The sequence below is a fragment of the Adiantum capillus-veneris genome, chromosome 26, assembly GCF_014529385.1.
Source record: "Adiantum capillus-veneris isolate H3 chromosome 26, ASM1452938v2, whole genome shotgun sequence".
Lineage (NCBI taxonomy): Eukaryota > Viridiplantae > Streptophyta > Polypodiopsida > Polypodiales > Pteridaceae > Adiantum > Adiantum capillus-veneris.
In genome coordinates, this window is record NC_140956.1 from 137,848,004 (window position 1) to 137,992,182 (window position 144,179).

A 144,179-nucleotide genomic window follows, 5' to 3' on the forward strand; every position below is an offset into this window, starting at 1 on the left:
CCTTCAAAGAATCCCGTGTAAACTTGTGTCCAATCTTGCTTGGGTCATGCAGGCTAGGTTGCAAAGCAGCTTGTTCCATCTTATTTGTGTTATCTTTTGGTAGAGGTAATGCCACTGGTTTCACTTTATTTGCCATGGACTTATACTTAGTCTCCACTCATACATCAACACCTTGAGCATTTTTTAAATCCTCAATGACCTTGTACATTTCTATTGAGCATACTTTCACGACTTCACTTCCCATACGCAAAATGAAATCCACTAAAGACTCCAAGTTTTGCATAGTATCCACAAACCAACACTCATCAAACACACCTGTAATGCATTCATCATCTTCTAGCAAACCATTCATCTTCAAACCTCTTTGTACAGTATTTACATGTTGTCGTTCACCCCGCTTTAAGTTCTCACACTTTGTAAAAGAAATAGATCCATGTTAATCCTACAAAACCTGTAGAAAATGTTTCCTTTGCATATACATCATTCGAGAACTTTTCTCTTCTTGTACCACTGCAATTCTGATCTACAATGGTACATGGCCAAAACCCCTCATATCCCTATAGTCCTTGAACTCTTTATTTGTCTTTGGCAAGGGTTGCTCTCTAAGACTTTCATGGTTCCTTTCATGGTCCACACAAACAGTAAGAAACTGTACTGCACGCTTTCCATCCCTGCTCCTTATTCTTGTATAAGCTGACCCATCATCCATCACCTTGGTTTCCATGCGAGTAGAAGTGATGTATGGCTGCCCAAGGATAAGAGGGTATGTAGATATCTCCTGCACAAACAAATTCTGGTCATTTTTCACATCCCCTATAGTCACCTTAACATTTGGACAAGCTCCGTACAGCTCCCCTAATGAGTTGTTTGCTGCACGAATCATCCATCCATGATTTATATCAATTGGCCATTTTCCTTTTTGATAAAGACTCTTTGACATGAGGTTAATTTCTAACCCATGATCTATCAGCGCAATGTATGGCTCTTCTAAGTCTCCCACTTTTACCAGGGTCTCAGTAGTTGCTCTTGCCTAGTGACTCTTCAAGTAGTAACTCTTGTGAGTGGACTCAACTTCATCTTCATCATCCAAGAAGTGAACGTGTTTTACTCCTCCCCTAGACTTGTAGCATCCAACAACAGTTTCTTCACCTTGCTTGCCATAGACCTGTACACCCTCTGCATTTAAAGTCTCTTCTTCACTCTGTACATAGATAGATTCAGTAAGAGACTACCGCTTCCTCTTTATGATGTCAATTATTTCTTTGTGGAATTCCCGCTTTGCTATACCAAGGACCTCACCCTAGGTAAATTCCACCTTACAGTTTAGAATCCTCTCTTCCAAAACCTTTTGGAGATCCATTGCTGCCTCTATATCGGATTGGAGTTTGTAGGCCGGACCCTTTGCTTTGGATTTTGTTGCATCCTTCCTCTTTTCTTTAGAGGCTTCTTGCATAGGCACTTCGGGGACAGACATTTGTTGCGGGGAAGGTGATCTAGGAGGCATTGTGTCATTTCTACCTCCACTTCTTTTAGCCCTCTTTGAAGGCCCTTCGTCCCCATTCTCGTGCCTACGTTTCTCTTCAACAATGGCCTCATTTGCTTAACATTTGTCAATGTATGCATGCACTGACAAAGAGTCCATAGGGTCATTCCAATCTGTTTCAAGCCTAATGCAATCTCCAGCTTCGTGTAAAACCTTTGTAGTCATTTTACCCTTCATAGCAGACTCTATAGTGCATGGCCATAGCTCTCCAATACCATTAGATTCCTCTTCTCCAACTTTGACTTATCCTTTTTTCTTAATAGGATCCGCCTTCAACCCATAGGCGGCTGCCTCAACCATTGAGATGGCATGGCTAGTAGCCATGTCCTCAACTAGCTTCTTCATTCCATCCTTTCCAAAGTTTGTCCCCAAGAGCTTACATGTTTCACTTAAGTGAATGTTACCATCTTTAAAGCAAACAAGCTCCTTTGTCAAAGCATCTTTAAAACTTTCACAGTCCTTCCTTCCATGGTTAGTACTGTCGCACCATATGCATCTATTTACAAAGCCTTCTCTATTTTGAGGTCTTTGCTCTGTCGATTGTCCTGATGGTTGCCCCTTTTCTTCTAGCCTTGTAGGCTTTAACTTGAGCTCTTGCATTCCTTTGACAATATCATCTAGGATGGATTTGTCACTCTTTGAAACCACAATCATAGGCTTTGTAGGACTCTCGGGAACACTTGGGACTTGAGTAGGGTTGACTATCATCTTGTCTCTTCATTGTTGTCGCTTAAGCTAGCAGTGAAATGGCATCTTCGACCTCATTCCAATTGGTCTTCAAGCCCTGTTCCGCATCATTATCCTCAAGTAATAGCTCTAACTTCTCTTGAATCTCTTTACCAGCAGTCTACAACAAGAGCTCTGTCTTCTCCGATTTTAGGGTAGCCTTTTCAGTCCTTGAAAGTTGATCATAACGGCTTTCGAATTCCCTTAGCAGTTCGGTAGGCAAGAGCCCCTCTTTTGGCCGAACTACCCACTCTTAAAAAGTCCTCTTTGTTACCCTTTCGGAGTCCTCCATGAAATACTCTTCCTTCAAAGCTAATTTGAATGCTTCCCAAGTTTCCCCATGCTCACTTCTAATTCCCCTTACATGCTCTCTAATCTCGAGAACCACAGCAAGTTCAAAACTTTGCACCATCTTTGCTTCGGGCACTCGAAGAAGCTCCATCTCCTTTACATATCCACAAAGATACTTTGTTACATCTTTACCTTTAAATTGGTCCATTTTCTTCACCACAGATTGAAGCGGTTTGGTTGAGGAGAGCTCCCTCCTTTCTGCAGCTTGCTACTGCTGCATAAACACTGCAAAATCTTGAAACATTTGCAGTGTGGCTGGATCAAACCGAACCCCTTGTTGCTCTTGTTGCTCCATAGCTTTAAACCTTTGTTTTGAGACCTTCAATGAAGCTTTTGAACCCTCATCCTACCCTACTTTGCGTCGGGTTCACAAAAAATGTGTCGAGAAGTACACAGTGCGACTAGGAAATCGTCGGGCCTCTGACTGTGAAGATTCATAGCAAAATCAAGTAAGGCGTAGACGATTTGAAGCCAAAAACACACTAAAAAAGAACAAAACTCCAGCCATATAAAGCTCCACTTTGAAAATGAACCAGGATCAACTCAAAATTCTTGTGTGTGTGAAGATTAGTTGTAGCCTCGCTCCCAATTGCAGAGATGTAGTGCTCATTCGACCTGTTAAAAACCCTAAATTTACGCTTTGATTCTTCATCGTGACCAATTCATGGAAGCTTCAGTACTTCATTACAGAAGCCCAAGTAGTTATTTGAGGAGGGGAAACCCAAATTGGAGACCTCACTGTTGGGGTATAGGCGTCTGTGCCTTGCCCGGCCGCCCAGAGTCTGGGTGCCCACTGACTTGTATACCTTATACATAGCATAAGTGTATAGGGGGCTGCTCACTCTTTGAGTCTCCCCACCCACATCGTGTGTGTCTCTCCTTCTCTCTCTCTCACTCTCCGTCTTTGGTGCTCCCTGATCCCCTTCAATTGGTATCAGAGCGTAGGTGCGGAGGGAGCACGTGTGTGCACAGTCACGACGACAGTGGAGAGCCAGTTTCATTCCCGAAATTGCGTCCGCGCGCGTGCGCACTTTTAAGAGTGCAAACAGGGTTTCGACTTCGGCATCGGCAAATTCAGCTTTTCGAGAGCGTTTCCACTAGGTGTCCTGGCGTTTTACCCCCATTTCGAAGCCATTCGAGCCATCAGAAACCTCATTCGAGCTACGATTGAGGAGCTGCATTTTCAGCCCTCTTTTGGCAGTTTATGTTGCGTTTTTGGGTCGAAACGGAGCTTTTTGGCATAGCTTTCACACCCGGACTCGGATACATGTGATCTAGGAGTCTACCTTGGGGTTTTGGCACGCTCCGGACACGCTCGTCATATCAGAATTTTAAAATTCTGAACGCTGAATTTTCTGCAGCAGCAGTTGTTTATTGTGTGTCGAAGATTCCACACATGGTTTTGCTCTCAGATGTGAGAGTGATATTTGCTGCAAGTTTCCTCACAGGTGGGAGGATACGATGTATGCCTTATGTGGTTTGATGCTCAGGGACACTAATGTGATTGCATTTTGAGCTCGACAATGTATGCCTTGAGCATGTTTTTTGGGAGTCACAGGTAGAAGAAATATTTGTGTACTAGATTTGCAGGTGTTTGCAATGATGTATGCAAAGTGTGGAGATTGGTGCATGCATTTGGAGTGCGGTTTGATGCACTTTGGTTGCTCATGGTTTTGAGCGTGCAGTCAGTTTGGTTACTGGTTTTGTGGCTGTTTTACTGACGAAACTCTGGCGAAATTTTCCCAGGAGTTTTATGCGCATCATTTATGCGATCTAGGTAGAGATTGCGGGTTGCACTCAGCATTTGCGTGCGATGTTCTCTGCAGGTGGGAGATTTGTGCGTATGTATGCATAGATAAGGCACAGTGTGGGCTTGGTGATTAGCTCATGGTTTGACAAGCGTACAATTATCTTGACACACTCACAACAGTGAATGTTTTGATGTATGCTTGTGTGGCTACGAGCTAGGTAGCCGGATTCGAGCACTAATGGCTTGACGTTTTTCAACAGGTTTCAACTACAGGTTTACAAGTTTACAAGCAGGTTTGAGGTTTTATTTGGGCGCTGAATTTTCAGCCATTGTTTCCTCTTTGCAGGTGTCCATGTATGGCTCAATTGTAGGCTGATCTGGGACACGTTTGTGACTTGTTTATGAAGCTGTTTAAGAGCTGAATTTTGGGGCTGTTTTGGGGCTGATTTGCAGCCATATTTTACAGCCATATTTGCAGACTTTTCTTGATGCGATTCGAGCCAATTTAGGGCTGATTTGGTTGACATTTGCTACTCATTGTTGGTTGCTCTTTTGTGAGCATTATGGTTGATTTTTCATTTGACTTCTAGCGTTATGGTCTGATACAGTTTGATGGTGCAGATTTTGTTGCTTGGAAGGAGCATATGCTTGTTGCATTGGCAGATTTGGGGCAGGATAAACCCTTGTGTGGTTTATCGGCGAAGCCCAAGTCTATGCGTGATGATGATTGGCAGGATCTTGATGAGTTAGCAATGTCTACGATGATTCGTTTGCATCTGGTTGAGTCTGTTGACTGGCAGGTCTCGAGGGAGACTACAACTCATGCTTTATGGCAGAGTTTACATGCTACGTACGCGACATCCATGTCTACAGGGGAGTCTAGTCCCACTTCTATGTCCATGGGAGAGATTGGTCCCACACGCAAGTCTCGACGGCATAGAGACTTGACATGTTGGCATTGTGGACATAGAGGGTACATTAGGCGTCGATGTTTCAGGCGTTTGAGACAACGGAGGCGACAGATGCGTGATGCAGATTTGGGCATGACAGATGCTAGTGAGATCAGTACGGTGGTTACTGAGTATGCTTGTGACAACGATGTCACATTTACATCTAGCTTGTCTTCAGACGATCTTATGTCTACGGATTGCATATCGGATTGCACATTGTCTTCACATTGGTTACTAGATTCAGATGCTACTTTCCATGTCACGTCGCATCGTGAGTGGTTTAGCACATTTTCTAGTGGGAGACTTGGTTGTGTGTACATGGCTGATGGTGCTGTGTATGACATTGAGGGTGCAGGAGACGTATGTTTGTCCTTGCCCAGTGGTATGAGATTTACCCTGCGTCATGTGCGTTATGTGCCAGATCTGAGACGGGATTTGATCTCAGTCAGACAGTTACGGGATAGTGGATGTCGGGTATCGCTGCTTGAGCGATCTTTTGCGTTGCATTTGGGTTCGCTAGTGATTGCGAGAGGTGCCAAGAGTGGTACAGGTTACCCATTGCATGTGGATCACGGGAGAGACGGTGTTGTCTCTGTGATCATGCAGCCAGGTAGAGAGCGAGAGAGCAGGCGAGTCTCTTTTGCTCATGGGTTGCAGGGTGCTTTGCATGGAGTGCAGAGTAGTGAGCTCGTTGTGCACACAGTTGGGGCACGACTTGAGCAGTCACACAGAGAGGTGACAGAGTCAGACATGCATGCTTTGCTAGTGACTGAGCAAAGCAGAGAGTCAGTTGTGCGAGATACTTCTATGCAGGATAGACATGTAGAGCGGTCTTGCTCTAGTGAGTCACAACAGGAGGACGTTGTGCAAGAGTCTATGCATACGGAGTTAGAGCATGAGAGCTCTAGTGAGTCACAGCAGATTGAGTGGTCATGTTTGCAGTGGATGATTGCAGAGGAGGCTGAGACGTCAGCGATTATGCAATCATTCATTTCTATGCTCGACACTGAGCATGGGGATATAGTTGTGCAGGATATGTCTTCCAGCAGACACCTAGAGCAGCTAGTTTGCTCTGAGGTTGCACGACAGGTTGATGCATCTTTTGCGGACAGTCAGGAGATGCATGTGGCTGACACGCCTTGTCAGTCAGAGATGCCTATTGCCAGGATATATATGTTGATGCATGCTCCGTAGAGCTAGCAGGGCCCGCTAGCATTGCATCGGCATTCGGTGGTCTCATGTATGAGATGTTGATCTTGAGACCGGATATCACAACTGCAGTGGGAGCATTTGCAGTTGGGGTTGTCAGTCGTCTGTTGACTGATGATGGCATAGTGCACGAGGGAGATATGCAGGTATTGCATACATACTTGCAGTACGTGTGTGGTACGTCTGGTGGTGTATGGACTTACACGGGAGTAGGACAGCCGGATGCACACGATCACAGCCAGCCAGTGGGCATCGGTTGAGAGCGGTTTTCTCTCGCCTTTTGTATTATTTAGACTAGGTTCTCTTGCTTAAAGGCACAGTCGCCTTTAAGTGGGAGGTTGTTGGGGTATAGGCGTCTGTTCCTTGCCCGGCCGCCCAGAGTCTGGGCGCCCACTGACTTGTATACCTTATACATAGCATAAGTGTATAGGGGGCTGCTCACTCTTGGAGTCTCCCCACCCATATCTATGTGTCATGTGTCTCCTTCTCTCGCTCACTCTCCGTCTGTGGTGCTCCCCGATCCCCTTCACTCACAGCCTCAACCATGTAGTGGAAGCAGCGCGGCACTGCACTTGCACCCTGTAAAGGAATGGTTGTATCGCCTTGATCATATACCCAAATGAGCTCATTACTGGCTCTAAAACTTCCAACACAACTTAGGCAACGATGGCACCATCTTTGATGTGGAATTTTTAACTATTTTGATTATTTTTTTTACCATTTTTAGGTCATTTTTAGACTTTTTAGCCCAAAAATGCCACTTTTTGTCCATAAAAAGCCCAAACGAGCTGAGAAAAATCCCTAAAATTGTGGGAAAATCCCATTGGGCTCAAATTTCATGTTGAATCTCATTTTCCCACTTGGTAAGCACTTTGGACACGTCTTTTACGCCAACAAACGAAACCTACTATTTTTGGTCGAGACTGTCCGCATTGAACTTTCTAGGCAAAACGTGCATGCCACTTCAATACACTTGATATTTGTACATTCCTAAAGAAAATTAGACATGCTTTAATGTGTTAAAACATGCAATGGTGCCACGTCCTTGGCCTTGCTTGCCTGGCAAGGTATGTACACGCCTACAACCATGGCATCCGTTTTTGCATATATCACACTTCTTACATTGTAGCATTTGGTCCCACATATAATAAACATTACGAGTGAGGTAGATATTATTATTTTCACATTATGCACGTGCCATGGCACGACAACCCATGAAACCTGCTGTTTTTGGTTGAGATCGTCTGCATTGAACTTTCTAGGCAAATTGAGCGTGCCACTTCGATACACTTGACATTTGTACATTTCTAGAGTAAAATAGGCATATATTTATGTGAAAAGACATGCCACAGTGCCACGTCTAGGGCCTCGCTTTCCCGAAAAGGTATGTACACGACTGCAACGGTGGCATCTATTTTCGCATATATCACACTATGTATATCCTAACATAATGTCCCACACAACAAAATCATTGAGAGTGAGGTACATGTTTTAGTTTCACATTATACACGTGCCACGACATGACATCCACCCCCTCTAAACCTACACATCCTCCGACATGTGCCACACATATATTTTGCAAGTTCAGTCCTCATTTAAGAAAACATACATATCAATTTCGTCATTACTTGCAAGAAACTCCAGTGCATCATCTTCTCTTTATTCATCTTCATCCATAACATGTTCATCAAAGCCTTCATTTTGACTTTCATGTGAAACAAAGGGATCTGTATCACCTCTTATTTTGAACAATTTAATTCTTTTCCCGACAATGGGAATCTTCATTTCTGTACCATCCAACTAGTACAAGGTATAAGTTGCATTTCCATGTACATGCTTAAGCACATAGGGACCAAACCATCCCTTTGAAAGATTTCTTATTGTTGAATGTTGGTTATCAAGACTACTATATATCATATACCAACACCCAATCACCTTCCTCAATAGCTCTAGGTATGAGCCTGTGCCTTTTATCAAATCTATCCTTATTCTTCAACCTTGCATCTTTTAATCGTGCTACTGCAATCTCAATATCTTGAGGCCTTCTTTCTAATTGTTATATGCACAAAGCAAGAAGGTCTTCCCTACTCATTCCATCTTCCCAAGGCAATACATTCCATGTGGGAATTACATCCTCAATTGGAATTATAGGTTTCGGACCATACATCAACTCAAAAGGAATATAACCAGTAACTGAGCTATGAGTTGTACAATCAGCCCATAAAGCATAAGGCAATAACCTAGGCCACTCTCTCATTTTACCTTTGCAGGACTTAGCCAAAGATCTAATGATAGGAGGATGCCCACGTTCTGATTTACCATTCCCTTCAGGATTGTATGCAGAAGTGAGAGCGAGTTTAATGCCCAATCTAGAGAAAAACTCCCTTGTTTTGTCAGCTTTCAACTTACCCTTGTCTGCTGTTATTTCCCAACACAACCATAACGGCTAATTACATCATCCAAAAGGAACTTACATATCCCTTCTGTGTTTTTTGTTCTTAGAGCAGGACCTTCAACCTGATTAGTTAAGTCTTCTCGTGCGAGCAAGTTAACCCTCACGGCTCACGGACACCCTATCACCTACGAGACGGACGTTGTAACCTACGGTGGACATTGTATTATTTATTTGGTAGAGTCAGGTACCGGGCTTGCCGGTCCAATAGGAAAAGGGTAAGAGTAATCGCCGATGAGAGGCGCACTCTAACTGGGACATTCAAGGGATTAGTTGGCTAAGCATGGGCGCCCAAGTGTGAATGGGGTGAGCTCATATAAAAGCCAACTAAACCTAAAATTCACTCATTCTCTCATTTGTGCAATAGAAGAGTGCTCTTGCTCCATCTCCATCTCCATCCCCATCTTCTTCTTCTTCACCTCCTTGTGTGTGTGTGTGTGTGTGTGTATGTGTGTGTGTGTGAGAGAGAGAGAGCGCGATCGAGCATTGCGGCGGCACGAAGGTGGTGAAGCGGTTGAGCACGACGTAGCGGCGTCTCCTTCTTCTTCGCGGCAAGGAATCCTCCACGGCAGGAGCATAGAGTGGTGAGTGACACACCATTGCTCTCTTTTGAGCTTACTAGTTAAGCTAGTTGTGTGCTTGGAGCCGTCTATGGCTCGCACACAGTGTTAGGCAAGGCCCTTGCTTCGACAGTGCGGTAAGGAGTGCACATTTTTGGCGCCATTGCCGGGGAATCGCCCTGCACTAAGCCCAAGAGGCACTTTGTGCTTCTCCTATGAGTTGTTTGTAGTAGGAAAGAAGAGGAGGAGGAAGAGGAATGAGTTTTTTTTCTGCAAGTTGTTAATTTCTGTATTGTCTGCAAGTTCTGTGATTTCTGCATAATGTTGTGTTTTCTGTTTGCACACAGTCTTTGCACAATTAGTAGTCGTTAGCTTGTTTGCAGTGAATGAATAAGTAGGAAGGCAGTTAGCAATTTCTGTTTGCACACAGTCTGTACACAGTTTTCTGTCAAGGTTTGCCTGCACACAGTCTTTGCACAGTAAGGTAGTGAGTAGGAAGTAGGTGAACGGTTAGCTCACTGTCAGTAAGTAGTTAACAGATTAGTTAGTGGTTAGCAGCACTGTTAGTAAGTAGATAAGGTAGTGAGCTGTTGACTGAGAGGTTAGGTAGGTGTTGACAGTGTGTGTGGCCAAGAAAGGGTCACTAAACCGCGCGCGGTCGTCGCCTCAAAAAAAAGAAAACCACCGAAAATATTTAAGCGTGAGTGACTGGGGGGCTACACTGACCGCGCCTCAAAAAAAAGAAAACCACCGAAAATATTTAAGCGTGAGTGACTGGGGGGCTACACTAAAATTTTGATCGGGATCGGGATCATTTCCCCAAGCCCAAGCCCAAGCCCAAGCCCAAGGCTAGGCCTCAGTCCTCAGTCTTATGATATATACTAGACTCACTCTTATATATATACCCTACCCCCTCAAGAGGGAATGCAAGCATGTGGGGCAAGTCCTCCACTCTCCTCCCTTCTCTTCCCACTTGCACCCTTAGACTTTCTAATTTGGGCCTAGTTCCCTACTAGAAATTGACGGTTTTAGGGATTCCGAGGGCATAAAGTGACCAAACGGAGGGCTGTAAAGCACGACACATCCCTCTGACCGAGACGCTCATTTTGAGCTATCATACGTTCTATTCTATAGCTGGTTCAGAAAAAAAGGACCAAAAAATAAAAAAATAAAAAAATAAGAAAAGACTTGGGTTGCAAAACACCCAAAATTACTAGGTGAGCAGCCTTCACGGGCACTCACTGACACTTCTAGGGGATCCAAGTCATATGAACCTACGCTCTGGACGAGTGTTAGAGCACAAGAATATAGGTAGTGCCTCCATTTACGCGGGCACCCATTATTCCTCCACCCTAGGTTCTGGACCTTCGGCCGGGACTCAAGGTAGCGCGACCCAAGATCCTCATATCGAGTCTAGTGATTCTTCCTCTGACTACGAAGTCATGGAGGGGTATCCTACACCAAACCCTGATAGTTCAAGTCAAGACATGCATGCCATGGGCCCACGGCCCGGGTCCAGCGTGTTTAGCCGCTTAAAAGAGACCCTTAGTAGAGCTACTCGCTCCGAACATGCGGTTAATGAAATAAATGAAGGGAGTGGGGAAGTAAATTCGTCATTCATGCCTAAAATAGACCCTATGCTTCTTGAGAGTGTGCATGTGAATGTTCCATCCACTGCACCTCCTAATCCTTTAGGACTATCTCCCTCTGAGGTTCTACTACCCGATGGTAGGAGTCTTGCCGAAGTGCAAGAGATCGAACGCTATATGCAAGCAACAAGGGAGAGGGAAATTGAGAACCTATGAAGGCTAGAACAAAGTCGAGCCCTGAAAGCAAAGGCTCCTATGACAACAATCATGCCAGCCGAGCAACCGAGTGCTCCCAAGGTAGCAGTCACGGAGGGGCAAGCGATGGGGAGCAATAATGCTTCCACTTCGAGGGAAACCTCCAGCACACCAGGCCTAGATGGGATATTCCTAAACAAAAATTGGGAGTATGACCTACAAGCAGAAGCTTTAACTGATCGGTACACAGGACACACCTATCATGTGGGTTGGTTAGATGTTCTACAATCCACATTGGGTGCTACTAGCATAGATGAGCAACAACAGAAAGTCTGTGATGTCCTCCATAGGATTGTCGAGTTAGAAAGACAGAACACAGGGATCAACATGCCTTCAACAGAGATTCTTGGATACGAGAAAGGCCAAACAACCAACCCTATCACAAATGGAGACTCCCTCAGTGAGCCCCATTGATCCTCCATATGTTGTTTCGCCAGGAGCCTCACTACAATCTGAGCCCACAAGTGGCAACTTTACCTTCCCAGATCTAGCTCATCTTTCTCTTAATGAAACTACGGCTACCATGCATATCCCAGTGGTGAGCATGACAAGAAGTATACCATGGAGTTCAATTGTTAACACTGCGCCCATGCCTAGTAGCACAGTGCCCCCAACTATACCTACATGTATGTATCAATCATGTGCACATGTCGTACCTCAGCCTCATGTAGCTCCTACACCTCCGATTATTCCAAGAGCTTACAATCCACAATGGCATTATCCAAGCTCTTATACAAGTGGAGCCATGCCATTTAATAATAACATGCCATATCAGGCACCCCCTAGCCTAGGGCCACGCCTGTAAACTTTGGACCACCGTCTGCTACACCACCATACGAAATATGGGACCCAAGAGCCGCGCGTATGCCAAGGCCAAGACCAACTCCCATCTCACATGTGGTTCCAGGAGCACATACACCCATTATACCTGCTCAAATAGGAGATTTGGCAGCGTTTGCTCAAACTATCGGTCGCTTTATTGCGGAAAACATACGTAGTGCACCTGATAGAGAGTCTAGGAGCAAGGCAGTTCAAGTAGCTAAGCTCACACAAAAATTCAGTGGAGACGGAGATGCTAGAAAGCATATGGAAGTCTTTGAACATGTGTGCGATTCCTTGGAAGAGCACAATGAGCTACATAAGTGTAAGGCTTTGAGTTTGACCCTAAGCGGAAAGGCTGGAGATTGGTATAGAACCTTAAGAGTAGAAGAGAAAACAATCTACTCTACTCTTAGGAGACTGTTCTTAAAAGAATACATACGAGAGGGAGTACCTTGGGGTGTAGCCTCTCAGCTCCAGAAAGCCCAACGAGAAGAAGGTGAATCCGTGAGAGACTTCATTAGTCGCCTAAAGAATTTGAATTCTCGATGCAATCCAAACGAGCGATTCAACAACAACCAATTGCTCGATAGATTCATTGGGGGACTACGACCTGAAAGTATTTATAATGGCCTAGTCATTAGAGGTATCACTACTTGGGAAGCAGTCACCATGAATGCAATCCAATTGGAGGATAATTTAATGATTGTAGGAGAAAGAGTGTCTGCCAAGCCGAAGTCTAGTAGCTCGCAAGCATCAGGGCATGAGCCAATGAAGATAAAGCCAATCGTGAAAGAGAAAACGATATCTGAGATGACTTTGGCAGATCTCACCAAGGCCATCCAAGAAAGCCTTAGGGGTAATCGTGCTCCACAAAACACTCATATGTATCCAAGGAGGGAGCAACAATGGTGCTCAATTTGCTTGGGCCCACATACTATGAGTGAATGCCCTACTTTCAGAGTAAAGTTTAACTGGACTTGTAACGCGTGTGGTAGGTATGGCCATCAAGCGAAGGATTGCCTAATGCTTAAACGCATCATGGAAAATAGACCGCCTATAGCTTGGGCAGACTCACCTCGAGTTCCTGCATTGATGCCTACCCCACCCATGGAGCAACAGTTGCCATTACAGCACATGGTCCCTAGAACCCAAAATGTGGTCCAAACCACGCCGTTGCCACCTCGAGTGCTAGGACCGCAACCCCCTCATCCAAGAGTTACACCTATGAACCAAATAGGTTGCGAGTCATCTAGTACTTATGTAGATTTCGAAGAGGACATAGACCCTAGTATCACCTATGGAGTCGACATGCTTGAGGAGTGTCCCATGTACTATATGGAAGACCATTGGGGACAAATCAAACCGGTATATCAAGCTATTGCGCTAGTAGCAAGAGGCCAAAACATTAATAGTTTTGCCAGGAGACCACCTCTTCAGTGCTACGAATGTGGTGGACCACATCGAGTAGCTGAGTGCCCCATTAGAATGCAAAAGAATGCTGCACTAATGCAAACAAGTCAAGGGAGTACATTGGCAATGCCAATACTCACTTGTAATCGTTGTGGCATAGATCATTTGATCGCACAGTGTCCTAACAATCCAAACACACCGAAAATCACACCATTGAACATAATAGAGATTGTTGATGGGACACCACCAACTATAAACATAGCACCAGTGAATGCACTCACACGGTCGATGCTCCAAAAGCAAAATTACATCCTCGAAGAGAGAGATGTTGCATCCATTGGCCGAGCGAGAAAGAAGAAAACACGAAGAAAGAAATCCCTTAATGCTTCTAGCTCAAAACCTAGTTCAAAGACTAACATAGGGACAGGAGAGGATCCCGTGTATATGAATGACCCTGACGATGACTCAGATTCGATAGAGACCACGGAGACCAAAGCTAGTGAGGAGGATCACGAGAGGGAATTACGACGAACACCAAAAGAGTATTCAAAGTTAAACCACCCAGTTGCGAGCCCCCAAGATAAGCCACGAGATACAAAAAATGAGGATTGCAAGAGAAAGATTGGGACCTATCCAAACCCAACAGTGGAAATTGAACGAGTCCAACAACTGAGGGGTTTGGTGGAAGAAACTCAACGAAAATTAGAACCTGAACCCAAACATATCCAGATGTCGGACACAGTGTTTCCCACACAAGTTCAACCTCACAAGAACTACAGGCCATTAGCTATACCCAATATCATTCGGGAAGAGAGTGAGGGTAGGACATCTGAAAGTGGACACACACCTTTTCTACTAGAGAGAATGTTCAATGAGGGAATGCCCGACCCCCTTGAGGAAGTGGAGATTCCATCTTCACCATTCTCTTGTCAGGGTCCTACGTCCCACAAGATGCCATTAAATGTTTCCAAATTGATGGATTTCATGTCTTCAGAAGTTAGAACCACCATCATGTCCAAACTATATAAAGACCCCAAGCTAGTCTCAGCTCTTCAAGCCTTCCTCAATGGAGAATTACAGGCCGGATTACCACAATTTGTACATATGAAAAAACCTGACTCGGTAATGAATGATGAGGAACATTTAGCACCACCATCTGACCTAGCGGGACATGAATCTGTAATTGAAGTACTCGTTAACAAGTTGGGGCAATACTTTGAAGGTGATGAATCTAATGCTACTCTACCAATCACTACTAAAGGATTAACTGTAAAGGGGGTCCTTGACGGTGGTGCGGGAGTCAGCATGGTGACAAAGAGTTGTTGGGAGTCTATGGGGCAGCCTCACCTTGAAGCCACAAGCGTAGTGGTAAAAATGGCTAATGGATCTATTGTTACGCCTATTGGAATGCTAAAGGATCTTAGAATCAAGGTCTTGGGACACAAGGTAAGGCAGAATTTCATTGTTATGGATTTTTCCAAGCATCCTATGTCATTTGAGATGATCTTAGGGGGTCCATTCATGAGGGAAGCAAAAATGGTGCATGACTGGTCCAAAAACCACGTCTACTTACAGTTCCAAGACTCTGTCATTCGAGTTGATCTTTTAAGTGGTCGAACGCATCCTCTAGGAAATAAATTCATCATTGATAATCGATCAGACACAACAATTCACTCAGCTCCATTACAGTATTGTTACACGTGTAACGAAGACACGGATATTGGGGAGAACTCTCCTTATATGGATATCCTACCCGGAATGGCTGAGTCAGACAATGTCGATTGGGTACACCTAGCGGAAACTATAGATACATGGGGAGCTAGAGGAACAACCTGGGTAACACCAGATGGGGAAGAGATACCACAAATTGCACCAGTAAACATGTTAGGTGTAGCGCATGTAACATCCGATGATAAGAAAGAGGCACACCTATCTGAGAGTGAAACCGATGATTCCTCAAAGGCTTCAGGCCAATACACATCAGAAACAGAATCTCAGGGAGAAATGGATTCGGAACCTGAGGAAACATCGAGTGAGCCAAGTATAGAAACTGAACACTCAAGGCCTAGTACGACCATCTATGGTAATTTATATGAGAGTAAAGAAGATACAAGCGAAGACCTATCAGACGACTCAAGTTCAAACATTTACCAAAATCAAAACCTTAACAAGAAACAAAGGTCATATAAGAGACGACGATATCGAGCAAATGTGAGAGCTAGGATAAACAAGGAAAGATCTACTGCAGAATGGCTTAGCTATCTAGGGGCATGTGATGCTCATCGAAAGCTAGTAGACAATTGGGGTGAACATCTCTAGAGTGTCATGTGGTGCAGCCTGCGACCCATTGACCTCGCTCAATTGTAGGTTACAGAGCCGAAATTGAGTCGAACTATAAGAAGACGTCAAAACCGAGAGTTAGCACAACAACAAAAGGAGGCAGAACTAAAAGAAAGGTCTTTGCCAGGACAAAAGCCTGTTGAATTACATACGGCTCCTCAACATTTTAAATATTATACCACGGGGGAGCGAAAGGTTGTGTATGCCAAAGCCCAACGAATACCTACCAATGGAAGCAGTGGAGTCTATGATGGTCCAGTGGTAGTTAAAGAGATAGAATTAGCAGAACCAGGTGAGGAGTCTAAACCAGTCTTTATTGCTCAAGACCTTACCGAAACTGAAGAGGTTGTACTTAAGGAGCTCCTCAAGGAATACAAGGATATCTTTGCTTGGACATATCATGACATGAAGGGCGTTCCACCTTCTGTGGTGCAACATACAATTCCCATGATCAACACTGCTAAACCCGTCCAGCAACGACCCTATCCAATGAATCCTAAGTACGCCAAAATTGTACAAGAGGAGATTGAAAAACTTATCCAATGTGGATTCATATACCCTATTGAGCACTCAGAATGGGTTTCTCCAATAGTCATTGTGCCAAAAAAGAATGGGAAACTAAGAGTGTGCGTGGACCTCAAGAAAGTTAATGCAGCTACTAGGAGAGATCATTATCCCTTGCCATATTCAGAACATGTGCTTGAAAGAGTTGCGGGCAAGGAAGCTTATAGCTTTTTAGATGGGTACTCTGGTTACAATCAAATCACAATTGCATTAGAGGACCAAGCTAAAACTGCTTTTATCACAGAGTTTGAAGTGTTTGCATTTCGTGTTATGGCTTTTGGCTTAACAAATGCCCCTGCTACATTCCAACGATTAATAAACACTGCGTTTAAAGAATTTCTAAGGGAGTTTTGTGAAGCTTTCCTAGACGACCTTTGTGTTTATTCTTCTTGGGAGAAGCATTTGTTATATCTACGAAAAATATTTGAAAGGTGCAGATTTTATCGCATCTAATTGAACCCTTTCAAATGCCAATTTTGGGTTAAGCATGGAGTCATTCTAGGGCATATAGTGTCCAAGAACGGGATATCCACAGATGAGAGTAAGATTAAAGCCATTGCCGATTTGCCACCACCTACTAACTATAAAGGAGTTCAAAGATTTATGGGCCATGTTGGCTATTATCGAAGGTTTATTTTAAACTTTGCCGAAATAGCTCGTCCATTGTACAAGCTTCTTATCGAGTTTCATTGGACAGAAGAATGTCATCAATCTTATGAGTTATTAAAGAAGGCCCTAGCAAGTGCTCCAATCCTGCGAACACCTGATTGGAATGTACCTTTTCATGTGCATATTGATGCATCAAATTTTGCTATTGGGTGTGTTCTAACTCAACCAGGAGAACATAAACTGGACTACCCTATTAGCTTTGCAAGTCGCCAATTAAATGATGCCGAGATGAACTACACTACTACAGAGCGTGAAGGTCTAGCTATGATTTACGCAGTAAAGAAATTTCGCTATTACCTTCTTGCTACCAAGTTTGTGTTTTATGTTGATCATCAAGCATTGCTATATTTGGTAAACAAATCGTGTTCCACAGGTCGAATTACACGATGGTTGTTAATTCTTCTTGAGTTTGACTTCACCGTTGTTGTGAGGCCTGGGAGGAAACATGTCATGGCGGATCATTTATCTCGTATCCCTAATGGCGAAGCTCCTACGGGGGTTGATGATGAATTGCCTGATACTCCTTTGTTCATTGTTGAGACAATTCCTGAATGGAGTGAAAAGATTGTTAACTTCTTAGTTAATGGTTTTCCACCCAAAGAGCTGCGAAAAGATATAGCTCGAAAATTAATCAAGGAATGTGAACCCTATTGCTTACTGGCTGGAACTCTCTATAAGAGAGGAAAAGATGATGTTCTTAGACGTTGTGCCCGCGAGGATGAGTATTTATATATTCTACAAGAGGCACACATGGGCGTAGCTGGTGGTCACTTTTCAGGAAAGTTGACTCCCCGAAAGATCTTACAGTCAGGCTATTGGTGGCCCACTCTGTTTAAGGATGCATCACTTTTTGCAAAGGGATGTGATGAATGCCAACGCTTCAACAAGCCACAAAGAAGGGATAGGATGCCTCTACATCCCATCAAGGTAACCCAACCATTTGAAAAGTGGGGCTTAGACTTTGTAGGACCGATTAGTCCGGCTGCACGTAACACGCAATCACGATATATCATTGTGGCTACCGACTATGTAACCAAATGGGCTGAAGCAAAAGCAACATGAAAGGCAGATGCAAAAACAACAGCTAAGTTCCTCTTTGAGAACATTATCACACGTTTTGGATGCCCCTTTGAACTTGTGAGTGACAATGGAACTCATTTTATAAATGAAGTAATAAAAGAACTCACATCAAACTTCATGGTATCTCACCACAAGTCTACACCCTATTATCCCCAAGAAAATGGCCAAGCTGAGAGTACCAACAAAACTCTCATCTCCATTTTGACAAAGACAGTTGAGGCTCATCACACTGATTGGGACCTAAAGCTTACATCAGCTTTATGGGCTTATCGTACTGCGTACAAAGTTGCTATTAATTGCACACCGTTTAAGATGGTGTATGGCCAAGAAGCAGTTATGCCATGGGAGTTTGTCATTCCTAGTCTTCGAGTAGCTTCTCAAGAAGGTTGGGATGGTAACCCCTTAGTTGAGCGATTATATATCCTGGAAAGGCTAGATGAAGAGAGGCAATTAGCTGTGCGAAATGCTCTAGTGGAGAAGGATAGGAGAAAGAAGTGGTTTGATATCCATTTAAAGGATAAAGACATCAAGGTTGGTGATAAAGTTCTTATTTACGGGGTACGTAATGAAAAGAAGAAATTGAAATAGGGACCATATCGAGTGTGTGAAATTACCCCGCAAGGTACCATTCGTGTGGAGACTTTAGATGGAGTTGAAACCATTGGATTCCTTAATGGGAGTAAATTCAAAAGATATTATGATCCTCTAAGCCAGGAAGAGTTGCAAGCCATCCATCAAAAGAAGGCTGCCAAGGAACAAGCAGAGCTAAAAAAAATCCAAGCAAGAGTTGAGGCTCGAGAACGACAACAACATCTTAGACGCCAACAAGAGGCTAATCTGGGAATCACACAAGCATTTTTCGAGGACACAGATGACGACTCATTAGAATCTGAGCCACCCCTACGATACCCAATTGAGCTAAATAGCCCCTATGGGAAAGTACTATACAATGCCTTATTAGATACGAGAGCTAAACACAATTTGTTATCCTATGGAGTTTGGTGTCAATTAGGGAAACCGACCCTATCCCCGAGCACGATGCAAGTCAAGGGCATTAATAAAAAGAAAACTGCTATTCTTGGAGTCCTTCAGACCCCTGTTGTCTATAACAATGGAAGCATAGTGCAGAGGTTTCTAGTCATGCCCGCGGGAGCTATGGAAGGCAACGTAAACCTGGGAAGCACATGGATGTTGGCAACCAAATGCACTATTGATTGGGATACTGGTAGTGTCACGACACGACCACCGACTCTTACCCCTATCATTCAAGCAAAGTCACCTACGTTGCAAACTCTAGCAAAGTTGAAGGATAGCCAACATTCACAAGCCAAGGTGGTTAACTCGTCCTTGCCGGTGAGGGAGAGCTTTTTGAAATGGGGCCTCTAAACCCAAACCAATGGGCCTACCCTCACAAAATGTTCGTAAAGAGGTACGCACACTACTTGGGGCACCACCTCCTTTTGGGAGTGGAGAAGGAAACCAATCAAAATAACACTTTCACTCACCCACTCAAGCAACACACTTTGAAAACCCCCTTACTCTATATACACTTTGGACACTTGAACACCATCAACGATTATGCAACCCAATGCCATGCATCAAAATGAAATATGCAATTTGTGGAATAGCATTCACCTTCTCCCCATAAGAATACCCATAATACATCCAAACTCTTCCTCTCTCAAGCACTCATCAAAAAAATCATGCGCACAAGACTTGCCTCTCAAACACACAAGAGAATCACTTACATCAAACTAACACACTTTGCATAGAGAGCTCATCTCCATCTATGCAATGCCGTGACACAAATAAAATCACCATGAGAGGTAGCCACATGCATATGTAATGAAGCAAAAGAGAGTTGGAGTGAGAAATTTCTTTAGACCAATTGAATAAGTGTGGAGAAACAAACCAATGGTAAATTGAGAATAGAACACTTACTTGATTTCTCGCACACCTTTTAAGGGGAGGACAGACGCTGGCTAACCATCACGAATTGTGCGACACTTGAAAGTTTTGAAGATGATTTCATGATCATTAACATAACCATGAGAGAGATCATGATGTATTTACAAGTTATTGAGGTGCTACAAATGATTATTGGGTTGATGGAGTAAGAGATTGTAGAATGGAAAGAGTGGAGAATAGAGTTGCACTTCCTCCAAAGAGGAGGGTTAGGAGGGAGGATGTGAAAGAGGGAGAGTTGGGGTTTTCTCTACTATTGATCAAGAAACAACATGAAGTTGAAAATATAGGTGTGTGTCCTTGAGTCTCTCCAAGGGGGGCTATTTATAGTTGTGTAGGAGTGGGATTATGCTACACTTAATTAGAGTAAGTGATTAGACCTAATTAAGTGTCCTTTGACCACTCATTGAATATTGGACATAAAAGGGACTATTTATTCACCAAAAATATCATTTTAGACCGTGAAGGCTCCATAGGGGTGCATAATGTAGGTGGGCCCCACCATGAGGCCCTACGGGTGGCTCCTGCGGGGTATCTCAACTTGTCTGTCTTGGCATTTAGAAAGCATCTTTAGGTTGGTCCCATCACATGCAAGTGACCTTGAACACTCATTGCTCTTCTAGAAGATGAGTAGGGGAAAAATAAGATCTCACCCTCTTGATTTACTTGATTTACAGTTCCCTTTTGCTGCGAATCTGACAGATTTACACTATTTTGACCATAACTTTTTACCTGTAGCTCGGAGTGACATGCTTCAAAAGGCAAAATACACCTTCTCAACATGTTTGATATGAATTTGGACTATTCTTCACGCCCATGCACCAAGGAATTCGGTTTGGAAGGTCCACACTAGGCTAGGGAACCTTTTGCTTCCAAGTCTTCTTGTATGGGCCCTTTGCTTGTATGCATCCAAGGGGAATCATGCTTTTTCAAAAGGCTATGATGCTTAAACAAATAGAGGAGGGCCCAATATTATTTGCTTGTGAAAAGAATATACAATTGGAGTCTTTTTGAAAGGAGAGAAACTATATGTATATTCTTAAGAGATATTGGGCCACCTATGTAGGGGGCATAGAAGACTTGTAGAGAGGGACCATAATCTTTGGTAAAGACAAGTGGAGAGTTGATTTCCATGGGAATTTATCTATATGGGGTGGAAGATGGATATATTATTTTTCTACTACTAATTCACAAGAGGTAAGAAATTTTGGGGTATATAGTTGGTTATTGTATGCTTATTCTATTTACAAAGCAAAAAAGAAAAGGGTGGTAATATAAATATATGACTAAGGTGACATTTTTGGGAAGAGTATAATGTATGTGTCGCCACAAAGGTTAAACGAAGAGGGGGAATTTACTCTAGATAACTTAATAGCGTAGAAAAATATATACACATATGAGGAAGAGGACGTTGAGTAGGCTGACAAATGTTGCAAAAAGATGGTTACCATTTTATGCCACTCACCGGCTACCCATGAACCTAGCACTTCAACACTTGTAGTTGCAGTAAGCAGTAATATTGCAAGTACTCAACTTGCATGACCTAAGAGTACATATCAATGGGTCCCCAAGGCCTTACTTCCAACTACCTCAACCCTCCCATCCATTCCAAGAAAAAATTTCCCTGGAAAACCAAGAGCGTGCTCTAGGAGGGTCAAGACCAAATCACGATGGATTCCAAAACGACTATTAGAAGCCCAAGGCTACTATGATGAAAATCAACAAATCTGGGTACCTAAACGTAAAATGTGTCCTTCCCTATCGACAACAAACCCATATGAGTCAAACAGGTAACGCTAAAGCCAATGGCAGACCGTGGGAAGGGAAAGATCACAAAATGCTACACACCTAGTCCAGAGCTAGTTTGGGCTCCAAGCAAAACCAATTTATTCCACCTAGCTCAGGAAGGGGGGAGTTCCATGAAGCTTCTAGCTCCTCATGTAATACATCCATAGAGGTAAAAGCTTCTACACAGCCTCCATCTATAGTAGTGGACCTCCATGAAGCTACAAAAGAATCCACACCTCCCAGTGTTCAAGAATCACCTGATGAACCACTTCAAGTTCGATCCTGGGAGAGTACCTTACCACCCTTGCAACTTGACGAGGCACCTAGGGTAATAGAAAACTACTGGCAAAAATCCTCACCTACTACCAACTGGAACAATTGGTTTCAAAGGGTGACGAGCTCATTTCAAACGGTATGATCTACCCAAGGAAGGGGGGAGTGTTTGCTGACAATCATCACTCACTCACTTTCCTCTCAACCTTTTCCCCTGACCCCTTAATCTCCAATCTTAGGGAATGTATATATAAAGCCTTATACTCACAAAAACAAGATAAAAAAGTAAAAGAGCAAGAGCCATAACACAAAATCATAAAAACAAATTATGCACAAGAACACGACCCTTGTAATATTTGCACTCTAACCATCATCTATTTGCATGTACAGATATGGCTAGTACGCTAGAGTCATCCACTCCTGCCTTGGGTGAGAGGTACCCTCGTTACTTTTCACAAATATTTCACATGGTCTTTCCAGTGCTTGCATGTGAATGGGATTTGATAGGTACGCTAGCATGTGAGAGGAATTTTGAGGAGTTAGAATGGCTAGTACGTCTCTTGACCATGTCTGATCCATACTTAGTAGAGAGCGTTTCTCCCATTGCACAAGCCTACCCTTTTGACCAAGATGACTATAGGCCTCTAGTGACCTTCTTAGTAAACATGGGCACCTATGATGAAGAAAAAAATTTACAGGACTACACGGATGGCACATATGTTCTCATGGATGATGACTTTGTTTATCTCGACGACGAGGATAGGGGTTTAGCCTTAGGGTTTCCCCCCAACCTCTACAATATCCTATTCCCTTGACTCTCTAGGGCGAGTGCAAATAATTAGGTTAGGGTTCCTTATGTTTTTTGTTGTGTTCAATAAGTGTTGGTACCTTTTCCAACTAATGTGTCTCCTGGAGGTATTCCTTTTGTTTTCTAGTGTGTACAGGAGCGTGTTTCTATTGATAGGATTTGGACCTTCATGGAATCTTTATCTCGACTCACTCTTCAAATCAAGCGCGACCATCGACACAAACAGGTGTTTCTTGTCCATTAGCATTGCCCCTTATCTTTTTTGCATCTATGATTGTCTGCTTTAAGTGTGATTGGTAGGATAATATCCAACACATTTTCTTAGTAAAAAACATTTAATTCAATGTAATTTTTTGTCATAATCACTTGTCTAGGTTTAAAAATCAACCAGTCTGACTAAGCTAGTTTGACCAACTTAGGTGTTAGAGATCTTCTCTTAATACCATGGGGAATTCCTTCCTAATAATGAATGGTTACTTAGGTTCTTAATCCGATTTAGGCAGCATTGTGTGAAATGTACTAGGGATTTCTAGTGGGCTTGACCCTATTGACCTTTCGCTTAAGGATTATAAAGGGAGTTTACTAGTGTGATGAGCCTGGGGAGGTGTATCAGTGTTATATGACCCCCCAAAGTTACAAAATTAAAATGTTGAAAATGAACAAACAAAAAATCAAAGTGCCACACTGTAAAATCTTAAGCTGGAAGAGAAATCTCAGCTTGATTTGGTACTTCACTCACATGTATTGCCTATGGTACTAGAGCCCTAGAGGTTCCCAGTGTGGGCGCTTTTCCTTGAAAAGCAAAAAACCCAAGGCATACAAAATAAACACACACATCAAATTGAATCACTGTGAAAACACTTTGGGGGGTCAAAGAAAAGGTAATCAGTCAGGCGATGATTTCATGAGAAATTCCTTTTATCGTAGCTTAACTACAAGGTCCTCTAGGTATAGCCTCTAGTCAGCCCTCGAACATGAAAGACTTGGCTCTCGCGATTAAACAACTTAATTGACCAGAGAAAATTAAGAAGCTTACCCATGGTATTAATAGTCGATCTCTAGTGCCTTTCGATCGTTAAATTAGCGACCCCAGACTTGTTTAATTTTTTACCTTTACATATGTTTATGCATTTGATTACATTGCAATTTAATGCTTATTGCTGACAAATTGTTTAAAATTCTGTTACCAATCAATTGTCTGCCTAAAATTGCATATGCTTTTTAATCACTTATGAAAATGCAATTACTGTGCAATGTTGTTTGATTTTGCAGTGACTAATGAAGGCTAAGGACATTCATCTCAAACGCTCTTCCACCTTGACCAACGAGCTTCAACTCAATAGCTTCCGAGGACGGAATCTACATCAGGAAGGGGGGCATGTTAACCCTCACGGCTCACGGACACCCTATCACCTACGAGACGGACGTTGTAACCTACGGTGGACATTGTATTATTTATTTGGTAGAGTCAGGTACCGGGTTTGTCGGTCCAATAGGAAAAGGGTAAGAGTGATCGCCGATGAGAGGCGCACTCTAACTGGGACATTCAAGGGATTAGTTGGCTAATCATGGGCGCCCAAGTGTGAATGGGGTGAGCTCATATAAAAGCCAACTAAACCTAAAATTCACTCATTCTCTCATTTGTGCAATAGAAGAGTGCTCTTGCTCCATTTCCATCTCCATCTTCTTCTTCTTCACCTCCTTGTGTGTGTGTGTGTGTGTGTGTGTGTGTGTGTGTGTGTGTGTGTGTGTGTGTGAGAGAGAGAGAGAGAGAGAGAGAGAGAGAGAGAGAGAGAGAGAGAGAGAGCGTGATCGATCATTGCGGCGGCACGACGGCGGTGAAGTGGTTGAGCGCGATGTAGTGGCATCTCCTTCTTCTTCGCGGCGAGGAATCCTCCACGGCAGGAGCATAGAGCGGTGAGTGACACACCATTGCCCTCTTTTGAGCTTACTAGTTAAGCTAGTTGTGTGCTTGGAGCCGTCTATGGCTCGCACACAGTGTTAGGCAAGGCCCTTGCTTCGACAGTGCGGCAAGGAGCGCACAGAGCACTATGTATTTCATTTGCCATAAACCCAATGGCATTGTAACCAAATCTACTACCCACTTATAATGCATGGCCAGTGGGTAAGTAGGGTGCAACCCATCACGATGACGTAAATTTGAATACATTCGACAGATTTTACAAGAATCCACAAAATGAGATACATATTTATACACACCTTTCCACCAATACCTCTCTTTCATTTTAGTAAAGGTGTCCTATACACCTCTATGTCTAGCATATAGACTCATGAAACTTTTTCATAAGCTCATTTTGAGCATCCTTATCATTCACAATTCTCAATAGCATTCCATTTCTTTGTTTCGGCCGCTTCCATAAGTACCCATCTTTCAAAAAGTATCCATAGGCCTTTCTCCGTATTCTTTTGCACTCTTGATTAGTCCACCCTTCTTGTCTTGTCAAAGTGCTCAGATAGCGTCCAATGAGCAACCAGTCACCTTGATATAGGTCCTTTGTAAGTGACTCAAGTGCATTTGACAGGCAAACATGATCACCCTTCGCATGAGAGATATTATAGAACTGTGTGCCTACATCATCGCCCTCGACAACCATGTCTTCTTCGTTTTCATACCTTGCTCTTGAAGGCATATCTGCAATTGGATTATCTTTCCCTGTAATATGCTTAAATTCTGGATTCAAGGACTTTATGTAGGCAATCCATCTCAACATAGCAATGTTGGGAGTTGAGCAACTTGTGATCATTCCAAGAAGGGGTAGACAATCAGTCTCCACTATTACATTTTCTCCTATCAAATACTCTTTGTCACATTTTAAAGTTGTGACTACTCCCCATAACTCTCTTTTTACCTGTGCATAGTTGCGTTGACGAGCACTTAGGACTTTTTCTCCAAATCTCACTACAAATCGCTTGCCATTATCATTATCTTGCCCAATCGCCCATCCAATTCCTGTGGGGCTAGTATCCACTGTCACAATTACATATCTTCCACATTCATAGTTTGCTTTCCTCAAAGTTGGAGACATAAGCAACAACTTCTTTAATTTCCTCATGGCATGTGTATGCATTTCTTCCCATTGAAACTTTTGGTTCTTTCTTAAAAGTTGATACAAAGGTTCTGCCACATGCGCATAATGTGGAATCCAGATAACGTAGAACACACATGCATCCAAGAACCTTCGAACCTCAGTTACATTAATACATGTCTCTTTCATTCTTTGAATTACATCAATCTTTGTAGGACAAGGCCTTCTACCATATGGCCCGAACATGTTTCCCACAACAAGAACTTCATTCACACCAAACACTGACTTTTGGCCACACAAGGTAAGGTTCACCTCTTCCAACCTTGACAATGTATTATCACAATCACTGCTATGGTTTACCACATACTTGCAGCACCCCCTTGAGTGCAGAGCCACATCTACATCTCTTACATCACATACTTTGATTGTCACATCATCAAGGAAAGGCATTGTAGTTTGAGGTATGAAGTCACGTAGAACTTTGTTCATACCATTCATCATATGTGCAAATGAATTAGTTACTCCCTAAGGTAAAATGCACATCCTTACCAGGCCCAAAGGTGTCCGCATGGTAGTAAGGTCCCTGCTTTCCCTTGCTAGTTGGAACCATTATCATCATCTTGCCCAATCCCATCCAATTCCTGTGGGGCTAGTATCCACTGTCACAATTACATATCTTTCACATTCATAGTTTACTTTCCTCAAAGTTGGAGACATAAGCAGCAACTTCTTTAATTTTCTCATGGCATGGGTATGCATTTCTTCCCATTGAAACTTTTGTTCTTTCTCAAAAGTTGATACAAAGGTTCTGCCACATGAGCATAATGCGGTATCCAGATAACATAAAACACGCATGCACCCAAGAACCTTCAAACCTCAGTGACATTTTTACATTTCTCTTTCATTGTCTAAATTACATCAATATTTGCAAGACAAGGCCTTCTACCATATGGCCCACACATATGTCCTACAATAAGAACTTCATCACACCAAACATTGACTTTTGGCCAGACAAGATAAGGTTCACCTCTTCCAATCTTGATAAGATATTATCAAAATCATTGATATGGTTTGCCACATACTTGCGACACCCCCTCGAGTCCAGAGCCACATCTATATCACTTACATCACATCCTTTGATTGGCACATCATCAAAGAAAGGCATTGTAGTTTGAGGTATGAATTCATGTAGGACTTTGTTCATACCATTCATCATATGTGCAACTGAATTAGTTGCTCCCTGAGGTACGGTGCACATCCTGACCAAGCCCAAAGATATCCTCATGGTAGTGAGGTCCCTGCTTTCCATTACTAGTTGGACCTGATCATACCCTGAGTACAAATATCCCATAGAATATATTGCCCTTCCTGCAAATGCCTTTGCAAATTCATCTACAATTGGCCCTATACCCACATTTCTATTTGTAACCTTGTTGACGGGATACATATCCTGGATAAATCGTAAAGAACAATTATTGTGAACCACCTGTTTGAATATGGAGCACAAGAAGGCTCCAAAATACCCATCTTGATCTTTTTATTAAGCAACTCAATGAGTTTTGACAAATGAACCTTTGGAACTGGAATAGGCCACAAGTTCCAAGGTACATGAGGGATAGTGAAGATCACCATAGGAGCAACAATGGATGGATCAACACACCACATCTCATGAGGCTCAAATGCAAAAGTTTTTTCGTGTTTGGCAAGCATGTCTTCAAAGCATATCTTTTCAGCTTTTTTCAAATTGTCCTCGCAACCAACCTTTAACTCCTTCAAAGAATCTTGTGTGAACTTGTGTCCAAGCCATCTTATTTGTGCAATCTTTTGGTAGAGGTAGTGCCACTGGTTTCACTTTCTTTGCCACAGACTTATACTTAGTATCCACTCGCACATCAATACCTTGAGCATTTTTGAAATCCTCAATGAATTTATACATTTCTATTGACCAAACTTTCACAACCTCATTTTGAACACGCAAATTGCTATCCACTAAAGACTCCAAGTCTTGCATAGTATCCACAAACGAACACTCATCAAACACACTTGTAATGCATTCATCATCTTCTAGAAAACCATTCATCTTCAAACCTCTTTGTATACTATTTACATGTTGTCATTCACCCCGCTTTAAGTCCTCACACTTTGTAAATGTGATAGATTTATAGTCTGTTAATCCTACAAAGCTTCTAGAAAACATCTCCTTTGCATATACATCATGCGAGAACCTTTCCCTTCTTGTACCTCTGCAATCCCGCTCTACAATGGTACATGGCCAAAACTCCTCATATCCCTGTAGGCCTTGAATTATTTTTTTGTCTTTGGCAAGGATTGCTCTCTAAGACTTTCACGGTTCCTTTCATGGTCCACTCAAATAGTAAGAAAATGTACTACAAGCTTCCCATCCCTGCTCCTTATCCTAGCATAAGCTAACCCATCAGCCATCACCTTGGTTACCATGCGAGTAGTAGTGATGTATGGCTACCCAAGGATAAGAGGGTATGTAGACATCTCCTATACAAAGAAATTTTGGTAATTTTTCACATCCCCTATAGTCACCTTTACATTTGGACAAGCTTCATCAATTCCCCTAATGAGTTGTTTCCTGCACAAATCATCCTTCCATGATTTATATGAATTGGCCATTTTCCTTTTTGATAAAGACTCTTTGACATAAGGTTAATCTGTGACCCATGATCTGTCAACGCAATGTATGGCTCTTCTAAGTCTCCCACTTTTACCAATGTCTCAGTAGTTGCTCTTGCCCAATGACTCTGTAGTAGCTCTTGTGAGTGGTCTCGACTTCATCTTCATCATCGAAGAAGTGAACCCGTTTTACTCCTCCCCTAGACTTGTAGCATCCAACAATAGTTTCATCACCTTGCTTGCCATAGACCTGTACTCCCTGTGCATTTAAACTCTCTTCTTCACCTTGTACATGGATAGATTCAGTAAGAGACTGATGCCTCCTCTTGTTGATATCAATTATCTCTTCATGGAATTCCCTCTTTGCTATTCCAAGGACCTCACCCAAGGTAAATTCCACCTTATTGTTCAAAATCCTCTCTTCCAAAACCTTTTTGAGATATGTTGCTGCCTCTACATTAGATTGGAGTTTGTAGGGCGGACCCTTTGCTTTAGCTTTCATTGCATCCTTCTTCTTTTCTTTAGACTCTTCTTGCATAGGCACTTCGGGGACAGGCATCTGCTGCGAGGAAGGTGATCTAGGAGGCATTGAGTCATTTCTACCTCCACTCCTCGTAGCCCGCTTTGAAGGCCCTTCATCCCCATTCTTGCGCCTACGTTTCTCTTCAACAATGGCCTCATTTTCTTGACATTTGGCAATGTATGCATGCACTGACAAAGAGTCCATAGGGTCATTCCGACCTGTTTCTAGCCGCATACAATCTCCAGCTTCATACAAAACCTCTTTAGTCATTTTACCCTTCATAGAAGATTCTATTGCACATGGCCATAGCTCTCCAATCCCATAAGATTCCTCTTCTCCAACCTTGAATGATCCCTTCTTCTTAATAGGCTCCACCTTTAGCCCATAGGTGGATGCCTCAACCATTGAAATGGCATGGATAATAACCATGCCCTCAACTAGCTTCTTCATCCCGCCTTTGCCAAAGTTTGTTCCCAAGAGTTTACCTGTTTCACTTAAGTGAATCTTGCTATTTTTAAAGAAAACAAGCTCCTTTGTCAAAGAATCTTTGAAACTTTCACAATCCCTCCTTCCATGGTCAGTACTATCACACCATATGGATCTATTTACAAATCCTTCTCTGTTTTGAGGTCTTTGCCCTATAGATTGGCTTGATGGTTACCCCTTTTCTTCTAGCCTTGCAATCTTTAACTTCAATTCTTGCATTCCCTTGACAATGTCGCCGTCTAGGATGGATGTGTCACTCTTTGGAACCACAATAACTGGCTTTATAGGACTCTCGAGAACGCTTGGGGCTTGAGTAGCATTGACTATCGATAATCTTGTATCTCCGTGATTGTCTCTTTGCTAGCAGTGAAATGGCATTTTCAACCTCATTAAAATCAGTCTTTAAGCCCATTTCACATCCTTATCCTCAAGCAGTAACTCTAACTTCTCTTGAATCTCTTTGCCTGCACTTTGCAAAAGATCTCTGTCTTCTCTGAGTTTAGGGTAGCCTTCTCAGTCCTTGAAAGTTGATCATAATGGCGTTCAAATTCCCTTACCAGTTCGGTAGGTGAAAGTCCCTTTTTGACCGAACCATCCACTCTAAAAAAGTCCTCTTTGTAACTCTTTCCGTGTTTTCCATGAAATACTCTTCTTTCAAGGCTAATTTGAATGCTTCCCAAGTTTCCCCATGCTCATTTATAATTCATCTTACATGCTCTCTGATCTCGGGGAAACACAGCTAGCTCAAAACTTTGCACCATCTCAGCTTCGGGCACTCGATGAAGCTCCATCTCCTTTACATATCCACAAAGATACTTTGTTACATCTTTACCTTTGAATTGGTCCATTTTCTTCACCAACGATTGAAGCGCTTTGGTTGAGGAAAGCTCCCTCCTTTCCGCAGCTTACTACTGCTGCATAAACTTGAAACGTTTGCATTGTGACTCGATCGAACCGAACCCCGTGTTGATCTTGTTGCTCCATAGCTTCAAAACTTTGTTTTGATACCTTCAATGAAGCCTTTGAACCCTCACCCTAGCCTACTTCGCGTCGGGTTCACCAAACTTGTGTCAAGAAGTGCGGAGTGTGGCTAGGAAAGCAACAGGCCTTTGACTGTGAAAGTTCGCAGCAAAATCAAGCAAGTCGTAGAAGCTTTGAGGCTTAAAACACACTCAAAAAGAACAAAAATCCAGCCATGAAAGCTTCTCTTGAAAAAGAACCAAGATCAACTCAAAACTCTTGTGCGTGTGATGATTTGGTGTAGCCTCACTGCCAATTACACAGTTGTAGTGCTCTTTCGTCCTGATAAAATCCCTATACAAATGCTTCAATTTTGCGTAGTATCCATTTCATAGAAGCTTCATAACTTCATTATACATTCCTAAGTAGTTATTTGAAGAGGGGAAACCCTAATTGGTGGCCTCACAGCCTCGAATACGGGGTTGAAACAACACGGGACTGCACTCGCATACCTTAGGTGCAGGCTTTGTATTCCTTCACAGAGGAGCATATAGTGCTAATATTGCTCTTCTAAAATGGTCCGTCACTCCTCATAGTCACGGCTCCGTGAGTGATGTGGCATTTTGAGCCATGTTTGACCATTTTATGACCTTTTTTTGTCATTTTAAGCCCAAAAATGCCCTTTTTTGCCTGTAAAGAGCTCAAACGAGCTGGGAAAGATCCCAAAAATTGTGTAAAAATTCCATTGGGCTTAAATTTCATCTTGAACCTCATTGTTTCACTTGGCAAGGACTCAAGATGCATCTCTTGCCTGCGCATGAAACCTGCTATTTTTGGCCGAGATCGTCTTCTTGTGCTGCATGGCTTGTTGACCAAGTATAATAAGGCTTGGTGGTCCACAAAGAACACAAATTTGTTTGCTCTAATAGGTAATGTCTATACTTTCTTACGGCATAGATCATTCCTAATCCTTCCCTTTCGGTGGTGGTATAATTCTTTTTCGCCATGTTCAACTGTCGGCTAGTATAAGAAATAGCAAATCAATTTTCCCATCTCCTGGTTAAGCTAGTATACATCCAATGGCAAAATTGGAAGCATCTACATGTATGTGGAATATCTTATTTCAATTTGGTGCTTTCAAAAGTGGAGCTGAAGTGAGATCTTGCTTAAGCTTCATGAAGGATTCTTCACACTCATCAGTCCATTCAAAGTGTATAATCAAGCTATACATGGGTTTTGCAATTATAGCGTATATGTAAATGAACCATATGTAATATCTACAATGTCCCATGAAGGCTTGAACCCCCTTTGACTGTTGTTGTTCTAGGCAAATTAGCAATAACATGAATTTTATCCATATTAGTAGCTATGCCATTTTTAGACATTATATGTCCAAGAATGTTTCCTTGTCTACCCATGAATGTACACTTTTCAGGATTTAAGCAGATCCTATAAAGTCTACATTTTTCAAATACCTTTTTGAGATGTTCAAAATGATCATCCCGGATTGATGAATGTATGTATAGATCATCCATATATACTTCCAAGAACCTCCTAAGATATTCTTTAAAAGCATGGCTCATCAATCTTTTCGACGAGTGGCAAAACTTTTGTTCCTAATGCTTCTGCTGGAAGCACTTCGTTTGGAAATTCTGGTGACAAGGGCAAAAAGAAGATGCATTGCCATTATTGTAAAGCTAATGATCACTTGATCAAGTCGTGTCCTAAGCTAAAGGCCAAAGAGGCTAAGAAGAAAGAGGGTGGTTCCACTGCAAATGTTGGTTCCACTACAAATGTAGCCATTGTTGAGTATTTTGTGAAAGGAGACTGTGATGCTGATGTTGACGCAGAATGGGCTTTTAGCGCAGAGTGCACTTACAATCCTATTTTCCATGATGCATGCTTCTCATTTGCTGCAGATTCACATGTGTGGTATTTCGACAGTGGTGCTACAAAGCACATTACCTCACATCGTGAATTCTTCACCTCTCTCGAGTCTGTCCCTCATGGGAATTCAGTCACTTGTGCCAACAATGCCTCTTATCCGGTTTAGGGAGTTGGAAAGATTGTGCTTACTGTTGCAAATGGCAGTTCCTTCACACTTGTTGATGCACTTTATGTACCTAGGATCAAGAAGAATCTCTTGTCTGTATCCGCACTTGCTAGACTTGGACTTGTAGTCAAATTTGTGGATGATAGATGTATAGTTCATGATCTCAGTTTTGGTGATGAAATTGTTGCATCTTTCCTTTTGTGCCATGGGCTGTATAAGCTCAATTTGTATGACAAGTGTGGACAAAAAAAATTTGCAAATGTTGTTGCAGATTCAAGGGCTATTTCAGATGCAAAACTTTAGCATGCATGTTTTGGTCATCTGAATTTTGCCCGTTTGCTGCGTTTGCAAAAAATTGATATGGTTGCTTCTTTGCTGCCTCTTGAAGCACCTATCAAACATGTTTGTGAAGGCTGTATTTTGGATAATATGTAGCATTCTAAGTTTCCAAAGTATGGTTCAGTTTGGGCCACATGCAGGTTGCAACTTGTGCATAGTGATGTTTGTGGGCCATGCAAACTCCGTCCTTGGGCAATTACCCTTACTTCGTGACTTTCATTGATGATTACTCCAGGCATGCATGGGTATTTCCGCTTAAAGCGAAGTCCGAAGTTTTTATGTGCTTCAAACAATTTCTCGCTATGGCTGAAAATGTCTCAAAATGTACTATGGGCACCCTCCATTCCAATCAAGGGGGGGAGTATATGTCTCATAAATTTAATGCATTTCTGGCTAGTCGTGGGATAAAACACCAATATACAGTGCCTCATACGCCTCAGCAAAATGTTGTTGCTGAGAGGAAAAACAGTTCATTGACGGAAATGGCACGATGTATGGTCAAAAGTCAAGCTTTGCCGCATTCTTTTTGGCTTGAGACCATCATGTGTGCCACTTATATACTTAACAAGTGTCCTACAAAAGCTTTGTAGTCTATTACTCCATATGAAGCATGGCATGATAGAAAGCCTTCTATTGAGCACATGCGTGTTTTTGGTTGTTTGGCATATGCTTTGGTGCCACAAACACAGCGCAAAAAATTGGATAAAAAGGCTGTCAAATGTATTTTTGTTGGTTATAGTACTGAAAGCAAAGGTTATAGGTTATATCATCCGCAAACAAAGCGTATTTTGGTTTCACGGGATGTAGTGTTTGTGGAAGATTATATTCGGCCCTTCTTGTCATGTACTAGAGACAGTAATGTAAGCTCACAAGACATTTATGACACTTTGTTGCCTCTTTTCAATGGTGGAAATACGAATGTAATTTCCAATGAGGCAAATGTACAGCCTATGGGGGTTTTTGCAAAAGTTACAGATCAGCCTATTACTGATGCAGATGTACATGATGTACTTGATGAAGAAAGGGCTGAAAATGAGCAGGCTAGAGGTATGCCAAAATGGCTGGTGCACACTTTGTGTGATAGTAAATTGGATGCACCTTTGTCTAGCCGTACTCGTTCACGCTCTCGCCATGCATCTTATGCGTCAGATTGTTATGCTTTGGCTGTGTCTAGCTTACATGATGTTGAGGAGCCTCTGTCTTTTGATGAAGCACAGAATTCAAAAAATTGGATGGCTGCCATGCAATCAGAATATGATGCACTTATAGAAAATGACACATGGAATTTATGTGATTTGCCTCCTGGCAAAAAGGCCATTGGTACGAAGTGGGTTTACAAGTTGAAACGCAAACCGGATGGTGAGATCGATCGCCATAAGGCTCAACTTGTTGCAAAGGGTTATGCGCAGCAAAAAGGCATAGATTATGAAGAGACTTTTTCTCCCACTTGCCGTATGACTACTGTGCATTTTCTATGTGCATTGGAAGCTCATTTTGGTTGGGATGTACATCAATGAGACATTGTTACTGCTTTCTTGAATGGTGACATATTTGAGGAAGTTTATGTAACGCAGCCTCGCGGTTTTGTCATAAAAGGACAAGAGGACAAAGTGTGCAAATGTAAGAAGGCTTTGTATGGGTTGAAGCAGTCTCCTCGTGCTTGGTATGAGAAAGCTGACACTCATTTGGATAAATGAGGCTTTCGTAACAGTCCAACACAAAGCACATTGTACGTAAAGCGTGAGGGTCATGTACTTCTCATTGTGGTTCTTTATGTCGATGATTTGTTGATCCCTGGACCAAATGAGAGACATATTGCTGAATTTAAGGCTGATTTGAATGCTACTTTCAAGATGAAAGATTTGGGACTGTTGCATCATTACTTGGGTATACAGTTTAAGCAGTGTGATGGTGGTATTGCCTTGTGTCAAAAAATTTACATAGAGACATTGCTATGTAAGTTTGGACTTGAGGGTTACAAACCTATTGCCACTCCCATGGAAGCAGGTTTGAAGTCGAGTCTACATGATGCTGGCGATCCTGCTGATGTCACTCTTTACCAAACTGTTGTTGGCTGCCTCATTTATGTATGCAACACGAGGCCAGATATTCAGTTTGCAATCTCACAGGTCAGTAGATTTATGCATAGCCCAGGGTATAATCATTGGCAGGCTATCAAGAGGATTTTCCGCTACCTTAGTGGCACTTTACATATTGGCTTGTTTTATCCCAAGGGGGGATCATTGCCGCCAGACTTACATGCTTTTTCGGACTCAGATTGGGCTGGTTGTTTTGACACGAGAGTGTCGACAAGTGGTTTTTGTTTCATGCTTGGCAGTTCATGTATATCATGGTTGAGAAAGAAGCAACCTATTGTGGCCACTTCGAGTTATGAGGCTGAGTACAGGGCAGTCTTCACAGCTACGGTTGAGTGTATATAGCTCAGACGTCTTATGGATGATTTGGGTGTTGGACAGGACACTACCAACACTATCTACACTGACAGTCAGAGCGCATTGGCAGTTGCAAGGAACCCAGTTTTTCATGCTCGCACAAAGCACATTGAGGTGCATTACCACTATCACATGGAGAGGCTCTCAGCAAGAGAGATCATCTTGGCTTATGTGCCAACACAGGAAAACCTTGCAGATCTTTTCACAAAGGCATTGTCTCGTGAGAAGCTCGAAGCTTTCTGCAAAGCTTTGGGCTTGCTTCCCTTTGTGGACTGATCATGTCCTCAGGGCATGGCACTTCACTCATGTGCCATCTCTCGTTCACCTCATCACTCTAGGGGGGATTTGTTACCATATACATGTGGTAGTGATGTGTGTGAACACACTGGGACTGCCGAGGTATTTTTTCCCTCTTTAGGAGGGTTTTTCCCCCGTGCATTGTATATACGTCCATCACTCTAGGGCTATCTATCTTTCCATTGCACACTAAGTAACACACTCTCTATTGTGTGCCTTGAGCTTCCTTTGTCTTCTCTAAGCTGTGTGCGTTTCTCTGCAACCCTAATTCCAACAGCAAGAGCATTAGTTAACCCAAAAGGCATAATTTGATAGGCAAAAATACCTCACTCCGTTGCAAAAGCAGTTTTATGCTGATCTTTTGGGTCAACCAAAAGTTGATTGTATCCCGAAAATCCATCTAATAAGCTTTAAGCTTCTTTCCCTGCAACTCGTTCTAAAACATGCTCAGTGATTGGAAGCGGAATGTTGTCTCTAATGGTAGCTGCATTCACTTTCTTGAGGTTGAGACACACTCAAAATTTTCCATTCTTCTTGGGTACTCCCACAATTAGAGACACCCAATCTCTGTGTTCAATTTCATAAACGAATTCGGCTTCCTTTAGTTTTTAAATCTCTTCTTTGATCTTCCTAGAAAATGTTTCATTGTTTGTGTATGGCCTTTGTCTACTTGGTTTTGCATCATCTCGCATGGGTATGGTATGTTGACAGATTTCTGGATCAACACCCTTGAGATTCTGCTAGGTCATTTGCAATGTAGGTTGGTCTACGCTCTTGTCCTGGTTCAACTAAACCTATCTTTTTTGCGTTTTTAGGTCCTTCATAGGACTCGCCCTGCTTTCATAGTTCCCTAACAGGTTGTTCGACTATGATTTTTTGATCTTGGAGAGTACATTTTTTGTAATGAGATGGAACACTCATTACATCTGTACCATCCTCTTCAGTGGTTTCCATTTCCGTACTAAGCCGTTTTAAAGGCTTCAAATCAACTTGATCCTATCCCGTGAATTCTAAATTTGGTGGCCCTTCTTTTGCTGCCATATCTAAAATTATGGTGTTTACTTCTAACCCCCATTTGTCTATCACGTCAGGGTTTTCGACTTGTAAATACTGAGTTTTGTTTCTATCCTGTACATCTTTCTTTGTTTGTTTGCCCTAATATCTTCTTCGAACTCAGTACCATGGTCATCAATGCAAATAGCATACTCTTTGTTAGGATCCAGGTAAACTTGAGCTCCATGGCGATTAGTCTTATAAAATGAGAGTGTATGCTTATAGCACATTGTTGTTCCGGTTTCTGAGTGAGTTGAATAGGAAGACATTTCAGATGTTGAATAAGAAAAAGTGTATGAGACTTCTTCAAGAATAATGTGCAAGGGATTGCCTTGATTCACACTCTCTTAAGTGGATACTCTATTGGAGGTTTCTCCAAATATGCCTTGATTTCCTAGTACACAACTTGATCTAAGGTTCATAAAGACTTGTGAAGCCCTGGATAGAGTACTTATCGTCAGATTGACTTGTTATCAACTTTTTCTACTTGACTTGATTGCAACTTCTGTCAAGCTGCCGATTCCTTGTCTGCAACCTGATTCATGTACAATTTTGATCAAGTTAGCTATTCTTTCACAAAGACTGTGTAATTTTTGCTAACTATGGTGATTGGTCTATGTGGATCACTTCAAATCAAGCTATGGGAGTCAACAATTGAGACTTTCAAATTCGAATTTGTCAAAAAATCAAAGGAATAATCTGCAACCCAAAAACTGAGTGAACATGTTCCAATTTGGATCCGATTGAACCCAAAATTGCCCAGTTATGTTGGCCTATCATTGTACAAGTTCAAAAGTCAAAATTGGTGTCTCTGTGTAGCAGTAGTAAATAATCGTGATTATTTAATTTTGTCAGTTTTTTTCACGTTTTGGCTTGGTTTGCCAAGTATACAACTTGTTAAGGTCCTTGGACAAGTTTCACTAAGTTTGGACGAAATCTGCTCAAGTTTATTAATTGTTTCGTATCCGCAGACTCTGATTTTGAGAAGCTGGCTTAAGTCTCACTTTTGTGATCCAAATTTCATCAAAATTTATTTGTGTGGTCTACTTGATATGCTTGACCTTTTGGTATTCTCAAATGTGCAAGATTGTCAATGTTTGAAGTAGATGTAAATAATCATGATTATTTACTCCAACTATTTTTTTGCAAGTTTTTGTCCCAATTTTGACACAGATCTGTTAAACACCTCAACTTAAGATCTCTAGCCAACTTTCATCAAGTTTGGACAATTTTTGTGCAAATGGTCATCAGTTTTGTGTTCGTAGACTGACTTTGCAAATTTGTTCACAATTTTCAATCTAATAACCCAAATCTTATCAAATTCGGTTTGTGGGATTATTACAGCATGGTAAAACTAGTGGTATGCTAACTTAGTCAAAAAAGTTGAAAAATAGGACAGATGTAAATAATCGTGATTATTTACTTTTTGCATCTTTTTGGTCAACTGAGCATGTACACATGTTTATCATATCAATATAAGCCTATGAATTTAGTTTCATTGAGTTTGGACAATTTTTTCCCCAATTTACACTCAAGTTCCCGAAAGTCAGTACAAACTTTAGTTTTTACCCAGTTTTTTGCCAGTTTGGTGATCCAATCTTATGGCTCTTTACAAAGTTGTTTGTACACATGCAATGAGTCATTGGTATCAAGCTTGGTCAGTTTTGAGCTGAAAGTAAATAATTGTGATTATTTACTTTAGGCCTAAAAAGAACAATTGTGTGCACTTTTTCAATGGACAGTATTTTCATGAGCTATTTTAAGCCTATGAATCAAGTCAAAACTTAATTTGGCCTAAAATATCAAGAAAAAGTAAATAATCTGAGTTTTTGCAAACTCTTGAAATTTTTACCTCAATGTGTCATTGAGCTTACCCACTGGTTCATACAACTTTTAAGCATACTCTCCAGTCAGATTGAGTGGTTTGGAGTCTTTTCGTGTTATTTCTAGCCGTAGACCTAAAATTTTGCAACTTCAAATAAGAACTCACAATGATTCTTTCGGAGAGAGCAATGTTCTGAAATCCATCTCGGATCCTACCCTACTCCTAGGTTCTCATGCAATGGGGCCCTAGAATGTGTCCAAAAACACTCGTTTTCTTGTTTTTTTAATGGTTTTCTCAGCATTGATCTTAAGACTTGTCTCATGTATCAATCATTCTCAAAATCCTAATCTAGTTCTACAATCCTACAATCCTAAAGGCACTCAGCAAGTACGATTACTTCCAAGCTACCTCTACACAGTAAAAGACGACAATATTAAGCTATGCGGTTCTAAAAGAAAGTTGACTCTAGGTGAACCTAGAGGAAGTTAAAGGATAACTTCACAAGACTCTCGTGTTTGTCCCTAGTTTGTCCCTAGTTTAGGCCTCTTCAATCCTTTACAACGGCACCAAATATGGGACGGGTCTCTAGCCTCACTCCTATCTTATTGCAGATTTAGCAAGAACCACGATTAAAGTATCAATCCATGGGACGAAGCTGACTCGACTTGTGCATAGAGGCTACAAGAGGTTGTCAAACTCTCAGAAAACAACAAACAACTTGCATCTAACTCAAGCTACACTCAAGTGACTGGAATCACCAAAAACCAATCGCTCATCGGCAAACAAATCACATCCGTTACAGCATCAAATGATATCCAAACGTATCGAAACTTCTAGGACATGTTTATAAGACCTAAGAACACATGCTTATGATCTCAAATCCCACTTTAGGTCAAGTGCAAAAACTGTGATTATTAACAGCAGTGGATTTTTGACCTAGTTGTTTTTGACCCAGAATGCATCTAAATGCTTAGCAATGATGCCCCAATACCCCGCTTATGCTTAGTTTTTTATTTTGAAGTGTAAGTTCCTACTTATGGTGAAATTAGGCCGCAAGTTGATGACGCCAAAAGCTACAAAATACTGTGAAATGCTTACATCAATGTGTAGAGCTCTTACTTGTGGTTCAACGCAACAGACGCGACTACAATATGACAACCGAGAAGGGAGTAGAAAGCGCGAGAAGGAGAGAAGTGAGCGTCGTTTGCTCACGTTGTATATTTCATTATCCAAAACTTGAAAATAACTCTCAAAAACTGGCTTTTATACCTTAGCCAAGTTTTTTGGTGGTCAAAACTAATACTCTAGGAGCTCTAACTAAAGATGGGTAATGACAGATTGATACAATCTGGAAGCTTGTAGCCCCGGCTCATCAATTACAAAGATTTATCCAGAAAATAGGAGTTACAATATTCTCGATTTATCAAAATAATAAGTGTTTTTACAATGAGAGCTCCAAAAAATGATGTCCAAGTTAGCTTGTTGCTAACAATACCGCCTTGTAAACAACAACTTATATTGCAAGGACAAAGACCAGATTCTCAGACGAGTGCCAATCTCCAGCGAAATCACGGAGGTAATCTCAAGTGGCCATGATGGTTTCTGCGACGGCCATTTTTCTCTAGATATTATTAGTAGGAAGATTCTACAAGCAGGATTCTCTTGGCCTAGTCTGAACAGGATGTGCATCATTGGTGTAAAACCTGCAAAGCTTATCAAGTGTCCAGTGATCGTACACTAACCTATGAGCCATAGACTCTTGTCATCTCATATGGTCCGTTTGAGAAGTGGGGAATAGATGCAATTGGTGCGTTACCAAGGGCCCAATCAGGTAAACTATACATTCTAGTTGGTGTAGACTACATGACTCGATGGGCAGAAGCAGTAGCCACCACACTCATTTGAGCACATTTGTTGCCGTTTTGGCACATCTCTGGAGATAATTTCTGATAGAGGACCAAGTTTTAGAGGCGAACTAGTGGGATAACTGATGAAAAAGTTAGGCATTACACGTCGACATTCCACCCCATATTATCCACAGTGCAATGGTCTAGTGGAAAAGGTAAACGGCATGATCTATAACATCATCACAAAGCAGGTGAATAACCACACAAGTGATTGGGATAAGCATCTCATGGCCGCTCTTTGGACCTACCGCACTACATTCCGAACATCACTAGGTTTCACCCCGTTTCATCTTGTATATGGAAAGGAGGCCATTCTACCCATCGAGGTGCAGATAGCCAGCTTGCAAGTCATGGCTAGCCAATTACAGCGCCCAAATGCCCATCTTCACAACCACATCCTGGATATAGAGAGGCTTCAGCTAGATAGGGAAGATGCGATCAATCACTATGCAGCACAAGCAGAGAGATGTCGACTCACATTCAATTAAGGGATTAAAAAAAAGGGTCTGAAAAAAGGCATGTTAGTGTTGAGACACGACAACAGATTTGACACTAGGAAAGATAAGAAATTTCAACCCAGATGGGAAGGACCATTCATTGTCAAAAAGCATTACGCCAACGACAGGTACAAATTGATGGACGCAGATGGTAGAATTTACAAGACCAAAGTCAATGGATGGAGGCTCAAAAGGTACTTTTTAAGATTTGATCCAAAGTTCATGCTAGATATTCCGTTGCTAGAAAATCTAGAAGCATGAATGCCTCTAGCCAGAAGGGAGGGCTAATGACGGTCGGTTTTCAAAACCGTGGCCGCAAGAACCAACTCCAATCGGGAAGGAGCATAATACAAGGAAAATGATTAAAAAAACATTTTTTTTTTTTTGCATGCACCACCACCCCTTCCATGCTTGCAGGCGGTGGGCTACCTCTCAGTTTGGCCACACTCCTCCATTATCAGCAGAGGATGAGTCCTCTCTCTCCTGCTCGGCTCCGCCAACCCTCTCTCTCTCTCTCTCTCTCTCTCTCTCTCTCTCTCTCTCTCTCTCTCTCTCTCTCTCTCTCTCTCTCTCTCTCTCTCCAAACCCAATGGGCGCATAAAAACAAACTTTTTCTCTCTCAAGGGCCACCATGCTTGGGACAAAAAGTCTTCCTCTCTCTCTTTCATTATTCACACACCCTCTCACTACATTCTCTCCCCACCCCTCTCATCCATACTCTCTCTTTCTCCCTCTCGTGAGCCACCATGCCACACCCCCTCTCTCCCCATGACACACTCTCATCCTTATCTCTCACATTCAGCCCCTACTCTCACACTCTCTCACCACATTCGGCCCCTACTCTCACACTCTCTCACCCTCTCTCTCTCTCACACACATTCGGTCCCTACTCTCACACTCTCTCACCACCCCTTGATCTCCCCTCACTCGCTCGTCGTCTCTTCCTCGGCCGCCATATAGCGCAAGGAATCTTTCTCTCTCTCTCTCTCTATGTACACATACACTCACACACACACACACACACACACACACTCACACACCCCCCTCATCCCTTCCCTCAGCCTCACATTCTCTCTCCCAAGCCCGCCTCTCTCTCATCCCCTCTCTCTCGTTGACTCTCACTCTCTCCCTCCTTTCTATAATGCGGACTAGCCAGCAAGAGCCGATTTTCTCTCTCTCTCTCTCTCTCTCTCTCTCTCTCTCTCTCTCTCTCTCTCTCTCTCTCTCTCTCTCTCTCTCTCTCTCTCTCTCTCTCTCTCTCTATGTACACACACCCACACACATACACTCCCACACACACACTCACACACCCCCTCTCTCCGCAGCTCCCTCACCTTCTCCCTCCCCTCACTCGCTCACCCTCACTCTCTCCCTCCTTTCTGTAACGCGGACCAACCAGCGCGGGAATCTTTTGCTCTCTCTCTCTCTCTCTCTCTCTCTCTCTCTCTCTCTCTCTCTCTCTCTCTCTCTCTCTCTCTCTCTCTCTCTCTACACACGCACACACAATCATACCCCTATACACACACCCACACACTCTCAGCCCCTCGCCATTCCCCCCCCCTCATAGTGCACGCCATCGCCATCTTCCCCCCCCCCCCCCCCACCCGTTCTCTGTATGCCTAGTAGCACATAAATAAATATATATATATATATATATATATATATATATATATTATTCCCTATGCTATTGTTCCCACACATGCTCTTGTCACGCACACATACACTCTATCACACACCTCAAATACATATGCACACACACACGCACGTTCAAACGCTTACGCACACACACATAAACACACAATACACGCACGCCATACGCACCCACAAAAGGTAAAAAGGGAAAAAAAAGGATTCGACATCGACGCCCAACACCAAGAGGAAGGACGGCCAAGTCATGCGGTAGAAACATCAAATCAAGAAGTGACGCCAAAGGCATGCCCCAGCTAACCCCAAAACTACGAATGCACTACACCGACGCACCAGCGAGGCCCGGCATTCGTCGGCATCTTGTCCACAACGCATCTCCGCGGTAACATCCATAGGTTATTATTATTTTCTAGTTTCAGGCCAAAAATCTTGTATTAAAAAAACCCATTGTAAATTGCCACCTCTCTCTAGGTGATGGTCACAAAGGCCCACCTAGGAGATATCAATTTTAAAATTCTCCTAAGACAAAGCAAGGGTCAACCATCTAGGAACCAACTTCTTGCTTTGTCTCTCCTGATTAGAACCCTAACCTAATCAGATTACCCTAACCTAATGCAGCCAGCACCTATAAAAGAGCACTTAGAGGTCAATATCAGGGGGGACTCGCAACACTTGCATCAAGGGAGAGGAGATTTTAGGGTAGCTTTTGGGAAGTTAGCACTATGATAAGGAAGCCATATCCACACCCTGACTCCAAGGGTTGCCACACATACGCAAGAGTAGAATCTCCGTGCTTATGGAATCACCTCTAGAGAACGCACTAAAGGCTCACTATCTCTCTCTATCTCTCTATCAACATAGTCACCATTCGCCGAAGCTAAGGTTTCTGTAAAAATTGTATTGATTTAAGTTTCCCTCACATATCGAGGGGTTTTTCATCACCGGATTCTCTCTCTCTCTCTCTCTCTCTCTCTCTCTCTCTCTCTCTCTCGGTGTGCAATGTTTTGCTACTTTCTCTCGGTGTGCAATGTTTTGCTACTTCAAATCACCGTTGTCCGCGTCCTAGCCACTCAAAGCTAAGTGGTGCCCACTGTTCACTTCCCGTGGCCAGCTCGGCGTGCACGGTCCTGGCGTTTGAGGCCATCGAGGTCTGTGTCGTGCTTTGTGCTCGTCAGTGTAGAGAGAACGTAATACGCTCTCTCAAAACGGATTACAGAAAAAATTTGTAATTTGTTTTTTGGGGACTTTGTTTTAAACGGAACGTAAGAGAATGAATGCTCTCTTATAAACTTCACCAAGTGGTTTGCATCTAAAAGAATTTTCTTAATAGAAAAAACTTTTTCCAAAGTCCTTCAAGAGCATATTCAAAGTGAGGGCATCATGTGGGACCCATGTAATCTTTAGATACTTTTCTTCAATTGCTTTTTAGCTTCTTTGTAGTTAGATGCATTATCTGTGACAATGGATGTCATATCTTTAGGTCCCCCTGCTCTTCTGATCAAATGCTCATATACACCAACAAGATATCCACTAGTTTTCTCTTTTAGGGATGTGTCAATTGCTTCAAGAAAGATGGATCCTCTTGGAAAAATCATCATCACATTAATCAATGGTTTCTTCTAACAATTTTTCCAACCATCTAGAGAGATTTTGCATCCATACTATGGCACACAATCAAGAGTTATGTGCTTTAAAATATTCTATGATGTAGCTTTCACTTTATCTAAATATTTTGTACGCATCTTATTATAATCAGGTACCACAAAACCCTTCTTTGATGTGCTCAGTAAAGCATCTTTGAAGATAGGATTTTGAATGACATTAAAATAAATTCCACATGCAACAAATGCTTGCGTCCACTTAAGATGGAGTTCAAGCAGCCATCTTTCATCAAATGCCTGATGCAAAGTAGAACCACTTGGTGCAAGTTCTCCTCCTGTCCATGCTTCACTTTGGCTTATGTTAGTAGAGCTTGCAATGGGATTAGAGCTACAAGCCCTAGCAAAGGATGAATGACACCCTCCTTGACTATAAGCAGGGGTCGAGGTAGGGTCTTGATCATTCTCAAGTATCATCTCCACGTCCCTAGCCATAGATAGAGCCATCATTTTGGGACCACCCTTTCTTTTGCCCTCAAGATGTACTCTCTTTGCTGTGAGTGCCCACTCATGAATTTTTCTTCAATACCTCTTGGGGGGGGTTTGCAAGCTACCACGTTTCCAGCAATTTTGAACACATGTTCTTTTATCTTGTGAGAATTTCCACTAAAATTATGGCCGCAAGTCTTACACCTCAACTTTGACGTAGTCTTTCCACTGACCAATTCATCTACATAGCTCCACTCATATCCTTTCACCATCTTCTTAAGGTCTGCAAACTCAAACAACACTAATTACTAAATACACATCTAAAATCAAACTCTCATACCATTTACATTACTTTATTCACTATCATTTTCAAAAAACCATAAATTTTTAACCTCTTTAAATTCTAAATATCGATTTTTTTTTTCAAGTGTGAGCTTTCACTTTATACCTAAATCATGATTAAAAAATCACTTAATCTATTTCAATAACTTCCAACTGTGAGTAAACTCTACACAAAGCAAGATATCTTTAAAAATCCTACCTAAATTACCTCCAAGTGTGAGTGTAACTCTACACATGGCAAGCAATCATAATTCACTACTTATCTAAATCTCTTCTAGGTGTGAGTATCTCTACACAAAAGCAAGAGATTATTATTTAATCTACCTAATCTGCATGCAGTGTGAGTATTAATCTACACATGATAGACAATCATTATATAAATCTAACCTAAGTTAGTTCCAGGTGTGAACATAGTTCAACACAAAGCATGTAGCTACTAACTTTAACTATCTAACTTCTAAGCTACTTCTAAGTGTGAACATAGTTCAACACAAAGCAAATAGCTGCTAACTTTAACTATTATAAATCACTTCCAAGTGTGAGTTTCCTCTACAAAAGGCAAGCAATCACTAACCACTTTACTTAATTTACCTCCCATTGTAAGATATACTTCACACAGAGAAGATAAATTTTAAACTCAAAACCTGATAACCTAAAAAAACTACATTTAACTAATTTAACTTTTTATCCTAAGCTCTAACTTTTTATTGAAAAGAATTAATTACTAAATTTATAAATAACTTCTTTTGATATTTTTTTGATGTTGTAAAGCTCACCTAAAGATGAGATTCTGATCAAAATACATATTTCGATTGAAATATTTCAATCAAAATAATAAGAAATTATATGATATGATGTTTTGCTGATGTGGCATTGTATAATATGGCCGAATAAAGATAGGTGTCATATAATACGCCCGTGTAAAGCGTATTACATAAAGTGCATGAGCGAGAGCGTGTGTGAGTGTGTGCAGCAATGGGAGAAGAGAGGAGAAGAGGAGACCTTGTGTTTGCAGGGGGGGGCTAAAACTCACTCACAATATGTGAGTGTGTGCAGCAATGGGAGAAGAGAGGAGAAGAGGAGACCTTGTGTTTGCAGGGGGGGCTAAAACTCACTCACAATATGTGAGCCCCCTTATTCTATTAATGTACATAATGAATAAGTATAGTGGGTGAGCGCTTGATCTAACCAGCCACACGAGGCTTTACCCCAACAATCTCCCACGTAAAGGCCAATGTGGTCGTGAGAGAGAAAAGAAAAATGTACAAGGTCATTACAAGTATGACCTCAACCAACGCCCACTAGCTCATTGAATCTGTGTGCATCCAGATCTAATCATAGAGGAAGTATAGAGCGACTGACCACATACTCCTCACCAAAGCCACATACATCCTATAGTTATCTCATTATATGTTGCAAAGTGCCCCTATGCTCAAGGACAATATCAGCCACTACATGGCTGACTGATCCCACTACAAATGAACCTATTGCAGTTGTAATCTTGGTTCTCAAGATCAGTATCTCGTACATGAGACTCTCGAATGCTGATGCAATCCTGGCAATCTCTGCCAATCTGACCATCTCAGTCAAATATGGCTCACAAATCTACTCATGGCAATCACCCTTACACCCGAACATGGCTCACAACTCTACTCATGGCAATCACCCTTACACCCGAACTTCGATCCCTGGAATACATCCTTGTGTCCATTGACTATCACATGCACACCAAGAGAATCTATTTGTCCTGAACCCTGTGTGGCAAGAGCAATGCCTAGCTCCAACTCACGTGCATCAGCCTCTGGCCTAAGCATATCCATGAATGACTGAATCACGACCAAATACTCAGCGCTCAAGCCATCCATATAGATCATCACATACATGAATGACAAACCCTATTGCACAACTGCCTCAACATGCTCACACACTGGATCATCATGCAGCCTATCTGCAAAGGAAACATGCCTCATCTCTTTGCATGGCTACGTACTCACAAAATTGTGTTGTCTCGCATGTGATATACTCTCATTGCTTGAATCGTGCCAACAATAGTACCTCTGGTCCATGACTAGATGCAATCTGAAACTATGCTTGTCCAACACTACCTGGCACCTTCTATCTCATACCTACTCACAGAGATCAAGCTCTACTTCAAACCTGGCACATGGCATACATCTTGCAACACTTATGATGCACCACTCAACAACAATAGTCTGACATCTCTTGCACCAACTATGTCATGCATTGAACCATCAACTAGACACACACATCCAAGCATACCACTAGCATATGTGCTAAGTCAATCATGACTCGACATGACGTGAAACCTAGCACTCACATCTAGTATCCAATGCAAAAGTAATGTGTCGTAAAAAACGGACATAAGAAAGTCAGGAGTAAACACGGAAGCAAAGTTGACATGTTCGTCATGTGTAGAAATATACGCTACATATTCTCCCACATCATCCAAAGTGATAGCATTCCTTCTGTGTTGTCTCCTCCGTTGTCTCATCCTCCAAAAACAACGCCTACGTACATGCCACGTTGTTAAGTATGGAGCCTGATTTACCCCTTGTAATTTTCTGTGTTAAAAAAGCACATTTGTAAGGCCCCCATTATGAGGAGAAGCCATCGTGTGTTAAGAAAATGACTCGCCAGAAAATAAAACCACTCACCAAAATATTCCTTTTTGCCAAAATATTAAGGCCGGATGGCGGCCGAAAAGTGGTCGAAAAACGACCGGTCGGTTGGCCGGTTGGCCGGTGTCCGGTGGTCGGAAGTCAATGGCCAGTGGCCGGTGGCCGAATTCAAAAGCGGACTTGTCTTCTCAAGGGCGGCCAGACATGGGCGGATTTGAGGGTCCGATTTGGACTTATCTACACAATGGCGGCTACACATGACTGCCTCTCATGAGGGTTCATTCTACGAACCGACCACCAAAGTCTCAAGTATTTCATGATGCAAACCAAGATTTTTGACAACTAATGAGGTGGGAAAATTTTCTTTTGCAGTTTAATTTTCATATTGCTGACATTGCTAGTAAGCACAATCAAGTGGCTGATGCACTTTCACGATGACCAAAAGTTAATGTGGCCAATCACAATGATCTATCTTCTATGATAGATGAGTATGCTATTGACCCTGATTTTAAAGACATAATGTCAGCCCTTGCTTTGGGGAAGAAAGAGGAATCATTCACCTTGCAGGATGGTTATCTTCTCCACGGCAATAGGCTATGTGTTACCCATTCCCTTTGTGAGAAATTTATGTATGAATCCCATGCTCCTCCCTATGCGGGGCATAGAGGCATTCAACCTACTCTTCGAGGAGTAGAGACGTATTTCTATTGGCCTACCATTAAAGTGGGAATACAAGAGTATGTTTCAAATGTGTAGTATTCCAAAAGACCAAGTATGAAGAGGGAAGCAACTTGGATTACTCGAGCCATTTCCTATCCCAAATTCACCATGGGAGAGTATATCCATGGACTTCATCTTTGGATTACCCAAGTCTATCCATGGGAATATGGGAATATGGACAATAGTAGACAGGTTTAGTAAGAAAGCACATTTTATTCCTGTCAAAAAGACTATTAAGGTACACCAAATGGCAAGTCTCTTTATACCCTGCATGGTGAAGGTCACAAAAGCTAAAGAAGTTCAAAGAGGGAGGAAAGAGTATCTCTTTTCTCCCCTATGATGGCACCTTTGGTGCTACTAACAAAGTGTTGGCCTTCATCCAGCAATTTGATGTGGCCTTTGGAGACGAGGGCTTCACAGAGTCCTCCAAGCTATTCCATGTAGCTATGCACTTCCAAAACTCGGCTCGTCAATGTTGTGCTAGCCTTGGTGGTGCCAACGGTGAAGCCCCAAAGACATGGAAAACTCTACGAGTTTCCATCATGAAGCAATTCCTTGCAAGCGATGCAAAGGACAAAGTGGTTACCGAATGGCGTAGCTTGAAGCTTCTCTCTCATGAGTCTATCCACAAGTATTTAGATAAGTTTTGGGATTTACATCTCAAGGCTACTGTCTTTTAAAAGATGTACTTTGCCAAACAAAAGCAACAGTTTTGTGCGGGATTACCTGAAGAGATGGCCGAGTATGTCAACTCTCAACAGCCTGCATCTATCACTAAAGTAATCCACCACACCATGGTTGCTTCACCCATCAACTTCCAAAAAAGGGCTAGACGCAATGTCAAGCCCATGGAAATTAAACACAAAGGTGATGCCAAGGGGAAAATCAATGCCCAAAATTTTTCCCTAGGCACTTCCAACAACAACAATCGGCCCAAGGAGAAGGGAGTTTACAAAGGCAAAAACAAACTCTCTCTTGAAGAGCTGGAAGCTTGTCGCACAGACCATAAGTGTTTTAAGTGTGGGGAGCAAGGAGATGGTTATCGTTCTTGCCCCAAGAAGAATATTTGCAATGTGACTCCTAGAGCTTCCACCATCGAAGCTCCAAAAGAGGATGCTCATTGCAAAGGTGCACGTTTCTCCTATGCTTGGGGAAAGGTAAGAGAGCACGATGCATTCATTTTTTTTTACCCTAGCTCTACTCACAACTTCATATCAATGGAGTTGGCCACCAAGTTGGGCATTCAAGCTTTCGAGATGGGAGATGTTGTAACGGTCGACACTGCTTTCAAGGGAGAGCGAGCCTCCGTTACTCCCTTGATTGGGAAGTTGAGTCTCCATGTCCAAAGCTATGTCGACAAATAAGACTTTTTCATCTCTCCTCTCCAACATGAGGATGCTATCCTAGGGGCACCATGATTTGATCGCATGGCTGCCAACTTGCAGTTCCTTGAAAGGAGAATCTACTTCACCTATAGGGGAAAGAACATGTATATAGATGCTAGTGAGTGTGGTCATACTATACCACTTGTGAATCCTTCTCCTTTTGATAAATCAATGAAGAGCTCAGTTTCTGCGTACATGATTTTTGTCAAAGATTCTCTAAAAGATCCTAATGTTTCATCGAATGTAAATGGTAGGAATCAAGAAGAGTTAGACTTGTCTAATTTTCTAAAAGAATTCCAAGATGTGTTCATCGATGATATCCCTATGGATTTACCTCCAAAATGAGGGGATGATGACCATCGCATTGAGCTTCTTCTAGGAAGCTCACCTCCTAACAAGCCTCCGTATCGAGTCTCTCAAGCTCAACAAGAGGAGATCATGAGGCAAGTACAAGAATTGGTCTACAAAGGGATGGTGAGACCTAGCTCCTCTCCCTTTTGTTCTCCAGTCCTAATAGTGCAAAAGAAATATGGTACATACCGTATGTGTGTGGACTATCAAGCACTAAATCATATCACTATCAAAAATAGATTTCATGTGCCTTGGATAGAAAATCTATTTGATAAGCTACAAGGCTCTACCTACTGTAGTAGGATTGACCTTAAAAGTGGCTATTATCAAATAAGGATAGTGGATGAAGATATCCTACAGACTGCATTTCGCACAACGTTTGGTCTTCATGAATATCTAGTCATGCCTTTTGGTTTGACTAATGCACCACCTACGTTCAATCGTCTAATGGAGAAAATTTTTAGACCTTACTGCAAATTCACTAGAGTGTTCTTTGATGATATCATCATCTACTCCAAGTCTTTGGAGGAACATAAGCAACATCTCCAGGTGATTTTTCAAGCATTGAGGGAGAACAAGTATTTTCTCAATCAAAAGAAAAGAGAATTTTTCCTTCAAGAGATTCAATACCTAGGTCATATTATCTCTCAAGATGGTATCTGTATGGATCCATCAAAGTTAGAGGTAATAAAAGCATGTCCTAATCCAAGGAATCTACATGAGCTAAGAAGCTTTATTGGTATGTGTGCAAACTATAGACGCTTCATAGTAAAATTCTCTCAAGTAGTAGGACCACTACATGACTTAACTAAGAAGAATGTTAAGTATGTATGCACTACTAAGGAGAAAAATGCTTTTGATAAGCTCAAAGAGAAGCTTACTTCCCAACCAATCCTCATGCTTTCAAATCTCTCAAAACCATTTGAGGTCCAATGTGATGCTTGTGGTGATTTCCTTGGAGCAGTTTTGCTTCAAGAAGGGCATGGCATAGCATATGAGAGCCGAAGGCTCAATACGCATGAACGAGTCTTGGGCATTTATGAAAAAGAGCTTTTAGCTGTTCTGTATGCCCTAGACACATGGAAGCACTACTTATTGGGGACTCCATTCATTCTATGAACCGACCACCAAAGTCTCAAGTATTTCATGAAGAAAACCAAGCTTTTCGACAAACAAATGAGGTGAGCTTTCCGAAAAACCCTTTATGTAAGTACATTTTTCTATTAATATACCTAATTATAAATCCCTTATTTTATTTTCACGTGCTATCTTACATATTTCCTAGTGGATGCCGCGGGAACCCTCTACCCCAAACCTAACCTTAACCTTAAAGCCTAAGCCCTAGCCTAAACTTAACCCTAATCACATTTTAACATTTTATTTTTTATATTCGTTTTAACATTTTATTTTTAGACTTTAAAAAGCGGTTTAAAGAGGATTTTTTTACTCTTTTTGCAAATCCTTATGTTTTTTTGTCTCAATTTTTTCCTCTCGCTATCTTTTTTACACACAGTCTACATTACTTACAAATTAACTATTTTTCTTATTTTTTCTCTCTAACCCACTTCAATATTAACTCATCCACTCTAAACAGTCCTCCCTCGCATTTCCTCTCTCTCTTTTTCTCACTAATCCCAAGCAATCAACTAATGCAAGAATCAAATCTGAAGCATTATCATCGCAAGCAATTGAAGACACCAAATCAAAGACAAACCACAAGCAATATCCATGCAAGAAGTAAAATTTGTGGTTTTTTATTTTGTATATACGGAAGAGAGAGTTGAAAACAATAGGGAAAGGGGGGGTTTTAAAAAACTTACATTTCGTAGGCGTCTTGGATGGGTCTTCTACCGGTTGAGCGTCCTAAAGCGGATGTTTGTCACCCTTCTCCTACGATTGACGACAAAGAAGAAAAACCTCCAAAATGTGTGTTTGTGTGTGTGCGAGAGAGAGAGAGAGAGAGAGAGAGAGAGAGAGAGAGACAGAGACAGAGAGAGAGAGAGGAGCACTACAAGAGGTTCTTCAGCATAGCGACACTCGTAGTTTGACGTTGAAATGTGAAAAATTATAAACGTCGCTATAGGCATCGCTATGAGCATTGCTATACTCTTTGTTACATAGAAACGCTCAGAGAAACACCTATAGCAACGTTGATAGCGATGCCAACCTTATAAAATAATCCGAGAGTGCCAAAAACTTAGATATGTACATCTGAGTTTTGGCGCTCTTTGCGAAACAAGTATACCCGCCCCTCCTCTCTCTCTCTCTCTCTCTCTCTCTCTCTCTCTCTCTCTCTCACACACACACACACACACACACACACACATACATACGAGGAGAGGAGGGAGAGGCAGGTAAGCTTCCTCCCTCTCCTCTCTCTCATGTTCTGTTCCCCTCTTTCTTTCTCCTCCCCCTCCCCCATCCCCCACCCCCCCGGCCCCACACACACACACACACACACACATTGTGTGTATGAGAGAGAGAGAGAGAGAGAGAGAGAGAGAGAGAGAGACTGTGGGGAGAATGTATACACACATGCATAAACAAAGAACACACACACACACACACACATTGAGAGAGAAAGAGAGAGAGAGAGAGAGAGAGAGAGAGAGAGAAATGAAATGAAAGAGAGATAAAGAAAGCAAAGAGAGAGAGAGAGAGAGAAAGAGACAAAGAAAGTAAAGAGAGAAAGAGAGAGAAATGAAATGAACTGTTATATTAAACACCTTCAAAATGCCAAAATGATTTATTAGATTTATAAATTAATCTAATGTCTACGTTGTCCGAGAAAGTAGTGCATCAATCGGTGAAGAGCTTCGTCAATGTCCACCTTTGTAAATAGACATATTGGGCGTCTCCCATATAGTGCTAGAGTAGTCTTGATCCTCTAACGGAGCCTCGATCGATGTCGTGGATGTCTAGCTCTCCCGAGATCAATGGCTCTGTCAAATAATAGATCTTTAGTATGACAGAGAGAGAGAGAGAGAGAGAGAGAGAGAGAGAGAGAGAGAGAGAGAGAGAGAGAGAGAGAGATACACACACATAGACACAAAGACACTATTGGAGCCCCATTGGTCCAACTGTTGTAATGAGCCCATCTTGTAAAGCATATCAAATTCCCATTTTATGTCAAAGACGTCTTATCATTTTGATCCATTCGTCTGGGTTATGTAAAGATTAATCAGTTAATCAGGACTCAAATTTGTTCCCACTTTGTAATAAGGAGTAAGAGATTTTTGAGCTAAGGAGACTAAAGTATAAAAGTCACCTTAGAACCATTTTTGAATAACATTTGAATATTAATTCTGTGTCGTACGAGTCTGAGAGAGAGAGAGAGAGTGAGTGTGTCTTATCCTCTTCGCTACGTGCTTCTCCCTCACCGGATTCACGACGTGACCACACCATCGCGTTAGTGTCTCCGAGAGCTACGCGCCCACGCCACGCATTCACCTTTTCGAGCTGATCGCGATCAATCCTTCCTCGAGCTTGTTTTGCTTGTAAGTAGCACAAACAGTGTCTGTTTTCAATAATCAAGTGCTTTATGGAATGAAAAAGAGATTAGATACACATAGATACTCATAAACTTAAGTTTCACCCACTTTTGGATTATGACCTGTTAGTCTATCGCGACTGTATTCGAGATAACTAGGGTTCAAATCTGGTGAGATTAGACTTATAGGTAAGTATATCCTAGTGAGAGGATGGTGCCTAGTAAGTTTGATGCGATTCCGAGTTCATTGGAAGTGTAAACGGTGTTGTGAGTGTTTAAGAATAAAGTGGGTTGCATTCTACCAGGGTTAATGATTGATGCATCATAAAAGTGTGTATGTGTAGATTGGTCTCAGCCTGACAAGCTAACGAGATTGCCTACGTGCACCTACAGGTTAGTCGTGTCATCGGATGATAAGTATGTTGTCTGTGTCATGCTCGTGAGTATGAACAGGGGAGTAGTTTTGCCCTAAAACATTGGCGCCGCTGTCGGGGACACAAAACCTTAAGTAGGGAGATCTACGTCACTCGTGTGATGGTTAGCTTACTTTAGTTTTGACTAGAGAGAGCTTAAACTTTTAGAACAAGATCCGGGATAGAGTATCCTGAGGTCTATTTGATAGCCAGGAAGCCTGTGTCTTGCCGAGGGTCTGCGACTAGTTAGATTTAGTTAAGTAGGATAATGTGGAGTTATGGTTTTTGGTTTTGAATGCTTGTAATACTTGTGAAGAAATAGAGTAGAAAAACGCTGTAAAAACGCAAAAAACAAACAAAAAAGAAGAAACAATAAGGTTGTTTGCTTGCCTTGAAAGCAAAACACACCCCATATACCCTTGAAGGGGGTGAAAAGAGTCGACATTGAAATTTATGATCCAACACTCGAGAAAACATAAAAATTGCGACCAAAACCAACAAAAAAGAAACAGGTGATTGTCATAAGGAAACACTAAGTAAACCTAAAGAGGCCAAGATGAGATATAACCATTAGCCTAGGGTAAACTGACTGTGTCATGAAGTACAACTGATGTTCACAAGTTTAAGATGAAGTGTCATCAAATTTGCATCACTTCAAGAGCAATGGAGTTGTGAATTGTTAGAGAAAAGTGAAATTTGTGAAGTGCTTGAGTTTAAGGTCAAGATAAATCCAAACTTCATAAAACTTGGGGGATAGACTTATATGGGCTATGCAAAAACAGACAAAAAAATTAAATCCCCATTGCTCTCTGCCTGGTCTATCGGGATAGACTGATGAAGGTGGTGATTGACTAGCAACAAGGAAAAAACCTTTATACCACAGGTTTAACACATCAATACAAGGGTACTCACAAAAATTGAATGAATTTGAACACCATCTTGACCACAAAACTTCAAAATTAGTGTTTAGAGTCTGAATTTAGAGACAAGGGCACGAAGTCTTTGACCAAATGTCTAAACAGTGCCAAAATTGGTCAATGCACTACACAAGGGGAGGTTGAACCAACTGTGGAGAAAACTTGAGAAAAATGCTAAAATTGTAGAAAGTGCCAAGTCTATCGCGATAGACCAAGGAAACTGCTACTGGGAAAATTTTCTTTCAAATTTCCCCTAGGGAGAGCTTTATCAGGGCCTATATAGCAGACACACCAAAATTCAAGGCATTTAGATCACTGAAGGTCAATCTGAGGGTCAAATAGAGAATCAAGCTCTGAAATACTAAAATGGGACCAAAACCCAACCCAAGTGTCCAAACTTCATAAAACTTGAGGGATAGGCTATAGAGGGTAACTGGAACTCAAGGGTAAAGTCACAATTTTGAATTGACTTGTGCTGAGCAAATTTTCAGTCTATCGCGATAGACTAAGTAAGTAGTGATTCAGACACTTTTTGCAATTTGTGACTATATTGCTAGGACATCCTCTCTATATAGATCCCAGCCATCATTTCATATTTGAAATTGGACCACCAGAAGACTGACTAAGGGGTTGTTGTATATACTTGAAAGCTTTTTTGGTAATTCAGGGAAAACCCTTGTGAACAGACTAACCATCCTTGTGTAGATCCCAGAAGGAGATCATCACAAAGCCACACAAGAAGAAGGAGTCCAGGTAAGCTTTAAGTTTCCAACCCAACTTTCATTCTTATGTATTTAAGGTCAAGAGCCTTTGTTAAGTCGGGAGCTAAAAGTGTCAAAAGTCAAGTAAGCACCACGTCCACCGAAGAGAGTGTAACTCAGACAAGACTAAACCCATTAGCACCAATCATTGAAGAGAGTAGTGATATTGACACTTCGTCGGAAAAGTCCTTCTTCATGATGGGGAGTCAACAGCCAGGAGGTTTCAACGGTGAAGGACCAATGCCAGGGGGGAGCACCTCCCTACATCCCTTAAACGAAACCAAGTTCACTATAATCTTCTTGGAAGGAACTAACTCGAGGGGAGCCTTAGTTTATTGTGACTACCGGGGACACAAGTGTATTTGTATTGAAGAAAGACCGGCTCAGAGACTAGAGATAATTCGAGTCTATGATGATGGTGACAGATTCCGAGACAAAAAGGGGAACCACTATCTGATAGTGAGTAACCCTAAGGATTACAACAGATATGGGGATAACGTCGCAAAAGGGAAAATGGTTTCAGAAACCCAAGAACCGCCTCCTAACATTGATCGACCTGGAGCGCTTTTTATGTATGATAAGAAAACAACCAGGGTCCCAACCTATAATGAGAATGTAGGGATTTACAAGCATGAAAGCGAGGGAATAGTCTTTTACTTTCGATGCAAGGAACCATACCCAAACGAATTAAGCAAAGACAAGGTTCTTTACTTATTTTCATATGAAACTGCTATGGGGAAGGATATTGTTTTTGTTGATAGATACGGGCGAGAATACAAACGTATTCCCCCAGAAGAGGTTGAAAAGGCAACAATTCCGGGAGCATCGACCTATGGCCCCGACGAAGTACCAAGAGCCACCTACACCCCTAGCAAGTCGACAAATCCCTTTTCAGAAGAGTATGATGCTACCTCACATTCTACCCGACAACCGACTTCCAACTACTAGGATGAACCAGCTACACAGCCATCATTGTAGGCATGGCTTCGACAGAGTGCTACATTAGAACAAGACCGAACCTGAGAGGGTTATCAAACCGCACGAGGGTTAAGGGATTTACAAGAACCACCACTCTATGCACAGTATCAAGGAGAGAGTAAGCCAAAGACTCAAGGGTCAACTGAGCCTGGAAGAACACCCCGAGAACGAGTTCGGAGAGATGAACCATCTCTCGCGAGAACTGTTAGAAATTATGGATTAGGAGCACCATTGGGAGAGGAACCTGGCCACTACAAAAGACCAGAGGAGGTATATCGACTAGGACGGGGAGATTCCATGATGAGATTTGTAGACCATCGTAGAATTAGACCTTCTCAAGTGCAAAAATGGGTAAACAAGAAATATACGGGAAGCAAGGATCCGAGAGATCATGTAGCAGCCTTTGTGCATGTAATTAGAGCTGAAGAGGTGTTAGACTTTCCTACCCAATTTGCAGGATTCAGTTTAACATTAGAGGATGATGCTGCTACATGGTTTGACTTGGTGGAGCGAAGAGACTTTGAGTTGTTGGAGGAAGTGTTTGACGAGTTTATCGAGGAATTCTCACAAAGGGGAATAGCTCATAATACAATCTCACAAATCCATAAATTCAAACAGAAAGATGGAGAGTCTGTGCAAAAGACAGCCCTCCGATTAAAAAGATATGTTAAGTTCTACCCCATAGAAGAACTGTCAACTCAATCCAGACTTATGCTTATATTTATCCAAGGACTAAGGAATGTAGATCTTCAAAAGGACTTACATATGAAAAGGAGCACGATGTTGAATGATTTAACCAAGGAAGCTCTATACCTTGTGGACAATTGTGCGTTCTACAAAGAGGGTGAGTTCAAGGATCTTGACGATGATTCTTCCTCGCAACAAAGCGGAAGCAAGTCTGCTAAGACAACACTGAAAGGAGAAGTAGCGGTAAGCCAAGAGCAGCTTAAAGAGGAAGTGCTTAAAAAGATTAACTTGTATTCCAAACCACAAGCTAAACAACCAAAATGGTGTGCGATTGAACAAAAATGGACAAACCATGGGACGGAGGAGTGTTATTATAACAAGGGATATGTGAGAGAACGACCATATGCTCCGCAAGCTCAGGCGACATCCCCTCAAGTCCCACCGATGCCTAGATATCAAACAGGCAACCTACCAGGACATGTAGGTGTAGAAAGACCACAACCAGTGTTGGGCCAACAACCACCCCTACCAGGATTACTACCGGTCGGCATAAGATACACACCCACAGTAACTGAGTCGGATGAGAAGGCTTTGGTACCTATGCATGCATACTACGGCGAGCCCAATGGATATGTGGCGAACTCTGTCTATTATCCACCGGAAGAACCCTCTACACCAGAACCATGGAGCATGATAGGAAATACAGGACCACCAACTGTTGCGCAGGCAGCGGGAGAAGGACGATATAGCCTGGATGAAAGAACACTATTGTTCATAGCCAACGGAGGCATGAGCGGTCAAAGAATTGCACACCAACAAAGAGGAGCTCTAGGAGCACCTCAACAACCTAAAGGACCATGCTACAAGTGTGGTGGAGACCATTGGCTGAGGGACTGCCCTCATGACGAAATCATTAGGGTCAACGCATATTGCACGGAGTGTGGAATTACTCACTTGATCCCTGATTGCCCTAAAACCCGAGCAAAGGAGCAAAAACTACCTTGAATATGCTGGGAGCGCTGCCTTCCAGTGGAGGGTCAAAAAAACGAAACTCCAATTCCTGTTAAGGTCTTGACGAGAGCCCAAGCAAGGAAAAATGACAATCAGCCCAAGAGTAACGATGAAAATCAAGAAGAAATCAAGACTGACAAGTCTAGCATCAGTCGTGATAATCCTTGGAAAGAACGAAGAGCGAAAATGAAAGCTAGACGTGAGCGAAAACAAAAAGATGTAGAAGCTGAGCTAACGATAGCTCGAGAGCAACTTAAACAGCAAAGAGAGTCCGACTCTCTAAAATCAACGGAGGGACCAAGAAGTGCAAGCTCAAGAGGTTCGGTATTGGTAGATAAGATCAATGAACCCTTAGATGCAATCTTGCAAGCATATGAAGCAAGATTGAAGAACAGACATACTCTAGAGCAAAGGTGGATGACATATCCATATCCATAGATAGAAAAACAGAGACTAGAGATGTGCAAACAGCTGATTGAAACTTCACAAGCTTTACTGGAGCCTCCACCTATGGAAGCAGGAGATAGAGTAATCAAACCACCAAATAATGAAACACCTCATAAAACCGAACAAAGGATACCCGACAAGATAGAAAACATTAAATCCTTGCCGGATATTGAGGATGCAAAAGACATGCCTAATAGCACTGATGAATCACTGAAAGATTTTCCACCATATTCCCCTATTGTGGAAGAAGATTGGCCTGAAGAGCTATGGGAAACGGTGCGAAAAGCTCAAGAAAACTATGAGACAAAAACAGTCGAGTCGGCGCCTTTCTCAGAGCTGAACTTGAATAAGCCTCCATGGGATTTAGACTTTAAATCATTTCAAGGGGATAATGGTTCAGTTGCATCCGAAGATAGCAGACCAGAATCACTCAGAACTTTGCCATCATATATGGGGAACTATGAGGCAAGGTCAGAAATTCGAAGAGTACCTTCTCAGAGAATAGGCGGGTCAAATCAATTGGACACTAAAATTGTGACAGACTTATTGACCACTCTGGTCAAGTGCACAATCACATTGGCAGAATTGTTAAAAATTAGGCCAAGCATGTGGACGGAAGTGGGAAAATGTCTTGAAAAATTTGGCATAAGGAGACCTCTTAAGTTCTTCGAAACCGAGCTTAATGACACCGAACCGAAGAAAGTCAACACTAGACCAGTGCCACTCAACAAGGTAGGAGAGTATTGTGAAGGTGAAGACGGCAACACAACCCTACCAGTTGAGTATAACGGCATAGAGACTAAGGCAATACTTGATAGTGGAGCTGGCATTGCCATTGCGACCAAAATGCTATGGGAAAAATGGGGAAAACCAGCAATACGAACAACTAGAATGAAATTGCAACTAGCGGATGGGCACATAGAAAGGCCTATAGGATTGCTTGAGGCAATTGTGGTATCTTCCTGTGGCATAGAGTACGAACATACCTTTGCCATAGTAGATTTTGGCAAGAAGAACAACTATGAAATTATCCTTGGTAGGCCGTTCATGACGCAACTCAAAATGGTGCAGGACTGGGGGTATGATTATTTGTATCTAAGACATGCTGAAACTACTACACACGTAAACATGAAAAATCATAGCTACCATGATGTCATGAGAACCCCTGTGGAAGAATTTGACTCAGCCACCATTAGTGGATCAGAAGTCCCAGCGTGGCTTTGTAAGAAAAAGGAGATATGGATGTGCGGGGCATCTCAATGTAGTGAATTTGACCACAATGAAAGGACACTAGAGAGGGTCTTGGAAGACGATGCATATATTCGAGAACCTTTTCCTGAAGAAAAGCTCGAACCCCTAGAATGGTCTCAAATTTTGGCTACATTGGATGTATGCGTCAATGAAGTCATTCCCACCAAATTTTGTGATGAGAATGGCTACGATATCATACCATACTACATGTTGAGAAAAATTGTGGAGGAGGACGAGAACGATGGAGATACTGAGAATATGAGGATAAATAAAACAGAAACAAAACATGAGATTAAGATAGTGGGCTATGTGGGACATCCCCACTAAAGAAATCAAGTAGGAGGGAGAAGAATTTTATGATTCTTCTGATCAAAGTGAAAAACAAGGATAACGCGGATGACGAGAAGTCAGAAAATACGGAGGGAGACGACAATCAAGATCAAGACAATGACGTCTTCTACGATTTCCCAAACCAAAGTGAGAGACGCCAAAAAAGATACAAGAGTAAACGACACCATATCATTCCACCAACCAGGCTGAGACCCATGCCGGAGTTTAAGGGTAAGACACATTTCCTTATGAACATTCATGTTGTTGATTGTGCTAAGGATAAAGTGTCAGGAAGATTTCTTAAGGTTGTTGAAGAATCAGGATTTAAGTCCAGACTGTTGAAACCTAAGAAAACCAGCAAAGCAAAAAAAAGAGTTGCAACAGAAAAACTGAATGTCTGTGGTAGTCCAATTATGACGAAAATTGAACGGAAAACGAGATACAATGAGTTGAAACAAAAAATTAAAAATGTATGGACAACTGAAATGGAAAGTAGCGATGGAACGAACGCTAGTGATGGGAGTAAAAAGATAGATGTACCTCCTCACTATTATAAGTACACCATTCAGGAAAGAAGATTGGTGGTTCAGCAACCAATGAGGGAGCCTAAATCAAACAAGTCCTACGATGGGCCAGAGAACGCCAAGAAAATAGACTTAGCAGAGCCAGGAGAAAATCCTCAACCTGCTTACATTGCCACAGATCTAGGTCGAGAAGAAGAGGACTTACTAATCGAAACACTTAAGGAATTTCGAGATGTATTTGCATGGTCGTACAAAGATTTGAAGGGAGTGGATCCTAACATTTGTGAACATTCAATCCCTCTGAAGTCTGATGCAAAGCCAAGCAAACAACGTCCATACATGTATAATGAGACATTCGCCAAAAGGATAAAAGAGAAGATAGACAAACTTATGGAGGCTTAATTTATTTATGAGATAGAACACACAGATTGGGTGTCCCCGATAGTGGTGGTGCCAAAGAAAAACGGGAAATTACGAGTGTGTGTGAATCTCAAGAAGGTAAACGTGGCAACAATAAGAGACAACTACCCTCTTCCTATCACTGAACACGTCCTGGAACGAGTAGCAGTCAAGCAAGCCTATAGCTTTATGGACGGATTCTCTGGTTATAACCAATTGGGGGTCAAACTAGAAGATCAATACAAAACATCATTTGCAACAGAATGGGGCATATATGCATTTAGGGTAATGCCATTTGGCTTGACCAATGCTCCAACCACATTTCAGAGATTAATGACACACGCTTTTAAAGAATACTTGCGAAAATTCTTGGATATTTACATGGACGACTTGTGTGTCTATTCTCTATTAAGAGAAGACAATATAGATCATCTTAGAAAGGTATTCGAGAAATGCAGAACGTATAGGATTTGCCTCAACCCAAAAAAATGTGTATTCATGGTACGACAAGGTAAAATCTTAGGCCACATAGTGTCGGCTAATGGAATTACCATTGATGAAGACAAGGTAAAGGTGATCATAGAATTTCCAAGACCAAACATTGTATGAGAGGTACAATCATTTATGGGACATTGTGGATACTATCGACGTTTTATCTACATGTACGCTGTAATAGCAAAACCCTTGTATAGTCTAATCACGCTCTTCATTTGGACAAATGAATGTGAGGAGTCATTCCAGAAACTAAAAGATGCACTGGTATCTGCACCAATTCTAAAAGCACCAGATTGGTCAAAGATCTTCCATGTACATGTAGATGCTTCGGCATTTGCAATAGGCTATATATTAGCACAACCAGATGAGGGTAAGACGGATTTTCCAATCAGTTATGCTAGTATACAACTCAACAGTGCAGAAAAGAATTATACTACCACTGAAAGAGAAGGATTGGGTATGATATATGTGGTAAAGAAATTTCGTCATTACTTACTCGCGAACAAATTCACATTCTTTGTGGATCATCAGGCACTCTTGTACTTAGTAAACAAACCTTGTAACACGGGACGAATTGTAAGATGGTTCATTGTGTTGCTAGAGTTTGATTTTACGGTAGTAGTTAAGAAAGGAAAAACTCATCAAAGATCAGACCACCTTTCTCGATTACTACATGGGGAAAAAGCTACCGGGATAGATGATGATCTCCCAGACGCATACCTGTTTAATATAGAGATGGTACCGAAATGGTCAGAGCAAATTATTCCGTTGCTGACATATGGAATGAATCTTGACAACAAACACACGGTGGAAGACATTAGACAAGCAAAAAATTACACAATGCTTGCGGGAAGAATGTACCATCATGGAAACGATGGGATTCTAAGGTTGTGTATAGGCCCAGAGGAGTACGAAGCGTATCTAGAGGAGGCCCATACAAAAACAGGGGGATTCCATCGAGGAAATCAAATGATGTATGAACAATTAAGAAGACTTGGAGTGTATTGGCCAGGAATGGCAGGTGATGTAGCTAATTACATCAAGAAATGCAACTTTTGCACATCCAATACCACTGTGGATTATGCCACATTATACCAAGTGACAGTAGCACCCGCATGGAGTCATTCTATTGTGGAATATTTGACTAATAAGGAGCTGCCAGGAGATTGGTCTAAATCCAGACAAAAGGCTTTACAAATCGAAGCGAATAGGTATACCCTCATTAGTGACCAATTGTATAAAAGAGGAACTGATGACCAGCTGAGGTTAGTTCCTCATGAAAATGACTACTTTCCATTATTGGAACAAGCTCATGTAGGCATAGCAGGAGGTCATTTTTCAGCAGAGAGAACCGTAATAATCATTATGGTTGCAGGTATATGGTGGCCGACCATGATTCAAGATGCAGCAGAATTTGTGAAAAGGTGTGATGAATGTCAACGCACTAAGGTACCAGTTAAAAGAGACGAAATTCCTTTAAGACCAATGATGAGTGCTCGAGCATTCGCTAAATGGGGATTGGACTTTGTTGGTCCTATCACTCCACCAGCGTATCGTTCACAAGCACAATATATCATAGTGGCCACGGATTACATGACCAAATGGGTGGAAGCAAAAGCCACAAGGAAAGCAGACGTTAGAACCACGGCACAATTCTTATATGAATATGTGTTTACACGTTATGGCCTTCCAATCGAGCTGGTGAGTGATAGAGGGACACACTTTGTAAATGAAGTTATCCAACATCTCTTAAATGAGTTTATGGTAATTCATTGCAAATCTGCACCCTATCATCCACAAGCCACAGGCCAAGCGGAAGCGACCAACAAAATATTGTGCACAGTTCTTACGAAATTGGTTAGTGAAACAAGAACAAATTGGGATCAGATTCTCTATTCGGCATTGTGGGCTTATCGAGTTGCATATAAAATAACACTCAATGCTACACCATTTAATATGGTATATGGGTTAAATGCAATATTGCCTATTGACTTTTTGATCCCCATACTAAGGGTAGCCACACAATTGGAATGGACGGGGCATGAACTTTCAGAACGGTTAGAGGACCTTGAAAAATTAGATGAGTTACGACTCAATGCTGTAGCGGCCATATATGACAAACAAAAGACAACAGAAAGAGTTTTTTGACAAACATGTCAAGAACAAGGACTTTAAAACTGTAATGGAATTTGCCTATTCAATTTGAGAGTAGCGGAGTTTAATGAGAGTACTTTCAAGAAATGATTTTCTGAGCATAGCGGGTAGACATAATTGAAGATAGCAACATAATTATAGCAATTAGTTAACTTGGCATAGACAATACTTTTGCAAGAGAGAGAATTTAGAGAACGTGACAACAGTTGAGGACCGGATTTATGTGGAGCCGGTCCCCCCTCCAATAGGCATTTGTATTATGATTTCTCCCATAAAGAGAGACTTGTTACAATACATTCTTTGTGTTCCTTGTGACCTAGGTGAAGCAATGAAGATGGAAAGCTTCATGCATCACCATCATAGCATAACCTAAACTTGAAGAAAGCTTTAACTATACCAAGCCTCAGTCCCAAGACCTCAAACACCTTCGAAGGTGGAGAGAGCTAGAAGGGAATGAGGGTAGGGAAGAGGAAGAAGAAACATTTCGTAGGAGAAAGAATTAGTTCCTCACTTATCATACTCTTGTTGCTAGCATACATAATAGCATAGTAATGAAGAAGAAGGAGATAGCAAGCTTAAGCATTGAAGCATGGCTCTTGGTTGGTTTGCACTCCATAGCCAAGAGTGTTGGTGTAGGCTCTCAACCTTTACTTGCTTGGAGAGGGAGCTCTTCCACTTTGCATAGCACACAATGAGAGTGCTTGTGAGTGTGTGTGGGTGAGTATACCCCCTAAGCACCCCCCTAGATTGCTTGGGTCGACCCCCCCTTGTAGCTCATGCTTGAAGCTCATTGGACCCCTCCAGGCCTAGCCAATCACAAGCAGAAGCCATTACAAGCAACAGGGATAGCCTTGGGACAAGTGTCCCCCTTTCCCCTTTGACAGAGAGGACTTGATAAATGCAAAAACAATTAGATAATTCAATTAATTTATCATTGAACACCTTTGAAGCCTAGCCAATAGGCTTCAAGCAACACATGAAGGTAACATGGGTAGGGACCTGACATGTGTCCTTGCTGCCTCTTCAAGCTGGGGCTTCCCTTGTGAGTGTGAGTGTGTGTTCTCTCTCTAATCCCTAGGAAAAGGGCTCACCCCCCGCTCTTGTAGGGATGCTTTTGACTTTAGGAGCTCAAGCACCTTAGTCATCAAGCATGACAAAGCACTTGGACTAGGGGGTATTCCCACAAGCATCTCAGTCAAGCATGTCAAGGCACCTCAAGCACCTTAATCAAGCGGCAAGTCAAGCACCTCAAGCATGGAGTAAGTCAAGCACCTCAAGCACCTTAATCAAGCATCTCAAGCAGGACAAACACCTCAAGCATGACAAGCACCTCAAGCAGGTCAAGCACCTCGAGCTTGGGCCGGGTTCCCACCTCAAGCTCAGCCCTAGCTTACCTAAGGTCAAAGGACTTTTACACACATTATTGGAGGTCTTCAATGAAGCTAACCCTAAGGTCTTATGCTCCATTGGTTAGCCTTGCTCTTGATAGACCATCTCCCATTTGGGCCCCTTTACTATTGGCCCCGTGTTGAGATAGATCTATAAGCACATATCTATATCTTAACACTTGTTCCCGTTTATTCTCCCACATTAAGTGATCAATTTAATATGAGAAAATCATTTGGGTTGGTTAGATATTAGATTTTATGACATTACCTCTCTCTTGAAATCATAGTCGTCCTCGACTATGAGGTAGAAGAGATAAAGGTTTAGTCATTAGTCAATCGTACTTAGCGGGTAGAGGATCCCTTTTTTACCCTACGACATCTTTCCAAGATGGATGACTAATCCATTTGGTGCTTGGGAGACATAGCTGCCGCAAGCATGTCTGCTCTTTAGTCCATTTCATTCTCCCAAAGAAGAGTGACAAATTCTACTTGGTGTTTGAGAGACGTCGTCATCACAAACATGATTCTAAGCATGCATACTAGTTAAATTTGTGCACAATTAAAAAGAGGATTAGTCTTATAAGACAAAAACATGAGTCATTTAAAAGAGAGTTGTACATTTGCTTACTCTAATGTAGCATTGTAAGCATTGACAAGGTTCATACTATCCTTAAGTTGTACTCCTTGCATCCATTTAGCATCTTCAAAAGGATAATTTTTGAACTTAATAAGATACCGTCGGATTATCTTACCATGTTGTAGTACCTTGTCTTCATGCCGAAGGACAGCTTCGGGTTGTAGCACCTCTTCTTGGTCTTCAACTTCGGGAGGGTCTTCAATAATTGGTTCAATTGGTGGCTCTCCTTTGTAGGGCTTAAGTAGGCTTACATGAAAGGCATTGTGTATAAGCCAATGGTTGGGCAACTTGAGTTGATAAGCCGTCTCATTGATAGGCTTCAAGATTTGGAAAGGACCATAGTATCTTTTTGCTAGTTTAGCATAATACTTTTGATGGCCCGTAGGATTTTTGCCCGTCGTTTGCCTTAATCAAGCCTTAGGAAACTTGAGTAAGACCCAATCATTTTCTTTGAACATTAAGTCTCTTCTGTGCTTATCAGCAGCAGCTTTTTGCCTTTGTTGAGAGATGGCTATAGCCTCCCTAATCTTTTGAAAAGATTCTTGTAGGTCACGGCTATATTCATCGGCGGCGAAGATCTTCCCATGTACTTTGAGTAGCAAGGGACTTTTAGGTCTTCCCTCTATGATCTCGAAAGGTGCTTTCCCCGTAGAAGTATGTACAATATTATTGTAGGCATACTCTACTAGAGGTAAATACTTTTCCCATTGTGAGCGTTGATCTACTTCGGTAACATAAGTCTTGAGTAGATCGAGTATCGTAAGATTGGCTATCTCACTTTGGCCATCCGTTTGTGGGTGATAGCCGAAGAGAAATTCAATCTTGTTCCTAGATTTTCAAAGAGACCTTTCCAAAAATTACTGGTAATTCTCGGATCTCTATCTGACACGATGGATGTGGGTAATCCATGGTGCTTGAAAATCTGAGATATGAAGAGAGTTGCCATTTGATGTGCCTTAATAGTCTTTTTGACAGGAATAAAATGTGCTTGCTTGCTAAACCTGTCGACTATTGTCCATATTCCTGTATTCCCATGGATAGACTTGGGTAATCCAAAGATGAAATCCATGGATATACTCTCCCATGGTGAATTTGGAATAGGCAATGGCTGGAGTAATCCAGGTTGCTTCCCTCTATCATACTTGGTCTTTTGGCATACTACACATTTTGAAACATACTCTTGTATGTCCACTTTCATGGTAGGCCAATAGAAATACGTCTCTACTCCTCGGAGAGTAGGTTGAATACCTCTATGCCCTGCATATGGAGGAGCATGGGATTCATACATAACCTTCTCACAAAGGGAATGGGTAACACATAGCCTATTGCCATGGAGAAGATAACCATCCTGCAAGGTGAATGGTTCCTCTTTCTTCCCCAAAGCAAGGTCTGACATTATGTCTCTAAAGTCAGCGTCAGTAGCATACTCATCTATCATAGAGGATAGATCATTGTGAGTAGCTATAGACACCGCATTAACTTTTGGTCGTCGTGAAAGTGCATCGGCAACTTGATTGTTCTTACCAGCTATGTGAGCAATATGGAAAATTTGCGAAAGAAAATTTGCCCACCTCATTTGTTTGTCGGAAAGCTTGGTTTGCGTCATGAAATACTTGAGACTTTGGTGGTCGGTTCGTAGGATAAATGGAGTCCCCAATAGATAGTGCTTCCATGTGCCTAGGGCATGTAGAACAGCTAAAAGCTCTTTCTCATAAATGCCCAAAACTCGTTCATCACTATTGAGCCTTCGGCTCTCATATGCTATGGCATGCCCTTCTTGAAGCAAAACCGCTCCAAGGCAATCACCACACGCATCACATTGGACCTCAAATGGCTTTGAGAGATCCGAAAGCACGAGGACTGGTTGGGAAGTAAGCTTCTCTTTGAGTTTTTCAAAAGCATTTTGCTCCTTAGCAGTCCATACAAACTTAACGTTCTTCTTTGTTAAGTCGTGTAGTGGTCCTGCTACTTGAGAGAATTTTGCTATGAAGCGTCTATAGTATGCACACATACCAATTAAGCTTCTTAGCTCATGTAGATTCCTTGGGTTAGGCCATGATTTTATTACCTCTAACTTTGATGGATCCATACGAATACCATCGTGAGAGATAATATGACCTAGATATTGAATCTCTTGAAGAAAGAATTCACTTTTCTTTTGGTTGAGAAAAAGTTTGTTTTCCCTCAAGGCTTGAAAAATCACTTGGAGATGTTGCTTATGTTCCTCCAAAGATTTGGAGTAGATGATGATATCATCAAAGAACACTCCAGTGAATTTACGATATGGTCTAAAAATTTTCTCCATGAGACGATTGAGAGTAGCTGGTGCATTAGTCAAGCCAAAAGGCATGACTAGATATTCATAAAGACCAAATGTTGTGCAAAATGCGGTCTTTAGGATATCTTCATCCACTATCCTTATTTGATGATATCTACTCTTAAGGTCAATCCTACTGAAGTAGGTAGAGCCTTGTAGATTATCAAACAGATCTTCTACCCGAGGCACGAGAAATCTGTTTTTGATAGTGATATGGTTTAGTGCTCGATAGTCCACACACATACGGTATGTACCATCCTTCTTTTGCACTAAAAGGACTGGAGAACAAAAGGGAGAGGAACTAGGCCTCACCATCCCTTTGTCTACCAATTCCTGTACTTGCCTCATAATCTCCTCTTGTTGAGCTTGTGAGACTCGATAAGGAGGTTTGTTAGGCGGTGAGCTTCCTGGAAGAAGCTCAATACGATGGTCATCATCCCCTCGTTTTGGAGGTAGGTCCATAGGGATATCATTGATGAACACAACTTGGAATACTTTTAGAAAAGTAGAAAAGTCTAACTCTTCTTGATTCCTATCATTTTCATTTGATAAAACATTATTAGCTTTTAGAGACTCTTTGACATAAATCATGTACGCAGAAACTGAGCTCTTCATTGATTTATCAAAAGAAAGAGGATTTACAAGTGGAATAGTGCGACCACGCTCACTAGCATCTATATACATGTTCTTTCCCCTGTAGGTGAAGTAAATTCTCCTTTCAGGGAACTTCATGTTGGCAGCCATGCGATCAAACCATGGTGCCCCTAGGATAACATCCTGATGTTGGAGAGGAGAGATGAAGAAGTCTTCTTTGTCAACATAGCTTTGGACATGAAGCCTCAACTTCCCAATCAAGGGAGTAACAGAGGCTTGTTGTCCCTTGAAAGCTGCATCGGCTGTTACTATATCTCCCATCTCAAAAGCTTGAATGCCCAACTTGGTGGCCAACTCTATTGATATGAAGTTGAGAGTAGAGCCTGGGTCAAACAAGATAAAGGCATCATGCTCTCTTACCTTTCCCCACGCATAGGAAAGTGATGATCCTTTGCAATGACCATCCTCTTTTGGAGCTTCGATGGTGGAAGCCCTAGGAGTCTCATTGCGAGTATTCTTCTTGGGGCAAGAACGATAGCCATGTCCTTGCTCTCCACACTTGAAACACTTATGGTCCTTGCGAAAAGCTTCAAGCTCTTCAGGAGAGAGTTTGTTTTTACCTTTGTAAACTCCCTTCTCCTTGGACCGATTGTTGTTGTTTTTGTTGTTGTTGTTGGAAGTGCCTTGGGAATTATTTTGAGCATTGGATTTCCCCTTTGCATCATTTTTATCTTTGTTTTCCATGGGCTTGACATTACGTCTAGCCCCTTGATGGAAATTGATGCGTGAAGCAACCATGGTGTGGTGGATTACTTCGGTAATAGTACCGGGCCGTTGAGAGTTGATGTATTCGGCCATCTCTTCAGGTAATCCCGCACAGAATTGCTGTCTTTGTTCGGAAAAGTCTATCTTTTGAAAGACATTAGCTTTGAGATGTAAATCCCAAAACTTGTCTACATACTTGTTGATAGACTCATGAGAGAGAAGCTTCAAGCCGCACCATTCGGTAAGAACTTTATCTTTAGTATCACTTGGAAGAAATTGCTTCATGATGGAAACTCGTAGAGTTTTCCATGTCTTTGAGGCTTCTCCATTGCCACGAAGGCTAGCCCACCATTGACGAGCTGATTTTTGGAAGTGCATAGCTACATGGCGTAGCTTGGAGGACTCTGTGAAGCCCTCGTCCCCAAAGGCCGCATCAAATTGCTGGATGAAGGCCAACACTTTGTCGGTAGCACCAAAGGTGCCATCATAGGTGAGAAAAGAGATACTCTTTCCTCCCTCCTTGAACTTCTTTAGCTTTTTTGACCTTCGCCATGCAGGAAATGATTTGCGATGTCCTCCCCTCTTGTATTCTCTAGGAGAATAGCCATAATTTTCATCGGAAGAGGAGGAAGGTGAAGAAGAAGGAGAAGGGGGTGACCTCTTCCTAGCCCTTTTCTTCCTTTGTTTCCTCTCTTGCCTTTCAGAGTGATAGGGAGAAGAACTATAGGTTGCTCTTTTCCTCTTGGGAGGAGTAGGCGATCGTCTAGACAGCCGTCTTCGTGGAGCCACATCTTCAGAAGAACTTAGACTGTCATTGCTTTCTTTCTCTTTGGATTCCTCCTCTCGAATGGGAGAGAGTCTTCTTTTGGGGGTCTCTTCAAGAGGCCTCCTAAGCTCTCTCTCCTCTGGGAGAGGAAGGGAAATTCCATAAGCACAAAGTTGTTGAGTAACTTCGGCTTGCAAAACAGGGTTGCCCATAGCTTGTTGCAACCTAGTGACGAGATAATTCACAAACATGGGAGCATCATCATTAGCACCTTCATGTGCAAAATCAAAGCTATCAATGTTCATTCTACTCTCTTGATTATTGTCAGCCATGTTAACAAAATTTATGTTTATACTTAGTGTATGCTTTGGCAATACAAAACCTTAGTTGCCACTCCTCTTAGCCTTTGAAAATCGGCTCTTAAGTATCTACACCCACGGCTCAAAGTGGTTAATTATAGAGAGTAGAGGAGTAGGTCTAACACAGCAGAGTTGCCAAGGGTTAGCTCCTTTCGGACTTCTTATGGCTCAATAATGGTAAAGCCGTAGGCAAGTCTAGAAAGACTCCATTATTAAGTCCAAAGCTTCCGAGGTGTGCACCATCCCCCACATAGTGGGCTCAACAAAATCGATAATAGATCCCAATTCCACTTACCCTATTATAATTAACAACATCAACCATTTATAGGCTACTTAAGGACCTCTCTTCTTAAGCAAGAAAAGAGAAACCAAATGCTCTGATACCAATGTAATGGAATTTGCCTATTCAATTTGAGAGTAGCGGAGTTTAATGAGTGTACTTTCAAGAAATGATTTTGTGAGCATAGCGGGTAGACATAATTGAAGATAGCAACATAATTATAGCAATTAGTTAACTTTGCATAGACAATACTTTTGCAAGAGAGAGAATTTAGAGAACATGACAACAGTTGAGGACCGGATTTATGTGGAGCCGGTCCCCCCTCCAATAGGCATTTGTATTATGATTTCTCCCATAAAGAGAGACTTGTTACAATACATTCTTTGTGTTCCTTGTGACCTAGGTGAAGCAATGAAGATGGAAAGCTTCATGCATCACCATCATAGCATAACCTAAACTTGAAGAAAGCTTTAACTATACCAAGCCTCAGTCCCAAGACCTCAAACACCTTCGAAGGTGGAGAGAGCTAGAAGGGAATGAGGGTAGGGAAGAGGAAGAAGAAACATTTCGTAGGAGAAAGAATTAGTTCCTCACTTATCATACTCTTGTTGCTAGCATACATAATATCATAGTAATGAAGAAGAAGGAGATGGCAAGCTTAAGCATTGAAGCATGGCTCTTGGTTGGATTTGCACTCCATAGCCAAGAGTGTTGGTGTAGGCTCTCAACCTTTACTTGCTTGGAGAGGGAGCTCTTCCACTTTGCATAGCACACAATGAGAGTGCTTGTGAGTGTGTGTGGGTGAGTATACCCCCTAAGCACCCCCCTAGATTGCTTGGGTTGACCCCCCCTTGTAGCTCATGCTTGAAGCTCATTGGACCCCTCCAGGCCTAGCCAATCACAAGCAGAAGCCATTACAAGCAACAAGGATAGCCTTGGGACAAGTGTCCCCCTTTCCCCTTTGACAGAGAGGACTTGATAAATGCAAAAACAATTAGATAATTCAAGTAATTTATCATTGGACCCCTTTGAAGCCTAGCCAATAGGCTTCAAGCAACACATGAAGGTAACATGGGTAGGGACTTGACATGTGTCCTTGCTGCCTCTTCAAGCTGGGGCTTCCCTTGTGAGTGTGAGTGTGTGTTCTCTCTCTAATCCCTAGGAAAAGGGCTCGCCCCACCTCTTGTAGGGATGCTTTTGACTTTAGGAGCTCAAGCACCTTAGTCATCAAGCATGACAAAGCACTTGGACTAGGGGGTATTCCCACAAGCATCTCAGTCAAGCATGTCAAGGCACCTCAAGCACCTTAATCAAGCGGCAAGTCAAGCACCTCAAGCATGGAGTAAGTCAAGCACCTCAAGCACCTTAATCAAGCACCTCAAGTAGGACAAACACCTCAAGCACGACAAGCACCTCAAGCAGGTCAAGCACCTCGAGCTTGGGCCGGGTTCCCACCTCAAGCTCAGCCCTAGCTTACCTAAGGTCAAAGGACTTTTACACACATTATTGGAGGTCTTCAATGAAGCTAACCCTAAGGTCTTATGCTCCATTGGTTAGCCTTTCTCTTGATAGACCATCTCCCATTTGGGCCCCTTTACTATTGGCCCCGTGTTGAGATAGATCTATAAGCACATATCTATATCTTAACACTTGTTCCCGTTTATTCTCCCACATTAAGTGATCAATTTAATATGAGAAAATCATTTGGGTTGGTTAGATATTAGATTTTATGACAAAAACGGGCGACTATGTCTTGGTATACACCCTTAAACAGCATGCCAAAAAGCTAAAGAAAAGGGGATTGGGGCCTTATTTGATCCAAGAAATATCGTCCAGCGAAGCAGTAAAACTGTCGACACTAGATGGTAAAGAAATGCCGAGCTGGATTAGTGGGTGTCGTTTAAAAAAATATCATCTACCTTTAACACCGGAAATGTTGTTTCAACTGCATTATGGAAAAACTTATAGACAGGAACAACAAAGAATTCAGGACCAGGCACAACAAGAAGCAAAGGAACGGATTGCTAAACGAAAGCAATTTCTCAGGACAATAAACATAGTCACCCCAATGATGACTGATGAATATCCTCTTTCAACATCCCAACCAATCGAAGTGGATATACAAAGCGACGAATTAGAAAAGACCATGACAGACCTTAGGGCTCAGGACGATAGCATCATTGACGACTTGGAAGATACTTGGTGTAGTCCTTACATAAAAGCTTATGCAGGCACAAAACAAGTTGAAATCTATGCCTTGCTTGACACTGGAGCAAAAATGAGTGTCATCAGCTTTGAGCTCTTTCAGAAACTTGGACCAATAAAGACGATCCCAGAGACACACCGGTTGAAATTAGCATCGGGAGATGAGGTGACGACGTTGTGGTCTATTATAATACCAATCACAGTGCAGGCACACCCGTATACTACAAAATTCCATGTACTTCCACCAAGTAGATCAGCAACGCCATGTATCTTAGCAGTGTCATGGATGAAAGCTAACAGGGTATTCATTGATTTGGATACTAATGAAGCACTGTTCAGAAATGAAAAATTTTCAGAACCCTTCTTATCATATAACCAATTCATGTCAAGGAGGAAACAAAAGTCAATACAAACGCAAAGATCTGACCAACAACAAACAAAGTTTACAAGTCCAGCAACGTCTTATCAAAAATCAACAACCATGCAGGGAACCAAACAAGTTTGGGTACGGCGTACAAAGCTGACCGAGGCACAATTACATCAAAAGAGGAATTACAAAGTTTGGATCAGGCACGATAGCCTAATTCCTATAAAAAAGGAGTCAGAATAACAAAAAAAACACCGAAAGCAAGCAAAACTTCAAAGAACCATAGTCAATCTGTGGAATACGCAACGGACTATATTGGTATGGCGGCCAAAATTGCCAATTCAAAACGGGCCAACAACACAAGAAGGGAGGCCATAGATGACAATCGAGCAGTTATCTACAACTATCAAGGTCAAGCCACATCATGCAAACAGCACGAGGAAACAAACAGAATCAACAACAAAAACTACAAGGATCTATAAGACCCAAGTCATCCAACTAGAAAGAAAGAATGTTCCACCAGATACGACAATATCGACTTCAAAGGAACCACATACGCCAATTCAAAACCAGTGGAAAACAATCAAACAAAGAGCGGCAGATTTACAACTACTCCTTGCAAAGAAAATCTACTAGCCAACTCAAGCTACCACAGGAAGCCCCAACGACAAATGCCAATAAGCGTATCGCTTATACCTTCCTCTTGCACTGCATAAATTCTTTCTACATGCATTGACCGTACATGCATATAGGGCTATATTACAAGGCCTGCATTAGCATGAGTTCAAACCCATGTATAGCACATACCCTTGACGATACCCTGTCGTCCGGGAGGACTCCTACTAGGGGGGGGGGGAGGCATTCCAAATGCAGACTCATGTCGTATATTAGAGGGCAATGTTTGTGAGAAATTTTTCAACCATTTTTGCGTTTTATTGTGTGATTTTGGAAAACGAATATGCCCTCGTAATTAATCAGAATTGGGGACCAAATCATCATTCATGAGCCCGTAGGGATGTGTATAGAGTATAAAGAGAGTCAAATCTGGCCAAAAACTGTCTAAAAACAGCAAAAAAATAGGCCAAGGTTGACGATAATGAGCGAGAATGTACATAGCCTTTCATTGGTATTTTTCTAGGTTAGAATTGCTATTTTCGGGTTATTTTGGGATTTATTTGCTTTATTTTAGCCATTTTCTAGCAAAAATTATAGAAAAAAATCCGTAATCGAAATGGAAACACAGAAGAAGAGACGCCTGATCGGAGCAAGGTAAAGAAGAAACAGAAAAAAATAGGGACTGCAAAGGTGATAGGGCAAAATGACCACTGTCATGAAGGGACCTCCAACAGGAGAAATCTACAAAAATGGTAAAACTGGAGCAACCGAAGTCCAAATCAGGAAATTTGCGAGCCTAAACCGCATCTCGCAAAAAGTTATGGCCACAGGTAAAAGATGGGAAAATTTGGTGTCGAAGTCTCGATTACATATAGAGAGGCTAGGCTAGAAATCCCTCATTTGAGTCATTTTCCATAGTGAGAGAGTGAGAGCTCCCTACAGCAATTGAGACTTCCAGAAGCTCATCCATCACGCACGGTCACCAGATCGACATCAGATATGAGAGGTATGCTCGTCAACGCTGATTCTAAGTGTTGTTTACTTCAGTTAGTCGCAAAACCTCGTCGGCATCACAATCACAACCTGTGCACACATACGGTAGACCGGTTGTTAGGGAGACCTAGGGGCCACCAAATGGAACCAAAATTGAAAGGCACAATGCCTATAGCTTAGGGATCGAGCCTATGACCTCGAAAAGCGCGAAGAAAGCCGCTCAGAAAACCCTAATTTCACAGGACCTGCAAAAGGGCAACTAAACCAAGGTGATCGAAAATGAGCCAAAATTCATAGAAAGCAAGCCAATAACCTCGACAAACCGATTGAAGGGTTAGACCATGAAAAAGTTCGTCAAAACGGAGCCTAAAGTCCCTATCTGACGAAAACCGCACAAAGCGTCACGATACTCTAACGGGCCGACCAAGCGACAAAATGACACCAAATTTAACAAGGTACATCCAAAAGAGGTCAACTACGAGATGGATAAGTCCACTCAGGAAAAAAGCTCTTCCACTAGGGCAAATGCCGGCCAGAAAGATGTCCAAATGGTCATTCTTGGTGTTGTAAACACCAAAACAACAACTCACTGCTTGGATGGAAGGTCAAAAGGAAATAAAAGACAGCCAGAATCATACAATGACCAAAAGGAACGGCGACCATCACCTAAGTGGTCTACTTTGACTCCAGGACCAGCTAAGTGCTACAAACAAGGAGTACACTCTTCTAAATTGATTAAAACTTGGTGTGTGTGTCTAAGAGGGCCTATTAACCCCATTGTGGTCAACTAACATCAAAAAAAATTGGTAAAACTGACCAAGTACTAGTCTATCGTGATAGACTTGAATTTACAATTAGACAAGTGAAATTTTGACTTTGTCTTCATGAGGGATGCTAACAAGGAATATTAACCACCATTATCAAATCAAAGTGCAAGAGGGATCTTTTTTGGTCAAATAACTTAGTCTATCATGATAGACTTGCTACACCAATAATTGGGGGAAAGACTTTTCAAAATTTTAACAAAATAGACTTGGGGAATCACAGGAAGGCACTACACCAAATTTGGTGACAGGATGGACTCATATGGCAAGCTGAGAAAGACATGTTGACAACTCAGAGTCAGAACAGGAAATCTCAAGGGCAGACAGGTAAAATTCACATGTGAGGGGTCAAGAAACCTTACATCAACTGGGAGAAGGCAGACAGATGATCACAGAGCCAAGAAATGACAAATTGACACTAAGTATCAGTCTATCGCGATAGACTAAGCAGAGGGATACTAGACCATATTATCAAAATTTTGAATTAACAGTTGTCTTCAACATGATGCAAGAGGACCACCCACTAAGTTTGAGCCCAAAACAACACAAAATGAAGGAGATAGACCAACATCCCCGTGGAAGGAATCTGGAAAAAATGGGAGTTGATCCAAAAAGGGGTCACTTGACATTCATTTGAGGTGAAAATGGGATCAGATCATGTGCAAGGTATGGGAAACCAATTGGTGATGACACAACTGCAAAATAGGTCCCTGATTTATTTTTAAAAAAAAAGTCTAGTCTATCGCGATAGACAGAGAAAAAGTTGCAAATGAACAGATTTTGAGCTTGGGCTTATAGAGTGACCTTACATGCCTTGTGAACATATACCACACAAAATTTCAAGGCATTTGGACTTGTCCACCTTCACCAACAACACTAATTTGAAGCCGTCAAAGTCGCACAATGGAAGAACTTGTCTATCTGCTAACATTTTACCTTAACTAATCTGGGGACTAAGAAGGCTCATCTAGATGCATGATTAAGTGGTAATCAATTTAGAAGAGTAGTACTATGTTTGTGCATTAACTGTTAATTGTGAATACAGGATCCATGGATGCTTCTCCGGGAAAAAGAAAAGGCAAGAACCTGGCAACGGAAGGTGCAGCCCTATGCACTTCTACCCAATTCCCTAAAGCCAGCAGCCACCTGGATACCTGCAGATGTGCAACGGGCAGCATGCTGCCTTTCAGATCTATCAAGGTTCATATGTGGATGACAAAAGAAACTTGGTGGATACAGTGATGATCCCCAAGGAGGCAGAGAATTACTTGAAAAGATCACCGCAAAGGTCATGGCTCAAAAAAGTTGGCTTGTGTAACTATCACTACCACCAGTAGGGATAGATTTCAAGAGGGTACAACACCTAATTGAGACTATCCAAGAAGATGGAACTTGCAGAGTGACAGGCATGGATAATGAAGTGATGGAGATCCAGATCACCAAAGAGATCATCAAAGAGGCATTGAAATTGTCAGATCAAGGAGCAAACATGAGAGAAAGAAGGAAAAACCTCATAGTCTACTTGCAAAAGTCTAAACTACCTTCTTTCGAACTCATAGCAAACCCGAAAGTAAGAGAACTGACACAGATCTACAGTCATTGTTTGTTGAGCTACAGCAAACGACCGCCAAGATACACTACACCACACGGGAGCATCTCAACCACACTGACATGGGCTATGGGAATGACCCATGAGTTCTATATAGATCACGCGTCATATCTATTTGAAGAAATGACAAAGCTAAGGCAGGACAGACCAAATTACATTGCAGGAGGAGAAGTCCTGACCAGAGTAATATACCAGGCCATAGGCGCGGCAGATCAGTTGCCACCTGCCCCTCATCAGAACGGCTGGCTGGTATTAAGAGAGAATATCGAAGACAGATCACAAAGGAAAGTACCTGCCTCTATTAACACCATTGGAGGACGCAGGCTGGAAAGAGTAACAAGAAGTACACAAGAAAAGATGGAAGAAGAAAGAGGAACAGAAGAGGAAGATGCCCGACTAAAGAAGCGGAAAGCGGAAATGGAAAACAACACCAGGTTGCAGAAGATAGCAAAAATGGAAAGGATGCTAGAAGGATTTGCTCTAGAGAGATCTCTACGAGGCGATGTAGGCGCCACTTGGAAACCTTCTAGTAGCACTTACACACTGAGAACGAAGAATAGAAACAACCCAGCTTTCGAGTTGGACTGGTTCGAGAGGCACATCCAAGAAAGAAATGCTAGGGACGAACCAGAATTGCTACTAGAAGAGGAGGATCTCTTAACTTTGAGAGATCAGTTGAGGCCAACTTCACGAGATCAGGAAACACCGCCGCCATCTCCAAGGCCAGATGCAAGTGAGAGGCAATCTAGCCCACCTGCTGACTCTACTTCGCATTCAGAAAGCTCACATCGTGATGAGAGAGTTCATACACCTCCCAGTGAAGAAGAAGAAGAAGAAGAAGAAGAAAGACGGATGGTCACGCGAACACTGGAACCATATCACAAAGTGATAAAGGCAAGCAAAAGGAGGTGGATCAGACAAAAGATAAAGCTTCCTCCTCTCAAGAAATTGAGCTGGAAGCTACTATAGATGAAGATTTGCAGTCAATGGCGACAATACTAAACCGAACAAGACTACAACAAACCCATGGAGAAGTTCAAAGACTGCAAGAGCAAAGGGAGGACACTCTAAAGTTGATCAGCATCAGAGATGCTGAGATCTTGGGGCTCAAAAGCACAGTGAATCTCCTCAAAGACAATTTACAGAAGTCTGAAGACTTCAATGCCATACGTGAAGATACAATCAATGTATTCCTTGAAGATGTCAGTGACAGAGATGAACACATAAATAAGTTGGGAAAAGAAAAGCAAGATGCGCTAGACACAGTCAAAAATTTGCAAGTCGTCATCGATGACTTACAAATTGAAATCAAAGATTTGAGAGCAGTAACAGATATACAAGCAAGGGAAATCGAACGAGCTAGGAAGCAAAAAACGCCGCTACCAACAACACCGGTAGTCCACCCAGAAGAAGAAGTGGCTTCACTGAAGAGGGAGATGGAGTTGGAAAGAAAACAGCGCTTAATGATAGCCGAAAGTGCGCTTAGAGCAAAGGATCAACTACAAAGGCAAATTTCCGACTTACAAAGTGAACAGCAACAAGGACCAGCTCCTGACAGTGAAATGGAAAGCATTGTTTCCAAATCACTCAGGGAAGAAAATGAAAACTTGCACATCAGGGTAAAACAGTAAGAGGAGTCTGCAGCTCAAAAAGAAATGGAATTTCAAGCTCTACAAATCAATAGTAGAACAATGGCTGCGCAAATCGCAAGTCTACAAACTGCAAGGCAACACCAAGGACAGGTACGAGTGCACCTGGAACAAGCAACAACGAATTTGGTTGGACTCGCCGAAGTATATGGGAGTCAAGATGAGTACGAGGAAGAATCAGATGAACAGGAGGACCCAGATACACAGACTGATCAGACTGGCTCCAAAGACCAAGAAATAGAAGAAGATTCAGTCATGAGATTGGAAGAGCAGAGGCTGGCCGAGCAGATGGAAAAACAATCAGAGATGATATGGTACAAGGCAATGCAACTAGAAAAGGAGTTTCTACAAGGGCTCTCCAGATCAGGAAAAACAGCAGCAGAGCTACGAAAGGAATGGAATGCCCCTATGTTACCATATGCTCTGCTGAAATTTGAAACTCTAACACATCAACGGCAGCTCAAAAAAGAAGCACAAGTGCCAGTGTTTGAAGGAGAAGTACAGGATCGAGAATAACAAAATAGAATAGTAGACAACCAGCCAAAGTGGAGGCGTCAATGGCTCTTGGATCATCCTAATAACCTGATCCACTTAGTCAACGCACCGTCTGAGCTGAGGAATGACAGAACTTTTTGCCCAACTCCGCGAACATACACCTACAGCCAACATAAAGCACTACAGAGCAGAAATCCGACATGGCTAAATTATCCAGTATTGCTAGGGCCAGCAGAGGGAGAGAGAATATCCGGTTCTTACATGGTGAAAACCCTTCAGGGCGCCATCGCAGAATTCGGAGGCTCTCCCGACCTATCCTGCAAGATGCTATGTAAAATAGCTCGAACCTTTTTGGCCTGTCTCACAGTCTTCTCAGAAAGCTGGACGTCAGAGTATATGAATACAGAAAGAAGCATCTCAAAGCTGTCATACGATCTAAGTGGACCACCTACAGAGCCAGTATTGTATGCCTATTTCAGACGGCTAATGTTTCTGCCAAGCTGCCATCTACAAACCTTCGAAGAAGCATTTTACACAGGCTTCTTCATGTACAAGTCAAAAAAATTTGGCCCATTAATGGCAAGCGAGTCTATGCGACATGATGCGTTTCTACATCAAATCAACCAAGAAAGACGACAACGACAATGAAGACAAAGACGATCATGTCGTGGTAGACATGAATTAGGAGGGGGGGAGTGTTGGAGCCCCATTGGTCCAACTGTTGTAATGAGCCCATCTTGTAAAGCATATCAAATTCCCATTTTATGTCAAAGACGTCTTATCATTTTGATCCATTCGTCTGGGTTATGTAAAGATTAATCAGTTAGTCAGGACTCAGATTTGTTCCCACTTTGTAATAAGGAGTAAGAGAACCCCATGTACATTTTTGAGCTAAGGTGACTAAAGTATAAAAGTCACCTTAGAACCATTTTTGAATAACATTTGAATATTAATTCTGTGTCGTACGAGTCTGAGAGAGAGAGAGAGAGAGAGAGAGAGAGAGAGAGTGAGTGTGTCTTATCCTCTTCGCTACGCGCTTCTCCCTCACCAGATTCACGACGTGACCACACCATCGCGGTAGTCTCTCCGAGAGCTACGCGCCCACGCCACGCATTCACCTTTTTGAGCTAATCGCGATCGATCCTTCCTCGAGCTTGTTTTGCTTGTAAGTAGCACAAACAGTGTCTGTTTTCAATAATCAAGTGCTTTATGGAATGAGAAAGAGATTAGCTACACATAGATACTCATAAACTTAAGTTTCACCCACTTTTGGATTATGACCTGTTAGTCTATCGCGACTGTATTTGAGATAACTAGGGTTCAAATCTGGTGAGATTAGACTTATAGGTAAGTATATCCTAGTGAGAGGATGGTGCCTAGTAAGTTTGATGCGATTCCGAGTTCATTGGAAGTGTAAACGGTGTTGTGAGCGTTTAGGAATAGAGTGGGTTGCATTCTACCAGGGTTAATGATTGATGCATCATAAAAGTGCGTATGTGTAGATTGGTCTCAGCCTGACAAGCTAACGAGATTGCCTACGTGCACCTACGGGTTAGTCGTGTCATCGGATGATAAGTATGTTGTCTGTGTCGTGCTCGTGAGTATGAACAGGGGAGTAGTTTTGCCCTAAAACAGACACATACATTTGAGAGAGAGAGAGAAGGAGACAAAAAGAGAGAGAATGAGAGATAGAGAGTAACATATAGATAAAGAGAGAGAGAAAGAGAGCTAGAGAGAGAGTCATAGTTTTAGGATTTAGTTTTTATATTTAAGCTAAGAGTTTAGGTTTAGATTTAATTTTAGAGCTTGGGTTTAAGTTTAGGATTTAACTCTATATTTAAGGTTTAGAGCATAGTTAGTGATTACAAGAGTGCATAGGCTTCTATAGAGTGCTTTGAAAAATATCTTTTTTACGTCCCCAAGATGGAGTTCAGAAATGACTTTCTACGCTCTTCTCTCTACCTTCTCTATCTTTCTCTCACACTTTCTGTCTATCTCTCTCTTTCTCCCTCTCTTCCTCTCTACGGATGTGGCATTAGGTTGGAAAGCTTTCAATGACACAATACCTCAGAATGGAGGTAGGCATGTAATGTGCACAGCAATCCCTCGAACAAGGAGCTGCTGTGAAGAGATGTTGAGCACGAAACATAATAAAGAAGCTCTTCGTCAAAGCACTCTAAAGAAGTAGAAGCACTCTCGCATTGCGCACACCACAAAATGGTGGCTTCACTTATAACTAATCTCTTCAGGTAGTTTACACTAGGGAATGGCTACAGCTGAACAAGAGGCAAAGGGGTTTTCTCCACTACATGCATTGTCATGTAAACATGGGTGTGTAGATTTCTCGTACCCTTAAATATAGGCATTGACCAATAAAGACAAGATTTTAACCCAGTGGATCTGATCTCCCTATACCTCTAGACTGATGTGTATGGGGATCAGACATGGCTAGAAAATGTGAAGTAGTTTACAATGTGATCTATGGTTTCTTGATTGCAAGGGAGATTAAGAGAGAGAGAGAGAGAGAGAGAGAGAGAGAGAGAGAGAGAGAGAGAGAGATAAGAGACGGAGGAGAGTAAGAGAAGATTAAATTTATGTTCAGGGTTCAAGGTTTTTACATTCATTATGAGTAGTGACGACGATGTGGGGCCGTCTAACTGAAACGCCTATCTCTCAACAAGGATCTTATGTCCTTGTAATATTAAAAAACATGCTGTGCGATAGACAAGACGTGTTTCTTTGCAGCACGTTTCCAAATTTGGCGAGTTTGACCAATCTATTATAGATCAAGTTGTTGCTAATTACAACTCGTCGGACTCTAACGGTGGCCAATAGGCAACAATCTTGAAACCCAATAGACGTGTTTGCGGGCGTTTTTCTCATGCAGCATATGTGAGGCCATAAGATGCAGCCTCTGACAACTCGAAGGTTGATCATGTAGAGCACATTCCCAACGATGCTATGTTTGAGCCCGAAATGGACGAAATGGTCAATATGATCATGGAATCAGAAAGGCTTATCTATAATGACATGAAAAGTGAAGCCGATACGCCATTGTATAGTGGAGCACAAGTGTCTAGATTTAAGGCACTCCTGGTTCTTCTCAACATGCAGGTGAAGTTTGGATGGAGTGACACTAGCGTCACAACACTTTTCAGGTGATCTATTACAATGTGTCTACTTCAATGTTCCATTAAATGTAAAATGTACCAAATTACGTACACAAGTGTCTGCGTATTTTCTCTGTGTAGATTGCTCAAAGAGCACATACTGCCAACTAATAATGCGATACCAGATTCCATAGAGGAAGCAAGAAAGATCTTGAAAAAATTGGGGATGGATTACAATCTCCTTCATGTTTGTCCTAATAACGACTGCATTACATGGACATGGAGAAGTGTCTGAAATGTGATTCTGAGAGATATCGAATAGATCTCCACGACAAAAAGTGACGTAGAAGGTGTTGCAACACTTTCCTGTACTGCCTCGCATCAATCATTTCTTCGAATGCAAATCCATGGCCGCTCTAACATCATGACACATGGAGAATAGATCTTTGTACAGTGTACTATGGATCTTCACAAATTGCACGGCATGGAAGCATATAGACGACACATGGCCGGATTTTTCCACGGAAGCTCAAAATTTGAGCCTCGGCTTGGCTATGGATGGCGTAAATCCATTTGGTTAGAGGTCGACATCTTACAGTGTATGGCCAGGTTTCATTGTCAACTACAACATTCCTCCGTGGTTGACGACCAAGAAGGGATACCTATTTCTAAGCTTGATTGTGTCGGGGCGGAATAAAGTGAAGAATATGGATGTGTATCTTCGTCCAGTATTGGAAGAGCTACAAAAATTGTGGATTGCCATTGAAGTAGTGGATATGAGCTGACACACAGGTTGACACAATGCCTTGATCAGAGGCATTCTGATAAGGACCATGCATGACTATCTCGAAATAATAGAATGCTCACGTGATACTCAAACTTACACATTAAATCTTTGTTTTTCTCATGTGGATCTATTGTCATGTGTATACATGCAGGGCTCCAAAAATGAAAATACATAGCATGCGTCACATGTGGCCCTAGACTTAATACACGTCGGGTGCCCTCACTCAAGAAGAAAATCTATGAAGGTCATCAAGTGCATCTTCTAGAGAATCACGAGTAATGTGACTATTTTTTGGGAAGAGAACCACCAAGGATGTCTGCTTGAGCATGGTTAGAGCAGAAGGAGATGTGTGATGACAGTCTCTGTCCCCAGGGATGAAGAGATTCTCTCTATGGTATGAATTGTCGTATTGGACCAGACTCATGGTCAATCACTTGCTCAATCCAATGCACATATTCAAGAATGTGGGTAATCTCCTATGGGACCATCTAATCGGCAAGAAAGATACTTTGGGAGCCAGAATGGACCTTAGGAATGCGGATTGTATGGAGCAATAATGGCCACAGACAGCACCCGATGGATCGACAAAGCTCCCTAAAGCACCATGGATTTGACAAGAGGCCAAGAGCGCAAAGTAAAAGAGATCATTCGATCCATGCGTACACCCACTGGCGTAATGCACTCGCTCTGAACATGTTTCACTAAAGAAGGAAAGCTTACTGGTTTGAAGTCACACGACTGACATAACATGTGTCAAGTATGCTTATAGTGAAATAGATCTTAGTTCACATTGCATGGCATATTTGTGTGTGGACTTTAATACTATTGTTAGACTTATTTTGCAGTTTATTTTACCAGTGGCCATTGAGGGTTGTTTGTCCCCTAACGTCCAACCACAATCTACAAACTCCTGAAGTTGGTGCAATTGATCTCCCAGAAGGAGATTGATGTAGGTTCCATGCCATCCACCAAACTAAATGTTTCAGAGGTTGTTTGTATGTTTGAGAAACACTTTCCTACTACCATGCTAACCATTCAAGTGCATTTTCTTGTTCACATAGTTGATGAGGTGGAATAGAAGGCAAAGTGCATTCCAGATTGATGTTCTTTTTAGAGCATTTCGTGAAAACGCTCAAGGGTTATGTGCATCAAAAGGCACGTCCGAAGGGTAGCATGGTAGAGGGTTGGCTGGTTTTACAGTCCCTTTGCTTACATTGGAGAGTGGCTCTTTGAAGTTGATTGTGCCCAAGATACGCTTTGAGCGCATATTTGGGATTGTGATGTGCAATCTCGATGTTGAAAAGAAAATGATGAAAGACCTAGAGGCTAAGATCAATCGATTTTTCATGCTTCACCCAGTGATGCAAAAGTGGATTTCACAGTACGAGGATGCAAAGCAAGAGTGACAAAGAGCACGAATCGAGTGGAGACGAGGAAGATGACCATTGATGCATTATGTGGCGTGCACAACCAATTGAAAAGCGCACAACAGCATGGCAAACAGGTGATTGAGGAGGAGTGGGAGTACTCGCAAGGTTGTAGTCCAAAGGTATGTTTGCAATGTTTGACTTGTGACTTTCTAGATGTTAGGACGGCCACTCATAATCGTTGTTGAATGTAGTGTAAGTCATACACGAAAGCATGGTATAAAGGTCAACATTTTAGGGTGGAACAGATTGACAAAAAGCGTTTTATACAAGATCATGAAATCATGGCAAAACTCAAACAATCTAGTCGACAAAGATCCTCTGATGCACATCTTGTAGTGGTGGAACTCACTTACTTTGGCACGTTACAAGAAATTTTGAGGATAGACTATATAGGATTTTTTGTGGACTTGTTCGACGTTCAATAATTCAAGATAAACATGGAGGGTTGCAATGCTACTGTGCGCAGAGGAGAGTCGAGTTTCCTTGAGATGGACTCAGCCTTCGTGACACTTTCATACTACCTAAGCATGGTGAACAAGTGTATAAATATTTAACATCCAACTTTAGAGAACTAGTGTTATGGAAGCACTCATGTAATTAAGTTATGTGGATCTTGCAGGTGGTATTCCATCCTACAAATTTTGCACCAAATTGGTGGTATGTCATAGAGGTAGCCCCTCGGAGTACACGGATGTATGAGGGCTACAATCTTCCAATCACCTTGGCATCTATGGAGGAGATCGAAGAGGATGGTGATATGGAAGTCGTTGATGTGGTGCTAGACGATCCTGGCACTTCTACTCTCTATGGAATGCATGCGGAGGACCTACAAAATGAAATGGAGGACATTTTGCCTAGAAGGAGAGCTCTATATAGACATAGGGAGTTATGTTGCACTATGCGAGGATGAGAGAGAGACCTCTTAAAGCCATAGACATTGTATTCGAGAAATTTTGCTTCCTTTTGTCATATATATTGTATTCACGTGCAGTTTTGCCCATTCTTGTCTCTATGTTAAACTTGTGAAAGTTAAATTGTGAATCAAATTATAAGTTTTTCAGATTTTCTTCTCCATTCATCATTAAGATGTGTTCTTGCAGTTAATGCAGGTATGGATGATGATCCGTTTCTTGCTTCCTTGGACCCCGAGCAGAGGAGGTGGTACGAGGACCGCCATCACTCCGGATCATAGTCGCATCGTTCCACTCCTACAAAGTCTTCATCTGCTTCAGAGTTCGGTGTCAACTAGACAATCTACACACTCCTCTAGGCACCAATGTTCTAGTGGTGGTGGTGGTTGCTGTGGAGGAGGCACCGCTGATGCTTCCACACTGCCTCTTTCATAGTTGTGAAGGATCCTTACCCCCCCTTCTTTGACCACCCCCACACCAACCACGGTGTCACCCTCTACTCTAGGTTTTGCACAGCTATTGACTGTTCTCGGCTACACACCACTGCCTACTCCTCCGAGACTCACCCCACTCGACACTCCTCGCTTCAGGGCCCAGACTCCAGTGGAGACACCTGCAACTCATACCCTATCAAGACACCACTTGAGACCCCTATCAAGACGCCTATAGTGACACCCAAGTTCACATGTCATAGGCGAGAGGGCTTGTTGTAGTCTGTCGACATCACCAGCAACATCATCTTGGATGATGATGGCAAGAAGGTGATCTCATGCATGCGCGGCCTTTGCTCTCAAGTGTTTTTGCACTATATACTAAACACCTAGAGTAAAGTGCCAAATGAATTAAAAGACAAAGTCATCAGTATGCTGCATGACAGGTTTCTCGTGTCAAATTGGGATGAGCACTTCAATGAAGACTTGATAAAGGTGCGAATGCACGAGTACTGCAAGCACAAGTGCTCTAAAGTGTAGAAAGCAATAAAGCATGGGTAGAGCAGGCCAGATTGGCTGGCCAAAGAAGATTGGAAGAATGCAAAGCAAGTAGTGTGTGAGAATCCTGACAAGTGAAAGCAACAAAAGGAGGTAGCCAGAGTGCAAGTAGAAGCAGGGAGCTCGCACCACTTGGGGAGCAGTGGATGGGCGTCATATGAGACCGACTTTGTAAGTGTTTTTGCATTTCAATATAGGTTTGGTAGTTATGGGTATTTGTAATTTTAAATTCTAGCATATTGTTTCTTTGTATGTTTTGAATAGTGGCCAATAACTGGACGTGACCCCACATCATACGAGCACAAGTATGCGGGCAAAAAGGGCTTAAATGCCCTTATAAACATTTTGAGTTCTTGCTCTAGCTTGGTTAGTATTTAACTTTACTCTCTTACATTTGTTGTATTTTAATAATAAGCTAAAAATTAGATTGTTTTGTAATTATATTAAAAGGTATTCCTAATGGCTTCAAAAAATTAAAAGTTCAAAAACTCAAAGATTTCAAAAATCCAAAAAGCCTAGGTTCAATGTACTCTCGATTACACTAAACCTACATAGCTGCGTCCTATTGATATGATTTCATGACCTTACATAGTGCAAGGAAATTCTAAAGAGAAGGAAATGCTAAAAGAAAGGTAAGTGATGGAGAAGAAATGCACTTGACCACTTCTTTTATATGGAGATGAAAAGTCATCTTTTGACTCTTTATCTTCATGGGGCTTTTCGTCTCCTATAATTACCCTTCACTTATGCATTTGAAATGTTTTTGAAGAATTCTTATTTTTCTTTTCTGAGATTGGGGGCCCTACTTATATGTTTATACTTACAGAAAGTCTTATGTTTTTTTTTTTGCAAAATCCGACAGATACGCTGTTAGGACGCGATGAACGTCAGAGATTAGTCTACGTCAAACTAGTCATAGCGAGATATCACTAGATTAATCTACATCAAACTAGTCGTAGCTAGATATCACTAGTTTTTTCTTTTCATAGCATGTATCAGAAGATGATGCATGTACGTCAATTTTGTAACTATTGGCCAATGATGTATATTTCCAATAATGACAATTGTGTTGTAACTAGTACATTTTGGTCAAAGCTTAACAATTAAGTGATTTTGCCTATGATGTGTATAATTTTGTCAGTGTATTACTTTTGTCAATTCACTTTCGTCGATATACTTTTGTTAGTTTTACATCTTACTTTTGAAAACTTTATGTTCAATATGGTTGATGGGATGGCAGAGCAATGTATGCCCTGCCACCAAAAATTTTTATTATTGGGGGTCACTATATACATCACTATTTTTGGACTTGCAGTGTCTCTATATGCATCACTAAATTGGGAACTACAAAGTCACTATTTCCATCACTATATGCGTCTCTATATGCATTGCTATATAAATTGGAAACAACGGAGTCGTTATTTGCATTTCTATATGCGTAGCTATATAGCAACACATATAGAGATGCAAATAGTGATGCATATAGCGACATTCTCTTTGCCCCGCGTATAGCGACACATACAGTGACATCGAGGAAAAAATATCCCCGTGTATTTTCATCGCTAAAGACGTCACAAGTGTGAAGAACCTCTTGTAGTGGAGTTTTTGGGGGGGAGGGGGGGATGGAGGCAATGTGAAGAGCAGGCGTGATGGCGGGGAAAGAGGAAGAGTAGCAGGGCATGCCGAATACGCGGCATGCCTTGCTGCTAATCTTTAATATTTTGCTAGATATTACCAGGTCTATTACCGTGTCCATTACCACGTCTATTACCGCTATCATGCATTTTCTAGATAAGCATGAAGTCACTGATTCATGCTAAAAAGCTTGCCTACTAGCCTCGTGTATATACGTGTACATAGCCCTACGAGTTTTGGAAGTGGCTCTGTAAAAATTCATGTACAAAGGTGTGATTTTTCCAAGCTTGAATGCTGATGTTTTGGGTTGTTTGAGACTCCACAATATGGTTTTTAATAAGTATTTTCAGTTGTGCTTTATAGCTTGTGAATCGGACTTGTACATCATGAGTTATGAGCATCGGAAGCGGGTGGTCTCAACTTAAAAGGTGATTGCAGGTGCATGCAAGAAGGGAAACTAAGCCAACTTGGGGGTCTAAGATTAGAAATGCTAAAGTTTTATATTTCTAGAGATAGCTGAAGTGATGGGCTTCGAGCCATGTGTCACGGTGCGTCATTCGATGACCGGAGCAGCAAGGTATGCCTCGGAGAAAATTGTCCAAGAAGTCCTCTCATGCTTTGGGAGAAGCTATGAATTTTTGGGGAAGTTGGGGAGCTTGGGGGGAGTTTCCATGTGGCATGGAAGTAATCCCACATGGGGAGAGGAAAGGGGAAAGTGGAGGGTACATAGGGCACTTTGGGAGCCCATTATGGTGTATCAAAGGTGAGAGGAGCTCTCTCAAGGCTTGGCTACGGGGGCTCGTGGGCTCATGGGGAAGGGGATGGAAAAATTTTCAGTCCATATCAGCAGCCCAGGTGCCTGGCCACTTTTTTTGGTCCCCATACACTTGCCCCCACCCCATTCCTTGGGCAAAGGGTCACCGACAGGTCATTTTTCACCCAAAAAAGGCCAAAATTGGACCAACTAAAACGTGCCCAAGGAGAGAACCATGTCGGCTAAGAGGAGAGAGAAAATTACTTGGAATAAGAGCCAAAAAATCCCCCTTTTAATAGCTATAATTCTCTACAGACCTGAAAAAACTTCCAGAAAAAAGGACACCTCCATGTTCGAGCGGCCGTAACTTCTTGGTTTCTTCTCTGTTTTTTGCCTATGGATACTCTACGGACTCTCCACAAGACTAGCTTTGTCATGATGTCCTTTTTTTCTCATGATTTGGAGTGTGTTCCATGCTTGGAGTGTTTTTCTTAAATCTCTACAGGTGTTTACTGCAAGTGTTTTTGGTCGTGCAATAGTTCTTTGTTCCGATGGTGTAGCTTGTGAAAGGCTATAGGGGCATTCATTTTCCTTCTTGTTTGCATCCTAACATCATTTTGGTGCCCCCACTGAGGAGCAAGTGCTCCTATGCTCCAATTCCTGTGAAATATATGTCTATTTTGTAGGCAGTGAATGTAAAAGGGATGTGGGTCCTTATGGAACACCGCCTATGTATGTGCAAATTGTGGACAGCACTTGAGACGGTCATATAATTGGTTTGCAGCATTTGGAGGGTCATGAGGTTTTGTGAAGCCAAGCACTGGGGGTCGGGTTACCCAGTGTGAGGTGGATTAGGTATGGAGCGATCCATCGACATCCCTTGAGCTTTCGACGTCACATGTAAGTGTTTTTGTCGCAGTCAAACATGGTAGGCGAGTTCCCATAGTTTCATGGATTGCCTAATGAAAATGACAGACGTTTATTGAAAAGTTAGAAGTCAATTGCTTACTACACAATATACTAGACCAAGCTATATTGTTGCGGCTGCTGCAATATAGTTTACAAGATGAGGCAAAAGTTTGGTTACACAATTTTGAGGAGTTGATGCAGGCCCAAAATCAAGGGGTGGTTTTGGACTACAATCATGTGAAGCAAGCTTTCCTGACACAATACCGATCCATCAAAGTACCTGATGAAGTTTGGCATGAACTTTGGGGGAACACTCAAAGGGCTAATCAAAGTGTTGATTATTTTGTCATGCAGTTCACCCGTTTATGGGATAAATAGGCCCGGGCTTTGGGAAACGAGATCCCTCCATCCATGTTAAAGAAGGACCAATTTGTGGCAAACCTAAAAGAAATTTTGAAGTTCAAAGTTGAGTTCAAAAGGACCGCCACCTTTGAGGAGGCAGTCGCCATTGCCAGAGAGAAAGAATGGAAAGCTCAAAGGCTTAAGGAATACAGGAAAGCGGTCCCTGATCAAAATAATGGTAGCCAAAAGAAGGAAAATTAGGCAGAAGCTGAAGGCCAACCTGTTCAAAGGGCTACTAATACCGAACAGCTGCAACGAAATATGCAAGACATGATGACCATGATACAGGAATTACAACTTAGTGTTCTTGGCAATGGAGGTAGTCGTGGTCGTGGACGTGGTAGAGGGATGGCTCATGCATGTGAAGCTCATCCTAATGCTAATGCGAGTTGTCGACAAGGTGGTTTTGAGCCGCAGAGGAGGTTCATTCCTACTTGTTATAATTGTGGTGAGCTTGGTCACATCAGCACTTATTGTCCAAAGTCAACAAGGATGGGAGGGGATATGTTTCCACTTCCTCAGCAGATTCCTAACAAAGCTAATGATTATGCATTAGATATACGAGGAGATCAAAGTATTGGACAGGAAAATCAAGCCTCAACCTCTGATGGTCATGTGGGCATTGTGCAAGTCGAAAAGAAAGAAGCAGATATGTTGTCAGTAGGCAAAAGAGAGAGGGAAGGCTATGCAACACCAGGGCCTAGCAAAAAGAAAGGGAAGGAGAAAGAGGGTGAAGATGCAAAAGCCAAGAGAAAGAGAAAGCCTCGTAGATGATTTGAAGTGGCAGATTTACCATTGGGAGAAGGCCAAACAACTTACAGTTTAAAGGGAGACCTGATTGGGAGGAAAGTAGATTGTACTTTTGGACAGTTGATGAATATGGTGCCTAGACTTAAAAGGCAATGAAAGTCATTAGTGAATCCAAAAAAAGAGCCGAAGCATGGACAAGTCAGAGTGTTGTCTGTGGGAGAGTTACCCGACATTTGTCATGTGGTGAACGCTTGGCACAAAGGTGTGGGCATGGGAGAAGGCTACATTGATTGAGGTGCTCAAGTTTGTGTGATCACACAGTCATGTGTCGAGAGACTGGGTCTCATTACTTGCGGAAGCTCTGGGTTTCGGATTTGACTAGCAAACCATGCCAAAGTGAAATGTTTGGGAATGATCAAGAATTTGGAAGTCAAAGTCTTTAACGTGAAGCTTATGGTAAACTTTCATGTTATGCAAGCTGGTCTAGGAGCCTTTCCTCTCATTTTGGAATGACCTTGTTTGAGAGCTGTGGGTGCCGTGCAAGATTGGCGCAAGGGCACAATCGGTGTGCATGACAAGAAGGGTGAAAAGAGAGTGTTTGATATGACTACCAATCAGCCTATGGCACTTGAAGATGTGAGTGAGAATGATGAGTTGGAAACTACCAGTGATGATAGTTCTGAAGACTCAGAAAGTAGCACTACTTCGAGTTCTAGTGATGAGGGTGAAGTGTCATTCTTGTTGTTGGATGAAGAACATAAAGAAATTAATGAAGTGTTGCAAATATTAGGGAATATAAATGCTTCAAGCCATTTAGAGAAACTCTAAGAGTTGATGCAACCTAAACTGGAACTACCACTGAAGAAAGAGTTGATTAAAAATATGTTGAGTATTGATTTGACACAAGGAGAAAGAAGGGAGTACTTAGCAATGTTGGACAGGTTTCCAAATCTTTTCATTACCTCATATCAAGAAATAAGGGGTTTTGTTGGGAATCCTGTGAAGATCGAGCTAGTTGAAGGGGCAAAGCCAATACAGTAGAAATTAAGAAGGATGGGTAAGGAACAGATGAATGCTTTAAAGAAAGAAGTGGATAAGCTTTTGGATGCAGGGTTCATTGTGCCAATGGATAATGATGAATGGGTGAGCCCTGTAGTAATCACCCCAAAGAAAGATGGGCATTGAAGAGTTTGTGTTGATTACAAGCCACTAAATGCGGTGACCAAGAAAGATCCTTACCCTTTTCCTTTTATTGATCAATTGTTAGATGCAGTGGCTGGTTTTGAGAGATACAGTGTTTGTGATGGGTATTCAGGATACTTTCATCTTATCCTTGCTCTTAAAGACAAGAAAAAGACTACTTTTATTACGCCATGGGGTTGTTTCTGCTTTTGTTGCCATCCTTTTGGGTTGACAAATGGGCCAGGAGCCTTTGAAAGGAAAGTAGATTGGGTTCTTACCCTGTTCCTTGGGAAGTTTATCTAAGGATTCATAGATGATTTCTGTGTATACAGTTCAAGGAATGACCATGTTCAAAAGCTTGAAATGACTTTTGCCAGGTATGATGAATGCGGGGGTTAGCTCAATCCTAAAAAATGTCATTTGGCACAGCCACGGGTGAAGCTTCTTGGGCATGTTATTTCATAAAATGGAATTGAAGCATATCCAGAGAAAGTGGAGGCTTTGTTGTTACTGTCTCCAAAAGATACCAGACATTTGACCACTTTCATACAAAAAGTTAGATATCTGTCTCGCTTCATACCTTTAGCATCATAGCTATTGTATCCATTGCAGCAAACAGTTAAGAATGATCCCTTAGAGTGGTCTCATGACTGTGACGATGTTTTTGAGACAAAGTTAAAGAGGTTTTGAGTACATTACCTATTATGCATGCCCTTGACTAGGAAAAGGAGTTTTATGTCAACCCATCAGTGGGAGATGATGTATGTTATTGCAAAGGGGAAAGGAATCTCATTATATGAAGCATGTTCATTATGCTAGCAGAGTGAAGACTCTTCATGAAATATATTTTTCTGAAATTGAATTGGTGATTACCAGTATGGTTTATGCTTGCAAACAATTCAGACACTACTTGCGGCAAAAGTCGTTCACTTTTCTCACCAGTTATTCATTGCTTCCCCAGTTGTTCAATAATTCAATTTTATCAAAAACAGTGATGAAATGGGTTATTGAGCTTCAGGAGTTTCAGTTCACCTTTTTGGTGGAGGAAAGTACTCGGGCTACCCTGGCAGATTTTCTCACTTATAAGGATACTCCAGTTTTGGTTAAAGAAGAGGTGGTGCAAAAGAAGGAAGTCGGGACTCTTGCCATCCCTAATGCTTCACTGTTATACTTTGATGGCTCTTATCGAAGAAGTCATGATACTGCTTCATGAGGCATTGTTATTTATGATGCACAAGGAAAGCTTATGAGGAAGCAAGGGCTAAAACTTGATGCCAAAAGCAACAATGAAGCAGAATACATGGCTCTGGAAGGTGGTTTGCATATTTGCTTACAATTGGGAATTAGACGCTTGTAGATTAAAGGAGATGCTTTGTTGGTTGTGAAGCAAGTGTTAGGAGTATGGAAGAATAAGAACCCTAAACTGAAAAATTTATGCTTCAAAGTGAAAGCGTTGCTCAAAAAGATTGAAGCATGGAGTTTGCAGCATATTGAGAGGTCTCTAAATGAAGAAGCTCATGATGCTACCAAGAGATGATCACTTGTGTGTTTGTGGTAAAGGCACATGCCCCTTTATATCATGGGAGGGAAATCTTATCAAAGAAAGTGGATTTTCTATTGACAAGTGTTCTACCTGAAGGTTTACTGTCTTCTAAAAAGTATGCGTTCATAAGAAAAGCCAGGAAATACAAAATGCTTGATGATGTGCTTTACATGAAAGGAAGTGATTTGGTTTTGCGTCATGTGCCTTGGAAAGAGGAAATTTACAAAATCCTGGAAGAAAATCATGAGGGTTCTTGTGGAGGCCATTTTACTATGAAGATCATGTTGCATAAGTTCTTGCAAGAAGGTTATATATGGCCGAGTATTCAACGGGATGTTAATCATTGGTGCAAGTCATGTTTGCCTTGTCAACAGATGGGAAAGAGAATTTTGAAGCCTCAGTTTTGTGGAGGACAATTTTAGCTTTTGATGTGTTTGAAAAATGGGGTTTTGATGCTATTGGACCCTTACTTATGACTAGAAAAAGAAATGCTTACATTTTAATAGCAGTGGATTATTTGTCACGATGGGCAAAAGCCAAAGCTGTCAAACAGATTACTAGTAAGGAGATGGAAAAATTTGTTTACGAGTACATATGTTGCAAATTTGGTGTGCCACTAGAGCTAATTTCGGATAGAGGACCAGGATTTAGAGGAGAGCTATTTGATTTCTTATGCTAAAAGCTCAATATACAGCATAGGTACAGTTCTCCCTATCATCCACAATGCAATGGTCCTAATGAAAGGTTCAATGGAGAGTTGGTAAAGATCTTGACAAAGATGACTCAGACACATGGGAGGACTTGGGATTCAGAGTTGCCTTGTGCGTTATGGGCCTACAGAACTGCTATCAAAACGAGCATAGATTTTTCCCTTACCACTTGGTTGATGGCAAGGAAGCTTTATTGCCAATTGAAGTGGAAATTCCTGCTCTCAAGTTGTTGTCATTAGAAGACGAGGAGCAAACAAATGCATGGCAGAAAAGGTTATTGGATTTACAATGCTTGCAATTGGATAGAGTTTTAGCTTTGAGCTACTATGAGGAAGTGTCAAGGAAGGCTCAGCTAAAAGCCAATGAGTGCGTGGAGGATAAAAACATTGAAAAGGGTGATTTGGTGTTGCGATACAATAGTAAGTTGGACAATACCTTTCAAAAGAAGTTTCGAATCAAATGGGAAGGTCCTTTTACTGTTGTAAACAAATTTGAAAATGGCACATATCAATTGGCAGACTTAAATGGTGCACAACATAAGTATCGTGTTAATGGTTATAGATTGAAGAAGTATCTGGCATGTTTGATGACAATTGTGACTAATGAAATGCTATCAATAGAAGGAGATAATGTGGAGACATCTGAAAATGTGGATGAGATTTCTAGGGATGAAATGCAGCAGTTGTTCACCCTAGGAGCCTCTTCTTGTCATGAATGACTAAGTAGGCTAGGGGGGGTTGGCAAGCTATATCAGGCATTTTTTGGATAAGCATGAAGTCATTGATTCATGCTAAAAAGCTTGCCCACTAGCCTCGTGTATATACGTGTACATAGCCCTACGAGTTTTGAAAGTGGCTCTGTAAAACTTCATGTACAAAGGTGTGATTTTGCCAAGCTTGAATGCTAATGTTTTGGGTGGTTCGAGACTCCAAAATATGGTTTTTAATAAGTATTTTCAGTCGTGCTTTATAGCTTGTGAATCGGACTTGTACATCATGAGTTATGAGCATCCGAAGCGGGCGGTCTCAACTTAAAAGGTGATTGCAGGTGCATGTGATAAGGGAAACTAGGCCAACTTGGGGGTCTAAGATTAGAAATGCTGAAGTTTTATATTTTTGGATATAGCCGAGGTGATGGGCTTTGAGCCATGTGTCACGGTGCGTCATTCAGTGACCGGAGCAGCAAGGTATGCCTCGGGGAAAATTGTCCAAGAAGTCCTCTCATCATTTGGGAAAAGCTATGAATTTTTGGGGAAGTTGAGGAGCTTGGGGAGAGTTTCCATGTGGCATGGAAGTAATCCCACATGGGAAGAGGAAAGGGGAAAGTGGAGGGTACATAGGGCACTTTGGGAGCCCATTATGGTGTATCAAAGGTGAGAGGAGCTCTCTCAAGGCTTGGCTATGGGGGCTCGTGTGCTCATGGGGAAGGGGATGACAAAATTTTTAGTCTACACCAGCACCCTAGGTGCCTAGCCACTTTTTTTGGTCCTAGACACTTGCCCCACCCCATTCCTTGGTCAAAGGGTCACCGACAGGTCATTTTTCACCCAAAAAAGGTCAAACTTGGACCAATTAAAAGATACCCAAGGAGCGAACCATGTCGGCTACGAGGAGAGAAAAACATTCCTTGGGATGAGAGCCAAAATCCACCTTTTTAATAGCTGCAATTCTTTGCAGACCTGAAAAACTTCCAGAGAGCTCATTTTTTAGCAAAAAGAAGGACACCTCCATGTTCGAGCGGCCGTAACTTCTTCGTTTCTTCTCTGTTTTTTGCTTATGGATATCTACGGACATCTCCACAAGACGAGCTTTGTCATGATTTCCTTTGTTTCTCATGATTTGTGGTGTGTTCCATGCTTGGAGGGGTTTTCATAAATCTCTACAGGTGTTTACAACAGGTGTTTTTGGTTGTGCAATAGTTCTTCGTTCCGATGGTGTAGCTTGTGTAAGGCTATAGGGGCATTCATTTTCCTTCTCATTTGCACGCTAACACTGCATACAATAAAAGGGACATTGCCAGGTATCGATTGATGTTGCAGATATCTCTTTTTGCCAACCTCCAATCCCTTCAACATCCCTTTTGTACACCTTTATTTTTAATTGAATCTTTTATCTTTTATTTTTCTCATTTCTTTTTTAATAATCACAAAGTCATTTCACTATTGAAGATTTAGGGGTTAAGGTCTCTACAAACTCTTTATTTGTAGTACTCATAAATGATTATTTATTTTTAAATATTCATTTATCACTATTGAAAATTTAGGTGTTATAAAATCTACGAACTATTTATTTGTAGGTCTTATTATTTTCTATGAAGATTCTACAAATATAACACCATTTCACGTGTGTGCAGGACAATTGGGACAATCGTGGCCCTCCGCACGGTCTGGACCGTGATCTATGGCTCAAGGACAAACTCCTTTGCCCTTGTACTAAGTGCAAAAGAGAAATCCCTCAATGAGGTGTTTCCCTAGAGCCTGTGGAGAGGGAGGGACTTTGGATCCTTTGGTAGAGTGCTCGAGCCACTTATGGGAGCATCATCCCCCCTTGCTTGATGATGCTCCCCTTTAGTCAGTGGTTGGCAGTGATGCAATGGCACAAAAGTCCAAAAGACAACGGCAAGAGAGCTTAACCCAACACATGGCGTGTGATAGGGGTTCTACCTCGACAGCTCCTCAACACACACCTGAGGGTCACTTTGAGTTTGAGGGTGAGCACATGTTTGATATGGTTGAGGAGTTATTGGCACATGAGGCAAACGTGTGCGAATAGAACATGCACTACTTGGGTACAAAAAATTAAGGACGGATTGCTTTCAAGCGCCCGAACACCCCTCTAGGATGGTGCACATTACTCGATGCTTTGAGCACCATTGGAAGTCCTCAACTTGCAAGAAAAATTCGGTTGGAACAATGCAAGTGTCGATGCACTGCTTGGGTAAATGAATTGTGTATTAATTAATTCTTTAGCTCCCCCTAGCATATGAACTCCTTATTATTGAATATGGGAATCTCCTAATTCCCACTTTGTAAATGTGGTGAAGTTTTATCCATGATATAGTACTTTGCTATGTGTTTCAGTCATCATTATTTTCTTTCCAACCATCAATGAGGTACTACTTGTTGTATATCATAAATGTGTAGAGAAAACTTTTAATAAGACCAAACTATGGTAAGTTACTATGGAAATTTAAAAATGCACTCAAAATGCATTACTTTTTGAGTAATCACTTCAACTCCATGAGATCCATTGTTGAGAAGGTTTGACATTGTGAGCAAAATTTTTGCGTTGAGATTTGTGATCAAGCCCAAGCAATGTCATGTCTCTCTAGAATTCTTAATACATGCGTATTGTTTACTGTAGTCCTTTCATATTGTCCCAAAATCATCATCAAACTATATCACCAAGATTGTGAAATGCCTAAAGCAAAAACAAAGGTACAATATGCTTGTTTACTTAGTTCACTAATGAGACAAGGTACAAGAACAAATGATGGAAGTAATATACAACTAGCAATGTGTGACAATGTGTTTGTGTACATAGAGCTTTAAAATGCTTAAGGAGTAGATTCACTCATACACATAGAGGTTAACTCTCAAATAAATTTTACATGGGTGACCACAACATGTATGACAACTGTGTTTGGCATGAAGCATGACGACACATTATCTAGGTCACTTATGACCATTACAATTAATCCAAAAAGATGCAACCAAGTGTGATAAGTTCTTAAGTAAAGCGTTTTCTTGGGTGTAAGAGTAGATTATCTTTTTGTTTAGAAGGTGGTGTTAAGAAACACCTAACAACCATACACAAAATAAACTAATGTACAAGTATATCTACTTGAAATAACAGAAGTACAAAATACAAAGTAATGTAAAACTGTGTTGTCAAAGGTGCACCTTTATGAAAATCTATTGTGTGAAGTTTCAAGTTTTTACAACTTAGCATTGTTTACTCTATCAGAGTGGAATTTACATCATGGGGCTTTGACATCATCCTTGGTGGGAATACAGTTTTTGTAAGTCACCCCATTTTGTTCAAAACCTAATGTTTCACCTTTCTTTGTGAATAAGAGCAAATCTGAGTGTAATTGTCCTTGTAGATCATAGACATCAATATACCATCAATATGAAAACTTTGTTGTAACCCCATCAATCACCTCAAGCCCCTTCTTTGGAGCTTTATCTTTCTTTGACATTTGGGAGTCTATAAAAACACACAACAATAAAGCATTAGTCCACATTATTGTAACTTGGATATACCTAGGTACTTGCTTAACATTTGACCATGTGGAAAAAACTCACATACTTAGAGTATAAAATTTACAAACGGATTGATAGAGTTTTGACCATGTGGATAAAAACAATGGAAGAATGAGAAAGCCATGAGAAATCTAATTGAGAGAAATTACAAAACTTGGAGAGGGAGTGATAAATTTTGACCATGTGGTCAAAACTTAGGGATGGAGGGAGGCACAAAGAGAGAGAGAGAGAGAGAGAGAGAGAGAGAGAGAGAGAGAGAGAGAGGAAAAAACTTATTAACATAGATGCAACCAAGTGGAAAAATCTCACTCACTAAGAGAGAGTGTTAAAACATCATTTCAAAAGTTTTGACCATGTGGTTAGAAGTGACGGATGAAGGGGGGAGATAGAGGAATGAGGAAGCCATTGGTAAAACTAGCAGAGTCAGAGAGAAAGTACAAAACTCAAGAGGGGGGTGATAGAGTTTTTACCATGTGGACAAAACTTTGGGGGGCACACACACACAGAGAGAGAGAGAGAGAGAGAGAGAGAGAGAGAGAGAGAGAGAGAGAGAGAGAGAGAGAGAGAGTTTTGAAAATGTGGACAAAGCCGATGGCAAAGTGACAAATCCATGGGAAATCTAGGGACAAAGAGAGAGGGGAGAGAGAGAGAGAAAGGAAGATAGAGAGGGGGGAGAGATAAACAGAGAGACTATTGACCATGTGGACAAAACTTAGAAACAGAGAGAGAGAGAGAGAGAGAGAGAGAGAGAGAGAGAGAGAGAGAGAGATTTATACAAGGTCTCTCTCTAGAGACAAGGGAGAGAGGGAGAAAGGGGGAGAGACAATGTTTGAGATTACCAAAATCATTCACATAGGTTTGAGTAAGTGGAAAAAACCACACTCACTAAGAGAAAGTGCAAAAACATTCTTACAAAATTTTTGACCATGTTGCCAAAAGTGAGGGATGAGAGAGACAAAGAGTGAGGAGGAGGAGGAGGTCAATGGTAAAACTAAGAGGTGGGTGATAGAGTTTTGACCATGTGGACAAAACTTAGGGATGTATGGAGGTACACACACACACACACACACACACACACACACACACACACACACACACACACACATGATGAAACATGTCCTTGTGTCAAAGGGCATTTGGAACATTGTGTAGAGCATTGATGTACGTCCTAGTTCTGAGGATGTAGGTGATGTTGAGAAAGTTGCAAGTTTTGGTGATAGGGTTGTTGCTGCCAGAGTTGTTTTGCCTACGGCTAAGCAAGCTTGTTGGGATGTAAAAGATGCACAGGCTCATGCATTGATTGCGCTGCCTGTGAAATACACTATCATGCCTCACATTCATTCAGCAAAATCTGCAAAACAGGCTTGGGATATTCTAGCTGGTCTTTATGCAAGTCGCAATGAGGCAAAAATTGCATTGCTGCGTAAAGAGCTGGAGTCGAAGATTATGCATGAGGAAGATGACATGGATACTTTCCTTGCTAGTGTCAAGGATATCAATGAGCAGCTTATTTCTACAGGTGAAGTCATTTAAGACAACTCCCTTATGTAGAATGTTCTTGATGCATTGCCATATTTTGACCAAACTTTTGCTAGTATTTGGAGACTCATAACCCAAGGAAATCCAGAAGCTGTCACGTTTGATGCATTATACACATTGCTGTAGCAAAAGTCACTTTCTAGAAAAAATAGGACTAGACAGCGTGCAGTTGAACATGCCTTTATTGGTGCTAAAAAAAAAGGTGGTAACAGCAATCTAGCCACTTCTCATGGCTCTTCTACGAGTGGTAAATCGCATGTTTGTAATGATTCTGATAGCAACAATTTGTCTGGGAATTCTGGTGATAAGGGCAAAGAGAAGATGCGTTGTCATTATTGTAAAGATAATGATCATTGATCCAGTAGTGTCCTAAGTTGAAGGCCAAAGAGGCTAAGAAGAAAGAGGCTAGTTCCACTACAAATGTAGCTATTGTTGAGTCTTCCATGAAAGGAGACTGTGATGTTGATGTTGATGCAAAATGGGGTTTTAGTGCAGAGTGCACTTATGATCCTTCTGTCCATGATGCATGTTTGTCAGTTTCTACAGATGCTCAAGTGTGGTACTTTGATAGTGGTGCTACAAAGCACATTACCTCTCATCGTGACTTGTTTACCTCTCTCGAGGATGTTCCTCATGGGAATTTAGTCACTTGTGCCAACAATGCCTCTTATCCAGTCAAGGCAGTTGAAAAGATTGTGCTTATTGCTGCAAATGGTAGTTCTTTCACACTTGTTGATGCATTGTATGTACCTGGGATCAAGAAGAATCTTTCGTCTGTATTTGCACGTGCTAGACTTGGTCTTGTAGTCAAATTTATGGATGATAGATGTACAGTACATGATCTCAAGTTCGATGATGAAATTGTTGCATCTGGTATTTTATGTCATGGGCTGTATAAGCTCACTTTGTATGAATAGTGTGGGCAGAATTTTGCAAATGCATTTGTAGATTCTAAGGCTATTTCAAATGCAAAACTTTGACATGCACGTTTTGGACATCTGGATTTTGCCAATTTGCTACATTTGCAGAAATTTGATATGGTTGCTTCTTTGCCGCCTCTTGAAGCACCCATCAAACATGTTTGTGAAGACTGTATTTTAGGTAAGATACAACGTTCTAAGTTTCCAAAGGATGGTTCAGTTATGAACACATGCAGGTTGCAGCTTGTGCATAGTGATGTTTGTGGGTCCATGCAAACTCCTTCTTGGGCAATTACCTATACTTTGTGACTTTCATTGATGATTACTCCATGCATGCATGGGTATATCTGCTTAAAGCTAAGTTTGAAGTGTTTTGTGCTTCAAGAAATTTCTGGCTATGGCTAAAAATGTCTCAAAATGTACTATGGGTGAAAGGGCGGTGGTAATGCGTGTGTTAGTCTCCACCCAACAATGCTATCTTATAGCCTCCCCCTAGCGTACACACTGTCCGGCCGTGCCAGTGGCCTTGCCCATAGGACCCATGTCCTTACATTACCCCCCCCCCCCTCTTGGAGAATCGTTTTCGTCCTCGAAAATGAACGTAGGAAAACGTTTCTTAAGTGCGGAGACATTCTCCCATGTAGAACCTTCTTCAGGTCTATCTAGCCATTTTACCAACACCTGTCATCTGACATGATGTCTGGTGCGAAGCTCATGAGAATCCAAAATCTTTTCGGGCTCATGAGGAATGCTTGGCGGTTCGATAAGGTCAACCAGCACACCTGTGTCAATGACATTATCATTCTGTCCTAGCTGTTTTCGTAAACGGCTAACATGGAAAACAGGATGAACTCGTGAGTGCTCTGGAAGAGCTAACTTATAGGCCACTTGACCTATACGTTTGAGAATGGTAAATAGTCCACAATAGCGTGGTGAAAGTTTAGCAACTCTTCCCGTCTTCAGACTTTCTGAATGCTCCGGAACTTTGAGGAAAACCTTGTCTCCTTCTTCAAAAGTAGCAAGACGTCGATGCTCATCTGCGTACTTCTTATATCGATCTTGAGCTTGCTAAACATTCTGTCGAGCAACTCGAAGCATGTCAAAGTGGTCTTGGAGAAAATCCTTCACTTGTTGTATCTTCTCCTTAGCCAGCCCCACTGTAACGGGTGATCTAGGTTGAAATCCATACAAAAGCATAAATGGACTAAACCCTATAGTCACATGCTTTGAACTATTATAAGAAAATTCCAATATAGGTAAGTAGTCTTCCCAATTGGTTTGATTCTTGCTAACGTATGCTCGTAGCATATCCTCTAGCACTTGATTAACTCTTTCTGTTTGATCATCCGTTTCTGGATGATCAGTCGTACTTAGATTAAGTTTAGTTTCCAACTTTTGGAACACAGCTCTCCAGAAGTGATTATTGAACTGTCGATCTCTGTCACTAATGATACTAGCTGGAAGACCATAGAGTTTATATATATGCTCTACAAATAGCCGTGCTAATTCTGGTGTTTTAACCGTAGTCTTAGTGGGAATGAATCGACCCATCTTTGTGAGACGGTCTACAATTACCCAAATGGCATCATGGCCACGATTTGTAGTAGGTAGGCCTACTACAAAATCCATAGAGATACTCTCTCACTTACCTTGTGGAATCTCTAAAGGATGTAAAAGGCCACCTACCTTGAGGCGCTCTGCCTTATTATCTTGGCACTGTTGGCAGTTTAGTACGTACTCTTGAACATCATGATGTAAGCCCGACCAATAAAATTGCCGTCGAACTAAGGCATACGTCTTACGGATACCTAGATGACCAGCACTTGGACTATCGTGACACTCAAATAAGATTTGGCACCTAGTGTCTGAGTCCTTTGGCACACATACTCTACCTTTGTGGAGTAAGTAGCCATCATCAATGGAAAAATTCTTCCATCGCTTAAGCTCTTCCTGAGTAGGGGTGGTGCTCTGTGTGTTGGAGTTTCTATCTGCGCGTGCAGAGACATGTTGATCTGGCTGTTCAGAGACATGTGAGTGTGAGGGATCCCTTTTTAAAATTGCACTCCACACTTTAGCATATGAGTGGTCTTGTGCACACTTGCCACGTAATGACTCCAAAAATCCACTCTTTAGTTCCATGAAAGCAAGTGAATTAATCTGAAGCATCCAACTTAGTGAATCCGCTACTACATTATATTTCCCCTTGCGATATCGTAGCTTACAATCATAATCTTGAAGGATTTCTGTCCATCTAGCTTTACGGCCCTTCAAGTTTGTTTGAGTATTTACCATTTGATACTCTCATGGTCAAAAACTACTTCAAACTCGGCACCATATAAATAGTGTCACCACTTTCGTAAAGCGTGAATTATGGCATAGAGCTCTCTCTCATTGACAGAATAATTCTGTTGAGCTCTATCTAACTTTTTACTTTCAAAGGCTATAGGTCTTCCCTCCTAGAGAAGTACCGCACCAATGGCTTTATCACTAGCATCAGTCTCTACCACAAACGGCTTAAGTGAGTCGACGATTGCTAGGATGGGAGCAGTGGCTATAGCTACCTTGAGCTGTTCGAAACTACGTTTTTGGGCTTCTTCCCAAGAAAAGGTCTTACCTTTTGCTTTAAGTTGATCCGTCATAGGAACAGTGATTTTGGCATAGTCACGGATATACTTTCGATAAAATCCAGCCATGCCTAAAAATATTTGAAACTCCTCAACCGTGTTGGGATGTGGCCATCGAAGAATGGCATTGACCTTGTCAGTGTCCATCTTGATGCCAGAATAAGAGATCACATGACCGAGGTAATGTATCTCTGTTTTAAAGAAATCGCACTTGCTTTGATTAGCATACAGCGTGTGAGCTCGTAGCTATTCAAACACTAACCGTAAGTGTTCTATATGTTCATCTTTAGTCTTACTGTAAATGAGAATATCATCAAGGAAAACAACAACAAATTTTCCAAGATAGGGACGTAAGACACTATCCATGAGTGTCATAAATGTAGCTGGAGCATTGGTTAGACCAAAAGGCAAAACCAAAAATTCAAAATGCCCGAACCGTGTTATAAAGGCAGTTTTGGAGATATCTTGCAGTAGGATACATACCTGGTGGTACCCCAAAGGAAGATCTATCTTTGTATAGAATCTTGCCCTGTGGAGTTGATCAAACAACTCATCCACTCGAGGTAGAGGATACTTGTTCTTGATGGTTATCGCATTTAATCCGCGATAATCTACGCACATGCGCATAGTACCATCTTTCTTTTTTACCAATAGAATTGGTGATGCCCAAGGTGAATTGCTAGGTCTAATGAAACCACGAGCGAGGTAGTCAGCCAATTGACTCTCAACCTCCTTGGCTTCTTTAGCACTCATACGATAAGGTGGTTTACTCATCGGTTTAGTGCCTGGCAAGACATCTATGCCATGTTACACATCACGCGTTGGGGGTAAACCCGGTGGTAAATCACTTGAGAACACATCACTATACTCCGTGAGTAAGTGAGTCAGCTTTTGCCGTGCAAAAGGAGAAAGTAAACTAGAGTTATGCTGGGATGGAGAATCTTGTAATTCTTGTAATGTTTGTTTTACAACACTTGCACGTTGCTCTTTAGAATTAAAATTGAGATCACTTTGCTCGTTAGATTTGTTAACACTTTTTTTATTAGTAAAATTCATTGCACTTTGCATATCATTACTAGAATTCATTGCACTTTGCATACCCTTACTAGAATTCACCGCACTTTGCTCTTGAGAATTCATAAGACTTGGAGACAAGCAGTAACACAAAAAGACTTCATCTATTAAATTTGCTTTCTGCAAAATAGAAAGCTCGGCTGTACATATAAGAGGTGCAGATGGTATATTTTTCTCACCAAGCAAAAGCACATGTTTACCATTGACCATAAAGGATAAGGAGTTGTGTTCATAACTAGTGTGCAATGTGTTTCCTAAACCATGTAGCCACTCCCGTCCTAAAACTACATCAGCACGGTCCATGTTCATAACTTGGAAGTCAAGGGTCATCGTATGATCTTGAACAATAAGCTCAACCCCTTGAACTACCGTGTCCCATACTTCTTTATCATTCCCAGACATCTGCTCCACCACATACTTATGAGAGCAGGGAGTCTGTGTAAGCTTCAATTTCTTGACTAGCTTATAGTTCAAGAAGTTATGAGTTGCACCATCATCCACTAAAATACGAACACGTTGTCCGTTAATAGTGCCATGCATGCGAATCAAATCATGGGGGCCAAAGGTGGGCTGCCACATTGAAGCAGGCACACAACACTTGTTCTTTTCTTCCATATGAAGAACCTCTATAACACAATATTTAGGAGATGAATCTAATGTGAGGCGTTGCACCGTGTACATGGCCTTTTCTTTGCCTTGCAAAAGAGGACAATCTTTCTTGTTATGTTGGTCTGAAAGACATCTAAAACACAAACTGTGTTTCTTTGCACGCTCAAAATCAGCAGTGCTGAGAGACCCACGCGGAGTATCTCGTGATTGCTTAGGCTTCTTAGCCTCTTGTGGGTGTGCAGAGGTAGATTGTCTCTTGTTCCTCTTGGAACGTGTGGGAGATCTACCTCGCCATTGGCTCTTAGCCACATTGCTCTTAGCAAAAGTATTCTTAGAGTAGGAAACATTTCCTTTCCTCTCTTGGTCATCATCATATCTTTGTGCATGACTAATGGCTTCTTCCAAAGTTTTTGGATGTTGGGTCTTGACATGAAGACGATAGTCTTTGTCAAGACCGCTATTAAAACCCCGTATCTTTTGGAATTCATCTAGACCTTCTAGTTTTAATATGATTTCGCGATACTTTGAAAGGTACTGTGTGAGAGAGAGACCAGACATGCAGCATGCATCCCATGCTAACCAATTCTTATCTTCTTCATTGGAGTCCAAAAACTCTTTGGAGAAAGAAGCTTGAAACGCAGCCCAAGACGGAGGACGAGTATCTATTGGAAATGTCATCCACCACTTATAGGCCTTGCCTTTAAAAGATAGACTTGTTTCCACGGCCGTCTTTATATCGTGGGTGTGTCTCAATCAATGAATATCACTCCATTTGTGTAAGAACGTATTGACCGCATCCTTGTTGCGATCACGCTCTTCCCCGTGAAACTCAAGAATGGTGATATTCTTAAGTAATGCATTGCTACCTTTTGCATCTTCTGCAGCACTTGTCTCTTGGAATCCTTGAGTCGTGCGAGCTTGGTTCCCTTGAACCGTGCCACTTGTGGCTCCTTGAGTTGTCTGTGAATTCATAAATTTCAAAAGTAACTCTGTAAGATTGGTAACATTTGCATTGAGTGCAGAGAGGTTTCTTTCAAGTACGCTTTGGCGATGTTCCAAAGTCTTGAAAGAAGCCATATCTACAAGCCCATGATCTCCTAGATCATCATCATCATGTATATTAGTGTCAGTAGCACCCGTGGTGCCCTGATTTTGATCTACGTGCTCAAAATCAAACGTGTGTGTAGGTGGGATATCCTCACTGGCCATGGTAAACATACACTAATGCAAAGAGAGAAAAAGAAACAAAAACTTGTACCTTGAGAAATTGAAGTCTTTGTGTTTTGTATGCTCCACGATTTGCGTTGCATGCGAACCTCGCCTTGCGGGAAGTTGAGCACTTCACTTGTCGTTCCTTGTAAGAACACCGTTAATGATTCTTCACAAAAACTCGTCGTTTTTGTGAAGGCTTTTCTTCACTTTGAAGCTACCTCCTTGAGGAAAAAAGAATTTTTGGAGGAAAACTTGCCTTCCTCCAAGAAGTGAAAAGGAAGGGTAAAGCCACTTCTTTGAAGTTTGAAGCTTTCCCTTTCCTTCTAGTTTTCCTTTCAACACAAGTAGATTATCTTTCCTTGTTATACACAACAAGGGCCAATAGCTTGATAGTAAAGTGTTGGCCTCTTACCCTCATGGGGTGGGTTCAACCCTCCCCCATGTAAGGGTTAAACGGGCCTTCCTACGTGCGTAGCCAACAGCGCCAATGGAAGCCTTCAGAGCCTTGGTGCCGTCGTGTTGCCAATCAAGTTTGCCTTGGTCGCCCACCTTAGTCGTGCGTTGTGGAGGGCATAGATGGGGCGGCTGCGGTCAGCTGTCGCTGTCTGTCCATGCGTTGCTCGCACAGGAAACTATGTCTGCCTTCTTTTTTGCTATCTTATAGCCTCCCCCTAGCGTACACACTGTCCGGCCGTGCCGGTGGCCTTGCCCATAGGGCCCATGTCCTTACAATGGGCACCCTCCGTTCCGATCGAGGGGGGGAGTATATGTCTCATGATTTCAATGCATTTCTAGCTAGTCGTGGGATAAAACACCAATGATAAAACACAAGGATGATTTAGTTAGGAACACATGCAGGTTGCAGCTTGTGCATAGTGATGTTTGTGGGTCGATGAAAACTCCTTCTTGGGCAATTACCTGTACTTTGTGACTTTCATTGATGATTCCTCTATGCATGCATGGGTATATCTACTTAAAGCTAAGTTTAAAGTGTTTTGTGCTTCAAGAAATTTCTGGCTATGGCTAAAAATGTCTCAAAATGTACTATGGGCACCCTCCGTTCCGATCGAGGGGGGGAGTATATGTCTCATGATTTTAATGAATTTCTGGCTAGTTGTGGGATAAAACACCAATCTATAGTGCCTTATATGCCTCAGCAAAATGGTGTTGCTGAGAGGAAAAACGGGTCATTTATGAAAATGGCACGATGTATTGTCAAAAGTCTAGCTTTGTCGCATTCGCTTTGGCTTGAGGCCATCATGTGTGCCACTTATGTACTAAACAGGTGTCCTACGAAAGCTTTGCAGTATGTGACTCCATACGAGCATGGCATGCTAGAAAGTCTTCTATTGAGCACATGCATGTTTTCAGTTGTTTGGCATATGCTTTGGTGCCACAAACACAGCGCAAAAAATTGGATGATAAGGTTGTCAAATGTATTTTTGTTGGTTATAGTGCTGAAGGCAAAGGTTACTGGTTGTATCATCTGCAAACAAAGCGTATCTTGGTCTCATGGGATGTTGTGTTTGTGGAAGATTTTGTTCAGCCCTTGTTGTCATGTACTAGAGACAGTAATGTACGCTCACAAGACATTTATAACACTTTGTTGCCTCTTTTCAGTGGTGAAAGTTCGAATGTAAATTCCAATGAGACAAATGTACAGCCTATGGGGGTTTCTGAAAATGTTCCTGATCAACCTATTTTTGATGCAGATGTACATGATGTACTTGATGAAGAAAGGGCTGAGAATGAGTAGGCTAGAGGTATGCCTAAATGGCTGGTGCATACTTTGCGTGACAGTAAATTGGATGCACCTTTGTCTAATTGTACTCATTCAGTTCTGGCCATGCATCTTATGCATCAGATTTTTATGCTTTGGCTGTGTCTAGCTTACATGACGTTGAAGAACCTCTGTCTTTTGATGAAGCAAAGAGTTCAGAAAATTGGATGGCTGCCATGCAATCTGAATATGATGCACTTATAGAAAATGACACATGGACTTTATGTGATTTGCTTGTTGGCCATTGGTACAAAGTGGGTTTACAAGGTGAAATGCAAGCCTGATGGTGAGATTGATCGCTATAAGGCTCGACTTGTTGCAAAGGGTTATGTAGAGCAAAAAGGCATAGATTATGAAGAGACTTTTGTTCCCACTTGTTGTATGACTACTATGTATTTTCTATGTGCATTGGCAGCTCATTTTGGTTGGGTTGTACATCAACCAGACATTGTTATTGCTTTCTTGAATGGTGACATATTTGAGGAAGTTTATATAACGCAGCCTCACGGTTTTTTCATTAAAGGACAGGAAGATAAAGTCTGCATATGTAAGAAAGCTTTGTATGGGTTGAAGCAATCTCCTCGTCCTTGGTATGAGAAGGCTGGCACTCATTTGGTCAAACGAGGCTTTCGTAACAATCCAACAGAAAGCACATTGTATGTAAAGCGTGAGGGTGATGTACTTCTCACTGTCGTTCTCTATGTGGATGATTTGTTGATCATTGGACCAAATGACAGATATATTGCTGAATTTAAGGCTGATTTGAATGCTACTTTCAAGATGAAAGGAAAAAGCTGTTGCATCATTACTTGGGTATACAGTTCAAGCAGTGTGATGGTGGTATTGCCTTGTGTCAGAAAAGTTACATATAGACATTGTTATGTAAGTATGGACTTGAGGATTACAAACCTATTGCCATTCCCATGGAAACACGCTTGAAATTGAGTCTTCATAATGCTGGTGATCCTGTCGATGTCACTGTTTACCAAACTACTGTTGGATGCCTCATTTATGTATGCAACACTTCTCCAACCTGTGTGTGTTTTCATGCAAACCTATTTCCAACACTTGTTCTCACAGTGCTACCAAAAGACTTCAAAAACTTTACCCTCTAGGGCCCTCTTTGCCTAAGAAGAAAAAGAAGAAGCTTTGCCTAAGAAGACAAAGAAGAAGATGAAACAGAAGACGACAACAATCTTTTAGTCTCTTGCGACTACGACTATAATGACATTTTCTAACTTTTATTACCTCTCAGTGTATTTTGTTCCCATTTTGTTGGAGATAGCTTGGATCAGCTTGGTCTCCGTCTTTATGCATTTGTTCGAGGGAAGGTGTGCAATGTCTCTTGGATTAAAGATGTTTTGTTTCTTGGATTAGGGATGGTCTCTAGGATTAGAGATGTTCTTTTTCTCCTTGATTAGAGTGTGTCAGAGTTGTCAATTTTCATAGTCTACACCCCAAGGGGAGGGTTGTTAGGTTTATGGAATTTAGTCTATGCTTATGTGCAACACCTCTTGTATAGTGGGATGCCTAGGTGGCATGAAACCATGTGGTAGCATGTGAAAAAGACACATAAATGTTGTACCCATGAGGGCCATTATTAGAAAGTGTGAACTCACCTAAACTAATTTGAAAAGTCCCTTATTTCAATCGGATCCCTTATTTCATACTTATTTTGAATGATTTCTAAACTTTTATAATTAGAGGACAAAAACTTAAGCCTTAAATGTAAGAGCATACCTTGTATCCAACCGGTTTTTAGGAAATTCATCGTGTATTTTTACATAACCTCGATTTTGGCCTACATAAGACTCCGAAACTCTTGGGAGCAATTGAGGACCATTGAATGGATTATGCTACTCATGAGCAATTGTAGACCAATGGAAGCTTGTTGAATAGGGCCAGTGGGCCACATGACAAAGGCAATGGAATTTCCTACTTTTGATGGAGTGCTTAAGAGTCTAAGGCAAGATTCACAAACATCCAGGCGTCCTTGGAGGACAAAAAAAAGCAATCAATAAGAGTTCACCACACTAGAATGGGCGTTCGTAACTACTTCACACATGGAGCTCAAGGGAGCACACTGGTGTAGACGTGGCATTCTAGTCATGGACATGCGGGCCTTTTCGATGGGCGACCTCCCCCCCTCGTCCAAGGAATGGGCGTACCCATAAGGAAGGCGCCAATCAATATTTTAAAATGAAATTGCACCCAGACAGGGGAGGCATTAGCTTGGGGTCACATGCACAGTCCCATCATTTACGTAGGCCATTCAACCGTAGAACGTCATATCAGCAGCGGTTAGCCAGTGTGCATACAATTGGAGAGCCTTAAGTGTGCTGAGTGTTGGGATGACTAGCAATGAGTCTCTACAGAGAGCGCAGCTATTGATTATGAGAGGAATGCTAGCGTTCAGAGACCTGTATTATCGCTAAATGACTTACAGCCATGTCCACATGCTTGCTAGCTTCTTAGCCAGAATATGGCAGCCCTTCTTCAGCCCATGCTTGGACAATCAAAGCATTCAGGTACATTTCGCGACCTCCTAAATCATATTGCACCTGCACATCCAAAAACATCCGCAGCTGTTTGAATTACAATTGAAAATGCAATATGTCTTTGTTTGGAAAAACGCAACAATTGGGGTTATCCGCAGCTCTTTGAATTCAATATTGAAAATGCAATATGTCTTTGAATTACTATTGAAAATGCAATATGTCTTTGTTTGGGACCGCAACAATTGTTTTTTTTTTTTTCATAAACCATAAATGAGAGGAAGAATATATGAAGAAGAGAAAAAAATTACATCAGTAGGTGGGCATACAACTTACAGCCATGAAAGCAAAGGCTTGTAGCTGAGCAAGGAAGTAGTTTCCTTCTTGAATCTGAGATTTCAGGTGGTTGATCTCGATACGCACCTTCTTCTCCCATTCTTCCCTGGTAAGAAGCTTATCCGGAGTAGAAGTAGAGAGCTGGTGGCCTTCTGGCATCCTGTTGTAGTAGTATTCAGAATCCTTTAGGATGGCCTTCTTTGTTCTATAGATTGTAACCTGATCATTGGCAACCTTCAACATCTGTAGATTAACATCCAACAAAAAGGTTCTCGGACTAGGAGTCTGGTAAGGTCCCTCAAACATCAAAAAATTCCTTTGCCGCCATATGATCCAAAGAAACTCAACCCTCGCCTTGTTCCAGAAAAGACTCAAAAACCCTGCATAGTCTCCAAGGAGGAGTTGTTTCCATGACAGGGTGTGGCCCAAGACTTTAATAAGGGGGGCTAGCACCTGAGAGTTAGATGGACAATTAACAAACAAGTGGAAGATATCCTCTATGACACACTTGCAACGACAACACTTCCCATCACCCAAATTGGCTTGCATACTCTTCTTCCCTGTCCAAATAGCTTTATGCAGGATCAACCAAAGGAGGACCGATTTCTTGGGTTAAATAGACTGAGCCAGATCATACTAAACTTGAACTCCCATTGATTTCTAGAAAGATCAACTTTCCATCTTTTGTTCAGGGTAATGTGAAGGGGGGGGTGAACTTCGTGAGGGTCCCATTGAGGATTGGTTAGTTTGAACCCCCCATCCCAGACAAAGGCTCCAAGATTGAGAGGGGGAGTAGAGTCCAAAGACCATTTCAGATGATCAGGGAATTCTTTGATTCTGTCTCTGATAAGGACAATCTCCCAGGGTCGAGTTCTAAACTCGAGAGAGAGATCCAAATCAGAGAGCCAGTCATAGGTCCTCCGATCCCATAATTGATGCCAGACCTGCAGTCCTCTGTTATGGAGAATAAGAGCTCTCCTGAGATGGTTGTTGGGAGTGGGAGAAAGCGAAAGGGAGGGCCACCAAAAATGGAGTCACTAGGGAGAATGGAGAGGGAGTGTTTGGAGAGGTCGTTGGGCTTGAGGCTGCCCCGATGCCCTTTTCCAAGCCTGACACAATGATCTTAACAGGTCAGATCCCGAGGAGGTCACACTTTGTTCGCCGAAGAAGATAGTTGTGAGGGGGAGGTTGATCCAGCCTTTCTGCTCACTTAATTTGAACCTGTTCAGTTTCCTAAGGAGCAGAAGAGACCATTCCTCAGTAGGCCTCTGTAGAGCTGAGACAAAAAGTTTGACAGCCATTTTATCTGCAGCACTTCTCAGGTTAGTGATACCTAATCCACCCTTCATTTTGGGAAGTGTGCACACCTCCCAGGCAACCTTGGAAGCTTTAGCAATGAAGAGATCCCCTGCCCATACGAAATTTCTACAGACTTTGACTATCTTGTCGATGTGGCAGTCAGCAGGTTTCTAACACCCAAAGAAGAACAAGACATAGGCATTCAGAAAGTGATGGATGACTATAACTCTCCCAGCTAAGGAGTGTTGGAACCCAATCCATCTGTTGAGTTTGCTCTTAAAGATATCGCAAACCAAGTCCCGTCTATCCTTGAGTGACACCCCAAAGCCCATAGGGATGTCAAGTAATCTGAAGACCTGTCCTTCTTGGATAGCTTTACAGCCTGATTCTAAAAGCCAAGCCAGGAGAGGGGTAGAGGAAAAAATCCGGGTTTTGGAATGGCTAATTTTGGGCCCCGGGGCTAAGCAGAAGAGATCCATAACTGCCCAAAACTTCTTGATAGATGGCTCATCGTCCGCGAGCAGTGCGTTCGTATCATCCGCGTATTGGGAGCAGGTTTATTAGAAGCGAGTCCGTCGTTTGCCGTGGCTTAGGATTCTCTATACCCTCCCCTACCTTGCCCCCCTTTGTGGGGAGGATACTCATGCCCTCCTTTCCAGGCCCCCTATCGTTTCATTTTAAAAAGACATGGCTGTTAGGTGCAGCGGAATGAATGTTTGCGCTTTGCTAAAGATGAGTGCTCCGAACTGTGCTCAAGGTTCCTTTTGTTCTTATGGAAGGTAGAGCCTTCCGTTCTTAATGAGAGAATGCTATGGTCACAAACAAAGTGAATGGACACTGTGCCTGCAAGTGTATGAGACTGAGAGATAGAGAGAGAAGAGAATACGACACCAGAGACGTTGTAAAACCCTCCTCCGAAGGCCCCACTCTCGTCGGCGAGAGTGGTCTACTATTGATTGCACAAAGTGGTACAAAGATGATGCACGGAAAGCTGATGCAACTCGAGGCTAAGTTGGTGACGATGTCGATGACGACGATGCGACGACGACGCGTTGAAAAACGTAGATGCTGAAATCTGTGTTTTCCGGGCTGAAACTGTAAACCTTGCGGAAACTGACCGTGCGGTGAGGACCTGCTGCGAGAAGGTGAGGTCTGCGAGTTTCGGGACTTGATCTGCGGGTACTAACTGCTGAAAACTGAAAACGCTGATGTTCCTCGACTTTCTGTCGCGGAGAATCTGCAAAACGCTAGGGTTGGCTGCAAATGCAAAAACGCTAGGGTTGAAAATTTGCAATTCTGACGCCGGTTGTCTTGCAAATGCAAGACGCTAGGCTGATCTGATGTCCTGCTGCTGCCGGAATCTGCAAGTGCAAATCGCTAGCTGATCTAGTCCAAAAACGCTAGGTCTCTTGGGGGGGTTCTGCTGGGGTTCTGCTGAGAAGGTGCCTGTTGAGCATGTGCTCCTGCTGCCTCTTCTGCCATTCAGTGCTAACTTTGGTTTGCTTATATATTTTTTTACCCAAATTGCCCTATCTACTGAGGCGGTCCGGGGCGGGCAACAAGAAGAGTGGCCTCTAGACACCCTTCAAGGCTCCCGTGCTGCTCAATGGGGCTGGGGCACAACACAACACAAACCAAAACAACAAACCCACCGCCAAATCCCAACTACACAAGGGGCACCACCTAGTTTAAGAGCGAACTAGGACGCAAAAGAGGAGAATCGTTAGAGCAACCCACAAACAAGCAAGGAGTTATACTAACCCTAACACCAATGGAATACTCTCACACACTAAAACACGAGAGAGAGAGAGAGAGAGAGAGAGAGAGAGAGAGAGAGAGAGAGAGAGAGAGAGAGAGAGAGAGAGAGAGAGAGAGCTCGGGCTGCTTTGAAACGTATCGGCGATGATCAAGCAAACACAACTATATATTTAAGAAAGAGAGAGAAAGGGGGAGGGGGTGCTTGTTGCATTAATACCTTCTTACAAATCTGTCATGACAAATCAAAGTGAGATTAGTACTTGTTCAACATAGCTTGCGTAAATTTCACCACAACACATCACTAGAAAAGCCACCCCAATCACTGTCTTAAGGCCAGGGGAGTCCTCTCCACCCTGTCGCCCTCTTACAGTATGTGGGATTTATGGCTAGATTGATGACAACACCAGAGACAAGCTATCAAGAACTTAAAAAAAAACCAAGACACTTACGAATCATTGTTGTCCATTACTTCACGTTGGAAGGGAGACAAAATATCCAAGATTAGTCCAAATCCACCCTCCTTGATTCAGCGAATGTTGGGCTTACACTAGTAGGAGAAATGATAGATTTCCTACTCTCAATTGAATGATCACTCTCTCTCTTACAATGGCATAGATATCCCTTGCTAATCCCCTATTACAACACATGCACATGCATAAAACAATGAGCTTCCACTCAAGAGCTCCTTCTAGAGAGGTTGAGCTTGGCTTCTCAAGCTATAGCATAGTGCTCTTGCTTATGGCTTCCCCCCTTTTATGCTAGCTACACCCTCCTTTTATAGCAATTTTGAAGGCTAGGGTTACTCCTCTAACCATGGTTGGGTTAGATTTTCAGCAATTTATCTAATTTCTTTTGCTTGGAATTATCAAGAAGTTGGTGGGGAAAGAGAGAGGAGAGAAATGGAGGTGATAGGACTTTTCATAGTGGGTTAGTGTTAGTAGAGTTAGTATTAATTTACAAATGGAATTGAATATTTACAATGGGAGTATCCATGTAGGATACAAATAAGGAAGAAAAACTCTTAAGAGGTAAGAAAAGGTGGATTTCTTACAAGGTTGATGCTCCAAGTGTCTTGAGTAGGGCCAATTTTGACGCTTGTTGACGGTCCACTAGCTTTGACGGTACATTTTTTCTCCACTCTTGACCTTCCTTGGGAGACAAGGTAATTGAAGCTGAGTAATCAACCACCATGATGCTGTCTTTTAAGAGAAGAGGCTGAATTTTGTGGTTTTTTGATAGATATGGGTAATTTGGAGGAGGAAAAATGAGACTAGGTGGTCAATTTTGGAATGGAATTGTGTGTGGGAGGTATGAGTTCACCATGGTTTCTCTTATTCTTCAAGGTTGAGGAGAAGGTGAGTAGTGTGCAGAGAGGAGTGGTGAGAGAGATGGGGATGATGAGTGGAGAAGTGTGTGTGAAAGAGGAAAATGATAAAGTGGAAGAGAGAGTGTGGCTACATAGCATGGGAAAACTGGGGTCCACTAAAAAAATCATAGCTCACAGCTGGTAGCTCCAAAAATCATGAAAAAATTTGGGGTGATTATTCAGAGTGTGGGCTACATTTTCTCTTTTGACCACCGCTCCAAATTCGGAGTGGAGATAGGTGCCAAAATTCTCACCAAAAAGCCTGTTTTTTAGGCCTGCAAAAGTCTTGTAGTGGTCCCCTCCTTTGTTGAATTTGTACAATGCATCCAAGAGTGAGCCCCTCCTTTGTCATATTATAATACAAAGCATTCAAGTTGCCCTTGACCCATGCATGGAGGAGGATTATTGGTGAAATAAGAAATATATACATGGTGGGACTAGTGTATGGACTATTCATGGACTTTAGCTCAATGAGCACATGGTGTTAGAATAATGAGTAAAAATAATAATAAAAATATGGAGGAGTTATGGATATGGAAAGATATTGGAATCATATGATATGGTCCCTCCTTGAATTATTTTGGGTGAAAGAGGAAAATGTATGCAAGTAAATAATATAATAAAAGTAACCAATGAGTAGAAATCAATTTTTTGTTTTCACGAGGGTGAGGGTGAAAATGTGGGAGTGATTTGTATAAAGGAAAAATATGAGGTTAGAGTATGTACATATTGGCAAAAAATAAAATTATGGTGTAAGAGGATGAAAGAAGGTGTACATAGGTTTAATAAAACACACACCTAAGTAGAAATATTTAAATAAAATACCAAAATAATTATAAAAAATCCCTATATTTAGGCCATATATACAATGAAATATTTACACACAAAGAGGCCATAATATACTTTTATTTTTTTATTTTTTTTATTTTTTTTGGCTCACCTAGCCCAGTGACTAGCTAGTAAGGGTTTTTAAGAAGATATGGGAAAAGTCCCGTGACTCACGCACGCCTATGTACAGTGAAATGGTAGGGATAGCCACAGTGTTTGGGTGATTTTGGTAGGGTGAGGTAACTCACTGTGGCAATTACAAAGAGCCGAAAAAATGGCTATCATTAGCCCTCCCCCTGGATGATGGTATATTCATGTACCATCATAGAGCATCTTTTCCAAAGAGAGTGCGTCAGAGTCCTTGACGAGATCTTCATTGTTTAGCCCCTCAGAATTTTGGCTGGAGTTACACTCATGCTTCATGTAACAATACTTACATAAGACAGCGGCCTTTGGACAGATCTTTGGTAGATCCTTTGGTAGAAGGCGACTTAAATAGGGCTTCAAGCGATACCTGTTTACTTTCCTGGAGTGCTCTTTACCATTCAAGTCCATAAGCTGATAGTAACTTGAATTGAAAGCCTTCTTGACTATGTATGGCCCTTGCCATCTTGTTTCAAACTTGGCATCAAAACGATTGTCAAGTCGATTGTCATACCTTAGCACAAGCTCTCCTTCCTTGATGCCTTTGTCCTTCAGTTTCTTTTCGTGCGTTTCTTTCGCTTGTGTGGCTTTCCTCTTGTAGCACTCATATGCTGCTTCTCTTTTCCACTCAAGCTCCACTAACGTAAGAAGTCGATCCATCCATACCTCTTGATCATCTTGTGCTCCTTTGCCATGAAGTCGCATTGTTGGAATGTTGAGCTCGATAGGCTGCAAAGCCTCTTGACCATAGACCAAGTGAAATGGTGTGAACTCCGTGGCTTCCCTATATGTGGTTCGATATGCCCACAAGGCACCATCCAAGAAGTCATCCCATAATTTTGTCTTGTTTTGCACCATCTTTCTAATGATTCCTGCAATGACACCATTAGCCTTCTCCACCAAACCATTTGACTGTGGGTAGTATGGTGTGCTATGACGATGTAGAATGTGAAGCTCTTCACAAACTTCTGTGAGCAATCCTTTTCTAAACCCTGGACCATTATCAGAAACAATCTCCAAAGGTGTGCCAAATCTACAACAAATGTGAGTGTAAACGAATTTGCTCACTGTCTTCTCATTTACCTTTGCCACACTTTGTGCTTCCACCCACCTAGTCATATAGTCTACAGCCACTAGAATGTAGAGTTTACCATTTTTTGTCCTAAGCAGAGGACCCATAGCATCAATGCCCCACTTTTCAAAGGGTCCATTTGCAAGCACTATTTGCCTCGGGCCATGCACCAACCTTCTATTTCCATTTATCTGACAAGTGTGACAGCTTTTACACCAATGTTGAACATCCACATGCAAACTTGGCCAAACATACCCCGAAAACAAAATCTTCTTCACAGTTAATTCTTGGGCAAAATGACCACCACATGCCTCTTCATGCAAACCTTTTAGAATGGCTGGAATTTCCTTGATAGTTGGTACTCGTCTGCACACTTGATCCTTCCCTCTTTGATAGAGGGAGCCTTCTAGGAAGAGATATACGCTTGCCTTCTTCATGAGTCTCCTCTTCTGAGCTTTTGTGAAGTCTGGTGGAAACTCACCCTCCAAAATGTAGCCAATGATGGGAGCCAATGACTCCAATCCCTGGTACCTCGGTTGCTTCACAGCAGCCGCCACCATGATGACCTGCACTTCTTTCTTTACACATGCAACGGCTTGTTGTGCAAGTAAATCAGCATCTTCATTCTGTTTCCTAGGAATATGATATAGTTGCACTTCTTCAAATTGATTAAACAATCTACGAATGGCATGAACTTTTGTCCGTAAGCTCTCATTCTTGCATGCCCAAATGCCTAAAATCTGTTTAACAATGAGAAGTGCATCTCCCTTTACCATGAGGCGTTGTATCCCTTGGCCAATGCACATCTTCAAACCTTGAAGTAGAGTGTCATATTCTGCTTCATTGTTGCTAGCTGAACTTGGTAGATTGAACTTCTCTTTCATGACCACCTCTCCACTTGGGTTGAGCAACACTAGCCCTCCCCCTGCTTTTCCTGTGGCTCGACGAAAAGCTCCATCAAAGAACAAAGTAAAAGCATTAGGAATACTTTTTGGTGGTGGCAATGGTAGGGTCTTTACTTCAGGCACCTTAATCTCCTTTTCGTGCACCCTATAAGTGAGAATCCCTGCCAATTGTGCACGCACACTATCTTCTATCTTGAAAGAGTATTGAAACTCTTGCAACTCCATAATCCACTTTGAGATCCTAGTACTAAGATTCATTTGAGATGACACCCAAGGGAACAAATTTTCTGCAGTGAGAATTACAAAAGGTTTTGGTAGCAGGTAGGATCTAAACTTTCTCACCGCAAACATGAGAGAAATCATCATGAGTTCTGCTTCTGTGTAGTCTCTCTCCAAAGCATTCATGACCCTACTAGCAAAGTAGATGGGTCGCATCCTTGTACTGTGGGGATCTTGTTGTAGCAACACAGCACCAATTGTCTCTTTCCGAGCACTAGAGCTAACAAAGAATGTGTACTCCCAACAAGGAGGCATGAGTGTTGGTAGCTCTGACAAAATGACTTTAATGTTACAAAAGTACTCTTCAAGCTCATCAGACCATGCAAATTCTACTTGTTGTGTCAACTTTTGCAAAGGGTGAAGTAACTCCGAAGCTAAGTGAATGAAGCGTGACATATACTTCACCTTTTGAATGAATGAGATGACCTCCTTAAGACTCTTGGGTGATGGTAGCTCAATAAGAGCCTTTGCCTTCGAAGGATCCACTTCAATGCCTTTGTAAGAAACTTTATGACCAAGCAAGATTACTTCATCCTCACCTATATGGCACTTGTCGGGGTTGAGTTGACCTCCCATGTCGTAGAGCTTCTTTAAACCTTCTTCTACCCTTTGTAGATGCAATGATTTTGAGCTATAAATACAGAAATCATCAATGAACACCCTAATTGACTTTCCAAAGAATGCTTGAAACACCATATTCATGAAACGTTGGAATGTTGCAGGAGCATTTGTCAGACCAAATGGCATGACTCTAAAAGCATAACAACCCCAAGGAGTGATAAAGGTTGTTTTCAATTGATCCTCCAGTGCAATCCCTATTTGAAAGTAACCTGAGTAACCATCGCACACAATGTACTTCTCATGACCAGCTACCTCATTTAGTATCTCATCCTGGAATGGGAGGGGAAAGTGATCTCTCTTTGTTGCCTCATTGAGGGGACGGTAATCCACACACCCTCCACTTGCCGTTCTTCTTAGGAGTGACAACAACAGGAGAGACCCACTCTGAATTCTCCACTGGATAAATAAACCCTGCTGCTAGAAGCTTTCTTACCTCCTTGAGTAGAGCCTGCTCTTTAATGACTCCTAGCCTTCGTAGCTTTTGAGCCTTAGATGTGGCCTCTGGCTTCAACTCAATCTTGTGTTGAACAACATCTACTCCACGCACGTCGGTGTAGTCTTTCGCAAAAAGCCTAGGAAACTTCCTTAGCACACATTTGAACTCCTCTCTTTCATCCTTTGTAAGTGTTGTTGATAGCATACCTTCCAACATCCCTTCATCTTGATCACCTTCGTTCTCTTGAGGACCTACCTCCTCCAAGCCTTGACAAGAGGTCTCTTGGTTGCTTGGCTTAAACCTTACCCCCATGACTTCGATGGAAGACTCCTCTTCAGTAATGCTGCCGCTACTTTCTTCTTCTGAAGTGCTATCGGTCCAACCTTCTTCCGTCTCACTTTGAGATGATTCTTCATGGAGCTCCTCTTGGCGTTGCTCCTTCATGTCAAAGACAACCTTCTTGTGATTGTCATTCCTGCAAATTAGCTTTCCACTCTCCCAATCCTGCAAAGCTCGCATTTTCATTAGCCATGGTCTTCCTAGGATAAATGGGTAACCATTTCCCTTGGTAGACATGACATAGAAATCCACTGCCTTCTTAATGCCAAAGGCCTCCACAAAAACATTTTTACAAATGCCTACGCACCTAGCCTTGCTATTGTTTGCCATCTTGACCCTAATTTCAGGTGTCTCATGGATGTGCATGCCTAGTTTTTGCATGAGTCCCTCTGTCATGATGCAAATTTGTGCACCCCCATCCACTAGACCTTTCCTAACCAATCTTCCTTTGATGTAACAGTCTAGCACCGGTGTAATGTCCTCATTCATTTCAGCTTGTGCAATTTTTACAACAGGCACACTCTCTTTTACCTTTCTCCTAGTGCTAACTGCCCTTGTTAAATCCCTCCTAACTTGTGGACATAATGCAAGAAATTGAGGCCATGAAATATCAGGACCCTTACCTCTCATGTCTTCCAACAAGTTGTACGGAGCCATACCATGTCCAAGAGGGAAGTCTTGGAGGTTGATACGACGTCGAGTCCTCTTGGTTTCCTTGGTTCCCTTTGCCTTCTTGCCTTGTCCATGGTCACTCTGTGATGTGACTCCTTCTTTCTCTTTACCTTTTCCTCGGCCACGCTTAATTCCATTGGCTTCCATGCCAACCTCATTTGAATTTGTCACCTCTACCACATGCACATTTGGATCTGGCAAAGGTGGAACTCCTTCTACTCCGTGTGGAGGTGGTCTTGGTCCATTTGGCCTTTGTAGAAGCCTTGGTTGTTGACCAGTTCCTTCACCTGCATTCATCACTGGGTAATTCAAGTTAGGCCTCCCTGGCTCCCCACGGGGCCAAGGACAATTATACATCCCATGTCCAGACTCTCCGCAATTCCAACATTGCAAGACTCTCCTAGGTCGTGGATCTCGCTCTTCAGACTTCTTTGCTTGTCCCTTTGGACCTACAGCTTGTGCAAGGTGAATTGACAGGCTGCTTAAAGATTCGTTTAACTTCTCAATTACCTCCGCCGTTACCTCAGGAAGCTCCCTCGATGTTGATGCTTGTGACTTACCTTTGGGTCTAAGACCTTCTATTGGAACCTCTCCCCTTAAGCACTTGAGTTCCCTATACTTCTCAGCAGCCCTAGTTTCAGCTGCATCAAAAGTAGCAGGTGCACCCGCCTCAACTTTTACCTTAAGGTCAGGAAAGAGTCCGGCTATGAACCTCTCCTTCTTTAAAAATTCTGCACCATCACCAGGGTTAGTAACATTTCGTATCCATAGAGCCCAAAGACGTAGAAACTCTTGCTTGTACAAGTAGTAGTCATCTAAGTCTTTTTGCTTATGAGAAACAATGTCTTGCCATAGTTTTTGAGTGTTTTGGGGATCAAAGAAGTATCTCTTAAAACGATTCAAAACTTCTGTGTAATTCCCCTTAACTTCCTCAGGCAAAGAGTCAAACCAAGTACTAGCATCTTTCCTAAGGACCACCTCAAACATTTCTACACGTTCTTGATCGGTTACTATCCTCTTGATACGGCAAGACATCTTGAAATTTGCTAAAAATAATTCTGCATCCTCTCCAGGCTCTCCAAAGAAAAGAGGATATCCAGACATTTGGCGTTGGCTCTCCATTATTATGAAAGATTACAATACGAGTTACAATAAGGGATACAATAGAGATCTAGAACCACTCGCCTGCAAATGAAGAAGTGAGAAAATACCACTCTAGGTTTTCTTCTTCAGCTATCCAAGCTTCAATAAGGTCTCGATTTGTTTGATCAAAACAAAAGGGTAGACTATTGATGAGCTCTAAGAAGGGTTGAAATTCTTCAAAGCTAAGGCGATAAACAGAAATCTCTAGAACTTCATTTTCTGGATCCAAAAGAGCAACCACGTCCCAAGTGATAAATTGCACTTGCTCTACAATTCCCAATGCACAAGCGGTTTGTATAAAAACTAGATCTTCATGCTCGTCGAAGGCTGTGAGAAAGTAGCAATTGACTAGGAGCTCCTTTCCTTCGAGTTCCACACAGTCGGAGTGAGGCAACCTTCTCACAATTTCATAAAGAACATCCTCATCAAGTCCAATCAAGTTTGCAAGATTTAAAGACTCCACTTGTGCTACAAAATTCCTGGACAAAAACTCCTTAGGATTATGGTTAAATCATTCAAAAGCATAAAGAGATTTACAATGTCTCTATGAACAAAGTGTCATAGAAAGTAGAGAAGGATGAGAATTTATACAAATTTGCAATCTTCTCTATGCTCTCTTTATTAAGACAAGCTCTGAATAGCTCCCTATCTCCTTTGTTGAAAGCGAAAGGAAGACTATTAATAAGACGCAAATGAGGGAAAAATTCACCAAATGTGAGTCTATGAAGCATGAACTCTGGCCGCAAGTTTCCTGAAGAGTCTTCCTCAATGGTGAAATGCACTCGCCAAACGCCAAATTTCACTCTATTTACCAATCTTAGGGCACACACTAGTTGGATGAATGCGCGGTCTTCCTTAGTGCCCAACAACAAGAGGAAAATGGAATCAACGCGTAGGACCTTCTGTCTTAACTTCACCACCCTCTTGTTATGAGGGAGACGCCTTACTACTTGCTCCTGCAACTCAATTGGTAATAGAGCTAGATCTCTAAGGATTGAACTTTCACTGCACACACATTCCCAGTTAGAACAAATGATCGTTTTTTTGTTTCTTGTAACAACTTGGACAAAGAAAAAACAAACATACACACTACTTTGCCGGGTTGCACTTCATTTTAAAATAAAATGAACACATGTACATCAAAAGAAGTGTGGTAGTTGATGAGAGGTAGAATGACAGGGTTTGGTGATGCAAGAATTTCTCCTGCTCTTTGGGCACCAAACATGAACACCATTCGTTGTTGAAAATGGATCTTTCTACTAATTGCAACGTTTATTCTAATGTGTGGAGTAAAATGAAAGGGAAAAACCTCTATTCCTGGGCCATTATCCATGGCCTATGCATGTCCTAATGCTTAACACAAAACAAAAATATAGACGTCCAAACTAAGGTCGTACCTAATGAGAGGCAAAATAAAAGGATTTACTGAAGCGTTTATCTCGGCCAACCTAAGAGGACCTAAAATTCTACGAATGACACGTTGAAATTGCAACTTAGTACTAACAATTATGTGTCCCTTTTGCCTTGCAATGGGAATGAAGGGATCATACAAAGCTTCGTGATTCATGCAAACTACTTGACTATGCTAAAGGTTGATTCTACACAAAAATACACAAGCCGTTCCTCAGTGGGGGCACCAATTTGAGGCGGTCCGGGGCGGGCAACAAGAAGAGTGGCCTCTAGACACCCTTCAAGGCTCCCGTGCTGCTCAATGGGGCTGGGGCACAACACAACACAAACCAAAACAACAAACCCACCGCCAAATCCCAACTACACAAGGGGTACCACCTAGTTTAAGAGCGAACTAGGACGCAAAAGAGGAGAATCGTTAGAGCAACCCACAAACAAACAAGGAGTTACACTAACCCTAACACCAATGGAATACTCTCACACACTAAAACACGAGAGAGAGAGAGAGAGAGAGAGAGAGAGAGAGAGAGAGAGAGAGAGAGAGAGAGAGAGAGAGAGAGAGAGATAGTGCTCGGGCTGCTTTGAAACGTATCGGCGATGATCAAGCAAACACAACTATATATTTAAGAAAGAGAGAGAAAGGGGGAGGGGGTGCTTGTTGCATTAATACGTTCTTACAAATCTGTCATGACAAATCAAAGTGAGATTAGTACTTGTTCAACATAGCTTGCGTAAATTTCACCACAACACATCACTAGAAAAGCCACCCCAATCACTGTCTTAAGGCCAGGGAGGTCCTCTCCACCCTGTCGCCCTCTTACAGTATGTGGGATTTATGGCTAGATTGATGACAACACCAGAGACAAGCTATCAAGAACTTAAAAAAAAACCAAGACACTTACGAATCATTGTTGTCCATTACTTCACGTTGGAAGGGAGACAAAATATCCAAGATTAGTCCAAATCCACCCTCCTTGATTCAGCGAATGTTGGGCTTACACTAGTAGGAGAAATGATAGATTTCCTACTCTCAATTGAATGATCACTCTCTCTCTTACAATGGCATAGATTTCCCTTGCTAATCCCCTATTACAACACATGCACATGCATAAGACAATGAGCTTCCACTCAAGAGCTCCTTCTAGAGAGGTTGAGCTTGGCTTCTCAAGCTATAGCATAGTGCTCTTGCTTATGGCTTCCCCCCTTTTATGCTAGCTACACCCTCCTTTTATAGCAATTTTGAAGGCTAGGGTTACTCCTCTAACCATGGTTGGGTTAGATTTTCAGCAATTTATCTAATTTCTTTTGCTTGGAATTATCAAGAAGTTGGTGGGGAAAGAGAGAGGAGAGAAATGGAGGTGATAGGACTTTTCATAGTGGGTTAGTGTTAGTAGAGTTAGTATTAATTTACAAATGGAATTGAATATTTACAATGGGAGTATCCATGTAGGATACAAATAAGGAAGAAAAACTCTTAAGAGGTAAGAAAAGGTGGATTTCTTACAAGGTTGATGCTCCAAGTGTCTTGAGTAGGGCCAATTTTGACGCTTGTTGACGGTCCACTAGCTTTGACGGTACATTTTTTCTCCACTCTTGACCTTCCTTGGGAGACAAGGTAATTGAAGCTGAGTAATCAACCACCATGATGCTGTCTTTTAAGAGAAGAGGCTGAATTTTGTGGTTTTTTGATAGATATGGGTAATTTGGAGGAGGAAAAATGAGACTAGATGGTCAATTTTGGAATGGAATTGTGTGTGGGAGGTATGAGTTCACCATGGTTTCTCTTATTCTTCAAGGTTGAGGAGAAGGTGAGTAGTGTGCAGAGAGGAGTGGTGAGAGAGATGGGGATGATGAGTGGAGAAGTGTGTGTGAAAGAGGAAAATGATAAAGTGGAAGAGAGAGTGTGGCTGCATAGCATGGGAAAACTGGGGTCCACTAAAAAAATCATAGCTCACAGCTGGTAGCTCCAAAAATCATGAAAAAATTTGGGGTGATTATTCAGAGCGTGGGCTACATTTTCTCTTTTGACCACCGCTCCAAATTCGGAGTGGAGATAGGTGCCAAAATTCTCACCAAAAAGCCTGTTTTTTAGGCCTGCAAAAGTCTTGTAGTGGTCCCCTCCTTTGTTGAATTTGTACAATGTATCCAAGAGTGAGCCCCTCCTTTGTCATATTATAATACAAAGCATTCAAGTTGCCCTTGACCCATGCATGGAGGAGGATTATTGGTGAAATAAGAAATATATACATGGTGGGACTAGTGTATGGACTATTCATGGACTTTAGCTCAATGAGCACATGGTGTTAGAATAATGAGTAAAAATAATAATAAAAATATGGAGGAGTTATGGATATGGAAAGATATTGGAATCATATGATATGATCCCTCCTTGAATTATTTTGGGTGAAAGAGGAAAATGTATGCAAGTAAATAATATAATAAAAGTAACCAATGAGTAGAAATCAATTTTTTGTTTTCACGAGGGTGAGGGTGAAAATGTGGGAGTGATTTGTATAAAGGAAAAATATGAGGTTAGAGTATGTACATATTGGCAAAAAATAAAATTATGGTGTAAGAGGATGAAAGAAGGTGTACATAGGTTTAATAAAACACACACCTAAGTAGAAATATTTAAATAAAATACCAAAATAATTATAAAAAATCCCTATATTTAAGCCATATATACAATGAAATATTTACACACAAAGAGGCCATAATATACTTTTATTTTTTTATTTTTTTTATTTTTTTTATTTTTTTTGGCTCACCTAGCCCAGTAACTAGCTAGCTGAGGGTTTTTAAGAAGATATGGAAAAAGTCCCGTGACTCACGCACGCCTATGTACAGTGAAATGGTAGGGATAGCCACAGTGTTTGGGTGATTTTGGTAGAGTGAGGTAACTCACTGTGGCAATTACAAAGAGCCGAAAAAACGGCTATCACTACTTTTGTTGGAAAGTCACTTAAATTAATAAGTGAAAAAATGTCAAAAATAGGGAAATTAGGCTAAATGCAGTGAAAAATTTCCCCGATGGAATCTGGTGGGAATACTGATGATCATGTTGTGTGCAACCAGAGGATATGCATCTACACTAAGTGAGTGGGCATGCACAGTCTACTAATAGACTCACAAAAGTGCCAGATCACTTCTAAATCTAGACTGACTGGACTGACTAAACCTTGATCATGCTGTAGCTTGTCCACGGACACATAGGGTTGGATGTGTCATGTGACATCCCTCCTTTTCAAAGTGAGGTACTGGTACTGAACTGTATGGCGCCGAGGGAGATCGCCAATAGCATCCGGAATCCTGGAAGGGACTCTTCGCCGGCCCACTCGGATGTGTGGGTCATAAAGGTCTGCAACGCTTGCTTCTTTGAGCCGCGCCGAAAGCAACACAAAGTCTTGTGTGGCTCCTTCGATGCTTCAACTTTGTCTCACCCGAGTTCTTCCCCTTCCTGCGGGACGCACCCCTTGGCGGCCTTGCGCTCACACCAAGGTTGCTTTTTCCCACCTCACGTTGATTGGCCGGCCGCTAAGTGCACGGTCCGCTCTCAATGAGTGAAAAGAGACAAGGGGAGGCTGGACAAGCCCTTCTTTCCTGGGATTCCTGTCACTCTTCAAAAACACGATTAGGAATCGACACGCCGAAGCGAACTTGGGTTCGTGCGACCCCAACAAGCAAAAAAAATTCTTGTGATTCTTGTGGTTCTTTCCTTGAGTGATACAGAACACTGCCAAAGCTCTGATACCAATGTTAGGTGCAACGGAATGAATGTTTGCGCTTTGCTCAAGATGAGTGCTCCGAATTGTGCTCAAGGTTCCTTTTGTTCTTATGGAAGGTAGAGCCTTCCGTTCTTAATGAGAGAATTCTATGATCACAAACAAAGTGAATGGACACTGTGCGTGCAAGTGTATGAGACTGAGAGATAGAGAGAGAAGAGAATACGACACTAGAGACGTTGTAAAACCCTCCTCCGAAGGCCCCACCCTCGTTGGCGAGAGTGGTCTACTATTGATTGCACAAAGTGGTACAAAGATGATGCATGGAAAACTGATGCAACTCGAGGCTAAGTCGGTGACAATGTCGATGACGACGATGCAACGACGATGCGCTGAAAACGCAGATGCTGAAATTTGCGTTTTGCGGGCTGAAACTATAAACCTTGCGGAAACTGAACGTGCGGCGAGGAACTGCTGCGGGAAGGTGAGGTCTGCGAGGTTCGGGACTTGATCTGCGGCTACTAACTGCTGAAAACTGAAAACGCTGATGTTCCTTGACTTTCCATCGCGGAGAATCTGCAAAACGCTAGGGTTGGCTGCAGATGCAAAAACGCTAGGGCTGAAAATATTCAATTCTGACGCCGGTTGTCTTGCAAATGCAAAACGCTAGGCTGATCTGATGTCTTGCTGCTGCCTGAATCTGCAAGTGCAAATCGCTGGCTGATATGGTCCAAAAAACGCTAGGCTGTTGCTATGGAGCAAAAACGCTAGGTCTCTTGGGGGGGTTCTGCTGAGAAGGTGCCTGTTCAGCATGTGCTCCTGCTGCCTCTTCTGCCATTTAGTGCTAACTTTGGTTTGCTTATATATTTTCTTACCCAAATTTCCCTACCTACTTTTGTTGGAAAGTCACTTAAATTAATAAGTGAAAAAATGTCAAAAATAGGGAAATTAGGCTAAATGCATTGGAAAATTACCCTGACGGAATCTGATGGATTCTGGTGGGAATATTGATGATCATGCTGTGTGCAACCAGAGGATATGCATCTACACTAAGTGATTGGGCATGCACGGTCTACAAATAGACTCACAAAAGTGCGAGATCACTTCTAAATCTAGACTGACTGGACTGACTGAACCCTGATCAAGGTGTAGCTTGTCCACGGACACATAGGGTTGGATGTGTCACGTGACAATGGCAGCAAATGTGTGGGATGCCAACAACTCTCTCCCTCACCGCACGTCATTTCTTCTGCCAAACGTCCCATCAGGATCTCAGCCGCCGCAGGAAATCCAAACAGGGACAGCTGGAGTAGATCCACTCATATTTAAAGTTCTACCCCCAGAGTATGCAGAAAAGCTTCACCAAGCCATCTTTGAGAGGAACCTACTGCTTCACCAACATGCCCTGGAAGAAGGTCGCTTTCTCAATCATGGCCCGCCTCATCCTCGACAGTCAACGGTCCAGAAATTGCTGTTTGATTCCGGACCTCCCGCTGGAGGAATCCCGCCTCAATGCCCCTCCTTGATTCAACAACAGGGAGGTTTTCAAGATGCTAACCAGAGCACAGAAGAAGAGAAAAGAGATAAGCCCTCAGTAATCCTTCCCTCAGCTCAAGTTCGCAAGTTGGAGGACCTTGAAAATAGAGCACTAGTAGGTCTGCTTGCTGGACCTAGGTCCCCGGTGGAGATGCTGAAAGAATGGATCAAGCAACAGTGGCAACCCAGGGATGTAGAAGTAGAGACCATACAATGTCTTCCCAAAACCCACTTCCTATTTGTCTTCAAGACCTCGGATATGGCATTTAAACTTTAATGTTCTAAGTGCGGGTCAATGGCACATTAGGAAGTCCCCCTTGTATTTCTTTAAATGGAACAAGGGATTTAACCTTGAGACATCGGCCATCAGGAACTACCCAGTCTAGGTAGAATTCCCTAACCTCCCTACATCAAAATCTTGGAGTCATAACATCCAAACTTGGCAAAGTCTTAGGTGGAAGACCTCGACATGATTTCTATATCCCTGCTTGGCACCCGCAAGTCTTGGTGGAAATGGATATATCCAAGCCCACAATCTGCCATCTGCCGAACAGGTTATTGAGTATAAATATCTTCCAAGGACATGTTTTCTCTATGGACGAAATGGACACTTTGTGAAAGATTGTCCCATAGAGTCTCCCCAGAAAGCTACTCCTGTCACCCCTCCCTCCTTTGTTCCCTCCCAGGATGCCCAACCCCCTGTTGCCAAAGCCAAGGAAGCTCCCCATTCCAGATCCTCCGGAAAGCTCCCCTCAAAGTAAACCTGTTTCCTCAAAGAAAACAGATAACAAAGGCAAGCAAAACCATGGTAATCGTTCTGCGATTCTAGCCAGGATTCAGGATTATGTCGTCTCAGATTCTGACGACTCTGGTGAATCTATTCCCCCAACTCAAAATGCAGATTCTCCTTCATCTTCCAGAGTAGAAGAAGAAGTCAATGCAATGGATACACAACCTCTCCCGGATTCAAACAAGGAGAACTTACATAACAAAGAGATGTCGGTAATCATGAACCCTCCCCCATGGAGGTCCTCAAAGACAACAAGAGGAACCATGACAATGTGGCTCAGACACCCCCAAGATCTGCTGGGGGGAAGAAAGACAAAAGAGTTGCTAAATGAAGATCCTATCTTGGAATGTGAGGGTCTCTCAAACCCACACAAGGACAATAAAGTGGCCAACTGGATTAGGAACAACCCTCATGATTACTTGGTCTTTCAGGAAGTCAAAACCTCAGGTGCTGACCTGCAAAAAGCACTACAAGTTATCTCTAAAAATCACTTACGGGTCATGGATTCCCATAACCACGGCTCTGGGTGATGCGTTATAGGTATCCCGCGTAGCGACAATGACCTCCTTCACTCCGTCCAGCTAGTTCATAACTGGTGTTCTATCATGCTACCTCACCCCACAAATGCTAGACTGGTTGGCATCTATGCAGGAGGGTCTGTGGCTGATTGCACCAAGTTGTGGCAGGAACTTCTCTCTCTTTAAGGCTCCATCATCTTAGTGGGGGACTTCAACATGGTCAAGACCATTGATGACCGTTTTCTGGCTCAAGGAGCGGTGGTAAAGGGAGCTGAATTGTAACAAACTTGGACACTCTAAGTCAAGATTCTACCGCGACACGACAAGAATTCCCTTCCAAACAGTTCACAGTTCACAATTGATTCGATACGGCCTAGCGGAGTTCCGTGCCTAGAGATATTGACCCCAAAGACTGGCGCCCCTTTCGGTGTTTCTTTTTGTATTAATCTGCAACTCAAAGTACAAGGAGTGGGAGACTCTCACTCTTAGACTCTGCTTCCAGATGCTCTGAGAAGTGGGAAGCCTGCCAACACTTCTAAAGGGTTTACAAGGGATGCCAAAAGCAAAGCCCCAAAAGCTGAAAATCAAAAGCTCTTCCCAAAAATAAAGCAAGTCTTCTCACAAGCCATTGCTTTATAAAAATAAAGCAACAAATCTCTTTCTCTCTTTCTCTTGCATGGAATAAAGCAAGCCAAAAGCTGAAAATCCGTACGACGTCAGCAACCCGGAAATTCCGCCGGAAATTGCGGGGGTCTGTATGGCAATGCCACATCAGCTAGCATGGCAAATTCCGGTGCCGTATTTCAGCCAGACTGCATTCCCCGGGCTTGTCCATGCCAGTGTGTGTGTACACATGGGCAGCCATGTCACCAGTTTGTGACATACCCCCCTCTTGAAAGCATTGTAATCACCCTCGATTATGCCTGCAAAACAGATAGAGGCTATGAATTGTCTTAGCAGACACTGATTGTTAGTACCGACGCACTAGGAACACACATCTAGCACATGTACCAATCGACAGTCACATCACAGGACATCACTAGACATCACATGACAAATCACATTCAACATTCATTCGGATGTCAGACCATGATTTATTGGCAACGCAATTAGCAATCGCATCTAGATCCACTCAAGACCTCATAGATGCCCGATTGACTAATCCTTATTTGTCACGTGACACATCCAACCCTATGTGTCGGTGGACAAGCTACAGCATGATCAGGGTTCAGTCAGTCCAGTCAGTCTAGATTTAGAAGTGATCTGGCACTTTTGTGAGTCTATTCGTAGACCGTGCATGCCCAGTCACTTAGTGTAGATGCATATCCTCTGGTTGCACACAGCATGATCATCAGTATTCCCTTCAGAATTCATCAGATTCAGTCAGGGGAATTTTCCAGTGATTTTAGCCTATTTTCCCTATTTTTGGTATTTTTGCTTATTATTTTTAAGTGACTTTCCAACAAAAGTAGGTAGGGCAATTTTGCTAAGTTAATATATAAGCAAACCCAAGTTAGTACTTTCTGGCAGAAGAGGCAGCAGGAGCACATGCTCAACAGGCACCTTCTCAGCAGAACCCCAACAATACCCCTAGCGTTTTTCATCTCCATCAGCACCTCCCTCAACCTTGGGCGTTTTCAAGAGCAGCACCTCGCCGACGACAGAGACCAGCCCTTGGCGTTTTTTACCCCTTCCGCAGTCCCAACCCTGAGCGTTCTGGATCGCCATCAGGCCTTGCAGCAAACAACGTTTTCAACATCCTAGGTTGGTCCCAGATTCTCAGTCATTATCCCCTTGTGGACAGTACATAGAAGAGCATAGAATTCAGCCCTAAAGTTTTCATCGTCGTCATCGGCATAGTCCCCATTTGCATCAGCCCATGCATCATCATTGTACACCTTTGTGCAATCAAAAGTAGACCACTCTCGCCGACGAGAGTGGGGCCTTCGGAGGAGGGTTTTACAACGTCTCTGGTGTCGTATCTCTCTTCTCTCTCTATCTCTCAGTCTCATACACTTGCATGCACAGTGTCCATTCACTTTGTTTGTGATCATAGCCCTTTGCATTAAGAACGGAAGGCTCTCCCTTCCATAAGAACTAAAAGGAACCTTGAGCACAGTCGGAGCACTTATCTTGAGCAAAGCGCAAACAATCATTCCGTTGCACCTAACATTGGTATCAGAGCTTTGGCAGTGTTCTGTATCACTCAAGGAAAGAACCACAAGAACCACAATAATTTTTTTGCTTGTTGAGGTCGCACGAACCCAAGTTCGCTTGGGCGTGTCGATTCCTAATCGTGTTTGTTGAAGAGTGACAGGAATCCCAGGAAAGAAGGGCTTGTCCAGCCTCCCCTTGTGTCTCTTTTCACTCATTGAGAGCGGACTGTGCACTTAGCGGCCGGCCAATCGACGTGAGGTGGGAAAAAGCAACCTTGGTGTGAGCCCAAGGCCGCCAAGGGGTGCGCCTGCAGAAAGGAGTAGAACTTGGGTGAAGAGAAGATTCTTCTCAAACACGGTTTGCAAGCGAAAGAAAACCTCAAGAACCTCAAGAACCCCAAGTTCCTCGTGAACTTAAGAACCCAAGACCACAAGAACCCACAAGAACCCACGACTTTAGAATGGTCATCACTCGAAGCGGAATGGATAATCGCTTGAAGGTGATGAGCATGAGAGAGGCGAAGAAGAATTTTCTCCACCAAGAGGTTTTTCTGACCCTTCCCCATCTACGACAACGATTGCACTAACTCCAATGGAGGAGTTGGAGCTGTCGTTTATGGAACAGAATTTACAACGCAAAGCAAGCAATGCCGCAAGAATGGCAGCCATAGCGTGTGAGCGCGAGCAAGCACGCTTGGAAGCCAAAAAACGACAAGCCAAATTGGATCGTGAATGGAAAGAAAGAAAAGCAGAAATGGAACGCAGACACGCAGAAGACGAAGCAGAAAGACAAGCAGCAAACAAAGCAAGACAAGCAGAATTTGATCGCGAGATCAAAGCAAGGAGGGAAGAGTTCTTGCGACTCTTTTCTCAAGCTCAGGCACAGATGCAAGAGATTCGGGAAAAGGAGACTCTCTCAGTCTCTTCTTCTCCAAAGCATGACACACATGATTTGCATGATTGTGTGAAGCATGATGATGATTTGATTGACAATGATAAGCACAATGATTTGCATGATGATAAGCATGATGATTTGAATGATATTGCTAAGCATGATGATTTGGATGCCAATGACAAGCATGATGATTTGCATGATCAAGATGTGATTTCTCACAAGCATGATGAGTTGCATGAAGATGAGGTGATTGTTCACAAGGATGATGAGTTAGTTGATGCTTTTTCTAGCGAAGCTAACTTCGTTGTAGATTCGATCAATCACGGAGGACCGATCTTGGCTTTTGAGTCAAGGTCCAAAGAACCCCCACAAGACGATTCGATCATTCAGGAAGAACCGCTCTTGGCTCTCGAGCCTAGGTCCAAAGAACCCTCACAGGAAGTATTATGTGTTCGCATGATTGATACGCACGCATTGTTTGAATGTTTCATTCGTGATCGTCTCCTGTATTTTAGTCAGCATCATTATGTGATCCCTTTTCCTAGGCATGACATGTTGTATATTGAGCACGTTTCTCTCATGGATAAGCACGAATGTATGCGGATTTTTCATGAAAAGCTGAAAAGTATGTATGTAAGGAAGTCAGAATCCATGTCTCTTCCTTGGCATGACACAGTTTCCGAACGAGCACATGAAAGTGTGAGCACGAAGCATGGGCATTTCCGTTGTGAATCGCCATAGTTAATTGCTTTAGATCAGAAGAGAAAGATTCGATCTCATTGTTTGCGTGTATGTGGTGAACGGGTTGTTACTCCGTCTCTATGTTCATCTACATTGCATACACAGTCTTTAGAGAAGACAAGATTTTTTTCACTCACTTTACATGGAATAGATATGTTCATGGTTTTGTGTTGGAAATGGTTTCGGGAATTTTCAGCCATGGAGATTCTTGAAGAAGAAAGAAGCAGGTCTCTAGACGAAATTGAAGCAAGGAAGGAGCCACAGAAGCCTTTGTGTCGCTTTCGGCGTGGCCCAGAGAAGCAAGCATTGCAGACCTTTATGAAGTTCAAGTACCGCACCACCCACACATCAGAGTGGGCCGGTGAAGAGTCCCTTCCAGGATTCCGGATGCTATTGGCGATCGCCCTCGACGCCATATAGTTCGGTACCAGTATCTCACTTTGAAAAGGAGGGGATGTCACGTGACACATCCAACCCTATGTGTTCGTGGACAAGCTACAACATGATCAGGGTTCAGTCAGTCCAGTCAGTCTAGATTTAGAAGTGATCTGGCACTTTTGTGAGTCTATTCGTAGACCGTGCATGCCGAGTCACTTAGTGTAGATGCATATCCTCTGGTTGCACATAGCATGATCATCAGTATTCCCTCTAGAATCCATCAAATTCAGTCAGGGGAATTTTCCAGTGATTTTAGCCTATTTTCCCTATTTTTGGTATTTTCACTTATTATTTTTAAGTGACTTTTCAACAAAAGTAGGTAGGGCAATTTTGCTAAGTTAATATATAAGCAAACCCAAGTTAGCCCTTTCTGGCAGCAGAGGCAGCAGGAGCACATGCTCAACAGGCACCTTCTCAGCAGAACCCCAGTAGTACCGCTAGCGTTTTTCATCTCCATCAGCACCTCCCTCAACCTTTGGCGTTTTCAAGAGCAGCACCTCGCCGACAGAGACCAGCCCTTGGCGTTTTCCACCCCTTCCACAGTCCCAACCCTTAGCGTTCTGGATTGCCATCAGGCCTTGCAGGAAACAGCGTTTTCAACATCCTAGGTTGGTCCCAGATTCTCAGTCATTATCCCCTTGTGGATAGTAGATAGAAGAGCATAGAATTCAGCCCTAAAGTTTTCATCGTCGTCATCGGCATAGTCCCCATTTGCATCAGCCCATGCATCATCATTGTACACCTTTGTGCACTCAAAAGTAGACCAGTCTCGCCGACGAGAGTGGGGCCTTCGGAGGAGGGTTTTACAACGTCTCTGGTGTCGTATCTCTCTTCTCTCTCTATCTCTCAGTCTCATACACTTGCACGCACAATGTCCATTCACTTTGTTTGTGATCATAGCCCTTTCCATTAAGAACAGAAGGCTCTCCCTTCCTAAGAACTAAAAGGAACCTTGAGCACAGTTCGGAGCACTTATCTTGAGCAAAGCGCAAACAATCATTTCGCTGCACCTAACATTATTGCAACCATGTCTATCAAGATCGTTCAGACTGAAATGCTGCAGTCATTTCGTCTATCAGTTCCTGCACTTAAACAAGTCAAGAACAAATCATTATCATATTATCGGGAATTCCAGTTCATAAAGTCATTACAGCAGAATACTGTCAGCTCTCAGTATCCTTGAAGCTCAAAGAGACATCAATGACTCTAGTATCAAAAATCGAGGCATCTGTTGACAAAGGAGCGGAGAAACTCCCCTCTTGTGCATACCCACTATACCAAATATCCGGCCAAGCTGAATTCGGGGTTCCATTTGGGATAGACTATGCTAAACCAAAAGCTTCAAGGTAAAGATTCACAATCTGAGGAGTATCTGCTAGGTCCTCCTCCTCCATCCACTTCGCATCCAATGCAGGATAGTTCTTGAATTTAACCAAGAATCGCCTTATCACTTTACCCTTAATCTTTCTGTCTTTATGTGCCAAAATCTGTTCAGGAACAAAGATCTCCTCGTTTTCTTCCACTTCGGGTTGCTCATCAGGCTTCCCATCTTCGGGCACATCGCCTTTAAAAGGCTTCAAGAGACTCACATGATAAGCATTGTGAATCCTCCAAGTTTCGGGCAGCTTCAGTCGGAAGGAGACATCATTTATCTTTTCGGAGATCTGGAAAGGTCCGTAGTATCGCATACTAAGCTTTGGAAAAAGCCTCTCCTTTTCCTTTTTCTTTCTTAGGCATGCCTTCTCAAAACTTAAGAGCACCGAATTGTTCTCCTTCAATTTCAAATCGCGACGATGGCGATCTGCTGCCTTTTTCTGAGATTTTTGCAAAGCTTTCCGGACCAAGTCCAAGTCCTTGTGAACTGGTCGGCTTCAAACAAAAATCTTATCTTTCGTGCTAAGGAAGGGTGGAACCTTCGTAGCAAATTCAATAATCTCAAATGGCACCTTCCCCATCAAAGAGTTAATCGTGTTTTTGTAGGCATATTCCACCAAAGGTAAAAACCCTTTTTCCATGAAGTCTTCAGATTCAAAGAAGAAGACTTCAAGAAATCGAGTACCACTGAAGTAGCAATCTGTGATTGCCCGTCAGTCTGTGGATGGAACGATGACGAGAACTGTAACCGTGTGCAAATGTTCTCCCAAATAGCCTTTCAAAACAAACTCGTGAATCTGGGGTCTCTGTTAGAGACAATTGTCTCAGGCATGCCATGTAATTTGAATATCTGGGCCATTAACAATCGTGCCCACGCAGTGTTTTCAGGAGATAAAAAATGAAATCCAATGCAATACTTTTCCAGGGGCGGGTGGTATGGGTAAAGGCTGTAACAATCCCTGTGCTTTATGCCTGTCAAAACTTGACCTTCTTGCATACGAAGCAACTGCGTACAAAATCGTCCACGTCCTTCTTGAGTCTCGGCCAAACAAAAGTATCTCCCCACACCTTTCAAGGTGGTAACAATGCCGCGGTGACCCGTAAAAAGGTGGACAATGACATTCGGTTAGAACCTTTTCCTTCAACGACTGTGTAATGCACAACATCGTTTTCTTCATCAAGTAGCCATCCCAAATGGAATATTCCGCTACTACCTCCCCATTTTGTATTCAACTGAATACATCTACAAAAAATTTGTATCTGTGGCGTACTGACCGACCATATCTCGAAGCTCCTATGATGTATCGCAGAAAGAGCCAGACCCAACGGCTTTCGAGACAAAGTATCTGCCACCAATTTCTTTTGTCCCTGCACATGGACAATCCGGAAGCAAAAGTGTGACCAGATGTTTGCCCACCGCATCTGCTTTTCCGATAGCTGCTTCTGTGACAAGAAGTAGGGTAAACTCCAACCATCTGTGAAAATTGTAAAATCCGCTCCGAGTAGGTAATGCCGCCACTGAGTAAGAGCATGGATAACCGCCAAAAGCTCTTTCTCATAAATCTGTGTTGTCAATTCTGGCCTTGAGAACAATCGGCTCTCGTAGGCAATGACATGGCCTTCTTGCATTAAGACCGGACCCAGACTACGACCACAAGCATCACAATATACTTCAAATGACTTCTACAAGTCCGGCAAAGTCAAAACTGGTCCTGTAGTCAATTTCTCTTTCAATGTCTGAAAGGTAGTCACCTCTGTGGGTCCCCACGAGAAAGGGACTCCTTTCTGCATCAACAAATACAAAGGGGAAGCAATCTCTGCAAACTTTCTAATGAACCGTGAAACCGGCCCGTAGGGCGGTAGGCGCTGGCTTTCACCCGAAATTCTTTACTTTAGAGACACACAGAGCACTTTGCAAAGAGAACCTGCGACGGGAATTAATACTTGAATACACACACGGCTCGGAAGCTAGAATGCTCCGAGCAGACGCCGACAACCTGTAGGCCCCAAAATTGGCGCCCCTTTCGGTATTTCTTTATTCTTTGAGAGGGTAAATTACAAAGAAGAGTCCTCGGAATCCTTTATCTGTATGAAGCTAGATACCACCTGTTTTGGCCAAATTTCGGCAGCATAACAACCCCAAAACTTGCGCGAAACGAATTCCCCTGCTGAAACTCTCTTCCACTGGCATAAACCCTCTGATTCCTGCCCAAAAGCAGTAAAGTCAGCACGCTGTATTTACTGGCTTTTGCCCTGTTTTCAGCCCCAAACAATCCCGTAACTGTCCTCTACCAGTGGGGCACTATTCCCAATGGTTCTGATGTACGTATGGCTGAAAAACAGTCAATTTACAGCACATACACAGCGCTGAAGTTGCACCTGTACTGTGAGGTTATGACCCTCACTGGTGCCTGCTTTGGAGTAACAGCTAGCTACCCTTGTTCCTGCTCAAGGAGGCTCTTGCCTCAACACAAAAGCATGAACCCACACAACTGTACATCAGTGAAATGAAGAGCCCTCTTGTGGGGCATTACATAACTGCACGTAAGGGAGAGAGAGAGCAGTGTCTAGCGTGTAGGGCATCACTCCTAGCACCACACTGTACATGAGAGGGAAAGAAAGCGCTCCATAGCTCTTAACTTGTGACAGCTTCTCAATGAAGCATCCCCCCCAACATAAATCGAGTGCCCCCTCTGTTGTTCTTAACCTGTAATGCATCTGTGAACAAATACGTGCAAAAAGGGGAAGATTTCCATGGCTGCTAAAACCTGCGTATCGCTGAAAACGCAGCAAAATAGCCTTGTAAACACACATATGATGCCTTCCAATGCTGAAAATGAGCTCCTTGGTCCTAGGTAAAATCATGGGAAGCTCAAAAATGCAGAGAAATGGCTGAAAATCAGAGTTATCAGCCTCCAAAACTGCTCCAAAGAGTCAGTTACGAGTTCTCTTCTCCTAGACTTGGTAAATTGGCCAAAAAGTGCCACTTGGCACTCATGCATGCAATTTCCCGCATTGGGCTTCCTGCTTAAAAATCTCTCAATTGGTGCATCAGTTGACTTTGCAGCAGAGTACTAAAATGTTCCCCTTGTCATACCGGAGGTAATGACGCGAACACATTTCACGGCCCAAATAGCAGTTCCCTAATTTTTAGGAGATGCTTCCGTTGGGCTCCCACTGGTCATCTGACCATCTATCCTCATTGGGACCGCATCCAAAAGTGCAATGTGGCCCAACCGTCAGATACTTTCTGTTAGTGATCCCACCTTGACTTTATGCCTTTATTGAGTTCACTTCCTAGTATCCACTAACTTGCTAAGTGCGACGGGGGGGACCTACATGATCTTGCACTGAGCCAAGATATCCTCTTACTATACGAGTTCCAATGTTGACCAACTTCCCGTCTACGGGTGAAACTACCGTTCACATTGGCCATACAATGTCTGACCGTTTGCTACTTCAAAAAGAGGGTCTCAAAAATAAAACAAAAATTATTGGAAAGAAACCAATAACTAAGGTTAGTAGTTGCCACGTCCTCGTGACATACCCCCCTCTTGAAATCGCAAACGTCCTCGATTGCATACCATAAATACACGCCACTGATGATCTTGTGCTATTAACACTCTTTTATCATCGCATGTATCCACAAGAAAGGTTGTAACACATAGATACAAATGACTTAATGAGACCTTACTTTTGTCATTTCCATCCATTACACTGAATTCATATGTACATTTGATGTGCTAGCTCTATCATTACCTCTCTTTTGCACACGTTGGGTTGGGGCATAGGTAGGTTGTAACCCAAAGGCTTCAAGGTAAAGCTGCAATACATTTGGTGACTCTGACAGTTCATGCTCTTCCATCCACTTTGCATCCATAGGCAGATAGTTCTTGAACTTCACCACATAGCATCTTGCAACCTGTCCCTTAACTTTTTACCTGTGCAAGAGGCTCTTGCCTCTGCAAACGAGCATAATTCCACAACACTGACGTACCACCCACGACCAAGCAAGCTCAAATTTCAAGATGATTTACCAATGCGTCAAAGAATCCAAGCAATCGCCTCAGAGAATCGGCGAGCATCGTGCCACCTGGCAGACCCACATCACTCCCGCAGGAGATCTAGTGGCCAATCTACCACCGTGAGACCTCTCCTTATCTCATCTTGGTTCATTCTTGCAAACCCTAAAAACGCAGCAGAAAATCAGCCCTAATTTGACCACTTTTTAGTAGGGCGTACATGCGGAATTTCCTGTCTATCCTGTGAAGAGGAACCCTCTTCCATAGTGCCCTTCCCTTTGTTGGCCATAGTGTAATCCCGCGTTCCTGCACTCTGTGTCTTTACCCAAAACAACCGAGGCTCACTTCTTGAGGAAAAAGTGATTGATATCCCAGCATTGGAACCATGAAACTGGCCCGTGGGGCGGTAGGCATTGGCTTTCACCCGAAATTCTTTACTTTAGACACACACACAGAGCACTTTGCAAAGAGAACCTGCGACGGGAATTAACACTTGAATACACACACGGCTCGGAAGCTAGAATGCTCCGAGAAGACGCCGACAACCTGTAGGCCAAAAAATTGGCGCGCCTTTCGGTATTTCTTTATTCTTTGAGAGGGTAAATTACAAAGAGTCCTGGGAACCCTTTATCTGTATCAAGCTAGATACCACCTGTTTTGGCCAAATTTCGGCAACATAATAGCCCCAAAACTTGCGCGAAACCAATTCCCCTGCTGGAACTCTCTTCCACTGGCATAAACCCTCTGATTCCTGCCCAAAAGCAGTAAAGTCAGCACGCTGTATTTACTGGCTTTTGCCCTGTTTTCAACCCCAAACAGTCCCGTAACTGTGCTCTGTCAGTGGGGCACTATTCCCAATGGTTCTGACGTCCGTATGGCTGAAAAACAGTCAATTTACAGCGCATACACAGCGTTGAAGTTGCACCTGTACTGTGAGGTTATGACACTCACTGGTGCCTGCTTTGGAGTAACAGCTAGCTACCCTTGTTCCTGCTCAAGGAGGCTCTTGCCTCAGCACAAAAGCACGAACCCACACAACTGTACATCAGTCAAATGAAGAGCCCTCTTGTGGGGCATCACATAACTGCACGTAAGGGAGAGAGAGAGAGCAGTGTGTAGCGTGTAGGGCATCACTCCTAGCACCACACTGTACATGAGAGGGAAAGAAAGCGCTCCATAGCTCTTAACCTGTGTGACAGGTTCTCAATAAAGCATCCCCCCCAGCATAAATCTAGTGCCCCCTCTGTTGTTCTTAACCTGTAATGCATCTGTGAACAAATAGATGCAAAAAGGGGAAGATTTCCATGGTTGCCAAAACCTGCGTATCGCTGAAAACGCAGCAAAACAGCCCTGTAAACACGCATATGATGCCTTCCAATGTTGAAAATGAGCTCCTTGGTCCTAGGTAAAGTCACGGGAAGCTCAAAAATGCAGAGAAATGGCTGAAAATCAGAGTTATCAGCCTTCAAAACTGCTCCAAAGAGTCAGTTACGAGTTCTCTTCTCCCAGACTTGGTGAATTGGCCAAAAAGTGCCACTTGGCACTCATGCATGCAATTTCCCGCATTGGGCTTCCTGCTTAAAAATCTCTCAATTGGTTCATCAGTTGACTTTGCAGCAGAGTACTAAAATGTTCCCCTTGTCATATCGGAGGTAATGACGCGAACACATTTCACGGCCCAAAATAGCAATTCCCTAATTTATATGAGATGCTTCCGTTGGGCTCCCACTGGTCATCTGACCATCCATCCTCATTGGGACCGCATCCAGAAGTGCAATGTGGCCCAACCGTCGGGGATACTTTCTGTTAGTGATCCCACCTTGACTTTATGCCTTTATTGAGTTCACTTCCTAGTATCCACCAACTTGCTAAGTGCGACGGGGGGGACCTACATGATCTTGCACTGAGCCAAGCCATCCTCTTACTTTATGAGTTCCAGTGCTGACCAACTTTCCGTCTGCGGGTGAAACTACCGTTCACATTGGCCATACAATGTCCGACCGTTTGCTACTTCAAAAAGAGGGTCTCAAAAATAAAACAAAAATCATTGGAAAGAAACCAACAACTAAGGTTAGCAGTTGCCATGTCCTCGTGACAAACCGCCTATAGTACGAACACAAGCCCAAGAAGCTTCTAACTTCATGGACATTCTTTAAATCGGGCCAATCACGTATAGTCTCTATCTTGGCCGGGTCCATCTGCACTCCTGCTGCCGAGACAATGTGTCCCAAAAAGTGTAGCTCTGGTAGGAAAAATTCACTTTTTTTCGCATTAATCACCAACTTGTGATCTCGTAATGCCTGAAAGACCTGTAGCATATGTTCTCTATGTTCTGACTCATCCTTGGAGAAAACAATGATGTCGTCAAAGAAAGTGCCAACAAATAGTCTATACTCTCGAAAAATCATGTCCATCATCAAGTTAAATGTCGCAGGAGCATTAGTTAGGCCAAAAGGCATCACCAAAAACTCAAATAACCCAAAAGTCGTCTGAAAAGCTGTCTTGTAGACATCTCCTAGCACGATTCGGATCTGATGATATTCACTTTTCAAGTCGATCCTGCTAAAGCACGAGGATCCCTGTAGTCGGTCAAGTATATCATCGATCCTAGGAATCGGAAATCTGTTCTTGATGGTGATTTTGTTGAGAGCTCTATAATCGATGCACATTCTCCAAGATCCGTCTTTCTTCAAAACCAACAACACTGAAGAGCAGTACAGTGAAGTACTAGACTGGACAAGACCCTTTTCCAAGAGGTCTTCTGTAAACGACTTGGACACTCCAAGTCAAGAATCTACCGCGACAACACCAAATAACCACTTCAAAACAGTTCATAATTCACAATTGATTCAATACTGGCCCGGCGGAGTTCCGTGCCTAGAGATTTTGGCCCCAAAGACTGGCGCCCTTTTCGGTATTTCTTTTTATATTAATCTGAGTTCAAAGTACAAGAGTGCGGTTGGGGTCTCACTCTCAGACTCTGCGTCCAGATGCTCCCAGAAGTGAGAGACTAACTTCACTTATAAAGAGTTACAAGGGATGCCAAAAGCAGAGTCCCAAAAGTTGAAAATCAAAAGCTCAAAAGCTTGTAAATAAAGCAATTCTTTTTGCTTTTCTCTCTCATGCCAGTACTTGGCAAATAAAGCAATTCAAAGTTCTCTCTCTCTCTTCCTTGCTAATTTGCGTAGAAAAAGCATATCAAAAAGCTGTTGTAAATCTAGCGCAATTTCCGGCGCAATTTCCGGATGTCCGTACTGTTGCCACGTATCATTTCTGCCGCTAGGGTTTGGGGTTTCTGCAATTAGGGTTTCTGGCAGAAATTAGGGTTTCGGACAGCCACGTCATCACTTTGTGACATACCCCCCTCTTGAAAGCATTGTAATCGCCCTCGATTACGCTTGCAAAACAGACAGAGGCCATAAACCGTCTTAGCAGACACTAACTATTAGCACCTACTGTAAGGTGCAGCGGAATGAATGTTGTTCTTTCTCAAGATGAGTGATCCATATTTTGCTCAAGGTTCCTTTTAGTTCTTATGGAAGGGAGAGCCTTCCATTCTTTATGGAGAATGCTATGATCACGAACAAAGTGAGTGGACACTGCGTGCAAGTGTATGAGACTGAGAGATAGAGAGAAGAGAGATACGACACTAGAGACGTTGTAAAACCCTCC

General features: G+C 42.3%; 1 pseudogene; it reads left to right on the top strand.

Annotated features, from left to right (window-relative positions):
* The first annotated feature begins 15,621 nt into the window (after positions 1 to 15,621).
* On the top strand, positions 15,622 to 111,647 carry LOC147424263 (uncharacterized; annotated as a pseudogene).
* Positions 111,648 to 144,179: the final 32,532 nt, after the last annotated feature.